The sequence below is a fragment of the Equus asinus genome, chromosome 6 (assembly GCF_041296235.1).
Source record: "Equus asinus isolate D_3611 breed Donkey chromosome 6, EquAss-T2T_v2, whole genome shotgun sequence".
NCBI classification, from domain to species: domain Eukaryota; kingdom Metazoa; phylum Chordata; class Mammalia; order Perissodactyla; family Equidae; genus Equus; species Equus asinus.
The window spans coordinates 89,039,298-89,183,476 of NC_091795.1; the positions used below are offsets into that span (position 1 = coordinate 89,039,298).

Consider the following 144,179-nt stretch of genomic DNA (forward strand, 5'->3'; position numbering starts at 1 on the left):
TGTTATGAGGGCTGTCTGTGCATCGTAGGATGTTTAGCAGCATCGCTGGCCTCTACTCACTGGATGCCAGTAGCATCTGTCCCTCAAGTCATGACAATAAAAGAAACACTCTGCAGATACTATCAAATGTCCCTTGGGGAAAAAATGGATCACAGCTGAGAATCACTAATCTAGAGACTAAAAAAGAGGTAATAATTTTAATATTTCCTAATCTGACAATGACAGCATATAAAAGCAAAATTATAGAGAGATTTTTTTATGTATGTAGAAGTAAAAGTTTAAGCAAAACATTAACAAACCAAATACAAAAATATGTATAGAAAATTACCAAACCAGGTTTTTCTCAGGAATGATTTAATAGATAAAATACATAAATAGCTCTTGTTACATTAAACAGATTAAAGGAGACGACTCATATGACCATTTAATTATCTTTGGCCTAAGGATTTAATAAATTTAACAATAACTCAAGATTAAAACAAACCAACAGACAACTATTAATAAACTAGGCACAGAAATATGTTCCATTACCTGTTAATGTTATATATTTTTAAAAACAATATATAATATTTAAAAAGGGAAATTTTAGAAGGATTCCCTTTAGCATCAGAAGCAAGGCAGGAATTGCCACCATTTCCACTTTAATTTAGAATTATATTGGAAGTGTTAGCCAGGACAGTATGATAAGAAAGATGAAGTAAAAGTAAAATTATTAGAAAGAACAAGATAAAACTGTCATTATCAACCTAAAATGCCCCAAAGAATCCAAGGTAAATTATTATAATTAATTTTTATACACTGTAACAAATAAACAGAAAAATTTTTAAAGTTATCTTTTAATACACTAACAAAAAAATGTAAAGTGTCTAGGGATAAACCTAACAAAGTAAGTATAAGATCAGAATGCAAAAGAAATTATAAACTTTATCGAATACATTAAAGAGAACCAAAAGAGATTAAGAGAGATTTAGTGTTCACAAATAGAAAGAATTAAACTAGTACAGATTATTGATTCTTTCTAATTAAGGATTGAAACTCCAACTAAATGCCAACAGTTTTTTTGCTCAAGGCAGAAATTTACAAGCTGGGCATTCTAAAATGCATATTAAAGAGTAAAGAACTAAGAATAGCCAAGACATTTAGGAAGAAAAAGAAAGAGAAGGAGGAGGAGGGAAAGAAAAAGGAGAAGAATGGAAGATATGCCTCATCTAGTATCAGAGCTCGTTATGAAGCTAAAATCATCAAGATTGTGTGGTGTTGGCATAGGAGTAGACAACGGGATCAATGGGCACGATATTGAGCCTGATAGATGACAGAGATTGCATGATAGATGTGTGGGAAAGAGAGTCTAGTCAATAAGTGGAGATAGGCTGATAAAAAATGTTTATATGGGTGCAGAAAAATGGACTATATCATGTCATGTACAGAAATCAACTCCTGATAAATTAAGGACTTAAATATCAAAATGAAAGATCTAAGTAGAAAAAGTAAGTGCTATTGGATTTGAAAAAAAATTATGTCATATAATCCAAGTGTTAAAGAAGATGTGGATTGACTTGATCTCTTATACATTGCTCTGAAATCTGCAATTTGGTAGAACCACTTTGAAAAAATGTTTTGTCCCTTTCTTGAATGTTGACCATTCTCATACTCTATGTTTCAGACATTTTACTCTTAGGTATTTACTCAAGAGAAGAGAAAAAACAAGTTGAATATGAAATTTCCAGATCAGAGAAGGTGGTACATTTAATTCCATACCTCAAGAAAAAAAAAGATAATAATAAAAACCAATACAGAAATAAAAACCAGCATAAAAGGAGAAAGAATAGAACAGCTTAAAACAGAGTTAAAATGGAAGAGCATAAGTTTGAGAAAAGATCATGCAAAAGCAATTGGAAAACTGCAAATATATCAAAATTGTTAGAGAGAAAATGATACCTATGTTAAAAATGACAAAGGAAACCAAACTTTCACATAACGGATTTTCTTAAGAATAAAGAGTAGAATAAATGAAACAGAAAATGCATTCAAATATATAATGCAAAAACACTTATCTGCAATGTAGAAAACCTTCCTGTGAAGTTTGAAAGAGCAACGTGTTTTCAGAAAATTGATACAGAATTGTAATGCCAAGAAACATCCTCGTGAACCCATTGAACTTCAAGGATTAATCAAACAAAAGAGCTCGGAAATTTGACTTCATTTATATGAATGAACTGATAATTCACATGAAGGCTATTTAAACAGAAAGCAAGGCTAAAAACAATATGGGAGTTATGATTACAGAAAAAGGCATGCGCATCATAAACATTAACACTATAAAACAATGTAATTAAAGCAAATTAGGAGATTAATGTTCTTAACTAGGAAATTGAGGGGAAATGTAACGAGTGATTTCCTCATTTTTCAGAACAAAAATTCAATGTACCGATAAAAGTGGATGCCTCCAGAAATACAGGTTTATGTATATTATTTATGATTATTGTGGTAACCACAACAAGACCTAAGAACATGTTATAAACTCTCCAAATTTTCTGGAGGAAATGCACACATACACACACACACACACACACACACACACAGCATCAGCAGGAGCAACAACAAAGAAAATGGAAATCATATAGCAAATCTCTCTTCTCTCTCTCTAGCTCCATATACAAATATACAAATATATTTATTCATATATTTCTTACCTGCAACGCCTAGAACAAAATACTTTACAAAGTAGATACTCACCAAATCAATATTACTTCAGAAGATATCAGGACCACTTCAGGGCCATTGAACCTGTTGCCCACACCACTTGCTCCTAGGGCCTCCCAACTGCACCTCCACCCACCCTCCCCACACACACACACACCACACTGGCCTTTCCATTCTGAAGTCTACAGTCTGTGATATCAGTCTTTGAATACAATCCTGGAATCAAAGAGAAAATGTAGTTGGAAGGAATCTTCAGGCATGGGAAAGTCACTTCACCTGTCTGACAATTTCTTTCATTATAAAATGCCTTACTTTGCTCCTTCACTGTTTTTAGGGTATGTGCCTTATTTTCCTACTAAACTCCATGTTCATGGGAAACTTGGACTCTGGTCTTGAAAACCTTCTCTATCCCATAAAGTGTCAATCACTATCTTTTGCTCATAGGAAGGGTTCTGCATTGAGCTATTGTCAAATGAATAAAGGACTGAATGTTAGAAAGTTAATAACAGATTGTATATATTGGGGTTTTAATCTTTGCCAGACATCCTGCTAATCACTTCACATGCATTGCATAATTTAGTCTAATTACCAATGCTATTGCTATTTTATACTTGAACCAAGGAGATTAATGAATATGACCATACCAGGATTTGAACTAAGGCATTCTGGTTCCTTACTTAACTACTATGCTGCACAGCACAAACAAAAGAACAGTGTATTTTTCTGAATCTTCAATTGACTCATAGCCTGTATTCAAAGATTTAGAATACATGGGTCACTTCCTCCAGCATGCCCAGATGCACCCGCACTGGGGAACTTCTCACTCTTTCAGCAGGTGGAAAGGAACCCCCTGGGGTGGAGAGATGCTCAGTGAAGCAAATGACCTACAATTTAAGGATGGTTTGCAATCCCAGACACCCATCTTGCATAACAGCTCCTCTGAGAGCCAGACCCACATGGGGCACAACAAAACAGGCACAGACCTGACCTTTCTGCCAACCTGCTCTTCCCCTGAAGACAGCCTGAGAACTGAGTGCTTCCTACTTACTAGGCCCAGGAAGGAGTCAGGGAGAGGTCTGGGAGAAGGAGAGCCTTGGGCAAGTCCCAGCTTTGAGGAACTAACCCAGACATTAGGTTTACTCTTAGCTGTGTGTGTCCAACTAGAGGATTGTGCCATTTGAGATCTCCTAAAGCTCTAGAAACTCTAAGGGAGAGTCATCATTATGACTGTAGAAATGTCCAGAAATTTTAGGTTTCCAGCCTAACATCACTCATGCATCATTGGATCCCCTTAGTGGCCTGACATGCTATCACTGACTCCCTTCTGCTCCTATAACAGCCTGAGATGCCCAGACCTACTGCAGCACTTACTATATCATGTCACAATCTCTGCTCTCCAACTGTCCCCTAGACTAGACTGCATGCTCCTAGAGGAGGGAATAATGTGTTACTCGTCTCTGCATCCCCAGTGTCTAGAACAGTGTTTGACACCAGCTGACATCAATGGACTTGTAAAACAAGTAAAGGATAAATCAGCTGTCCAGTAAAAATAAAAATCTATCCAATGGGATTGAATTAAAGGAAACTGCTGAGCTTTCTGACTGGAAAGCTGATTTCCTAGCCCGTGGCCCAGGGCTCATTTCTAAACTTGAAGCCCCTGACTGAAACTAAAATGGATTCAAGTGGCGTTGAAAGTGCAGGGAGAATGTGAATTATTCTTTGTGGCATTCAGGTCAACATTTTCATTAGTATTCAACACACATTTTATGCATTTACTATATATACAAATTTTTTTTAAAAAACTTAACATACAGGAATAATCACTTTGACATTTTAGAGTATTTCCTTACTATTTTTCATTTACATTCTCACAAACGTGTGTGTAGATAACTAGAAAGATAAGATAATCCCCAAAAGATGCCCATGTTTAAATCCCCAGGAACTGTGAATATATTGCCTTACATGGCAAAAGGGACTTTGCAGATGTGGTTAAGAACCTGACATGAAAAGGTTATTGTGAATTACATTGGGTAGGAAGGCTTGAGTCAGAGAAGGAGATGTGATGACAGAAGCAGAGGCTGGAGTGATGCAAAAAGGGCTATGAGTTAAGGAATGAGGGCGGCCTCTAGAAGCTGGAAAAGACAAGGAACAGATTCTCCCTTAAAGCCTCCAGCAAAAACACAGCCCTACTGACCTCTTCAGTCTTCTGATCTCCAGAATGGTAATATAATAAATTTGAGTTGTTTTAAGCCCCTTGTTTGTGGTAATTTGTTACAGCAGTCATATAAAACTAAGTTAGATAGAAAGCATATTAGTTTCCTAGGGCAGTCACAACAAATTGCCATAAACTAGGTGGCTTAAAACAATGAAATTTGTTCTCTTACAGTGGTGGATGCTAGAAGTCCAAAATGAAATATTGACAAGACCATGTTCCCCCCAGAGGCCCTAGGGAAGAGCCATTCCTCACCTCTCCCCCAGCTTCTGATGGTGGCCAGCAATCTTTGGCATTCCTTGGCTTGTCGATGCATCACTCCAATCTCTGCCTTCGTCATCACATGGCAATCTCCCTGTGTGTATGTGTCTTCATGTGACCTTCTTATAAGTACACCAGTCATTACAGTTGGGGTCCACCGTAATCCAGGATGATCTGAATTTAACTAATTATATTTACAAAGACCCTCTTTCCAAATAAAGATCTCATTCTAAGGTTCCAGGTAAACATAAATTTCTAGAGGGTACTATTCAACCCAATAGAGATTGGTAAATAGGTAGGTAGATAGATAGATAGACAGAAACACAGATATAGATAGATAGATAGATAGATAGATAGATTAGCAGACAGAAAGCTATATACATAGATAAAAACATTCTTTGACAATATCACTTTCATTGTTGCATAATATTTTGTTATATGCTTATAGCAAAATGTGTACTATATTTATTCATTTCCTCAGCAGCACATTGTTATACTCACCAAAACATCAATTATTTCACTAGAAGAATTGTCCTCATTTCTGAGTGCCATATTCCACATGGGATTTTCACAAACCGGAACTTATTCTGGAGAGGGCAAACCAGGACAAAGAATGAACTCAAATCATTTCTAATGAAGGACTGTGGAAAGAACTGAAATGACTAATCAAGAGAAGAGAAATCTGAGGACATACATGGAGGATATCTTCAAAGACTGGATGTACTACCACTTGAAGAGAAATTAATCTTTTTCTATGTTTCCCCGAGGTGTTTAACTAAGGCAAATGGATCAAAAAACATTCTAAAGGGTAAAGTGCTACAATACTGGTCTCACCTCTCTGGATATCCTTCTTCTCTCAAATCATGGATCTGAAAATTTTCGGTCTTAGTAGTGCTCCTTAGCCTTCAAAAAAATGTTTTTTAAAAACCTTTTTGTCAAAAACTGTGAATGACATTAGATTTTGAAAACTGTCAAGAACTCCTAAGGGTCTGAGATTTTGCCCTACTTGCAAGTTAGCAAGTTATCCTGTTATAGTTTCATGGAAGGTGTGAAAGTCCTGGGTCAAATGCCAAGGGCAGTTTACTACTCACAGCAATAGCAGTAGCCAGAACATCATCATTTTCTTGACCCGTTCTCAAGTCCCGTTCCCACAGGATGATATGAAAAGGCCAAGAGATGCCTGCACACACAGTGGTTGCATCACAGGAAAGAAACTCTGAGCTTAGGAAATCCTAGTCTTTTATAATAGTCTCTAAGCAAACCTGCCTGACCTTTGCCCTGGAAAGGTCTACTATTGCTACAGAAAGAAGCTTGAAAGGTAGTCCAAACAAAAGCTGTCAGTATCAATGCTCCCAAGACATCCAGAAAGGCAAGAGACTCACAGAAAATTCTCTCTCAACAAGATCCACCCCTCCTTCATTTTTATACCATCTTGGCTTCTGGTTAATTTTCCCTGAAGTTCATCACTACTTCAGCAACTCTGATTAATCTGACTGACAGGGACTGGAACCAACTCCATTCAATATGTCTCACACAGGATTTAGTTAATATGATGATGAATAGGACTCTGAACAGCAAGATGAGGTCAGCCTGAAGTATCAACCTCAACTATGTCCCCTCCCTCCCAACCCCCATGATCCAGGACTCAACCAGCTGAATAAATCCTTTAAACCGTTAGAATCTACCTTTAAAAGTCAGATTGTTTTTTTCTAAGTTTCTTTATTGGCATTTCCACTTGGCCTAAGGTATTAATTCAGGATGTATTGGTGATCACACAGAAAGCTTTAGTCTGAAAGGTGGCAATCAAGGGCAATGCTATCATCCATAAAAGCTCTGCCCAGTGACTTGAGATTCACCTGAATGCCTTCCAGGTTCAAATTTGACATCACTAATCACTTAAAGTCAAGGATCAATTTCAATCAACTTGTCTAAATAGATGATTCCCATTGTAGGAAAACCTGCCTGCAGGATGCACAAAAATAATGAGTCAGTTATTCCTCCAGGAAGCTCCTTCAAGTAATCAGATGTAAACTCATTTTTCAAAGATTTCTGAAGTTGTCTAAGGTTTAAATAATCTGCTGATGTTTTCTTAAACAATTTCAGGTCACTCATGACTACCCCTAAGGGGAAACCCTCTGTGTCTTCATGATAGAAACAAGGTATTTCTTGGCTTTCATACAAGTACAATCCTAAGGACACATATGATTCCCCTGCAAGAAAGTATTGTTTACAATTGTTGGGACCTGCAAAGTGGCACCTATATTGGTCAGAAGCACAGGTTGATTTGATGGTGCCTCCAGTGTAGCCTCCCAGCTGTAGGCCTTAGGATTCTAAGTTCAGTTAGAAAGAATCCTTCTTTCTGTGGCACTTCCTGAGGGCAATCAGTCCAATCTGTCCTGTTTGTCCATGCCACATGTCAAGTGGTGCTATTGCCCTCTCCACAGAATAATTGAGAATAGGATGGGGAAGTCATCTAGAGATGTCAACAGGTGTTTTTCAATGAGAGGTACAGGAACGGGAGGCATTCCTTGGTGTTTCTGTCAGACTTCTCAGTAAGGTTAATGGGAAAGGTGATGAAACTGTGGTCATAGTTGAGCATATCTTGTGAAGGACTGCAGACCCAGCAGTCAGTGAAATTTAAGGCACCTACAACAATTTGGGATCGCAGCACAAAAGGAAAACTCTAGCAGTGGTTCCGAAAGACAAAAGATTAATAATGTTCCTCCCTTCCTCATATCTCCGTGGGTCTAAGGTATCCCCTCCTCAGGAATCAGAGTCATTGTTTCTCCCTACTTGAACAAAATCGGTGTGTCCCATTCCAGTAGCTATATCTTTACCCCTTTTTCCATCCTTCCCCTCCTTGCACTCAGACTGTTTGCCTGGAAGGGTCACAAGGAAGAACAATAAGTGTAGTTTTATAAAATTTAACCATAATTAAGTTTTAATATCCTATATTCCCTTTTGCCTGAGTTGTAACCCAGAGAGCGTACCCGTCAAGCTGGCCTGGGGCTCTGCCAGGGGAGAGAAGCTACAACCTGCCTAAAAATGGTCAAGATGGAATCCCAAAATTTCAGAATAGACCTCCCACATGTTTCATCTTGATCATTACCCAGGAGACAGCCTAGATGAGATGATCCCTTTCCTTTCTGGGTACAGCCACATTCCATAACCAACCTGCCTTCCTCAGGTGTGTGGATCAGGTGGAGCTGAGGAAGATAGATTCAGAAATCATTTTGTCAATCTTTGAGGAAGCTCTTCCAACACTCAATAATACCACACTGTGGATGGTAAGGACCATGGAAGTTCCATGAAATCACTTGACTATCAGTTCATTGTCAAATAGGTTTTGAGATAAAAGATGCACCACTATCAGAGTGCAAATGGCTCAGAAAGCCAAGTACATGGCACTCATTAGTTTAAGGCCACAATGGTGAGGTTAGGACTGGAACAACGGCACTGCAACCTGAACAAGTGTCAACAGTGGTGTGGCCCCACTAAAGCCCTGGAGGGGTAAAGGTCTGATGAAGTCAACAAGCCAGGAGCAGGCGGGGCCTCCCTTACCTACCAAGCAACAATGGGGTCAACTATAATGACCTTTGTAGAAAGCTCCTGTCTTCCTCTTCCCTTAAGAATAAACTACCTTTTCTTGATCAAAATCTCCTGTTCTTGCTTCTGAAGTGTTTGGCGACAATTTTAGACTTTTCAGTACTTTAACTCAGCCTTTATGCTCCCTACTATAGGAAGCTGACCCAATCTAACTCTCAGATACTCTGTCAAAGTCACAAATAAATTCATCTTCCATCCCTCTGACCAGAGAAAAGAAATAAAAAAATGATGAAAACTGTGAAATTCTCTTATCTCCATATCACAAAATGAATTATGTTATGATTGAGGATTTATTGACAGGCCTTTTTCTTGAATCTTTCTCTCCCATTTTTGTTATAGATTAAACCAGATCCATTTATTCATTTATTTCATTTATATTGTTTAATTCAACTAATGTTATATAGCACCTGTTTTATGTCAGGCTTTTTGCTCAGAATTAGGAATATAAAGGCAAAAAAAAAAAATCATGGCCAGGCTTTGAAAGGTCTTTGACAATTAGAGGGAGATAATACAATGGGACTTGTGGGATTATGGGAATCATTGTGTGTTACAAGAGCAGAGAAGTGGGCGTCCAGCCTACCCTGAAAAGTGCAGAGGGTCATGGAAAGCTTCTTGGAAATAGAAGCCCCTGACCTGAATCTTAAGGAACAAGAAAGAGTTTGTCAAGAGAACTACTGTTTATTTGCTTGTTTTTTTGTTTTTGTTTTTTTTTTTTTGTAGGAGGGACACAAAAGGAGGAGTTGAAATGGAATAATATAAGAAAGGGGAGGGGAAAGTAAACATAGCATTGGTCTGCAGAGAGCAATAGGCAGGTCAGGTTGAGCATAAAATGAAAAGCAGAGTGTGGATGAGGATGGAGTCGGAGAGGTAGGCTGAAGGCAGATAAAGGATTCTATACACTGTTACATTTAGACTTTATTCTACTGCTGATGAAGAACTACTAAAGTGTTTAAGAGGAGAGTCATACAGCTGATTTGCATATAAAGTAATTCTCCAGGATAGCCACATGGATAACAACTCGGAGAAGGTGCTAATAATAGTCAGCAAGAGACTGAGTTCTAATGACACTTCAATAATGCGTTTAGTAGACATTGAGGCTTGAAGGGGGTAGATTTTAAACATATTTAGGAAGCAGAATAGACAGAATCTCTAAGTGAAGAAAATAAGGGGGAAGGAAGAGTCAAGCAGTCAATCATGACTCCCAGGTTTCTAGCTTTGGTAACACTGTGGATGGCAGGGGCACTCTCTGAGACCGGGAAAATATAGGACAGTGGTTTCTAAGGGGATTGATGTCTACATGTTAAGTTTAGACATCCACTGGTATGACTAGCAGCTATTAAAGTTAAGAATCTGAGGTGGTTGGGGGCTACTCCAGTGCTCAAAAAGTCAATTTGGAAATTATCAGCACATAGGTTAACTAAAATCTGGGGACTGGATGAGAATTTCTATAGAGAAAGTAATTAGAAAGATCTTAAGGAAGAACTCTGGCGAACATCAACATAAAGGGCCTGGGGGTGGGGAAAGGAGTCAATAAAGACTGGAGGAGATGGGAGAAAACCTAGGAGAAAGTTCTGCTGTAGAGCCCTGGTGGAGAGTGCCAGGGGAGAACTGAAAAATATGAATTGGATTTAGCAAGAAAAAGATCGTGGCCAGCTGAAGGAGAGCAGTCCTGTGAAAAGGTGAGAGCAGAAACTAATTGTTGTGAGCTGGAAATGTCATTATTCGGCATGTGGTGAATATAGCCTCTAGCCAGTAGGAAAATTCTGTTGTATAATGTTCATTCTTTTTAACAATTAAGGAGAAAGTTTGGGGGCTGAGGCTCTGGGAAACCTCAGCTTTAATTTTTAAAGAGACTTTAACAATTTTAATAATAATAATAATAAACTTTAATTATTAAAAAGAAAGCATGAGATGTTTCATTCATTCATGTTATATATTTGCTTGGCAAGCACATGGCACATTCGGTGGGAGGCCATACTTTGAGAATATAGCAGAAATAGCAATAATATGTCCTCTGGTAATGGAGGTGAAAGGATGGTCAGCTCGCGATGCAGAGTTTGTCAAATTTTATTAAAGGAGAAAAAGGAGATGGCTTAGAAGTCTACAATTGAGTCAGACAATGGCACGTTTGTGTCAATACAGACAAGCTGTAATAATGAACAGTTCCGCCAATCTCGCATCATCCATTTTCTTTTATGTGTAAGCCCCAGAAAAAGATTTCATAAAAGTGTGCCTGGAGGAAAATGGGAAATGTCACTGCTGCTGAGTTCCATTCAAAAGGAGCAGGAGGAAAATACAGACTCAGGTAATTAGATTTTTAGATCCAGCTCAGACTGTAACATTGGTCACCTCGCTGTCTTCCAGGTCTAATGTGTTGATCAGGTGTGCTGTGGTGGGGAGTAGAGAGTGCAGAGCTTTCCTTCATGAGGCAGCTAAGAGTAGGATAAGAGCATGGGCTTTGAGCTGACTCTGACGTTTGTTAGTTCTATACTATTTGCAAGTTAGTTAAGCTCTCTGAGCCTCATGGCTTTTGTTTGTATTTTGGTTTTGTTTGTTAAAGGAAGTTAGCAACACTTAATCAAAAGATTGTTGAGAGGATTAAATGACCCTTTAAAGTATTCAAACAAGTCTATGAAATGCTTGGAATATTAGACAATGAGAAATTTATTGATTCCTTCTTCTTTCTCTTCTTCCTCTATTCCTTCTCTCTCCCTCTCTCCCTCTCTCTCTTCCTTCCTTCCTTCCCTCTCTTTCTCTCCAGTGAATATCTGCTCCTTCAGGCAAAGAGCCTGATTACTCAAGAGTTCAAGTGCCGCTTCCCAGACATTTCTATTATTTGCATGATCATATCATCCAAATAATGGACACCAATTTCAAAATGTCTCTAGAGGTAGGAAGGCCTTCCAAGGCCTTGGAATTCCCCTAAGCAGATTGACCCTCACCAGGGACTTGATTACAACAACAAAATTCTTCCAAGCCGTAAAATGACTCAGCTCCTGTGAGAGCCATATGCACAGTTTTCCAACTCATTAACAAAAAGTTTATTCCTCATAAACCTTGAAGAAAGAACAGCTCTTTCCCAAAACTCCAAAAAAACAACCTCTCCTCACTCCAGTCTCTGAAATTGGATGGAACATGACCATACGAACTGCAAACATCATTTTCCACTATAAACGACCCTCATCTCCACACGTGGCAGGGTGGGGACTGTCTCCATTGTTTGATATTCCAGTTCTCTGGTATTTTCTTGGCATGATATTGTAAACCAAAATATGGAGAGCCACAGCTGTTCAATATTCAGAGGAGAGAATTTGGAATTTTTTATCCAAAAATTTCAGGGAAGGAAAACTAAACTATTCTCTGGCAATTGAAAAATATATGTCAAAGTCTCTTCATTACACTTGGAAGGACCTTTCAGTCCCTTGCTGAGGGGTCTCTTTCCTTAGTCTACACTCAGGTCTAAAATCATGTTTACTGATATCCAAATTCATGGCAGATTAGAAGTAAAAATTTGCAGTAGAAAGAGAAATTATGGGCAGACGGGTGTATCAAAAAGAAACATCAGCTAATATTTAAAAAGGAAAGTGAAAGCTAAACTTGACCAATACGGAGAATCAAATGATAGCCACAGCATTTGATGGACATCCTGTGCTGAGTGATAAACCATGCACCTGTCAGTCCCCCGAGGTCACCACCGTGATGCTGCTCAGCACAGTGAGGGTTGTTCAATGCAAACATCCATCGAGAAAAGACAAATGTTTAAATGATGCAACCAGTAGCTTATTAAGACATAGAATGTTTCCCTCTTTCCTCCCTTCCTCAAGTCCTGACTGCCCTGATTTCCATCTCTATAGATTGCTTTTTCTCATTCCAGAGTCTCAAGTAAATGGTATGGTATGGTATGTATTCCTTTGAATCTGGCTTCTTTATCACATCATGTTTCTGAGCTTCTATCATGTATCCATTCTTTTTATTGCTGAGTAAGTATTCTACCATATGAATATACCACAGTTCATTTGTCCATTTACCTATTGATGACCATTTCTATCCAAGTCATTTCATGGGCAGGTGTCTATGTCTCTTGGTAAATACCTAGGAGTGAGACTACTGGGTTGGTTATATGGTTAGTATGTATTTAACTTTTAAGAAACTCCCAGTTTCTCCCTTAAGTAAGTCCCAAAGTTATTATACTATTTTACATTCCCACTAGCAATATGTGATATTTCTAATTTCCTTACCTCTTCACCTACACTTAGTATTGTCAATCTTTTAAAATTTTATCCATAATAGTGTATGTGAAGTTATATTCGCACTGTGGCTTTAATTCGCATTTTCTTTATGACTAATGAATGCTTATAGAGCAGGGATCTGCAAACTACATCCATAGGCGGACCAGCTACATAATCTGCAGATATTAGCATAGAATAAAAATGCAAGGCCACTTGTTCAAAAGTTAATGAGAACTCCAAGATGATGACAGCAAAACATTAAACATAGCAAGAGGCCCTGCTAAGTGGACCCCATGAAATTACACAGGTCACATGTCTGTGAGCCAAGTCTAATCCAACACCTACCTATATTTTCTCTTTTCAAAATAATATGTGTTTCCTAGCTTTGTCCACTGTAGGGCCAAAAGCAATAACTAACTTTGAAACAACGAGCACCACAACTCAAATATTGGTGTCTAAAAACCACTTCACACCACAGAAACCAGAATAAATCTGGAAGAAAAAATATGCAAGAAGAGCCTGGAATGCTTGTCATGCCAGAAAGTAAGTAAGCTGTTGAAGATGACTGGAGCTGTGTCAAAATGACAGAACAGCCAATTTAAAGAGGTTCTGACTGCCCCAAATGAATTAACTTGTGCACCAAATTAACAGTAGATGTAACAGATTTAACACATCAAAATACATGAAAAAATCCTTATGCTCATAATTGTGCAAAAATAAACACACACACAGTAATTGCACTTCTATAAAAAGCTATCTATCCTACGGTAACAAAAAGCAGATCAGTGGTTCCTTGGGGGCTGGGGCAAAGGCAGAGTTCGACTGCAGAAGGGCACACTGAATCTTCTAGAGGTGATGGAGATAGATAGTCTACTGGAGGCATTCTCCAGTGATTGTGGCAACAGTTTCACATATATGCAGCTGTCAAAACTCCTCAAATTGTGTGCTCTAAATGAATGCAGCTTATTTACGTAAGTTATTCCTCAATAAAATTGACCATGAAAAAATTCAATTAGGTAAATTGAGTTGAGAGTATTTTTCAGAGTTTCTACATACCTACTGATTGTCTATTTGTTCTATCAATTACCAAGAGAGGAAGTTGAAATGTAAAACTATAATGATGAATTTGTCTATTTCTCATTTTAATTCTATAATTTTTGCATTCAGGAGTTTTGAAGCTGTTTTTAGATTCATACATATTTATGATTGCTGTGTCTTCCAAACGAATTGGTGTTTGTATCATTGAAATGTCCCTTCTTTATCTTTTTAAATACTCTGTCTTGAAGTCTACTTTGTTTCATAGAAATATAGCCATTTGTCTTACGCATACTGTTTGCATGGGATTATTTTTTGTATCCTTTTACTTTTGATCTATTTGTGTTTCAGATTTAAAATATATTTCTTACACACAGCATATAGTTGAGTATTGCTTTTTAAAATCCATTTGACATTGTCTCTCTCTTTTTTACAAAAATCTTTAGAGTTTTACACATACGCAATTATTGATATGGTTGGTTTGCATCTAAATTTTGCTTTGTTTTCCATTTGTTTCTCTATTGGTCTTTTCCTTCTCATTGCAAAAATCATTTTTTTTAAGTAATATTCCATTTTATTTTCTCTTTGGCTTCTTGCTTAGCATAGCCTTGCCCTATGGCTAACAATACACATCATTAACTTATCAGTCTGTTTAGAGCCCATTTGTACCACTTCGTGCTTCACACTTTCCGCTTGGCATTTCAGACATTCCCCTTACCGATTCCCACTTCTATCTTCACACCTGATGCTTCCTATTCTCAATTCCTACTCCCTACCTCACATATATAATAGTATTAAAAAATATAATATCATTTATCATCCCCCCATCTTTTTTCTTACAGTGAGGAAACTGTCAGTTGTCTTTAGGGAAATTATGAGAAGAATAAAACATAGCATTTTATATCTATCCATTTAATTACCATGTGCTGTGCTCCTCATTCCTTCCTCTAGATGCCAGTTTGTGTCCAGGGTCATTTCACTGCAGCCTGCAGAATTTACTTTAACATTGATTGTAGTGTAATTCTGCTGGCAAAAAACATTCAGCTTCCAATATTATGAAAATGTCCTTCCACTCTCATTTTTGAAGGTTACTTTTTGCTAGTTATGAGATTCTGGATTCAGGTTTTGTTTTGGCTTTCAGCAATTTAAAGCTCATTCCATAGTTTTTTGGATTCCACTCTTCCTTTTTTTCTGATGAGAAGTCCGGTATCATTTATATTATCGTTCCTCTGTGTGTAATGTGTCTTGTTTTCTCTAAATGCTTTCAAGAGTTTTTCTTTGTCTATAGCTTTTATCAGTTTACTATGACGTGCCTACATGTAATTTCACTTATTTATTTCCTGCTTTGAATTCACTGTGATTCATGGATCTATACATCACAATTTTTCATCAAATGGGGGAAATGTTCAGCCATTGTTTCTTTTGATACTTTTTTCTGCCCCATTCTCACTCTCCTCCTTTTGGGGCTCCTATTACATTTAAAATAGACAGTTTGTGTTGTTGTAGAGGTTCCCAAAGTTCTAGTCATTTTTTAATACAATTTTCTTCTTTTCTTACAGATTAAGTAATTTCTGTTGATCTATCTTCAAATTCATTGACTCTCCAATCTGTTAAGCCCATCCTAGGATTTATTCTTTTAAGTTTTATTTTACTCTCAAATTCAGGAATATTCATTTGATTCCTTTTAAAGTTTTTATTTTTCTATTGAGTTTTTCTCTCTTTTTTGTATTTTATTCTTGATTTTAATTCATTAAAACCATATTTCCCTTTTATTACTTTAATAGTTTCCCCCATTAGATCTTTGAAATTTTTATAACAACTCTTTTAAATACAACATACTAAATTCAACATTTAGGGCATTTCAGGGATGATTTTTAGTGACTGTTTTTTTCCTTGAATATGTGTCAAAATTTCCTATTTTTGTGTGTCCCTAGTAATTCTTGTTCGTGTGCTGGATTTTGTTGATAATATGTAGTACAGATTCTGAATTCTGTTGTTTTGTCCATTGAATGTTAAATTCTGTTCTGGTGGGCAGTTCAAATACACTGAACTTGAGTAGACTTGGTTTTATGCTTTGTTAGGCGAGACATGTGGAACACTCAAACTGCTTCCCCACTTCCTTTAGCTAGGCAGGACTTAACATCCAAACTCTGCCTCTCCTATAAATCTCATCAGGGCCTGATTTTGGCTTTGTTTAAGGTGGTCTAAAATAGACTTTTCCCTTGAACATGGTCCTCACTCCTAAAACATGGCCTTTATGGTGTCCCAGCTAGATGCCTGCGGTGTTCACGGGATAGAAATGATTTTGTCCATTCTGGATAGACCAAAACTTCTGCCCTGCCAGGCCACTAGGCTACTTGTTTTACTCTAAAATCCATAGCTGCCACTTTCTAGTAAATATCATGAAATCTCCTCACTTACGTGTGCAGCCCAACCCTTAGCTAAGGACTTGCGAGGAGCCCCCACAGGCTTCTGGCTCAGCCCTCCACTCCGTACAGCTCCATCCTCTGCCATGCCCTGCCCCAGAATTACAACCGTTTTAGTTGTCCTACACTGTTGTTCAGCTATCTGTTGAACTCTTCCTCTTCAGATCATCCTCCGCTTGTGGACCTCGCACTGTGCAGAGAGCCAGGGAAATTATGGGGCTCACTTCATGAGTCTCCCTTTTCTCACAGATTGGAATGATGTACTGCCGGGTGGCCAATGCTGAAAAGAATTGCTTTGTCTGTTTTGTTCAGTTTTATGGTTGTTTACTTTGGAAGATCTAGACCAGTACTCGTTCCACAGTCTCAGTCTGAAGCCAAAGTCTTATGCAATTGCTTTTATTACTGTATCACATGGACGTGTAACCTAACTCTAGGTTTCTGCTTTCCAAAAATGTACACTGGTAAAACATACAGGTACTATTAGCCGAAAGTCCTAAAGGAATTCTGTACCAATTAATAATAGCTCATCTTAATAGATTAGAGTTTTAATAATAAACCTTTCACAATAATGATGATACTTAACCTTCATTATTTATTGGAGGTATTTTTTCAGCAAGATCATAAATTAATAAAGGAAAAAAATTAATAGTCACATAGCTCTGAGGCCATTACCAAGGGTCTCTGGAGCCTAGCTTGCTGTCAGATCCTTATCTCCACCTCCACTTCCCACCAACAACCAGGACTGGCCCAACAGTGATGGAGGCAGGAGCTGACTAATGTTAGTGCACTTTTCCCCATGAAAATCAAGTAGTACATATTATTCTTGGAGCTCAGGGATCAGAGAGTTTAAGCTAAGAGAGGGTTTCAATCATCCATTACTCTCTCATCTAGTTGGAATAACTACCTGTGGAGCACCTACTTAATGTGCCAAATACTAGGTAGGAGAAAATATTCAGAAAAAATGGAAGGGAAGAACGAAGGAAGGAAGGAAGCAAGGAAGAAAGAAAGGAATGGAATGGAAAAGAAAAGGAAGGAAAAATGGGTCTCTGTTCGTAAAGATACTACTGTTGAATAATTTCAGGAGACTTAAATTGTAATGCCACTTGATAAGACTGATTATGGAGATATACAAGTACTAAGGAAACTTGGAGAAAAGCCAACTGCCTTATAAAGGAGAAGTAAAACAGATAAAGTAATATTTAGGTAGGTATAAATGCAATAGGTAAAAATTTCATAGTCAGAATTTCTCATTAATAAAGATATCACTTTCTTTATTTCACTCTAACTAAATTTAATTTACCTCAGGAGCCACCATTCCACTTTGATAGAGGACAACTTCATCATACCAATTCAAGAAACTTTCAATCACTTCTGGCTTAATATTGAGTCTCTTGAGAAGCCACGAAGACAATTCAATATTCCTCCTCTCCTCCTTTCCTGGGGGTTTGCCTCAGGGTGACTTAATTCCTAGGAATTTATTTTTATTTGTTTAGGTTTGAGAAGGAGGTTTACTTATTATCCAAGAATTGAGGGGAAGATATTTGGTCCGTAGTTATCAGCATGTTTCTATGTTAGCATCTTCTAAGATGAACCATCATTCTTCAACTATCATTGCATTGTTGACAGAAAATTCTACATTTCTTGTTTGTTAATTGGTCACTATGTTCATGCAGGTTATTCTCCATCGTCCTTAACCCTGTTCCAATGCTTGTCCACATCTGCTGGCTTAGCCTCAAAAATATCTGTACCCTTTCCAGAGCACATGCATAAAACAAATTTGGACATCCGCCTGCCCCAGGCTGACTGTATGGTCCAAAGCTGCCTTCGGGCTCATTCTGAAGCAGTAGAGTAGAGTGATTAAGAGTAGGAACACTGGAGCCCTTCTTCCTGAGTTTGATTCCCAGCTCCCCCAAAGATCAGGAGTGTAACCTTGGTCACCTAATCTCTCCATGCTTCATTTCCCTCATCTATGAAATGATATTTATTACTTCATAGAGTTGTTTTGAGAATGAAAGAAGGTGGTACATCCAATGCGCTTAGAACAGAGTCTGCACAGAATGAGTGCTATATATATATGTTACTTGTCTATTACTATTATTATTATCAGCAACAGCAGCAGCAGCCTGAACATTTTACTCAGCAATTTCTACTCAAGCACCAAGCTGAACCTGGATCTTAAATTATAAGGCTTGTAGTCTCCCCAAAATGCGTCATAGGAAATTAAAAATGACCGAAAATTGTTGGGTAGCCAAAAATAGAAACTAGGCAATGTCTCTCTGTGCTTGGGTTTATGTCAGGGACTTTTTTCAGGTTCACAGCAGCCTTTAAATTCTAGTTGTGTTCTTCAAATTTGCCTTTTCCCACCAACTATATTCCTTTTGAGTTAGAGAACTTCTCTTGAAATGTTTGATATTTTTTCTTCTATGTAAACTTACGGGATAAAAACATGTTCTTGGTTCTAGACTTAACCTTTGCCATTAAAGACAAAACCAAAAGCAAAATCTATTTCTCCTTCAAAAAAGCCTGGCTCTTATAAGCTTTGATTTTAAAGACTTGGATTTGCTATGGAATTCAAGGCCCCTTTTGTCAATTAAAAGGTTAAAGGTTGAATATCAACTATTTACTTCTCTTTGCATACCTGCTGTACAAATCTATGCTGGGGCAACTGACACTAGTGACCAAATAGCCAGAATACCAGGTATAAAGAAATGAAGAAAAGATTTTTAAAAAGCGATTGCAATATTTTCTGCTTGACCCTCCAGGTCCACCTTCCAAATTTCTCTGCCCTGCTCTGTGTCTCAGGATGCTGTTGTGTGGGCTGTGTCAATGGCCCCTCACCCTCTAGCTTCCAGTTAGGTTTGGCCGGTGGGCAAGAATGACAGTTACAGTACCTGGTTTCCTTTCGGTTTCTTCTCTGCAAGTGAGCTAGGACCCTCTGCTAAAGTCAAATCTTCTCCCACAACTATAGCTACTCCCTCCCCATTCTGCTATCCACTCCCTCCCCTTTCCCTTGCTGGGTAGGGGTTGCAATAACTGTCCACTCCTGCTAGCCACTAAATACTTCACCACTCCTACTGGTTTCCTTTTAACCTCCACACAACGTCGTAAATAGTCCCTTTATTAAATACTTCTCAATTACCCCATTCGAGTGGGCCCTCTGTTTCCTGCCAGGATATTAAGCGATCCAAAAGGAAATTGGAAAATCCAGGAAACAAACAAACAAATTGACCAAAAAGGGAAACATAATCATAGCATTCCACTTATCATTCCAAAAACAATATTAAGATATTCTTATTTCCAAGTTTTAAAATCAATCTTTAGATAATTCACTAAAGACTTCATTATGGTAGCAGAATGGAAGGTAATACAATCAACTGCGAAAATTTTAAAGTCAAGGTAATTCACCAGATATTGAGAGGAAGAAGGAGAGATAAGGTGAAGAGTAGAACTGCTGATATCCGATCTTAATAGATAAATAGTGTCTATGATTGAATGTAAATGGACTAGAGGTGTGTGCACACATTGTTTAATGTTACAAGGGAACTAAAAATGATGGAAGAAAGCTTTTGTGAGACGGGAGGAGGGAGGTAGCGAGAGATATAAGTGAGCGGAATCCTTATCTCTCATAGCAGGAAATCAATAGCTCACATCTAAATTTGACAAATCAAGAAAGAGAGGTTTGACTGTATTATTTAGACATATGGAAATAATGACCAGAATAACCATGAAAGGAAACAGTATGGAGTAGCTGCTTCTAAAGAACAAGGCTGCGGCAGCGAAGGAAGTGGGGGAGGGCATTATGGCTTTTCATCTAAGCTCCTCTCCACTATTGAGATATGGTTTTGAAAACTGTATGTATGCCTTAATTTTGTTTAAAATGTTAACAACCCTGAGGGCATTGTGAGGACCAGGCTTAGGAAGCACCCACTGCTCTTTGGTCAGTGTTTGGCCTCAAATATGTGAGTCAGGTTGAGGAGAGAGAAGAGCAGAGAGACTTCAAGCAGCTCCACGCTCCAGTTCCTGGAGAAAAAGGGTGATTGATCTCCCATCCTGAGAAAGCTTATCCTGTGGCTCCAGGTTTGCTTCCTTCCTTTGTGCCCGAGTCTCAAAGCCTGTTTAGAGGGGACTTTACCCTATAAGTCCATCCCTTCTCAGAGAAGCTGGAGGGGGTGAGACTCCGTTCCACTTTATGCCGGATGCCTGATGCCAAGACCTAGGGAACATGCATCTCTTTTTGCTCTGATGTAATGACATCATTTGTTTTGTCATTTTTATACACAACTGAAAAGTTTGCTTCTTTGCTAGCCCTCTCCCCCAATCTCTTTATGACAGCTGTTGTTTCAAGAGGCAGTCGGTATTATTTAAAGTATGTGGGTGTTTTGTAGGCAAACTTTGTAGGCAGTGCCTTCAAGGCCGGCTTCTAGAGAACAAAGAAACAGAGACCCTTGGATCTCCAGTACAGGCTTGGGATGAGAATACAGGTCTCAAATGAAGATCGCACAGACACACGGGCTGCTCTAACTTCAGACTCTCACAGGAGTCTGGAGGCAGCTACTTTTAGCTTGAGCCTTTCGTCTATGAAAGGGTGAGGGCTTCCATGTCGGCACACAAGTACATTAGTGACAGCCCAAAGCCAGACCTTTCTCAAGTTTCCTCATTTCCCAGTAGGAAACAGCCCATACTCCATAGCTTGTTGTTCAGGGTCATCTCCAATATGACCCCAGCTCTAATTCCACCCTCTCCTCCATGTATTTAACTCTCACTCACAGAATACACGGTCCTTATTCCCAACAAATGTCCCATGCTGTCCACTACTGTGTTTATGCCTTTTGTTTTATCTGCAATGTCTTCAGCTGAAAACCATCATCCTCTTTCTCCAAGGCTTAGCTAACAAGCCACCTCTCCAGTGAAGCTTCTGTGATGCTCACAGAAATGTGTCCCGCCTTGTCTGGCTCCCATAGATCTTTGATTGTCTCTCATGGATTACTGGTTTTTCCTTATATTATAATGGCTCTTTGCATGGCATATCAGGACAACACTTTATACACCTTGAATACATTCCTTTTAACAGAGTCTGCTCCAGCCAGAGCTCAGAGAACAAAACTTGGCAGTATGGCCACAACAAGACATTGATTTGGAAGGAAATCAGCTCCAGGTTCTTGCTAACGCCTTTTACCATGGAAGATGATTTCTTTTTTATCCTTGGATTTAGGGAGACATAATAGTAATAGTCTAGAAGTGACTACTCAGTGAAGGTTATTACACTCTATTATGCTCTATTATTACGCTAAATCTACAGTGGAGATACTCGGGTTCAGAGAATGGAAGACACTTACCAAAGGTTATTCAAAGTCCCTAGCAGAATCACAGAAAACAGGACTATAATCTCCCAATAAAACTCCTTTCATCAAACTACATCGATGAAAATATTTGTGTCCATAATTTTGCCATAGTTAATTATAACTTCCTCATATATCCAGTCCCAATTCAAATCTAGAATCTTCAATCCAAGGATCCTTTTGAGTGAACAGTTGAGCAACTCAGGTTGGGCAGAAACTGTACCCATTCATTCATTTAATGAATGTTTATTATTAATGGGTGCTGGCACATCCTGCACAATCTGTGGGTTCAAGGAGCTCTCAAATTGTGCTATGATCTAAGCAGGCAGTGCCATTATTGAATGCTTTGTCTTCCTTTATAGCAGCTTCCACAATCTCCCTTTCTCTCTTCTTTTTACGTTTTTTGTTTTTTTTCCAGTTCTGACAGCAGCTTTTAGACTTAATCATCTCTATTGCTCTGTTGGAGTTACTGTTACTGCTGCTTCATAGCTCATTCATTTCTGCTTTTATCTTTATTATTTCCTTTCTTTTACTTTCTTTAGATTTATTCCATTGTTATCCTATCTTCTTGAAGCAAACACTGAACTCATTTAAACTTAATTTCATTCTTTATTGTCTTTCATCAAATAATTTTGACTATAAATTTACTCCTAAGTTACATTACAATCAGTTACATTCTACCCTATTTCTTCATTATCTTTTTTATTTTGGAAAATTTGAAACATATACAAAGTAGATGAACCTTCATGTACCCACCTTTCATTTTCAACAATTTTCAGCTCCTGCTCAATTTTTTTGGGTTTTTTCCTGTGTACTTTTCATTTTACAAATTTTGACAATATTTTCTTCTTCAATTAGGTCTTACTATTTTGTAATTTCTGTTTTATTTATTATCTAAATCATAATTATTTAGGAACAGATCTTTTGGGAAGTATTTTTAACTAGATTTTTAAAATTTTTGCTTTCTAATGTAGTAACAATGTGCAAAGGAGAAAGAGAAAAGAAGAAAGAAAGAGAGAAATAAGGAAGGAAGGAAGAGTGAAAGAAAGAAAGAAAGAAAGAGAAAGAAAGAAAGAAAGGCAGGAAGGAAGGAAGGAAGGAAGGAAGGAAGGAAGGAAGGAAGGAAGAAAGAAAAAGAAAGAAAGAAAGAAAGAAAGAAAGAAAGAAAGAAAGAAAGAAAGAAAGAAAGAAAGAAAGAAAGAAAGAAAGAAAGAAAGAAAGAAAGAAAGAAAGAAAGAAAGAAAGAAAGAAAAAGAAAGAAAGAAAGGAAGAAAAAGGGAGGAGGGGGAAAAGTCAGACAGCTGGATGGGATTTTCTAAAAGTTGCTCTATACAAAGCCTGTCCTTTAACCATAAAATTAACACTCCCTCAAATGCCTCTCGTGCTCACTTCCTCTCACACCTCAGCTCAGATGATTAGCTCCAGTGGTCAGCATTTTTCTCCCCAGTTCCCTCTGTACCTGCTCCTCCCTGATCTTCACAGCTTGGACCTACTTCTTCCCATAGAGGCATGAGCACCTGAAGAGTTACATTTTAAGAATGTGGAAGGATTGGAGTATTAAAAGAACGTGTTCCATTGAGCCTAGAGTTTTCTTTTGTTTTGTTGTTTTTCCCTTTGCAGAATGCAGGTACTGGTCGTCCTAAACATTACTGTGATTTTGCTAGACAATTAATACCTGCTTTTGTTGGAGAGATCCCTAAAGGTCTGCAAAATGTCTCTTTTGTCAGTGTTCTTCTTAACACCCCACAGTATGTGCCAACCAGCTTCAACTTTTCTCACTTGTTGATGGTCTGTTCCTTCCTTTTCGCGGGCCCTGCCTTCATCCTAACTCTTTGTTGTAGCTCTCACTTATAACTGCATTGTTCCTCTTTAGACCTGGCATGTGCATCTGATCTTTCTTGTGTTTACTCCTAGTCCTCACTCAAGGACGCTGGCTTGGCTTCAACTCATGGGTTCTACCAAGTTGGACACTTCTGGTGATGTCTTTACTGTAGCCAACTTTATTGGCTAGTTTTTCCCATAGTTTACCCATTCCCAAAGTGCTGATTCTTTTTCACCTATGTCTTATGAGCTGGAAATGCTAACTACTCACTTTCCAGTTGAATTTGGTTGGATACATGGACACACAGTAACAAGTTTTTGACCATAAGGAGACAAACTAACATGCAGAGGATGTCAGGGCAAGAGTGTCTAGGTCCTTGATGAAATCACTCAGAGTCTACACCAGCCTCATACTTCCTATCTCCAGAATTCTTATTATATGGGCATGGAGAGAGAGGATTATTTGTTAAAGCTACTGCTAGTCAAGTAATGTGTTACTTGCAGCTGAAATTGCAACTGACGGAGACCCCACCTTAGCCCTAGAGTGCTCTAAGACACACTGAGAGATGAGATTCAGGGATTTCCCCAGAAAAAGACAATGACAGTGATCCTCCTCCTTCTCTCTCACCCCCAACCTAATCCTGCTTGGTTCATAGTGAGAGTCAGGATACTCAACTATATTCTGCCTCAGGAGATCTTTCTCAAGTCTGCTTTGATTTCTGTGAAATCCTCAGAGATAGACTGTAGTTAATCGTGTCTGACCTACTAGTGAAGGAAAGGAGGCTTAAGGAAATGAGATGACTTGTTCAGACAGCAAAAGGAGAATGCAGATGAGCTTCCGAGTGATGTTTTCACCTCCTTCTGCCTCGGATACCCAGGGCTATTCTTCATATGCTAAGTCTCCCAGGTCCTGGGGTACTTCGCTCAATGTCTCAAGGCAGCCCTACACCATCGCTGAGATATTTTGTGCTTTTTCACTCTCTTGAGAGCTCCTACCTTACCTCTTTTCTCTAATATTCATGTACTTCTTGCCTGTGGCTCAGAACAGAATTATTTTTTCTTCATTCATTCTCTCAAAAGCAAGGAATTTGTGAATCCTTTCAGAGAACCCAGGAGCCAAGAAAATGAAGTGAGGCAGTCATTCACAAAGAAGTGTCAGAGCCTAAACAGAGGTAATCCCAGCTTCACTTCCCACCAAGATACGTGAATGCTCACAAGGGACACAATTAAGAACAGCAGATGAAGTCATAACAGTGGCATCTCAGGCATCAGTACTCCAGTGGGGAAAAGATTTCTGCAGGCTGCTAACCCACAGAACTGTGGACTCAAAGACTATCGTGAAGGGTTTGCGGATTCCATCACTTTATCGTTCAGATGGGAGCACTAGGTCCAGAGAAGGGTGATTAAACCCAAGGGCCAGCAACGAGTTAGCGGGGAAGCCAGAACTAGAACATAGGTCACTGAACAAAGAGATCCAGAACTCTCTTTGTGGTTTCATTTTTACCCACATTATAGCTTGTACACTTATAATTTTGCACTATGTTAAAATGTATCCAAGTTGCTGGACAATATGACTCTATTCTAGGGTGAGGCCATGGCCCTCATATGACCCCAATCCCACACATAAGACAAGAAGATCTATAAGTGCTAATTAAGCTTTAGAGGAAAAGGACTAACTTTCTCCTGATGAAGGACATACAGAGACCATATGGTATTCATATGACAGGTCCTTCTTCACTCAAGGACACTAGGCTGGTTCTGAGGGCAGATAAACCTTCAGCATCCTGGCATCACGTTGTATTATCACATAAACTCACTCCAGCACCACAGAAGGGAGTGGGACCAGGAATTTTGGGTGTGGAATAATGAACCCAGAAACCACCGCTCTTCAATCTAACCTTGGTTTTATCTTTGACTCCCTGTGTGGCTTTGGGTAAGCCTGTTTCCCTCTTTTCTGAATAGATTTATTTGTGAAGTGGAGACAAAATGCTTTATTGATTGGCTACAAAGGACCAGGCCAGATGATCTCTTGTCCTGTGATAATGTTTCCATTTCCACAGACCTGGATACCTGATTCTACGTATGCTTCAGGAAAATAAAGAATGGATTTACTGATGCAGTCGCCTGTTGGGACCCCTCGATGTGGGTGATTTCTGTGTCCTCTTAATCCTAATATGCTCTGCAGATATCCCCACCCCACTTTATCTGGAATGCCCACCAGTAAACACACAGGTGGTGAGGACAGGCATGCTGATCCCAATTGGACAGACCCAGGCAGGTCAGGGCAAATCACCAAGTCCATGGCCATGACTGGAAGCAGGGTGACCAACTCTTCCCTATTTGCCTGGAACTTTCTCAATTTTAAAATTGAAAACCCTGCATCCTAGAAACCTTCTCAGTGTCAGGCAAACCAGGATGGTTGGTCACTGAACTGGAAGGGAGACAAGGCAGCTGCACTTGTCCTACTTGTAAACAGGTAGCAGGTAGCAGAAGCTCCTGCTCCCCACACTAGATTTGGAGATGAAAGAAACACAAGTGGGAAATTGGATAGTCCAATAATCAGCAATGGGTCCACTACTGGATACAGCGCAGCCAAGTATGGTGGGAGTCTGGGTGGGGTGGTGTGTGCTAGGATAAGGAGATTGGACAATATGCTATAGGCACAGAAGAGTAACTGTGAGTGTGTTTGTGGGTTTTGTAGTGATCTGGAATATCAGAGCTATGCTGGAGGCATATTCATCCAACATTTAGTACAGAATGGATTGAACTAGATGAGACTGGAGACAGAAGATAAAGATGGGATCTTAGAAAGCAGAGAGAGTATGTGACTCCTCAAGGTCACACAGAAAGGCCATTGTGAGGTCAAAAATAGGATTCAGGGTTCAATAAATGTCCTGGGTTCTGACCAAGGAACTAGCAATTCTTTCTCCCTTAGGTGATGGTAGTGAAGGGGTGATGTTGACTGTAGTGGGAGCTGGGAAGGTGGTAGCAGAAACCAGAGTATGAGATCAGTGAGAAGCAATCCCTCCTTAATGACTTTTTCCACATCCTCTCCCCACCCTCCTCTTCCTTTCTCCCCTTTCCTTCTCCTTATTATCCTCTTCTTCCTCATCCTCCTCTTTTTCCTGCTCTTCCTCTTCTTTCTCCTTCCCTTCTTTTTCTTCTTTCTCTTCCTCTTCTTCCTCTTCACCACCACTTCCATGATCTTCTCAGATCTGCCTTCCTTCCTTCAGTCTCTCTCAATGCCTCTGCCTGTCTACCACAGTTATCCAATACCTTCATTGCATTATCCGTGGATCTCAGGCCTATGAGTCACTCATAATTTAGTATGAAGATCAATCCCTAGTTTCTACTCTTCAGAAGGATTCCCACATTGAGCCTTACCCGTCACCAAAGGAAATGATGTCTTTAGGAGAGGGATAGCAGAGTTCAGAAAGCACATGGAAAAATACCATCTGAGGATGTACATCTTCCTTGTGCCAAGGAAACCACATGATCCAGGTGCAAGTGGCAGGGGTGTTCGGGCTCACTGCAGCCTTCCCTGTTCTTCAGGTTCTTGGTCCTTAGGTCATGTTTGCTTTGTTCTCTGATGCTATCAAATAGCTGGGTTTTTTTGTTATATTCTCATAATTTCTTTCAGCAAATAAATTGATCTGGCAAAAGATTTTCTATCAGAGCCAGAGCTGAAGCCTCAAGGCACATTTAAATGCATCAGTTTTGAGTCATATTAAATTAATATTTTTAAGCATATTAATAAATATCGTTATCTGCCTTGTAGGAATATTATGCTAAATTTTGCTCCTAATGGCATTGATTAGGATACTTGTTTTGTATTCCATTAAAAATCCTGGACCCCCAAATCATTATTTCATGAAAAGCCTCTCTTAATTTTTTAATTTTTGTTAAATAATCCTTATTACACAGATTACTTAGAAGTGATTTTTACCTTTGTTTGTTTCTAAATGCTGGGAATTGTCCATTATTTATGATGAAGAATTAAGATGCAGAACTTGTAAAACTACTATAACGTTTTGTTCTCTAATGCGTCTCTTTTATACTCTCCTCATTATTTTTGCCATGAATAATACTGTGATATCTTGCTCTTCACTGGGAAAGCTCAGATGTAATTATTAATACTGGGTTGTCCCTGAACCTGCACGAGAATAAATGATAGAATGTGAGTGTGAAGTATGATCCATCAGCGTTGACAGTGAGTGGATCAGTATTCCAGAGAGCTTATCCTAATGGGCCTTAGCATCTCCGAGCTGTATAGCCCGTCTTCATTACAGGGCTCTCTGTGATAGCAAAAGCCTCGAAACAAGTGTCCATCCATGTCTGTCAGTAGGAGACTAAGTGAATAAACCAGAATTGTTTTCCAGGAAAAAAATGAGACGTATCTTTATCTTTTGCTACAGAATGATCTCCAGAAGTTATTTTTAAGAAAAATAAGAATAAAACAAGTGAAAACTCATATGAAGCATATTCCAATATTAATTTAAGAATGGGAAAATATTGATATATATATACATGTACATGTTTAAAATAGGAAAAAATAAACTATAAAATTTTAAACAATATATCTATAAAGGGAGGGAGGAGGAGGAAAAGAATAGAATGAGGAGCCAGGGGTACACGCCAGACTTCCTTGAATAAATTTGGCCTTGTATATTTGATTTTGAAGCAATGAGACTATTTTATATAATAAAATGTTAAAGTCATAAAATATTATACCTAACTTTTAGAAAATGAATAGATGAACTAAATATGACTCCACTTGGTAGAAAAAATGTTAAATAAGAAAGTATTCCATGCAACTTTAAAACATAAGAATCTGTCCGTACATTCCTAGTGGGATATATCCTAAGGGGGGAAAAAGATGTGCAAAAAATTTAAATTTTCTTTCAGCAACCATATTGTTAATGATAGTATCATTCTTGCTTCACTTTACAGAAGTTCAGCTAATAATGGAAAAGGAATAATAGAATTAAGAGTTAAAGTATCACTATTTTACAACCCCTAATTAATTGATCTAGGCATTGTTCATTCAAGTCACTAATATAACAAAATAGTCAGCAGCTATTGAGTACCTCCTCATGGAAAAACATGACACACCCTGTGAAAGTTTTTTAGGGAAAAAAAAAGTTCAAATCTGAATATCAAGCCTGTAGGCTCAACTACAGATTTATAGGAAAGCCAGGAGCCTGAGACCTCTGTTTAATACGACAGAGGGCACAATCAATAAAATCTAATCAATGGAGAACTCTATAGGACAAATGGCCTTATTTCATCAACAAATGCATTGCAAGGGGAAAAAAATAGTGATGGATAGTGAATCTATGGATGTAAAAGGATTGAAAATTATATCAACCAATTGCAATACATGGACCTTCTTTGGATCCTGAATAAGGAAATTTATAAATAAAACAAAATACCTATGACAGTTATGAAACAATTAGAAATTTGGGAGGGTTGAGGGGTAGAGGAAATGGGTGAAGGTGGTCAAAAAGTACAAAATTCCAGTTATAAAATAAATAAGTCATAGGGATATAAAGTATGGCATAGTGACCAAAAGAAAGAAATTTGAATGTTGGCTGAATATTTGATATTATGGAGTTATTGTTAATTTTTTTGAATGGGAAAATGATATTTTGAAGAAATACCAGGTAAAATGCAGAACATCCAGTTAAACTTGGATTTCTAATAACATACAAATTGCTTGTATAAATGTGTGTCACGCCATCTGCCCTGTGTTTTTATTTGATAAACCTGGAAATTCTAATATTATGGCTATATTGAAAACAATAGTCCCTTATTCTTACATATACATATGTATATATATATATATATATACACATATATATATGTACATAAATGTTTAAAGATGGAAAAACATGATGTCTGAATTTGCTTCCAAATGATTTAGAGACAATGAAATGTATGAGAGTATAGATATAACTAGATTAATCTTGTATTGTTAACTGTTAAACCTAAGAGATGGATATGGGAGTAGGGCAAGCTCATTATATTATTCTACTTGTGTGTCTGTTTTGAATTTTTCAAAATAAAAACTTTAAAGAAATATAGCCTGAATATTCCAGGCCTTACCAGCATGTGCATAGAAAAAGACACAATAATGTCAATGCCCACATTTTTTAGCTTCCACCAGAACTGTATTAGAATATTTGAGCCAAAGTCTTCCCTATTTATTTTAGCTTCTTTGGGGATGTTTCATGTGTACTTAGGATGGTTCCAGTAGCCCCTTGTCAGGGGCAAACACCTGTCTTGGCTGCTGGAGCCACAGGCCAGGCACAGCCACCTCCCCTGGTGGCTTCTTGAGATTTCCAGGTGTGAAAGCTGAATTCTGGAAGCTGAGGGAGGGGCTTGAGAGAGACTGTCATCCAGCTCTGTGTCCTGCATTGTCGCGTGGGTCTTGAAGCTGCTCTCTTTGGACCCAAAGTCTCAGAAAGTCATAAAACATCCCATTTAGCTCCTAGACTTATCTACTTTCATCACTGAAACAAAGAAATCAGCCTCCCAGGCTGAGGAAGAAGTAAACACTGTTCCAACTCCATTACTTTTGTCCCCTTCTCTGGTCCCCTCCACCTTTAATCCCCTCCCGCCCCAGTCCCTGTCCTGGAACTTGTACTGAGCTAAGGGTTATTGCAAATGAGGAGGTGATTAACTGCTCCAACCCTCCTACTCTACAGCTGGAGAAACTGAGGTCTTCAAGCGGGGACAGCTGTGCCCTAGGGAAAACCGTGCATCAGAGGCTCATCCTAAATTCTAACCACTTTCCCCTGTAGTTGTCAGGCACCAGGGTAGATGAGGAGGAGCACTACTCTCTGAGGGGATTTTCCTACACACAGTTGAAGCAACACGAAGGTGCTCCAAAGGCCAAGTTTACAGACCCTGAAGCAAATCTTATTGTCATCTTTGGTCAGAGCACTAATTCTTGCACCTTTTATTGGTAAAGAGAAATAACAGAACTGTCCTTTAGTAGGAGAGGTAATATTAAGTTCCCTATAAACTGGAATCCTGGGCATCACATCTGAATCCATCCCTCTGTGTGTCATTACACAGAAGTGGACTCCTGAACATGAGCCCCAAAGCAAGCCTTAATCATCCAGGTCTTTAAAGCTGGGACATGGTACACAGTTACAGGCTCAGTTATCTTTGTGGGGAGAGAGGAGAGAAGTTGGGCCAGGCAATGGAAGAAATGAATACCACTTGCTATGAAGGAGGCAATTTGTATGAGACAAGGACTTGTAAATGCTTTGCACCATTTAATCCTGCAGTAACTTATAAAATACTATATAGTTCCCATTTTACAAAACAGGAAACAGATCCAAAGAAGTTAGCACAGTTCTCACAGAGCAAGAAAAGCACTTTCTCATTTAATATCTCATGTCATACTCAGAGCAGATGAGAGAGAAAGAAAGAGATGGTTGTCCCCATTTATGGATGCCCAGGAAACGTGTCTCATAGGTGAGGTCACTGAGAAACATGGAAGCAGGTCGGGGTCTGTAGATTATGTCTCCTCCTCCCTAGTCAGTGGTCTGCCTGCAATTCCACACTGTACCCACTAGGGTTAGGTCATCTTACCCTTGGGCTGCAATGAGCATTCAGGGCTATTCGAGAAAGATCTGCTCAAAATATGGCTTCTTCCTAGCTCTGATTTCAGCATAAGCCTTACTTAGAGTTGTATATATTTTCCTAAATGTTAACTAAAAGGCACACATTACTCATAGAAGTGGATTCTGACACTCATCTTCCTGCTAAAGATTAACTTATGTTCAAATTTCCCATCCATGGCCCCCATCTGATGATTCAGAAGGTGTGTGCTCACGAAAGAAGAGGTGCAAATACATATTTGGAGCTTTAATTTAACAGTAGAGTTGTAATTCCATTTGAATTCATCAGAACTGCTTTCATCCTTGTGCTGGTATACGTGATGGTATTTTGTATCTTTGCAAGTTAGCACAGGCAAACCAAAGGAGATGAGTCAAGCATTATTCAGCTCCTTCCCAGAGTCCTTGGGATCACAGATACAATATCAACTTTTGTGCTGACAAATTTAGAAAGCAACGTTAGAATTTGTATACAGGGCATAAACCTTGCACATATCACTTAGGACTTCTTTTGTACTAGAGGAGAGGAGCCTTGGATTCTCCACTGGAGGAGAAGCTACGCTGCAGAGAACACAGCTACTGCAATGCTGTCAGCAGATCTGGGTGTCCTGCACCTCACAGACGCACAGAGAACATGCTGCATTTGTTATTCCTGAACGAATGAAGGAGTGAATAAATGAATGAAACAGGGAAAGGCTGTTTTTTGAAATAAAGTAGCACATAAGTGAAATGAAAATGTACTTAACAAAGCAAATAAATAAGACAACCAAACAGCACAAAACTATTTATAAATGTGTGCTAATAAAGAGGTGAATGAAGGAAAATGGCTAAAAACATAATGTTTATGAACTCAGACCCCAGGATTTCCAAATTGCCTCTAAAAGAAAAATATCACACAGTCTAATCCCTCCAGACTGTGTTTTAAATACCTGAAGTTGAATTTTAGCCTTTATATAATTTTATTTTATTTGACTTTACATTTTAGTTCTTATTTAATTCCATTTCTTTTGGGTAAATGCAAGATGGTTCTGTACTTGACAATTGTGGTAAACTGGTGTTATTATTATCTGATAACTCTCTCTGAAACACATACAACTAACACACAGACACACATACGCAGACACACGCACGCATCACCAATTATTTATGCAGGAGAGAATGGCAGATAAAAGTTTGGTTTGAAAAGCATCAAACTGATCTATGTTTACCTTCTGGCCTTCACTTATAGCCTCACTAAAACTTTTTCATTTGCAAATTTGAGAACATGACTTTTATGTTACAAGACAGTTATGAGGAAGTACTCACTTCCTCATTCTACAAATATATACAGGGTGCATTCTAGATGCCAGGTATTAGGTTAGGAACTTAGATGCACATGAAAGATCCCAGCCTTCTTGGAGTTTCTAGAAGGAAAGACACAGAATAAAAAGGCAATAAATAAATGATATAAATAGCTACAGATCTAGATTAATTCTCTGAACAAAATGAACAAGATGTTTTCGTAGACAACGATAGGAGGACCTACTTTAGATAGTGCAATCGTGAAGAGCCTCTCTGAAGAGATGACATTGAAAATGAAACCATAGAAATGAGAAGGAACCACTGAGGAAAGAGATTCATTCAGGGAGAATGGCGAAGGCCAAGGCCCTGGGGCTGGCAAGATCTTATGGAAGATCCGGGTAGAGAAGAGCCATGGTCAAGAAGAGTTGAGAAAGAGTGAGACTCAGATCACACAGGGCCTTTTAGACCTGGAAGAGGTGAGATTTTATTCTAAGGACAAAGTGAAGCTGTTGAAACTATCAGGCAGGAGAACGGCCTTGTCTGATCTACTGTTTTTTTTTAATAATCTGGCTTTTGTCTGGAGTATAGACTGCAGAGGAGCAGGAGAAGTGGAAAGACAGGTTAAGAGGCAAATCGCATCAGATTAGGAGTAAGATGAGGATTTGAACTAGGACAGTGGCACTAGAGAAAGCTAGAGGCATGCATTTTTCACATATTTTGGGTGGAGGATGGACAGGACTTGATGAAAGATTGGATAATAGGAGTAGGGGAAAGAGACAATTCTAAGATGAGACCCAAGTTCTGTTTTAGTGGATAGTCTGGCCATTTGCTGAGAAGGAGGAGACCTGAGGAGGAACAGGTTATGAGTCACAAATAAGATAACACATGCCTTGTATGAGAAGCACTTAACACTCTTCCTGACACATAATGCGCTTTCAATGGGTGGTACTAAAAGAAAATGCTTCTGTTATCTAATAATTCAGGTACATTAGTTTCCCTTGACAACCCATTACAATTTAAATAAGATCTTCCAAAAGCATTTTCAGTTTCATGTTTCTGTTCTTTTATTGTTCACTTTTCAATAACTAACTGTTTGAGGTCGATATATTCCTTATTTTAAAATCCCATGGCATAATGAAAGCAAAAGTTCCCATGGCTGCTGCTCTTTTCATCTTAAATAAACACTGCTCGCTAAAGTGATTATTGTGATTCATTCTTCCCAGCTATTCTTACTTTTCCAAGATGACAGAGAGGCTCCTTGGCCATCTGGAACAAAAGTACTGCCCGAGCCATGGCTACAGAGAGAGGGACCTACACTTCTTCTAGTCCAGTGGCCTGGGACTGGATCAGTGAGGCCAGGAACTAGAACAAGAAAAGTTATTAACATGTACAGGGAGATTGCCACAGGCTGGACACTGCGCCTCACGCACTTCACTATAGCAAGGGCAGTCCCTGGAGCAGGCTGGTTGTTCACTCCCTTACACATTTAGATACTTATTATGTCACTTTTCCAGCAGGGGGCAGTAAAAGGTTTTGGAGAAGGGGAACCTTTTGTGAAATTGCACAAAATTGCTGTCCAGCTAGGGACTGGGTATGCAACCTCTAATTAAAGAATTATAACCACCCAGTGAGATGGCTTACGTCATTATCACCCCCACTAGGCCATGAGGAAACTAAGCCTTACAGAAGAGTGGCAAGTTGCCCAAGGTCAACCGCAGAAAATGGGAGAGTTGAGAGTTGAATCCAGGCCTGTCTGAGTTCAAAACCTATGATCTTCATTACTGTGCTATACAAACTCCCAAAAGACATTTCTGTTCCCTCCAAATAATTAAGGAATTTGCAAGGATACAAATTTTGGTTTAATATAAGGGAGCCCATTTTGAAGAGCAGAGCTGTCCCCCAGTGGAGCAACTGTTTCTGGAGATGACTTGCTCTCCGAGGCTGGAGACACGCATGGAGATGGTTGGATGGCTGACTGTGTCAAAGAGATTTCCGTGGGGCAGGGGAGTTGAGCTATATGTCCCATGACCCTGAGCTCTGCAGACACAGGCGAAACCAGTCTCTGGGGGAGGGATGCAGGCAGTGTACTCATTTCAACAGTTCTTTGTGACTCAATATTTGGGTTACATTTGGAGAAAGCCTTCAGAGTCTATTTAAAAATCACACAAGAAAAGTAACTTTATTATGTAAGTTATTTCTTGTTTCTGTTTGCTAGTTTTTCACTTGATCACCAGACTTGACTCTAAATAACATGTAGTTGTGAAATTTTAACATAACTCGATGTACAGCTCACAATCTATCCTACTGATAATACTCAAAAAGACATGTTTACTAAAGACAGTAGGATTATTGGACGAGTACATAATCTTCCAAGGTAATGATTTTGAATCAGACAATAATACATTTTAGTGACTCTGTTATAATTTAGCTGTATTACTGTGTAGTTCTACTTGGTGCCTTTATAGTAATAGCATTCACCTAACATTATTTTACCACATTATAAATTTTAAAGTCCAGTCATACACATTGTATCATTTTGGTTTGATCCTCATAAAAACCTTGTGATGTGTAATAGAGATCAAGTGAGGGAAAAGAAGTGACCTATCCATGATACATGTCTGGATCAAGACCTGAGCTCTTGGACCCCGAAAAGGCACTATCTTGGTTTGGTGTTTAATATCATCCAATAACTGGCCACACTTCCTGAAACTCTCTTCTTAGCCACATGACATTGACCAAGTCATTTAATTTCTCTGAACCCCAGGTCCTTCATCTTTAGAGTAGAGGTAATAAAAATATCCATGCGATAAAGTTTGTTGTAAAGATTATATAATGAAATCTAGGTACTGACCGGGACATGGTAGTATCCAACAAATTTTGGCTGCTATTATCATATTCCACCAACTCTGACAATTGTGTATTTATGCTGCATATGTGACGGCCACATACCAGCAGTTGGCTGTGACATACTGGAGGCAATAAAAACACTTTAGTGGGTCCCAGCACAGTCCTGCTCTGATGCACTGATCCTATGGGAAGAAGCAGGTGCAGCTCCCAGGTGACTGTTCCAAACTATGAACCCAAATTGCAAGGTGTTATTGATAAAGGAAAGGATTGCTAAATGGCATCAAAAGAACAAAATCCATGGAGACAAAAATGAGTATGACTACACTAAAATTAAGAACTTCTATATTTCAAAGTATGCCATGATCAATGCAAAAATAAAAACACCAATCCAGGAAAAGATATTTCACTCTTTATAATAACTAGCATAGGATTTTTATCCAGAATATTCGAAGAACTCTCAAATAATTCATTTTATCATTGTTTCCTTTGACAAAAGGTAATCGAGCATCTATTATGTTCTAGGAAACTTTCTGGTTGCTAAAAGTGGGAACTTATATTCTATAGAAGGAAATAATACACACATGCAAATAAATAAGTATGCAAATGCATATATAACAAATAAAATCTTGATAGGTGCTATAAAGAAATCTATAACACTGTAAGTCGATAAAGATTGTTGGCGGCAGGCTCTTTTCAGTGAGAAGGTTGAAGAAGTCTTCTCTAAACAGATGACACATGACAGAAATCTGAATGAAATGAGAGATCCAGTCATGCAAATTTCTGGAAGAAGAACATCCCAGGAAGAGAGAAAAGCAAATGCAAAGGTCCAGAGGCGGGAACACACATGATATATTCAAGGTTCAACAAGGAGACCAGTGGAGTAGGTGCTAGAAAATGGCAGGAGAGGAACCACTGGCCAAGTTAGACAAGTACTCGCTCATATTGTTATCCATTGCCATGGAAAGGCATTTCAATTTTTTTTCTGAGTGTAATGTCAGTCCGTTGGAGGATTTTGAGCAGAGAATGCATGATCTAATTTCAATTTTAGAAAAATAATTTTGCCAAGTAAGTGGAGAATTGATTCTGAGAGGTCAAGAATAGGAGCCATTGCAATAAGTTGGTTAGAATGCCATTGCAGAATCCTGGGCAAGGGATGATGGTGAATATGACCCCAGGGGTAGCACTGGAGATGAAGAAAAGTCAGTGTTTATGGGATACATTTGGAGGTAAAACAACAGTTCTTCCTAACAGGTGTGGGAGATGAGGAATCAAGGATGACTCCAGAGATTTTAGCCCAAGGAATTGTTAAATGATGATAACACTTTCAGAGATGGGGAAATCTCAGGAAGGAACAGTGGTTTATTTGGGAGGGAGGGCTAGCTAGAATTCTGTTTAGGTAAGTTAAGTTTGAGATGCCCTAGAAATCTGAACAGAAATGTCAAATTGGAAATTGAAGGTATGAGGTCTTAGAAAAAGATACAAATGTGGGGCTGGATGAGACCTTATAGAGAGTTTGTGGAGATGGAAGGGAAGAAATAGAAGTAAGTAAAGTGGAAATAGTCAGCATACAGGAATAAAACTGCAACTGGAGTGGAGTGGAACATACTTAAAAGAAGCTAGACTTTTTCAAAAATGACAATGAAACGTTAAGAACATAACTACTCTATCCCTGGACCCTTCAATTCAGGGAGATAAGAGAAAAAACAGCATCCACTTCAGAAGACTTTTGGGTAGAGGTAAAGTCCTTTGGATATTTCCAGATTTCAGGCACAATAAGAAAGTGAAAAATCCTAGAAGATATTTAGAATAGGCAAATTTACTGATGACAATGAGCCCTTAACGGACAGAGAAAAGCTTTGGGACGTTTGGGAAAGGATGAGAAATTGAATTAGATTACGGAATGTATAAACTATGTGGGATCAAAGTCCTGGGAAAGGTGGATGTTCGGGGTGTCTTAAACTTCTGATCTGGGCGGTCAGCCATGTTGCATTACTTCTGATGGTCTGTTAGGGGAAGACAGGTAATCAGTTTTGACACCAGTCTTCATCTTGGGATTGGTCTCTAAGGCTGTTTTTGGTGTGCTGCACATGGTGACGGGTGGTGGTGATTTGAGGATTAATTCTATAGGCCTGGAATTAGCCAGAGATATTGTTACCTTCATGGTACTGACCCATGGTCAAGATGTAAAATGTAATGATTAACAGCATTGCTTATAAGCATGAGTCCAGTTGAACTTGGAAACAGTTTTTACCAGCTTGTTAACACTGTTTATTGACAGCAGCAAGATGGGTGGCTTGCACCTGGTTCTGGCATGAGCTCCCTCCCTACCTAGAGGTCTCTGACTTTAGGGCTGGTTATGTAGCAAGAATATGCCTGTGGGGCTCAGGCCAAGAATGCATTTTGGGCTCCCTTGTTTTGAGGTGCTCCTTGCACGCATCATTGGTTCTTGATTTGAGGAGCAAGCACATTCGATGTGGTCCTGCAGAAGGAGAACAATTAAAGCTCGTGCTGGGCCTCTCCAGACCTCCTATTGTGAGGTAGCCTCTGACTGTGAGGCATATCCTTACTTTAATACTGGTGCTTCGGTGCATCCTTTTCCTGCAATAATCCATAGATGTATACCATTGTCATTTCTGATCCTGTGAATCTTCTTTGGCAGTTAACCCTGTCTGACTTTCACTATTAATGGATGGAGGAAATCTTACTAGATGTATGAGCTCTCTTAAGTCCTAATAAGAGCAGTACCAATGTGCGCTAGGCTGCGTAATGGTCTCCAAAGATATCCAGGTCCTACATTCTGAAACCCGTGCATGTTACCTTATATGAAAAAAGAGACTTTGCAGATGTGATTAAATAAGGAATTTTTTTTTTTTTTACTGCAGTAACATTGGGTTATAACAGTGTATAACTTTCAGGTGTACATCATAATATATTTCTAATTCTGTGTAGATTACATCATGTTCACCTACCAAAGACTAACTACAATCCATCACCACACACGTGTGCCTAATTACCCCTTTCGCCCTCCTCCCTCCCCGCTTCCTCTCTGGTAACCACCAATCCAATCTGTGTTGCTATGTGTTTGTTTGTCTTTGTTTTTATCTTTTACTTATGAGTGAAATCATATGGTATTTGACTTTCTCCATCTGAGTTATTTCACTTAGCATAATACCCTCAAGATCCATCCATGTTGTCACAAATTGCCAGATTTCACCATTTCTTATGGCTGAGTAGTATTCCATTGTGTATATATACCACATCTTCTTTATCTATACTTCCCTTCATGGGCACCTAGGTTGCTTCCAAGTCTTGGCTATTGTGAATAATGCTGTGATGAACATAGGAGTGCATGTATCTTTATGCATTTGTGCTTTCAAGTTCTTTGGAAAGATACCCAGCAGTGAAATAGCTAAATCTATTCTTAATTTTCTAAGGAAATTCCGTACTGATTTCCATGGTGGCTGCACAAGTTTGTACTCTCACTAGCAGTGTATGAGGGTTCCCTTCTCTCCATGCCCTCTCCAACACTTGTTTCCTGTCTTGTTGATTACAGCCATTCTGACCACAGTGAGATGATATCTCATTGTAGTTTTGATTTGCAGTCCCCTGAGAGTTAATGATGTTGGACATCTTTTTATGTGCCTGTTGCCCATCTATATATTTTCTTTGGAGAAATCTCTATTCAGACCTTTTGCCCATTTTTTAATTGGTTGTTTTGTTGTTGAGATGTGTGAGTTCTTTGTATGTTTTAGATATTAACCCCTTATCTGATACACGGTTTGTAAATATCTTCTCCCAATTGTTAGATTGTCTTTTCCTTTTGTTGATGGTTTCCTTTGCTGTGCAGAAGGTTTTTGGCTTGATGTATCTCATTTGTTTATTTTTGTTGTTGTTTCCCTTGCCCAGTCAGACATGGTATTTGAAAAAATGCTACTAAGACCAATGTCAAAAAGCATACTGCCTATATTTTCTTCTAGAAGTTTCACGGTTTTAGGTCTTACATTCAAGTCTTTAATCCATTTTGAGTTAATTTTTGAGGCCCAGCAGTGTTCTTCCCTCTCATCATCAGTCCAAATGATCCAAGAGTGACCCCTGTGTGGGCTACTTGTGTCCTTCTGCTGTGGCAGGGTTGCCCTTATTGCAGGTACCCAGGGAGTCTAGTCTTTCCCTCCCTGGCCAGCTATTTGTAAATCAGGTTTGGGGAGCCCCAGCACTGTTGGCTACCAGGTGTAATAGCATACTCCTGTTGCAGTTTTCCTGTTAACTGGGTAGGTATGTGTATCTGCTTGCTAGGCTCAGGGGTTAACAGTTGCTGTAGGCCTTGGGCCTGCAAGGCCATTGTCAACTCTCTTAGGACTGCAGCTGAGTGGGGCTGGCCCCAGGAATGGGAGCACCCAAGTGTTTCAGGCTTTGGAAGTTGGGACCAATCCTCTTTGTGGCTGTTGGTGAAGCACAGGTCTCCTGCCACTGACAAGCCCCAACCCCCACAGGTCCACACACACTGTCAACACAGTCCTGGTCCATGCACACTTCCTGAACCCCTAGAGTGTATCCAGTCACCCCACTGCAGAGGCCCCTACCTCTCCACCAACATTCCCCACAGTTCACCTGGTCCTCACACAGGCCCTTCCCCACAGAGGCAGATACACTCACCTGCCTGCAGAGGATCAAGGGAGAAAGTCTATGCAGGCCAACAAGTAGCCTGAGGGCTTGCTGTTGGGTGGGGCCAGTCCCTAGGGTAGCTTGCCTGCCCTGGCTGCACTGGATTAAATCTGCACTCTAGTGGGTGTGGCAGACCCCAGGGCTAACAGCCATGGGAAGAACTTCAATGGCATCTGCCAGCATCTGTGTCAGCAGTCCTGTCCTAGGTTACAACAAAGGCTACCACCAATTCTCAGTCTCCAGAGAGGTCTCACCTCTCACCAAGATGCACCCAGAGCCTACCAGGTGAGTCCCTTTTCACCAAAGGACTATCCAGGTTTATTTCTGGTGATTCTAGGTTGTTCTCTGAAGTGGTTGAGTTTGTGGATGTGCCCTTTAAGAGCCAGGTTTTTTCAGCTTTCTTCCCATAACTTTTCTATGGATATTCTCCTTTGTGGTTACTAGCTAGTGAAGCCTAATAGTAGGAGACTCATCTCCGTTGTGTTGAGTCTGAAGGATGCTTATAGTGGTAACGTGCCCCCCACTCAGATCCCCACTACTCCAGGGAGGGCTGCATACCTTAGGGTGGCTCCTGCCTGGCTGGCTGTGAAGCTCCACCAGTCACAAAAGTGGCTTTTTTTCTCTCCAAAAGGAATTTCTGCCTCTTCTGCCTCAGTCAGGACTGTCTTTTGTTGTGGTGGTTCTTTTTATCCAGTTTTCAGTTCTCTCTCTGGGGTAATTTTTCCAAGAATAGTTGTAACCTGGTTGTGTTTGTGGGAGGAGGGGAGTTCAGAGTCCACCTACGCTGCCATCTTGACAAGATCTAAAAATTAAGGATCTTGAGATGGTGAAGTTATCCTGGATTATCCAGGTGGGACCAATGTAGTCACAAGTGTCATAAGAGAGAGACAGAAGGAGATTTTACAACACAAGAGGAAGAAGGCAATGTGAAGATGGAAGCAAAGGGAGAAAAGACAGATGATGTGAGGCCAGGAAGGGATCACAAGCCACAGAATGCAGGCAATTTCCTGATCCCTGGAAAAGCAAGGAAACAGATTCTCCCCCAATAGCTTGCAAAAGGGCTTGCAAAGAAACAAGCCCTGGTGATAGTTTTCAGGCTCTTTTCCAACTTCTGGCTTCCAAATGTAAGAGAATAAATTTGTATTGTTTCAGGCAACTAAGTTTGTGATAATTTGTTTAGCAGCCATAGGAAACTAATCCATAGCACTATATAGCAGACCTCTTATAGACTTCAGAAGGGTAGTATTACAGTTGGGGATGGGGGACTTTCAAGAGGACTTGGAGCTCTGAAAGCCAGCCTTAAATCCTTCTGTGTTTGTTGTCACAGATATACTACTGACTTGCACCAATCAATAAGAAAAAGACCAATGACCTCATAGAAAATTGGTCAAAGGACTGGCACATGCAACTGATAGAGAAAGACATTTTAATGACCAGGGAGCAGAGGAAAAATGTGCTACTTCGTGGTAATCACCAAAAAAATGTACTTTTAAATATCAATAAAATATGATTCTATTCTCAGTTAATTGGAAAAATTGAATGTCTGTTACAGCAAGCCTTGGCATGGGTGAGGGGAAATAAGAACTCTTATATCTTGCCAGTGGGAATGTAAGTAAGTACAAACAGGGATATTTGCTCCAGGAATTTCACTTCTAAGTATCTAGTCTGAGGAATATTATACATGAGAACAAGAGGACACATTCGTGAACATTAATTGCAGCTTTGTTTTAATAGTAAAAGATGGGGAAAAGCACAATTGTTTCTCAGTAGAAGAATGTACGAATAAATTATGATTTATAGAAACATGATAGAAAAGTTTAAAATGGACAGTTGAGGTTCAATTTATCAACAGGAAGAAATTTTTTAAATGCAATGTTAAGTGAAAAAGCAAGCAGTAGAAGACATGCCCTATCAACAAGGCACAAGAAACACTAGCCATAAACACTGATTGCATTTAATTAAAATCAAGAATACCTGCTCATTAAAAGACACTATTAAAAGAATGAAAAGAATCCATTAAGTAGAAGAAGACGTTTGTAATGTATCTAACTGACAAAAAAATACTATCTGGATTATATAAAAATCTTTACAAATCATAAGAAAAAGACTAATAACCCATTTTTTAATGGAGAAAATAGCACTTCATAAAATAGTGTTTCATAAAAGCACTTCATAAAAAAGAATATGCCAATTGCTATTAAGTACATGAAAAGATATCCAACAACACTAATGATCAGGTAAACGCAAATTTTAAAACAGCAATGTAGTACCACTAAACATTCACCCAAATGGCTAAAATTAAAAGGACTGATAATACCAAGTTTTGCTTAGTGTATGGAACAACTGGAGCTCTCAGACATTGTTGATGATAGTGTCAGCTAATGCCCAATATAAGCCTACCCCAGTACCCAGAAATCCCACTCTCTGGTATGTACCCAAGAGAATGAGTCCACGTGTCTACTGAGACATGTAAGCCATACATATTGAAATCATACAAATATCCATCAACAGTAGAATGGATGGATAAATAAATTGCAGATATTGGTACAACGGAATATTATAAGCATTAAAAAGAACAAACTAGTGCAACTCACAACAGCATGAGTGAATCTCACAGATGTAATGTCCAACAAAAGAAGCCAGACACAAAAAGATACATACAAATGATTCTATTTGTATGATGTTCAAAACATGCAACACTTATTTAATGTGAAAAATGCCAGAGTAGCTGTTACCCCGGGGAATAGGGGTGGTCTGTGAAGGGGTATCAGGGAACTTCCTGCAATAATGGTTCGCATGTGCAAAATGCATTGTACACTTAACATCAGTGCACTTTTTTTTTTTTTTGAGGAAGATTATCCCTGAGCTAACATCCGCTGCCAATCCTCCTCTTTTTGCTGAGGAAGACTGGCCCCGAGCTAACATCCATGCCCATCTTCCTCCACTTTATATGTGGGATGCCTACCACAGCATGGCGTGCCAAGTGGTGCCATGTCCACACCTGGGATGTGAACCAGAGAACCCCGGGCCACCGAAGTGGAACATGGGCACTTAACCGCTGTGCCACCAGGCCGGCCCAGGCCACTTTTTTTTTTTTTATTTAAAGATTGGCACCTGAGCTAACAACTGCTGCCAATCTTAATTTTTTTCTGCTTTTTCTCCCCAAATCCCCCTAGTACATAATTGTATATTTTTTTAGCTGTGGGTCCTTCTAGTTGTGGTATGTGGGACGCTGCCTCAGAGTGGCCTGATGAGTGGTGCCATGTCCACTCCCAGGATCCTAACCAAGGAAACCCTGGGCCACCAAAGCAGAGTGCACAAACTTAACCACTCGGCCATGGGGCCGGCCCCAGATTGGTGCACTTTATTGTATGAATATTACAACTCAATAAAAAATCTAAAGAATGTACAGATAAGATACCATTTGTAAGAATTTTAAAACTTGAAAACAACACTAAATATGATATATCTATTTATATAGATGCAGACATATTATAAAGTAAAAATCATATATGTTAACCATTAGCACCAACTCCACGATAATGGTTTTTTCTGGGAAGGAAGGGTGAAAGATTTGGTCTGAGAGGAGAGGAGTGGACTTCAATTTTATTTACTTTAAAGAGAACAACCTTGTCTTAGTCTGTTCAAGTGCTATAACAGAATACCATTGACTGGGTGGCTTATAAACAACAGAAATGTATTTCTCACAGTTTCAGACACTGAGAAGTCCAAGACAAGTCATCAGCAGATTCTGAGTCTAGTGAGAGCCCACTTCCTGGTTCACAGAGCCCACTTGGTTCACATCTCGCTGTGTCCTCATGTGGTGGAATTGGCCAGGCACTTCTCTGGGCCTCTTTTTTAAGAGTACTAATCTCCTTCATGAGCATTCCACTCTCATGACCTGATCACCTCCCAAAGACTTCACCTCCAAATACCATCACATTGGGAGATTAGGCCTCAATAGATAAATTTTGGGAGGACACAAACATTCTGTCTATGGAAAATGTTATGCAAAAAGGCCCAAAAGTTAACATCGAGCCAGTGTGGGTTGTGAGTAGATAAATGGCAGCTACTCAATTTTAATGTTTTGAAATATTTCACAATTACAACTTTAATTTCAATGAAAATGATAAGAAATTTCTGGGGATCAAAAGCTGAAGGGCAAACAGCATGCAGTTCTAATTCCCATTGGATGGGGCCGTGTTTCCCTGTCGCCTAAAAAAGCATCACTTCCCTTCACAAAGCCTTCTGGTCTTCAGGTGTGTTCAGCCCAGACTGATGACCAGATCTCTCGGAGGGGGCCATTGCCAAAGGACTGAAATGACTATCGGGAAGTCATGTCTCCTGTGTTTTCAAGCCCATCTTGGGCTGCAAAATCATTTCAAGCAACGTAGTTTTAGGACCTCTGGTTTCATATTAGGAAAACTAAGACTTTGGCAAAATTAATGAGTGCTGGAATTGGAGTTTTCCAGCCTTTGGATTTAGTTAAGCTAGAGGAGCTCCCCTCCACATCTTTCTTTCCTGTGCCAATTTAGCTGAGCAACATCTTGACCTGCTCTGTGAGCAGTGGCTGCCCGGGGCATCAGTGATTATATGGTGGCTCAGCAGTCCTGGAAACTCAGGGTCAAACAAGACTGATTTCTCACTCTTTCATCTTCCATTCCCTACCTACATGACGGAAAATAATATAGAAACATTATTTTTTTCTGCATTACTCCTGGTTGGCTTTCACTCCTTAGGGGAAAAAAAAATTATCAGGAGATCTTTGAAAGCTTATTTATAGTCTTTTCTTTTCATTATAAAAATCCTGATTGAATGTCCCTGCACAGAAAGCCCTTCAATTCAAAAACATGAAAGATATTTGATAATTAAAGAGAGGAGGTAATTTCTATTTCTTTCAACCATTTACATTCAATGTGACAAAACTAGAACAGGGAAGATGGGATAATGAACGAAAAAGAGGAGACTCATCCTGGATTTAGGATCTGGAGCAAACTATTATCTACTGAACACACATATCAGTGATGTGGCTACATCAAAAAGATCCAGCAAGTACACAGATAAAAAATGGTTTTTTTTTTTTTAACGTTATGGGCTTAAAAAAAACATAGCTCCACTGAAGTGTAATTTACATACCACAGAATACACCTATTGCAAGTGTACACTGATAATGATATTCAGTAAATTTATAGTTATGCAACCATCATCACAATCCAGTTCTAGAACACTTCCTTCACCTCAAGAAGTTCCCTCTAGCCCACTTGCAGGCAATCCCTGCTTCCACCTCCTGTTCAGGCAACCACTGGCCTGCATTCTGCCTATGGAGATTTGCCTTTTCTGCACAATTAATGTGAATCATAGAATCTGGTCCATTTGTGTCTGGCACTTTTCACTTACCATAATGTTTTTCAGATTCATCCATGTATCAGCTGTTTGTTCCTTTGTATTTCTGGTGGCATTCACCATATGAATATAGCACATTCTGTTTATCTATTCACCATTTGATGGAGTTTTGGATCGTTTCCAGTTTACCATGATTATGCAACATGCTATAAATATTTGTATATAAATCTTTGGAAGGACATATTTTCATTTCTTTTGAGTAAATATCTAAGAGTGAAATTGCTGGATCTGATTGCATGTATAAATTTAATTTTTTAAGAAACCGTGAAGCTGTTTTTCAACGTAGATATACCATTTTACGTTTCTACCAGCAATGTGAGAGGGTTCCACTTTCACTATGTTCTGACTAACCCTTAATACTGTCAGTGTTTTTCATTATAGCTGTTCTAGTGTTTCACTCTCTGTGTTCTATTATATCATTCCATTTTTACTACTCTTGAACTTGTATGCACCTTCACAGAATTGTCCCTTTTTTTTTCCCCTTTTTCTCCCCAAAGCCCCCCAGTACATAGTTGCATATTCTAGCTGTGAGTGCCTCTGGTTGTGCTATGTGGTACACAGCCTCAGCATGGCCTGATGACTGGCGCCATGTCTGCGTCCAGAATCTGAACCAGTGAAACCCTGGGCTGCCGGAGCGGAGCACATGAACTTAACCACTCTGCCACAGGGCTGGCCCCAGAATTGCCCCTTTGCATATGGTTTTTCCTTTGCCTCTAACACCATTTCCTTATCCTCAAAGACTCTAAGTTTCAATGGCTTCCTGACTTTCACAGACACACTTGGATTCCTTGCTCTGTGCTCCTTAGCACCTTGTCCATCCTTAACATAGTACTTATAAGACTGTACTGTACATAGGGATTGGTCTGTCCACCTTCCCCACACTTATGCCAGTTACCTGAGAGAAAGACACTCTTATTCCTCTCTATATTCACATCAGGTAGCATCTGGAATACAGTAAATATTTACTATGTTCTTAATTAAGGAATAAATGAATGAGCATTTTAATTAGTGGATGAGTCAGTGGTTGAGTGAGGGATCAGGACATTATAGAAATAGAAACATTTTAAAGAAAGGAGAACTTTGAGGCAGTGCCAGTCCTGGTTCTGCCTTTGCTTTCTGCCACAAGGTAAGCTGATTGCAAAGGTGATAGGAGGAAAACCTATTTATTAGACTAGAGCAGGAGACATGCTGGCAATGAGAATGCATCAAGATGAAAGATTTTGATCACAAGAGCAGAGAGGCAGGGTTCTTTCATTAAGAACTTTTCACTTAACTATCGCAAGTTTTATCACAATGTTTGCTGACCCAGGGACACATCTGAAGGCTGTTTTTGTGAAGACGTTTCCTCTAAGTGTGTAGCCCTTGACATTTAAACTCCTTTTCTTTAATAAAAGAAACCCTGATACACTTGAGCTATTAAATAATGGCTTTCCTCTTTACATGGAGTTTTTAGTTCAAATCCTAAGTATCAATTTATTGAACACCATATTAAAAGCCAGATGAATCTCTCAGCTTCTTCTCTTCATTTGAGCTTTAGATGACAGTAAGTATATCGCTGTGTGAATGGAGTCGGTGAGCCTAGGTTCTGCTTCCTTTAAAAAGGACACGTTATTAGGGAATGGTGGATGAGAGGTCCATAGTAGAAGCCAGATCTGAGAAGCGAACAGAGATCTGTAAGAATAGAATCCAGAAGATGGAATCCCCAAGAGAAGGAATGCTTACAAAAATGAGAAAGATGACCAATAAGACTTTTTACTTTGCATTGGGAGTGAGAAAGTGGTCAAATTTAGGGTAGCTCCATTTCTGGGTGGTAATAGTTGATACTGTTGAATTACGCAGGCAAAGAAGAAAACTTGACTTTCATTTTGTAATTTTCTTTCCAATAAAGGAAAATGAACACTAAATGATTAGAGAGCCACAAAAAATGGGTATGGATGTGAGGTCAAAAGTGGATAGGGACACTTTAGTGAGCTCATGGAGTGTTTTCTATCACCAGCTACCAATTCTCTGTGGATACCAACTGGGTGTGCCACAAGTCAAGTCATTTCCGCCACTAACTACCTGGAAGTTGCACATGCCTGAGAAGTTAACAGCTCAGTCCCATGAGACTGCCCTGATTTTAAGTGCAAATCACAAGTAGTGCATCCCCAGGGTACTCACACTACTGTGTGACTTGTCTACAAATTGGAGGTTTCCATGACCCCATCCTCAGATTTGATAATTTGCTAGAATGGATCATGGAACTCAGAAGGACACTCTACTTATGTTTACTGGTTAATTATAAAGGACACAAATGAATATCTTATGAAGAGGCACATAGAGTGAGGTCTGGAAGACTCCCAAGCACAGGAGATTCTGTCCCCATGGAGTTGGGGTGTGCCACCTTCCCAGCACGTGGATGTGTTTGCCAATTCAGAAGTTCATCATATCTTACCTGGTAAGAGTTTTTATAGTGCTCAATCTCCAGCCATGCCCCACTTCCCAGAGGTCAGTGGGTAGGCTGAGAATTCCAACCCTCTAATCACTTGGTCTTTCTGGTGACCAGCCCCATCTTGAGGCTATCTAGGGCCCTTATCCTAAATCACTTTATTTGCATAAACTCAGATGTGATCAAAAGAGATTTCTTATGAATAACAAAAAATGCTTCTATCACTCAAGAAGTTTCAAGACTTTGAGGATCTCTGTGCCAGAAATCGGGGACAAAGACCAAATGTATTTCTTATTATGCTACACCCCCTGACTGCCTTGAAAGATTTCAGGTTTTCCAGGACATAGTGAGAATCGGCAAATGGGACAGCTAAACAGTTGTCAAAGAGCTCTGAATCTTTCAAGGAATGGAAGAGGGAGAGGATGGATAACGTGTTTTGGATGTCTCCTCTGCAATAAGCCACTGATATCAGTTAAATGGCCAAATATCATTCAGGTGTTCAAAAAAGAAGCAAGTACAGGGTGTAAGTGCATAATCAGAGTTTGATGTTTGTTCATGGTTCTACATGTTGTTAAAGAGATGGTTTGTGAGCACCTAGAAGGAAAAACAATAATCACATGGAGCCTCTGAGGGCCACACAGGACAAGTCACATAATTAGATTAGGGAAAGAAAGTCGGTGGATGGAGTCTGATCCATATCCAAACATATGAGGTCTCACATGAGATTCTTGAGGATAAGAGAAAGAATTCAGGCAGATGCTGGCGCAAATAAGAGACTTAGTTGCTATCTCAATGACCACTTTCAAAGGGTACTAACTGATAAATTAATACCAATCTTGAGCAAAGCAGTATTGTCAGGAAAGAGCTAATATTAAGAGGTTTGGGTGAGACTAATTCTATTCCGCCCTTCAGTATTTAGATGTCTGACATCCTATCAGGCCCATATTTGATAGCTGGCACAGAGTAGTCACCTGATGAATATTTATGGGATGCAAAGACAATAAGGCTAATAATTGTGGAATACCTGCTATCCTAGCCCCCATGCACTATGGACTATCCATTTGACATTGTTCTATGCTTTCCATTTATTTGTTGGTTTGACTTAATTAAACTCTTTCTCAACAAATTATAATGATTTATACACTATATAAGTAATAATTTCTTCCAATATATTTTACACTCATTTTTCTATTTGATGCCACAACAATTCTGTGAGGTAATTAGCAATCATCTCTCCTATTTTACAATTTAAGAAACTGAGCTTCAAACTATTAATGCTACACACAAGCACAAGAGTACACAGTGAACAAGTGGTTAAGCCGGGATTTAAAACTATTTTTGTTTCCAAAGATCAGACTATTTTTGCTGCTCCACATTACCGCAGCTTAAGAAGTTGAAACAGCTATGGCAGGCAGATGCTTTTTTATTTGATGGCCTTTTCTCAAGTACTTCATAGAAAACAGATTTGCACCATAAAGCACACCTAATCCTCCAGAGGTGGCCGTTAGTTCCCATTTTTATTCATTAGTTCATGTCACACAAGGAGAGGCTTCACTGAAATTCAGTCTCTGTCCCCAGGAAATTACAATGAAGTTGCTAGTTATTCAATAACTAAGAAGCTTCAGAGACCTGCACAATTCTCAAGAGACTGAGCACCAGCTGTTCATCACTTTGTAGGCAGGACCAACATTGGAAGTACTCTGGAGTAGTCAACACATGTTCTCGAACTTGGTGTTATCTGTTTCTTTCAGGTAGCCTCATTCCCAATCAGTAAAAGGTGGTAGAAAAATGTGGCTTAAGTAACATAGCAAGAGCATGAGTTTTGAAATAAAACAATCTGGGTTTGAATTCACAAAATGGTCACTAAGCAATTCTGTGAAGTTTAGCCTGACGGTCTGCCTTCTGGAGCCTAGTTCCTCAACTATAGATGAGGTCGGGTGTGGGGAAAGGACGCAGAGAATGGCCAAGATGGTTAAATGAAGTAAAACATGCAAATGTGTACAGGATAATATCCAGTACAAATTAAGCGTTAATTTTTTTCTCAGTCTGGAACATAGTTAATAATTAAATTATCAGCTACCTGATACAGGCCATGGAGGATGAAAAGGTACTCCTCATCATTGATTCTTTTCAAGATGGCAGTTAATGATATGATCCAGTGAATGGCAGGGCAAGAAGTGACCAGACTCCTCAAAAAGAATTTAATGTGTCCCAATGTTATTATGGTTTTGTTTTGTACATTAAAGATATTTAGTGAACTATTTTTAGGTGAGATAATATAAAGTCTAGAATTTTCTCTAAAGTGCTCCAGTCCTCCAAAAAATCAAATTAAATTAAAATGGGGTATAATGAGCAAGAATGACAGGATATTGATAATTGTTGAAGTTGTCTGATGGGGAATAAGAGGTTCATTATAACATTCTTTCTACTTTGCTTGAAAACTTTCTTTAAAAAGCATAAAAATAAAAACTAAATGCCTCTACACAATCTAGAATATACAGAAGATCAATTGGAAACAAAAATTAAGCAGAGGACTCAAGGAAGAGGACACCCTGAGCCCAGCACTGGGCACAATGGAGGGAAGCTCACCTTCCATGGAAATTCCATAGTGGCACAAGGGCAGAGCAAAGGCAGCCACCAGAGCCAGGAGAAGACTCAGACCACCCAGAGCCATGCCTCAGCCCCACGGTTCCTGGTGGAATGGAATCAGAGACTGACATCGAGCTCTCTGTTTAGTTTTTTCAGCTTCAATGTAGAAGATATGGTGCCTGCTTTTGAAGAGGTCAAAGATTAGCTGGGAGTGAGAGAGTAAAACCCATGGAACCATCAGAAAGAAATGTCATACTCTTTCCTGCAGCTGTGATCCTGGATATAATAAAGAGCAGAAAGCACAGTGTGGGCAGTGGAACGGGCACTTCCTCAAGGAGGTGGTTCTTTCAAAGGATAAAGGAGGTCCTATCTGGCCATAGCATGTGCATCTGTGTGCTCTGGGCAGTGTGAGGAGCATGTGAAACATGGACATTCTTGACCACTGGGAACATGGTGGGATTCTGGGAGCCCAGCTCTCAAAGGCAGAGGCCAGAAAAGACCCAAACATGCCCCACCTGCTCCTGAGCTATTGATCCCTGGAGGCCAGCATGAGGCAGCCCAACAAAACAGGAGGTCGTGGATTCTAGTGTCTGCTCGGGGATGCTAATGTCTCCTAGTGTCCACACGCTTTGAAGTGGAAAAACAGGGGCTGAAACACACAGATTTGGTGTCAAATCCCCAGTTTTTTCCTTATACTTCTGTGGCCTCCCCTCCTTGAAGAACTTTGTTTTCCTTGTGTACAAAATTAGGGTAAGAATATATATTTTGGTATAGAATAAACAATATAACATATTCACAGTCAACAAATACATGACACATAGTCAGTAATTAATAAATGGCTAAAATTAATAATGATCCCAATGGAAACAAGGAGACAGTGTATGGGAATATTAGACTTAAAAGAGCCAAAATGCATGGGAAAAACCTGATTCCACAGGCGTCAGAGGCTGATTTCCAGGATCAGAGTGGATTGGAAATGTTCTGACATGGATATGGAGCCTGGGACGCACAATGGCTCCTTAAGACACTGGTCAGGAAGGAAACAGTGACCACCTTCTCCTTCCCCCAGCAACTTATCTTTAACAAGATTCCGAAAACTAAAATTTACCTTCTTCAAAGTTGAATAACTATTCAACAAACCCTCTCCCAACACTCTGAGACTGAGATCCTTCTTCAGCAGATTTAAGCTCTGATGAGAGAAATAAAGACTATTTAGATCTAAAAGGGCAATTAGAACAAATGTTTCAACCCCTCCCTCCTATGAATTATATACAGGGAAACTGAGGCCCATAGAGGAGAAATGACAGCTAACATCACAAAACTATTGAGTGGGATTAGAGCCCTTTAAATTTTAACCGCAGGATCCATGATCTCAACTCCTGCAAAGGCCACTTTTCAGATTAGTTTTCCAGGGACAAATGGGATAAAAATCTAGAGAGAGGAAGAAAGGAAGGAAGGAGGGAGGAAGGGAAGGAAGGAAAGAAGGAAGGAAGGAGGGTGGGGGAAGGAAGGAAGGAAGAAGGGAGGGAGGGAGGGAAGGAAGGAAGGAAGGAAGGAAGGAATGAGGGAAGGTAGGAAGGAAAGTCGGTCTAAAGAAAGATTGCTAAGTGTGAGGGTATTTTCAGAAGGTTTTCAGCCAAGGAGCTCCCGGAAGTTAGGTGAGCCTGCAAAGGTGCTTGTCTCTGGCCCTTCTCTCTCTGATTTCATCTCTTGCAAGCATCCCAACCATGCTCTACTCCATTGGCAGATCCTAGAATGGACCTTGCCTCCTGGCCTTTGCACATGGTGATCCTTTGCAGTCTTTACCTGGATTATGACCAATGGACCTTCATTTCTCAGCTCAGGTATCCCTGCCTTCCCTGTGTGCCCCATAGGACCCTGGGTGTCCAGCCTTGGCAGCTTCCATACCAAAGCATAATGGTTCATTTGCTCGTCTGTCTTACCACTAGACTGTGAACCCCTAGAGCATATATTACCCCCCTGATTTCCCCAGTGCATGCCATTTAAAAAAAAAAATGTTTTCTTACTTAAATGAGCAAGTGAATCCATGTCGAGCATGAAGGAATATTTATTTCTGCAATGTTCTTGCTAAAGCCTTGTAGATACTTTCATAAATCCTTCATACATAATGCAATGCTCATCACATTATGAAGTCCTATCCCCAGAAGGTATCTCTACCCAGATTATCCTATTAACTAAAACAGTATTTAAAAGTGATGAGTAAATAATATTTATATACTTACAGAGATTATTATAAGCCTGTAATAGGAACTATTGTAAAACAAGTGTGGCAACTCTAACTTCATTAGAATATCCTACCAGGCCACACCAGGACTCTTCACCGTGACCTCATCCTCTCACACTCCCTTCGTCTGTCTTCCCCTCTTTCCCTCCCGCCCTCTCCTCTCTTCAGTCTTTCTCCTTCCTGTCCCTCTCCATGCCTACCCTGGAAACCAAGCCTGCAGCATTAGCCGGTGCCCCAGGAAGGACTGCACCTTGAGTAGCTCTGGTTCCATTGCGGGTATCTGAACTCTGGACTGAACCCTCAAAGACATACACCCAGGCTACCTGCTGGCTCTTATTAGCAGGTGCTTTTATAATTGATCCATGATCTTACCTTCAATGCCCAGGAAGAGATGGGCCAAAGAGGAAGGAGCTCTCCACAGCCAAGAAGAGGTATGAAGCTTCTGTTTGGCTCACACCCACCGGCCCCAGCCTTTTTGAGCAAGCTTGACACAAATGAAATGCTTGTAAAGGCATATCATAGACTGCTAACCAAACATATTAATCATTATTATTTTTCACCATACTATAAATCCCTTTCCAGGTAGGGGCTCCAGCTTATTAATCCCTGAATCCTTAGGACTCAGCATAGCAGCTGGTTCAGAGTAAATCCTGAACACACACTGAACGAATGAATGAGAGTATGAAGAGTTAACAACTAGCATGAGTCATGAGTAATCAGTATGATTTAAATGCAACCTAAACCCTTAGCCTGGCATTCAAGGCCTTTTATGACTAATAACGCTCCACAGGTGTGCAGGCAGCGCTCATGAAGCCATCCTGAGGATTTTTTTTAATTTATGAGAAAAAGATCAGATTTGATATTGACAATCCCGATTGTAGTTAAATAAAACAAAAATTGAAAATCACCAGAAGAGAGAGCTAAAGAGTATTTTGTGCTCTTTTATTCTAAAATATGTGTTTTTGGATGCAGAAGGTCCCAGATTTTAGCACTAACCTGCTCTGGCCTGCAGGGGCCACACATGGCTGGTTTTGATGGGTTTGCAGGAGCAGCTGAGTGGAGCCCGCGGGCCTGTGTTCTTGTTCTTGTGCTGTCTCACTGTGGTGAGCACGGAGATTTATTTCAGAAAAGACAAAACATCAAGGCAGCAGAGGACTGGGTCCAACTTCCCAAGCTGCGCTTAGAGGCGCCTGTAGGGTTTCTGCCTCCCTGGGCTCACTGCTCTGGGTTCTGGAGCTAAGATCACAGATTCACCATGGCTGTAAGATGCTCCCTCATGCTGTCTGGGGGCGGAGAACAGCACAGCACAGCCCTGAGTGTCCATGTCAGAGGATAACACTCCGTCAGCAAGTTGCTGGACAAGTGAGCCGGAGGACCACCTTGGTCAGACACTTTAAGGTCCATGAGAATCAGGGACAAAATCTGCAGCCAGAAGCTTCTGCCTCAAGAGCCCACTTTCTTGCTGATTTGAATGGCAGGGTACCAATTACAGGTTGTTTGCAAGCCTCCTTAGACCACACTGTGTCTCTGTAGGCACTTACATTTTATTTGATGACAGCGACATTGATGAATAATAGTTTCTGCCTTTGCAAATGATTACAGATTCTATAGCTGATGTAGCAGAGAGATTTTGCTGCAACATTTAACACTTTCCACGAGGAAAGAGACTCTCTCCTTTGTGTGCAGTTTTTGCATTGGTGATCTTGTACCTCATTTTCCTCTTCCCTTTATTTATTTTTTAAGCTGTCGACATTCAGGAGAAGGCTCTCAGGGGTTTCGCTAGAAAACTCCCTTTGTTCTCTCTCAGTCTGGGCTAGAGAGGTGGGAAGCAATACCTGAGATTCACTGACCAATTACTCCACGCCGAGCACCTCCCGTGTGGTAACTCATTTGATCCACACTGCAGCACGGGAAGATGCTATAATTACAAGCATCCTGTGTAAATACAAGTAACTTGCCAAGATTGCATAGCTAGAGATTGATGGAGCCTGAGATTAGAATCCAGGGAATCCATAACCACTGCACCACAGTCAAGCAGGAGGGAAAGTGACCTGAAGCAGCAGGAAGTGAGCCAGGAGCCGGAACTCCTGGGATCCAGTCTCAGCTCTGCCACCAACGACCAGAAGTAACTAGCGGTAGATGACTGTACTGGTCTGCTCAGGATGCCATAACGAAGTACCACAGAGTGGGCGTCTTAACAGAATTTGTTGTCTCACAGTTCTGGAAGGCGGAAGTCCAAGAGTAAGGTGTCAGCAGGGTTGTTGTCTTCTGAGGCCACTCTCCCTGGCTCGTATATGGCCGTCTTCCTCCTGTGTCTTCACATGACCTTCCTTTTCTGCACTCTTCCCCTTGGTATTTCTTCCTCTTCCTATAAGGACACAAGTCATATTGGAATAGGTCCCACACTAATGACGTCATGTAACCTAGTTACCTCTTTAAAGACCCTGCCTCCAAATAGAGTCACATTCTGAGGTACTGAGGTTGGACTTCAAAGTACCCGTTTTGGGGAGACATAATTCAGCCAAGAACATGGGCTAAAATCAGGGTGTCAGCAGGGCTGCATTCCCCTCTGGGGGTTCTAAGGAGGAGTCTGTTTCCTCACCTTTTTCAGCATTTGGTGGCCACCTACATTCCTTGCCTAGTGACCCCTTTTTAATCACTACTTCCATCATCATATCATCTTTCTCATCCTGACCCTGCTGCCTCCCTCTTGTAAAACCTCTTATGATTTTATCAGGCCCACCCAAATAATCTGGGATGATCTCAGATCAAAATCCTTAGCGTAGTGACATCCACAAGGCCCCTTACACCATATAAGATAACGTGGTCACAAATTCTTGGAATCTGGAGAGGACACAGCTCAGCCCACAATAGCCACTTTATGCTTCTGGATCTTTGTTTGTAAGTCTATAAGCTGAAATAAGCAGGCTGCCCAGACAATCACGCAGGGCTCTTATAAGGACCAAATAGCATATTCAATATAAAAGTGTTTGGATGTATCAAGCCCACCATAAATGAAAGGCAATCGGAAGTGTTTATATTGTTCATTTCTGTACCCCCAGGCTGTCCTATACCTAATAGTATAAGACCTGCACATATTAGAAACATAAGTATTTAGTAAATTGAATGCATCTGCTATCATTTCTTTATTCTCTGAGCCTTCAAGACAACGCCGCCAAAACAATGTAAGTATTCCGTGAAATCCTGTCATTTTGGCTCATGTACACTTTGCTAGCCAAGGACTTTGTTTTTGTTTGTTGAGGAAGATTAGCCCTGAGCTAACATCCACCATCAATCCTCTTTTGCTGAGGAAGATTGGCCCAGAGCTAACATCTGTGCCCATCCTCTGTGGGATGCCGGCCAGAGCATGGCTTGATAAGCGGTGCGTAGGTCCACACCCAGGATCCGAACTGGCGAACCCCAGGCAACCGAAGCAGAGCGTGAGAACTTAATGGTTACGCCACCGGGCCAACCTTGTTTTTGTTTATTTTTAAACATAGGCACTCTTGTCTCTGGACCTCACATCTCGAGCAAGCTACCTCTTTCAGGAAAGAACTTATCATGGTTGCTGAAGAACCACAATGTGGATCACAAATTCCATGCATGTTACATGGGGCATCTTATTTAAGTGAACACTTGAGACTTATTTAATCTTAGTTTATAATTGATGCTGTTTTGCTTTTATATCACTACATAATAAACTATCCTAATACTTAGTGACTTAAAATAACAATCGTTTAATTATGTCACATGATTTTTATGGGCCAGGCATCCCGGCAGTGTGTGACTGACCAATTCTCCTCCCTGTGGCATCCACTGGACTCACTGGGCAGTATTCAGCTAGCAGCTGACCTGCTCTGCAGATCTAAGATGGCTTCATTCTCCTGCCTGGGACCTTGGTGGGCCTGACGATGGGCTGGGCTCAGCTTGGGCCCTCTCCTCCTCCCCGCAATCTCAGAGAATTTCCTGGTGTCCCTCCAGCGGGGTAGGTGGGCCTCTTACCTGAGGGCTCAGGGTTCCGAGAGAGTGCCCAAGCCACAGGGAGCAGATGCTGCCAGTCTCTTAAGCCTGTGTCTGAAAGTTGACGTAGCCAGTTCCACCCTATTCTGTCAGTCAAACTAGTTACCGCGGCCATCCAGATTTAACAGGTGAGGATTCAGACCCACCTCCTGATGGAAGCAGTGTCAGAGAATTTTCAGCTTTCTTTAATCTTCCACAAATGCTAACAAAGTTGTACTCCTGTCCTCCACCCATAAGAGATAAGAAGCAGATAGTTAGAAAGGAAAAAGTTACTGTCTTAGGCAAATCTGTCAAATATTTTGGTCGTTACCCCAGCAGACAAACAAACTGACCAGAAATGAGACATAACTGGAGTTATGAGGGGGCAAAGGGGAAAATCATCAAATGGGGACAAAGCAATTAAAAAGGGATAGCAGCCTAGAGCTACACATGCAGGGTCAGCTAGCCAAAAGGGTGAGCTATCCTTGAGGATGTCACTGGTCATAACACCTGGCAGTAGGAATGTCCATCCGTCTATTCATTTATTCAACTTAACATTTACTGAGCATCTACTGTAAACAAAGCACTGAGCCTGTCACTAGAGATGTAAAGATCAATCAGACAAGATCTGCCTTCCCAGCGCTCAGAGTCCCCTGGGGAAGAAGAACAGGGCAATCATTAAATACAGCATAATATGATAATGCCTAAGAATTATATTTTCAGTGATAACCTTGAGTTAGCAAAACTAGGTTGTGCCAGCCCAAATTGTTTTGGGAATGTAAGTAAATGAATAAAAAGACCAATTCTACATCTATTTAATTCTTCTTGTATCTGCTACTTAAAATATGTCCACTCAAGTGAACTTAATTGATGAGTTTCCTCAACATTCTCGAAAACTCAGATATCAGAAATTACTTATTTGAAGTAGATATTATTGTTTTCCAGGGGAGTTTCAAGACTCACCCATTATCAAATATTGAAGCAGGGTCCATGACGTCCCTAGCACAGTGCTGGGAGCTTGTGTTACATCAACACGGTACCAATCCTGGCTTCTCATCCCATTTGGTGAGAGAGACAAGGAAACTGCTCACCCTCTGCTCTAATGTCCCATTCAGCAAATGAGACCCACTGTGTGCCAGGTACTGTTCTGGGCAGCCACAGACAAGGTAGACCAGCTCCTTCCCTCATGGAACTTACATTCCCAGGGGGAGGATGACGATAAAGAAGTAACAAATAGATAAATTGGGAGAGTCATAAATAATATGAAGAAGAAAAAGCAGAGGAAGAGGCCAAGGCGGCTGGAGGCAGAGGAGGGCGGGGAAAGGGGTCTATTTTAAATGAGGCGCTCACGATTTTTAAATTCCTTGGGTCATTAAAACACATTACATGCTTAGCCTAGTGGCTAGAACACTTTATATACTTAATATTCCAATGTATAGCCATCACCACAGCCCTGCTGATACAGAAATCAATAATACAATTGTCTCTTCATAGAATAAAGGCTTTATGAGGACACAGACCATGGGTAAGCAGCCAACCAATAATAAATAGTTGGTCAAGTGTTGCAGCTAACACCCAGGAATGTTCTAGCTCTGGGGCCCCAGGTTGCCTGACAACAAGAAAGGAAGAGTCAGGAATAGTTGCCCACAGTCTTTTCACCTAAGATTTTTCATGGACACTTGGAGTATGCAGCAAGAAAGGACCTCACATTGAGAGCAATCAGATTGTCCTCCTCATCTGGTTGCTATTTTATTTATTTGCTGATCTTAGGACAGGAAGTATTAATAGAGCAGGACCATCCATTATTTTAGAAATTCCAGAGCTGACTTAGGCACTTGTGTAAATAATTACCTCCTCAAAAGCCAATCTGAGACTTAATTTGGGGGGAATTTGGTACTAACTGGCTTACTTAATTTGATAAATAAATTTAAATAGCAAAGAATTGCCTTTACTGTGAAGAAGAGCGAGAGAGAGAGGCATTTGCCTGTGGGAAGAGAGTCAGAGCTGCATTTTCAAGCCATAAAACAGCGGAGAGAAATAGCCAACATATATCAGCTATGTACTATGTGGTAGTCTGTATTAACTGCTTTATGAACATAGTTCTGTTCATAATTCTTTCAATAACCCTGAAAGGTAGGTGCTATGTCTGAGAGGCGGAATAACTTGCTCAGTGTCACAAAGCTAGTTAAATGACAGAATCACAACTTGAGTCCAGGGCTTTCTGACTAGAGTGTCTATTTGACTAGAAAGCTTGTATCCATTATATCCTCAGCAAAAGCAACGTGTGTACATCAGTGGTAGTTGTTTGGATGCACCTCAATTCTTTGAAAATTAGCAATGCATGGGTATCCAGTTAGCTTTCCTGAATAAAAATGCCACCCCAAAGCTAAGTAGTTTAAAACGAGAACTTTCTTTTCACCTGATTACTCTGAGGGTCAGCTGAGGGTTCTTAGTGTCCGCACCAGCTCAGCTGATCTCTGCGGGGTGCCCTCGTGCGCCTTGCTCAGCTCGCAGGTGGGAGCATCTGAGGCTTCTGTTTAGCCACTCAGCATCTACCAGGAGGGCTTAGGCCGTTCCCATGGTGGTCCCAGGGTTGCAGGGGCAGCAAGAGAGGGGCGGCCTCCATGACTAGGCACTGTCAAGTCTCTGCTTGTTTCACCCTCACTATTATCCCACTGGCCAAAACAAGTCACATGGACAAACCCAGTGTCAGGGAGGGAACAACTACCCAAGCGCATGGATACATGGAAGGGAATTGCTGTGGCCATTGTTTCGTTCAATCTAACACACTGTTTTTGGCAGACTCCTTTCACTTATTCATTTACTCAACCAACTTCAATGAAAGCCTCTGTAGCAAGGCTTCTCCTAGCCTGAAGAGAAAGGTGAAACAGACTTTGATCTACAGTTTCCAATCTAGTGGGAAAGATAAGTACATACAAATGCTGACAAAAGTAGTGTTAAGAAACATGTGAAGGGGAGAAATAAATTACTCTGGTATTCAAGAAAGCCGGGAAGTTACAGCAGGAAAAGCTTCATGAAGAAGGTCCATTTAATGTGGCCCTTGAAAGAGGGCTTGGAGTTGCACACACCCACCTATCTAAGAGGAGGCACTAGTATGCTGCTGACCGGCAGCTTGGCTCCCAAGTGAGGACTGAGCTCTTACTTGCCCTGAAACTCAATGGCTTTCCACACTTTCATTGCCCCATGTGACACTCTGCAGTTTTATGGAGCCCTCTCCTTTATAGAAATTGCTTATCCTCCTGTTCTACTTTCCAGCTCCATTATCTTGCCGTAGGCAGAGCTTTCCAGGGAATGACTTGTTAGGAATGGGGGCAGTAGGAGGAGTACAGCGTTTTAAGGAAGCCCCTGATCCCTGTGTTCCTGAGTATATCCCAGACCCAGGGAGATCAGCTCTGGAGAAGAATACACCAGAGCAAGATGCGGGAGCCAGGAAAGTGTTGCTTCCAAAAAGGAAGAGGTAAAAATCAACAGAAAGGGGATGCTTAAGAGATGCTGGAGGTGGGGGGCCAGCCCGGTGGCGCAGCGGTTAAGTGCGCACGTTCTGCTTTGGTGGCCCAGGGTTCGCCGGTTCGGATCCCGGGTGCAGGCATGGCATCACTTGGCACGCCATGCTGTGGTAGGCGTCCCACATATAAAGTAGAGGAAGATGGGCATGGATGTTAGCTTGGGGCCAGTCTTCCTCAGCGAAAAGAGGAGGATTGGCAGCAGTTAGCTCAGGGCTAATGTTCCTCAAAAAAATAAATTAAATAAATAAAAAATGAAAAGAGAGATGCTGGAGGTGGGAGAAGCAAGAGCCACAGCTGCCTCTGAGATTTCCAAGTTGGTACTAGCACGATGATGGTGCCATTTACAAGACAGGAAAGTGAGGCACTGAGCCTGGTTTGGGATTTGTTGAGTCTGAGGTCTTTGTGCAACATACTGGAGGAAATGTGCAGTATGGTGTCAGACATTTAGATCATGGACCATGAGAGAAAGTTGGAGTCTAGAAATGGAAATCATCCACAAGGGGATGGGTAATGAAACCATGGGTCCAAGAGAGATCATCAGCAAAGAATTTACCAAAAAACAGACAGGGGAAATATGGGATCTTCTAAGTAGCAGAGGAGAAGGAAAGGTGGAGAAAAAAACCCACTAATCTAGTAGTTAATGGTGTCACCATTCACACATCTGCCTATAATCGGTCAGAACTGTACATCAAAAGCTTGAAGATTGAGGCACCATGGGTGGAGAACTGGAGATTAACTGTGACGGCATTGTAATAACAATTCCTTATGTCACTATTTTCAGAATATGCTCTGTCCTGAATGTGAGTGGCAGCATGACACGATGACTAAGAACACTGACTTTGAAACCAAAACTGGGATTCAAATTCTAGCCACACCTAATTCACGGCAAGATCTCAGGCAAGTTCCTGAAGCCCTCTTCAGTTTCTTGGGTGTAAAATGAGGATAGCTCCTACCTAGAAGAGTGATCCCCAGGATTACTGGTGTTAATATAAGTTAAGTCCTGAGATCTGTGCCTGACCAGAGTAGGTGTTATGAAAGTATCTAGAAATACACATATTGATAGATGCACATACTCAAATGGAAAGAAAATGATTGAAATGTGTGACCTAATGAACAGATTTGGTAAAAAATTACCAGGATTGTTGACTACAAAATCGATGCTTCAATCAGAAGTTTTGAACAGACAGGGACTCTGGGAACCATGACACACAGGATGAGTGACACAGTAACACGGGGAGAGATCTGCGTGGTGCAAACGAGCTAACACCCTGGAGTGTGCAGGCTCGAGAACTGGCAGCCCGCAGGCTGAAAGCACAGGCCAAGGCACCTAGGTTTGCAGCATGCACCAAACCCTAGAGTCCAAAGTGGGGATGAAACTAGTCACACAGGGTGTTGGAGACCCTGTGGTACAAGAGGCACCATAGCTTAACGATGCTACCAAAGAAGGGAGCAAAGAAAGAGGATTTTTATTTTTTAATTTTTTTGGTGAGGAAGATTCACTCTGAGCTAACATCTGTTGGCAATCTTCCTCTTTTTTTGCTTGAGGAAGATCAGCCCTGAGCTAACATCTGTGCCAATCTTCCTCTACTTTGTATGTGAATTGCTGCCACAGCACGGCTGATGAGTGGTATAGGTCTGTGCCAAGGATCTGAACCTGTGAACCCTGGGCCACCAAAGTGGATCATGACTGACTTAACCACCACACCACAGGGCCAGCCCCAAGAGGATTTTAAAGATAATTCCATGCTCACTGTGTTCATCTTCTTCTAGCTGCCTTGGAGGCCTGGATTATCTCTGACTTTTCCCATGCAGGGAAACTGAGAACACGCTCAAAAATTCAATAACGTGCATGTTGGAGGGAGTGGATGCAGATGCAATGCCTAATGAACACTAGAATTGATGTGCAACGTTAGGAAATCTTTCTGAGCACTGCTTTTTAGGATTCCAACATACACACACACAAACACACACCTGTTATTTTCTTTCTTCCTTCTTCTCTCCCTCCCTCCCCACCTCCCCTCTTTCTCTTTCTCTCTCTCTCTCTTTCTTTTCAATTTAAGCAACTGGTTCCACATTCCCTGTGGGATAGAGTCTCTCTCCTTAGTATGGAATGCAAGACTTCCCAGGATCTGGCCCCACCCTCCTCTGGTTCCTCATCTCCCATGATTCCCTCAGCTCTATCTTGCTTTTAAATAGACTGCTCCTCTCATCTTGAGCATGCCACAAGTGCCTGTCACCTGTTACCTTTAACGATTGGTTCATTTAGTAAATCCTAGGCAAGTCAATTGATTTCTCAGTTCCATTTCCCTTTTTAATGAAACCAATCTTGCCAGATTTTGTAAGGCAAAGTACTTTAAATACAGGTAAATCACTTTCTTATGTTGCTGAGCACACTGTAAGCGCTTAGCAAACAGAAGCAGTTGTTTTATTATTATTACATTATTATTATTTATTCTGTTAACAGAATATTGTTATGGGGCTGGCTCAGTGGTATCGTGGTTAAGTTTGCTCTGCTTCAGTGGCCCAGGGTTCACCAATTCGGATCTGAGGCGCAGACCTACACACCACTCATCAAGCCATCCTGTGGCAATGTCCCACATAGAAAATAGAGGAAGATTGGTACAGATGTTAGCCCAGGGCCAATCTTCCTCACCAAAAGAAAAGAAAAAAAAACTATTGTTATTTACTAGAGTTTTTGCTTATTATAAAAAGTATAAAAATATAGAGCAGAAAATTAAAATTTCCCCTAATTTCATCTCTCTGAAATATTCTGTTCATTACTTTGATTCTATATATAAAATATCTATACACAAATTTATGGGTTTATTCTGTATATAACATTGTTTCCTCATTTTCCCACACAGCATTATATCATATATATTTCTCCACATCACTAAAAATTTCTCAAAAATAAGATTTTTAGCTATACATTATTCTATTTCATAGATTGTTTACTAAATTAATCCCCAATTCTTGACTGTGTAAGCTCTTTTGAAAATATCCTATTATAAATAAAGCCGTGACGTGCATATTGTTAGAAAAAAATCTTGAACTTTGATTATTCCCTTATTCCAGTATGTGCAACATACTGGAGGAAATGTGCAGTATGGTGTCGGACATTTAGCCTGAGTCACAGAAACTGAATTAGTGGATTAATACATACAAACATTTGAAGGCTCTCTACGCGTGTTGAAAGATTGCTGTGAGAAGAGTGAGACTGGTTTCATCCCCACTCCCTACCTGTGTCGGCGATTAAAGTTTCCTTCTCTCGCCCTCTCCTCCAGCCCTGCCTCCCTGGGAGGACAGACATCTGCACTTGGAAATTGTCACCAACAGCCTTGTATTTCCCAGGGCGCAGAGACAGGCCTTTGGACCATGGCACTGATTTGAATATTCCTAACCTCTCCCCACAGACCAGCCCGCCAACCCTTGTCTCCCGGCTGTGATGGTGGAAGGCAGGCTCTCGGCCAGGTCTCCTGGGTCAAATGTCACACCACCTCTGCCCCTCAATCTGCTTATCTGTAAAAGGGGGCGACAGGGCATCTACGCTGTAAGGTTTCAGGTGAGGATTTTGAGAGCTAATAAAATGCCTGATTTGAATACAAAAATGATTAGAACAGCTGCACCTTCTTGAGTTCAGTTCTTCCACTGCTCTGTTGATACTCCTGGGCATTTCGGCAACACAAGGACTTTTAACCGCACACCCCTGTCACGATAGCCGCAGCAGGGAGAAGACTGTCACAAGAAAAGCAAGCACCTCCTCCGATGGATGCGCTCTGCCTGCAGCTGGATGCGCCATCCTGGAAGGAGCCGAAGCTGCAGAAGGTCCGTGACAGGCTCTGCTCTAATGCTCTTTGTTTCACGAAGCAAAGCTCGGATTCTAAAATTAAACCCCATCTCCACTACCCCAAACTGCCATGTGCATTTGAGCGTCGCCTGCATTAAGGAACAGTTTTTCATCTGATCTTATTACCATGGTTACACCTCAAGAGCAAAAAATATATGGCTGCTGCTTTTGTCAAATCAGGCTCACTTTTCCGTGATTCAGGCCATTGCTGCAAAGTGGCTGACGGCTGCTCTCCGGAGGAGCTGGCAGAGATGGCACTTGAAGGACCAGAAACTGCTAATGGAGAGCTGTGCCTGGGCCCAGGACGCACTCAAGCTTTCCGGCACAGAGGCCGACTGTGGTTTGTAATGAGCATTCTGATATGACAATCAGTCAGTGACATGGTCCAACAGGGAGTCATTCAGCAGCACAAGGATGTCACCTCCAGCCCTCATGTGCGTCCATCAGCCAGGTCCCAAATGCCAGCCCTGGCTGCCGGCTTGGCACCTGCTCTGAGTTCAGCAAGGAGACAAACATAGAAGAAATGCATGGAGGAAACAGGAGAGGGTTGGCTTTGGGGCTCCAAACGAACCCTCCACCCTCAACCTCGGAACCACTGAGATACAGATAGAAGAATCAAGCAGAGGCCAAAATATCATCTTGATTACTGATAAAGTGGTTTGGAGAGTTTGGCTTAGATGTGTTGAAAAGCGGGCTCACCAGTACTTCACCTCTCATTTTCTTCATCACTGTGACAGCTGGACCACCACAGGCCCTTCCCCACACGGCAGAGTCCCAACATGCCGCTCTGGAACATACCTGCCAGCAGCGAGCAGAGGGAGGGCAGAATTGATTGTGCCTCATTTTTTCTTCCAAACTCACCACTGAGAGAACTTGCTCTTCCAGTGCGGTTCACAAAGATGACAGCAGAATTACTTTAGCCCAGGGGTCTGCAGGCTTTATGTAAATGGTCAGATAGTAAATATCTTAGACTTTAAGGGCCACATGTGATCTGTTGTATATACTCTTCCTTTTCTTTTTTTCCACAACCCTTTAAAAATGTAAAAACCATTCTCAGCTCATGGGCTATACAAAAACAGGTCTTGGGCCAACCCCTCCTCCAGCCTCTTGCTGCTCAAACTGCGGTCTCCTGCCAGCTGGTAGCAATTCGGAATCTCAGGCCCCACTCCAGACCTACCGAAGCAGAGTCTGCCTTCTTAAAAAGATCCCAGCTAAAGTTTGAGAAGCACTACCCTGGAAAATCCCACCTGAGGAGCCAGGAGCCAGTGTTTCCCTCTAGCAGCAAAAGCACGGACACCTGTGAGCATGAACGAAGCCCCCTTTGGCAAGTTCCCCCCACCTTCGTGTCAGCGTGTGTGGAGTTTCTGTGTGTGTCTCTCTAACCAGACAGGGAAGTCCTGGAGGGCAGGGTGGCAGAACTTACCCGCCTCAAGGCCTTAGTTCATAGGCTTCCATGGGCAGTGAAAGAGCAGCATGGAGATGGTCCATTTGCTTTCCTGGGCAAGGATCCCCTCCTCACCACTGGCTGTGGATCTTTGGAAACCTTAGTTTCCTCCTTTATAGAATGGAGTTCTAACTCCCTTCCTTTCAGGACTGTTGAGAGGATTCAGCTACGTACATAAAGGGTCCCTCCCAATGCCTGGTCCATGACCAGTCCTCAGCAAGCAGCAGCCATGGCAGGGTGATGGGCTGTTGCTGGCAGAGTCCTGAGGGGGTGTGCGGCATTACACTGGGAAGAGGACTCCAAGAGAAGGGACTGAAGAGCAACTGGGGCTCTGAGAGGCCCCCCCAGGCACACCCTGGCCCTGCCAAGACTCTGGCATCAGAGGTCAGCGTCCCACGCCCTTGGCATGGGGCAGCGGATGTCTGCAAAGAGGTACTCTCAAGTCTTCCTCCACCAGAGAGGAATTTCAGGGGACAACTATCCAATTACCAACATGGCCATGTCACGCGATGTACCAGGGCCATCGACAACTACCCGCATGTCGGTCGCAGGACTCTCAAAACACCAAGAACGCGAGGCGCTCAGCCTTTGTGCCTGCCGTTGGTGACTTGTTGGAAACGGGCGCCACCTCCTGGACACAGAAATACATTAAAGATTACCTCAAATTCATCGTATCCCATACACCTAAGCCAGTGTTCATTAAATGTTTTCTCCAGCACCTCTATGAGGAAAAAAAGAAGAGAATATACCCCAAAATATCTATTTATTGTTATGTTATATACTTTATAGCTTCAGTAGTTTGTCATCTACTTTATATAAAATATAGCCATTCATTCAATCAACCTTCAAGTATACTTTGAGTATACTGAATTCCTGTTATGCACCGGGCACTGTTCTGGGCATTTGGGTTATTTCCATGAACAAAAGAGACAAAAATAATTGCCCTCATGTCATCAGATAATAATCAATATACTTAATCAATAAAGAAATTATATAGTATGTTAGAATGTAGTAAGGGCTATGGGGGAAAACACCAAGAAAGTGTGTAAGAGAGATTCAGGGTGAGGGAGTAAAGGGGGCAGGTTGAGAAGATGATGAAGGAGGTGAGGGAGTTGGGCATGTTTATGCATGGGTTTCAGGCACTCCAGTCAGAAGGAACAGCCAGTGCAAAGGCCCTGAGGCAGGAGTGTGCCTGGCATGTTTGTGGAGGCTTGTGGCTAGAGTAGAGTAAGTCACAGAGAGTGGGAGGAGAGGAAATCAGAGTGGGAGGAGAGGAAACCAAGGGCAAATAGCATTGGGCCTTAAGGACTTTTGCTGTAAGTCAGTGAAATGGAAATTCATTAGAAGATTTTGAGAGAAGTGACTTGACCTGACTGACATTTCAAAACTATCTTTCTGTCTGCTGAGAGGAGACCAGTACTGCAGGGCAGGGGTGAAGCCTAATTGAGAGCTATTATACTTTTCCAGGTGAGAAATTAGCATGGCTCAGAGCAAGTGGATTGTTGTGGTGATGCTACACCATTATTATTAAATTAACCAATGAGATAGAAATATGTAATTGGAAACTCGCATATTTTCTCTCCACACCCCTGGGGACCATGAGAGCCTGCTGCATTGGAGATCACACACTTAGGCAAGGTGAGTTCTGAAGTTGGCAAGGCTGCAGCAGAACTTTATAAATACTTGCTAAGTCTTACACAAGAAATGGGTTTTGTAGGGCCAGCCTGGTGGCATAGTGGTTAAGTTCGCATGCCCCACGTCAATGGCCAGGCATTCACAGGTTTGGATCTGGGCACAGTCCTACACACCGCTCATGAAACCATGCTGTGGTAGCATCTCATATACAAAGTAGAGGAAGATTGGGCACAGATTTTAGCTCAGGGACAACCTTCCTCAAGCAAAAAGAGGAGGACTGGCAACAGATGTTAGCTCAGGGCCAATCTTCCTCACAAGAAAAAAAAAAGAACAAAAAAGGTTTTGTGGATGAGCACATTTTTAATGCTGATGAGATTGTCTTGTTTTACAAGGACATTGGCAGACAAACCCATATAACATGAATGGCATTTGAGGTGATGGAAATATTGTGACCGGAGTCTCACAGGAATCTGACCTTGTATTCCCCCTTGGGGCAATAATTCAGCATTCACCAGTTCCGTGTTGGCAGTGACTTTACAGAACGTAGCTACACTGCAAATAATAATTGTCTGCACATTTTCTGAATGCAAACATGAAAGTGTTCATCCATGTTTGGATGCTTTCATATGTTGATTGGGGAATGGCCCAAATTTTCCCCTTATGACTGCAGGACCTTCCTTCTAGAGGTAGAGTCATTCCTCACCCCCTTGAATCTGCACTGGTCTTTGTCGTGCTCTGGTCAATACAATGTTGGAAAAGTGATACTGTGCCACTTCAGATCAGAGGCCTCAAGGGCCTTACAGTTTGTTCTCTCCCTTTCTCTCTCTCTCTCCCTCTGAGATCATCACAAGAACATGCCGGTGGAGCAGAGGCAGCTGTTCAAGCTAAGGCTGTAACCATCATAGGCAAATTTATATTGGCCCTCTTCTGTCCTATTGCATCAATAACAATGTTGTATCAAAAGTTGTTGTGCAGAGGTAATGAAAAAAAATTGCAAGTCATGTAGCTGAAGCATGCTCAGAAGATGGAAACCTTGTCCTCAGATGACCTCAAGCTGCCTAGGAACCAAAATTCCCCAACTACAGAACTCAATGTAAAGAGAAAGTGGAACAGGGAACATAATAAGAAGCAAGAAGTCCCTTGATTTGTAGTACCTCGGACTTATATGAGTGTTACACTCCCACCTTCCAATCAGATTCCGCCTAGTTAGCATTTTACATAACCACTCTCACTCCCAACTCCTTAAGTCTGTCCTTGCTTCAGCTCAGGGAGACAGATTTGAGACTTGCCTCCCATCTCCTTGCTGGTCAGTCATACGATAAAGCTCTTCGCTTTCTCTAAAGCAGGTGCTGTAGTACTGGCTTCTACGCGCATCCATCAGCGAGCCTTTGCTCAGTAACAAGGCCGTCCTGGATCAGCCAACAGCCTGCTTACCAGACATGCGAATGAGCCTTAGTTCAAACCAGAAGAACTGCTCAAACGAACTCACCAAGATCAGCAGAACCAAATCACTCCACCAATCTATAGATTTGTGAGCAGCAATAAACGGATGTTATTTGAAGACATTGACCTTTGCGGTGGTTTGTTACGTTACACAGCATTATTGTGGCAAGAGGTTACTGGTACAGGTGCTGAGAAATGCTATTGGATTTCTCCGGTATTTTGTTCAGATGTAGCTTAACAGCATAGGAAGACTAGAGAAGGAGACTTGAGACAAAACTCAGCTTCAGTTCCCAATTATTTGATATGTCCTTGGTTTTTGTACATGTCAGATCAGACCTTCCAGAATCATCCATCATGCTCAGACCTCTAGAGTGGCTAAGAGCCCAGAAAACCCACCACATACCAGAGGTGAGTCATGTTGGTTTCCTTCTAATAAATGGACAATTAATTTATAGTTTTGAGCAGCTAATATCCATCCACGCACATAGTCCCATAAGAGGCTTATCATTTAGATCAATCACGCACATGTGTCTTTCATGGTGAACACCTGTTCAATGATCCATATGTGTGCAACCCCAGGGCACTTTCATCACTGACAATAGTAAGCGAAATAGGTCCGATTTTGTTGTATGAATATATGCCATGATTTTAACATTGAGTAATTATTCATGCTTGTTTCCTTTCTGCCAGAAATCCTACGAATGCCCCAGTTTCATGATGTAACTTTAGTGAAATTAGGCTTGAACATTTCAAAATTGTGTAATTAATTAGATTCAGCTTCAATAAAGATCATTAATTGATTCAAGCCACCAACAGGACACCTGGCAGTGTCAGTTACACATCGCAGGTGATCTCTTGGGGCCTATGTATGACAGCTAATTAGATTCTGCACTTTTTAAAAGTTAAATTCTGTGTTTGGCTAGGGTCAGATAGTTTACACTTAGTCCACTATTGAATGTTTAATGTCCAGTTTCAAGTTAATATTCATTGGAAGACTTTAAGTATCATAAAACTAAATATAATTAAGAGCTAAAATATATTAACTATATTTACAAACGTTGGTAATAAGGCAAGATGATGATTGCATGACCTTTTAACGCCATCTTAGAGCCTTTGATAAGAGGCCTGCCTGAGGGTCACCTCCTTCTCTTAGCAACTGTAACTTCCTTTGACTCATTTGCTGTTCACAACTGATTAGGTCTCAGACATCTTACAAAGCCAGAGGTTATCTCACAGAAAATGGACAGAATCGGACTTTGATGTGTGTTTAGTTCTGAAGTCTATGACACTGGGAGGAGAAAGATGGGCGCCAGAGGCGTGGGCTGGGGAAAGACGACTTCATGGAGGACATGGGGTTTTGAAACATGAGTGCAGTTTGAAAAGTCAGAATGAAGAGGGAAGGGGCTTCCAAAGACGAGGCATAACCTGAGAGACGACACGAAGGCAGCAAGGATCTTCTCAGGGGCGTGAGATATGTGTGCTGACCCCCTGTATTTCTTACGGCTCCATGGTTTCCAGCTCATGCTAGGAACGCAAATCAGTGTTGATTGAAGGCGCTGAGTGGAAAGCAGGGAAAAGGGAAGACACCCAGGTGGGAAGTGTAGCAGGAGCAAAGGTTCCCATAAGCAACACTTTGCTCCAGCCAAGTGGATTGCAGGAGGGACCATGTGACGGAAGACTACAACATAATGTCAACACTTTAGTTTCTCATTTGAGGAAATAGGAAGGTTGTTTTATTTCTGTCTTATTTTGTGTATAAAGAAGGACTTATTAGGCTTATTAAAGAAGCTACAAGATGGAAATAACTCACCTAAAATGAAGTTGTAAAATTGTGTTAGTTATTTATTGCTGCATAACAAATTATCCCAAAATTTAGGGGCTTGAAGCAGCACACATTTATTCTCTCACAGATTCTGTGTGCCAGGAGTCCAGACACGGCTTAGCTGAGTGCTCTGCTTCAGAGTGTTTCCTGGAGCTATAATCAAGGTGTTAGCTGTGGCTGCAGTCTCGTCTAAAAGTTCAAGCACGGAGGATCCACGTCTAGGCTTCTGCGTGTGGGATTGGCAGGAGTCAGTTCCTGTGGGTGTCGGGCTCAGGTCCTTGATAACTGTTGGCTGTAGGTTGCCCTCTGTTCCTCGGCAGGTGGGATGTTCCAGTACAGCAGCTAGTTTCCTCAAAGTGTGCAAACTGAGAAGGCAAGAGAAAGTGCCAGCAAGAGAGAGAGTCCCAGCAAGGCGAAGTCATAGTCATGTGTGATAGAGTTATAGGAAAAACATTTATCTCTTTTGCCTTATTCAGTTCCTTAGAGACAAATCACTAGGTCCAGCCTACACCCAAGAGGAGGGAATGACACAAAGGTGGTCACCAGCAGACAAGGATCATTGGCTACCATCCTCAAAGTCTGCCTACCACAAAAAAGGCGCTGGGGGGATGGACCCCCTCATACTCTGCTGATGAAATTGTCAATGTGCATAAATCCTTTGCAGAGCTATTTGGCAACATGCGTCCAAATAGCAAAGATGTAAGCTTTATGAACCAAATATTTTATCTTAAAGAGATGATTAGAAATGTACAGCAAAAATGCAAGGGCAAAGATCTGCATTCTGATCCTATTTGGATAAATGAAACCTAGCAAGCCACATAACTGACTCCCATTAGGGCACTAGATAAGCGCAACTATGATAAGTATACATTTGGGGATGTTAGGCAGTAATTGAAAACGAGCGTTGTATTTTGCCATAGATCTTAGAGATGATTACACAGAGGGACATAGAGGTCTACCTCAGTCTTATTAATGGCCACATAACATTCCACTGTATAGATACTACATAATTATTTAACCCAACACTTACATAATTAAATAATTTGGTTGCTCCCAATCTTCTTCTTTTACAAATGTCCTTGTATACATTTGCTCACAGACTCCAGTTTACGTGGAGTATAAACCCATAAATGTGGAATTGCTTGGGCAAAGAGTTTATATATCTTTAATAATATAACTAAATGAAGAGTGCGGTAGCAATACTCCCACACATCTACCTAATGCAGGCTGACGGCAAGCATCTACATGTGATGGCAACTTGAAACCGTTGTTTTCTTTCCAGACGCCCTCCCCAGCCACATTCCTGACAGTAGGGAGAGTGAAGGAAGACTATGCCAGTGGGAGCCAGACACAACTGAGCAGATAAGAATCACCCACGACATGTGGGTGTGTCTGCAAAAAGTGCACAGGAACATCTTGTTGGTGTTTGGATTTCTTCTAAGCCACGATGTCTGCTAGTTCATACTGGTGCCACCAGGCTTGGGCAAAGGCTCACAGGAGAAGAATGTGGGCTTCCAGGTAGGAATTGGCAATAATGAACCATCAAGTTCTCCACAGTTCCCAAGTGATATGGCAGTTGGAGGTTCTGGGATTCTGTTGCCTGCAAAGAAGAGACAAGGAGTCGATGAAGGGGGAGGTGCACACCTTGTCAGCTCAGAGGGAAGCTTGCCCTGTGCAGCCAAGTGGGGATCAGATTGAAAACTCACACCCTTCTCTTCAGGCTACTCCAAATGCCAAGGGAGCTACATAGGCCAGGCCTGAAGCAAGTGAACCTGTCTGTCCAGCCCCCACCGTCACCCCACGCCAACTCCACATCTGCCAGCCAGTTGCATCTGCTCCCGTGACAAACAAGAGAAGATGGCAAATGCCTCCTTACCTCTCCCCCGTTAGCAGGACAAAGCTTATGGAGCAAGAAGGGACAGGGAGAAGGACAGAGTGGGTAGACCTGTCTCTCTTCTATGCTCCCACACACAGTGTTTGCAATCGATATTTCTGGAAGAATAAAAAAGGAGCTAGCATGCTTGTGTTATGAAATAGTCAGGACTCAATATGATGAGTGGGCAATTGTATTTTCTCCCCATTGTTCCTTCCATCTGCCCTGTGGGCTAGGTCTTTCCCTGCCCCTTGGATGAAGAATCAGGTAGATCACAAAGCTCTTCTAGTCACGCTCACAGAAGGAAGTGTCTTCAGGTCATTTTCACACATAAGAGCAGACTCATTTGATAATTGAAAGGACCCATCTAGAGTATTAATGAAAACCCAAATTCTTATCCAAGTTTGACGTGTCTCAGTGTCCCTACACAAGCCTGACGCAGGCTTGGAAGACTTGATTGGGTGATGAAGGGCCATAATAGGTACACCTCTGCTTTGTCCTGCTAACAGGGGAGGTCAGGAGGCACAGGCAGTTTGCTATAGGAGCAGATGTAACTGGTGTGTCTATTTGTATGTATATATATGTGTGTGTGTCTCTCTGTGTGTGTGTGTGTGTCCACCCACTAAGTTGGAGGCCATGGAGAGGAAAAAAGAGACAGGAAAGGTCTTACAAGACTGGTATGGTCATGAGCTGTCATTAAGCCCTCTGGGCTTGGCAAATGGCCCTCTGTCTTTGGGGGGTGCTTTTGTGGGCTTCTTAGTGATTTCCCTACTGAGGTCCTCTGCCTGCTGTTCTCTTGAAATGGGAGATACCTTTCTTTCCTGGACAAGGTATGGTCCACCACTCTGGTGGGTCACATTGGCCCCAGCTCCACATCCAGGCATTCTCCTGGACATAGTTCTTCCAAAAGATCCTATGGGTCCACTGGTCCTTGGGAAAATGCACTCCTCTGTGCCCAAGTAGCGGTGGCAGAGCAGCTTGCTCCCAGGACAGCCCTGGCTCCCTCGCTTCCACTGCTTCAGGCACAGATTGTAACCTTTGCTATTAAATTTCTCAGGCATGTTTCAGACCCCAGTACTCTCTGCCCCTCAAACCTCAGGGAACACAAATAAAGCTCCCAAGCAGACCTTGAAGCCGAAGTCTCTCTCACTAAGGTGAGAGAAGGTACGCCTTCTCCTCCTGCTGGGACAAGCGAGAGGGAGATGTTTATGGCATTCCAACTCTCTCCACACGCCCACCTCAACCTTCTTATAGATGGAGGTCAGTACTGGCCTATCCTGGCCACATCAGGCTTGCAGTCTCTCAGCATGCCCTTGGCAGGTGATGTCCCACATGCCTTTAGGTGGGGAGATGCTCTGCACCTATGGTGCCACTCTCAGCTTGGGGCGCTGCTAAACTGACAAAGATCTCCTTTAGCATCCTATTCACCATTAATTCCTTTTCCACCATAGCTTCCAAGGGAGACTAGGGGTCTAGATTCTGAGTGAAACACCCTTAAAATGTGTACCTTTTTGTCCTGTTGCATTTTTTAAAAAAAAACAATCCATGAACTATTTATCTTTCAATAAAACAAAGAAAAATAAGCTTTATGAAGAATAAGCTTTCCTTTACAAGAGAAAACACTTTGGATATAAGTGTAACTTTTAAAAATTTTTAGCTCAATTAAAACAGTAAATTTTTGTAAAGTTTAATGGAAAAAAATTTTAAATACAGATAAACCCATATTTACTATGTAAAAACAATGGTATAAGACACTAGAAAGAAAGGATCTATGATATTGTATCTCAAATCATGAATTTTTTTAACTTAATATTTTAAAATGACAAGAAAATAATTTCATTTTGTAGATTTCATAATGAAGATAGTTTATTTTCTCACTTTTATGATTATTAAAACTTTCTAAATGCTATTCAATAAAATTTTCTTATAACCAGAATATCTAGGTTAAAAGATATCCATGCCCTGAGAGAGGTCTCAGGCTACTACCACCCAAGGGACTCGTCCGAATGTTTAGGGCAGAGTCAGTCACCCAAGATGGACTTCATTCTGAAATGATTATGCATGACAAGATGGTGGCCTCTCCCACTGGGCCTGATGGCAGATGGCTGCTCCCCTCTGGCGTGACAGAGCATTGGTGTACTTCCTGTGGAGCATCTGAGTGAACACCCTTGGGTCACATGTGACTGCCCTATGTACAAATCACCAACAAATTAACGTCTCATTCAGATTCAGTGCTGACTCTTGCAGTCCGGGGACCTTTGTCACAAGATGGAGAGCAGAATTTTGACCAAATTTGCTTTGAGCTGTTCCCTCCAAAGCCCTGAGCAGGAAAAATTATACTAAATCTGATCTGAGAAGAAATGTTTTTATATGAAGGCATTTACAACCTCATTCTGAAAAGAAATTAGAATTCTGGGTAAAATGTTTAGGTAATTTTCTGGTAAACTTCAATAGGACTAAGACTCTAATGATTTTTAACTAGGACTTTTTTTACTTAAATCTAGTTTAATATTTTCTGACCATTTAGATTTTCCAATAAAACTTCCCACCAAAGTGGAACCATTGAATAGTGCTGTTAGAGACCTCTGCCCTTCAGCAAGTTCCTCGAAATAAAAACATAAAAACTCATAATTGCAGTGTTTAGAAACTACTTTTAACAAGCTTTAACCTTTTCATTAGCCTCCCTCTAAATCCTTTATGCAATTTTCTTTGAACTTGGAGCAGAATGGGTATGCTTATTTTTTGTACCAATGGAACCAACGTCTATTTTGTTTGAGAAACACGGTCAGTTATTTAGAAGCTAAGAAATAAAAGTAACAGAGAGAGAAGAGGAGGAAAAGGAAAGGGAAGAGTTAGAAAAAGGAAAGGCAGGAGGAAATTCTGTCTGCTCACAGGAAAGCCCGGCACCCACATTCTCAAAGAGGTTTCTAGCCCTTGTTTCGGGCAGAGAATAGCAGGAATGGAGTGAGGGGGAAGGAAAGGAGCAAGAAACCAGAGAAATACTTTGAGTCAAATCATGAAAGTCCAATATAGGCTGCTGTGAGGACCTGGGCTTTGACTCAGATCCTGGGCGGAGGCGACACTGCAGAGGCAAGAGTGGAGGCAGGGAGACCCGCTAGGAAGCTGATGTAAAGGTCCAGGTGGAAGACGACGGTGGCTCGACCAGAGGGACAGCCTTGGAGGCAGTGAGAAGTGGCAGCCCTGTGTTGTAGCTTGAAGGTAGAGACACGAGCCCACGTAATTTAAAATTGAGAACTACAGGGGCATGTGCTGCTGAAGATAAGGGATTTTACTCCGGGTTTATTGTCAAGATAACAATCAAGTCTTCTAACAAACTAGCTAAATATAGTGGCTATAGCTTTACAGTAAGAACCTTGTAAAATACTGTGCTTTCCCTTTGCTTTGCCTATTTTTTTGTGTTGGTTTTGTTTCCACTTATAATGAAATGTGACACTCTATTTCGACAAGTCCCTTGTCCCTCGTTCCCTGGTATAAAGTTCTTCTCTTTCTCAAGAAGGTTTCAAATATCTCTTTAGAGTAATAATAAGAACAATAACAACCACCACTAACATAATTGTGGACCAGGTCCCTTCCAAGCAGTCCCAGGAACCCAGGAGCCAGGTTCCACAACCATCCTCATCTGAAGATGAGGAAATCGGGCACAGAGTTAACTTGTGTAAGGCCAGCGTCGTCTCATGGAGAACTAGGGATCAAAGCTGTCCACCACCACATCCTGCCTGATCCCTCCCAACACAACCCTGCCTTGTGTTTGCAAACTTGTAATTTTGAAAGGGGGCAAATTATAAATTCAAAAAATATAAACATGCATTAATTTGAACATGATAAGGGAGAACTCGATAGACAAAACTATGATGTGAATTTCAGTTTTCAATGTGTTTCTGAACATTATCTCCATTTGGGGGTCAGGGCCCAAAGAAGCCATCCTAATTCCATCTTTACAGGGTTGCTGTATGCCTGTGCACCCAGGAGACTCGTCCCACAAGAGGAAGCTGGACGTCACACGGACTAGGGAGATAGGCTTGATGGGAGGATTTCAGACACCAGCATGATCATCTAGGGCAATAAATTTGCTTACAAATGAGCCCATCTACTACCCATGCATGGTGTCATGGGGTTAAAATCAAAACAAAACAAACACAGGAAATGAGAAAGAACAACCCTGGATTTTAGAGTCAAGCCGACTTGTATGTGAATCCTGAATTCAGCACTTGCTCCCTGGATCACCCAGCCAATTACCCTGTCAGCCTCCCTATAAAATGGGGACAACCATCCCTCCCTCCTCAGCTCGTTGAGAAGTACGCATGGAAGTTTATTGTCAGCTCCACTCCATCATCTCTTCTTCGAAGGCTGGGAACTATGTATCCCAGAATCGCCGTCCCTGCAGTTCCACGTCAGAATTCGCCATGAGCAGAACTCCCGCGAGATCTGGAACCTGGATGTGAAGTGTTTCCGCCATCCGGGGACGCTGTGAAGATGAGGCATGATAGCTTGAGAAGCCTTTCCATGGGCTCTCACTTTGGTCGCTAGACATGGTGTCTCCTCAGATGCCCCAGTGTACGCTGGTCCCTCCGCCTGAAGTCATTTGTGACTTTCTCCCATCTTCTGCCTGCAGCGTTTCAGACCTCTCTTCCTCAGCTCCTCTCACATTCATACAAGTCCTGCTTCCTATCAAACTTGCAGTGGGTCTCTCTGTTCCTGACTGAATTCAGGCTGACACACGAGTGGTTGGTATAAATGAAGTGCTGCAGAAGCTCAGAGTGATCACGAAGGGGACAACTGAGCCAGTGACTGGTATCCATGATCCTCTCCTGCCTTGGATGTCAGAGACAGGACCCATTCGCCAGAATCCAAAGGTGGCAAAGGGCCTGGAGGAAATGTGCATGGGTTTGAAGCTGGCTCCAGATCTTTCTTGCTGTGTGGCTTTCATTGAGTTATTGAACCTCTTAGAGCCTTAGTTAACTTCTCTACACCTTTCTAAGAGGTACAATTAGAATAATAAGACTTATTTTGAGACTTCAAGAGTGTAAGCATGAAACATCATGCAGAGACCTGGCATCCAGTAGGTTTTCAATAAATGTTAGTTACCTTCTCCCCACCACTTAAATGTAAAGTGAAGAGTGTGTTCACAGACCAGGAAGCCACTCAGGGTCTGGAGTATCAGGTGTGAAAGGAGAGGGTCAGAGAGGTGGATGTGAGTCCAGGTCAGAGAGAGCTTTGATTATATGTAGTGTCTCCTGTGAATGATGGGGAGTCTCTGAAGAAGAGTTGTGAGTAGAACTGAACATTTGTACTTTGGAAACGTCCTTTTGACAGCAATATGGAGGATGGCCGACAGAGGAGTAGATTGAAGAAGTGGAAACCAGGAGAGATTTGAGAGTTTCCCAAATCAGAGAGGCAGCAACGGGATAGAGAGGAAGGAAAGAATTGGTTAGATATTCAGCCAATGAATCAATTGGATTTAACATCTACTATGCATACATGGAGCCTAAACTCCAAGGCACAGGTAGAATCTTTCAGAACAGAACTCAGGATCCAGGCGACTTGAAAAGAGATTTATTTCCTCTCTATAGGGGCCAGAACTAGATACGTCCAAGTGTGGTAGAGGTATAAGCCTGGGCCTACAACCCGAGCTGGTTATACCATACCCAACGGCCAAGGACATCTCTGAGAGAGGAGAGGTGGCCGTGTAGCATTGCACGGTGTGGCCGCAGGGATGAGCAGGCAGAGGTGCCTGACAGGTTATGACTCCTTTCCCCCTACAGTAATATTAGGCCCCTTGGCAGCTCTCTGAGATTGTTAATACAGAGGCTACTGGTACCATTTGGCAGATGGCCAGTCTGAGGGCCTGGGAGACGACAGGCCGTTTCATCTTATTCGCCCTTGTGGGCTAGAGGAATCATCAAAACAAATCATGTTTTTTCTGCATTCATGCTTCCACCAGCCTAGCCCTCCAACCTCATGACCTTGAACCTCTGCCTGGACCCTTCCTTCATAGTCTCCCTGTTCAAAGAGCAGTGCACACCACGGCCAGAAGCCTCAAGAGGTGCTGGGACCAACCTTCTGAGTGGCAGGCCCGAGAAAACACCCAGGGACAGTATCTACTGCTTATAGAGTGGTTACTTCGTGCCCCTCATGACATATTTTACACACGTTATTTCACTATTACAACAATTCCATGAAGTGTGCACTATTATCCCCATTTCACAGACAAGGAAACTGAGGCATAGAGACATTGAGGGAATCGCCTAAATCCACACCACCGCTAAGGGGTAGAGCAAGTCTTCGCACCATGGCGTCTATTCCAGATCCACCACTGTCTCACTACACCTGGAATTTACTTCCTGGTAAAATAGGAAGACACACAAACTGTCCATTCTAAAACAACACGGTAGGCACAGTGATAGCCAAATGAAGATGTTGACACTGGGGCCAAGAGAGGGACACCTACTCAACTTGGGGAAGAGAAAAGGCGTTCTGGAGGTGATGAGGAAGTGTTAAAGCAGGAGTCCTCAAGCACTAATCCACAAGAGATCCACCTGAGGTAATAAATAAGAGGTGTCGCTTTCTTGTTTAAACTCTAATGACTTCCAATTGCGAGCAGCATACAAACCCAACTCAATCCCCAAGACCCGGCCTGCACTTCTCTGATCCCAGCATCCTCCACTCCTCCCTTGTCTACTAGTTTACCCCCTCTCTGGCTTTCTCTGTGCCCTGGACCTGCCCATCTTATCCCAGACTCGGGGCCTTTGCATTTACCATTCCTCTTGCTAGGAATTCTCTTCCCTCCTTCTCATCCTTTTTTGCAAATGAGCCCTCTCCAGAGCAAACTTCCCTGATCACTCTAGCTAAAGTTGTCCTCATTCACGGCCATACTTTATCATATTGCCTTACTTATCATCTTCAAAGCACTTACTAGTACCTGAAATTATCTATCCATAATCTATCCATCTACTTGTCTGTCTATCCATCCGTCCATCTATCTATCTATCTATCTTCTATCTATCTATGATCTGTCGATCTATCCATCCATCCATGGCTGATCTCCCCCAACTAGCTTGTCTTGTGTATCCTGTATCTCAGTGTCTAGGTCAGGTCCTCTGCAAATGTTGGATGAATGACTGGCTGCCTGTGGGACTTCAGAAGGGAGGTTTCTACCTGCTCAGGGAAGACTTCCTGGAGGTAGGAGGGCTAGAGTTGGACCCACTTGATAGACATTTGGAAAAGAAGAAGGAGATTAATACTTGAGTGGAGATTGACCTGCTTTTTCCTCTAAAACAGCAAGTCAAATGAAAAATCAAACAGCACAGTGAACTGTTCTAAAGCACCAGAATGGATGGATCTCAGACAAGGAGCCTGGAAACCTGGATTCTTGTCCCGCCTCTTCAACTAGTTTGTCACAAGACCTCCCCTCTCTGGACTTCATTTGCCCATCTGATAAATGAGTGGGTAGGACTTGATGGGTCTCTAAACCACTCTTCAGCTCTCAGATTCCAGAAGGATCCATTTTCAGCATCATTGCCCAGTCACTGCCCACGTGAGGAGTTGGGCTGCTTCTTCTAGTGTGACTTCACTCTCTCAGCCCTGCCACCATTGAACAGATGTATCAGGGACAGCAGGGCCTATTCTGAGCCTCTACCAGGATCACAGAGACCCTATTGTCACACAGCCTGTGTGCTGGTGGAAGGCCTCGGTTGTCGGCTTCCTCCAGAGAATGTGGACGTTAACTCCCATGGCCACCAGGTGGCGCCGCTCTCCAAGGCACTGTGCTTTCCAGCTAAAAGGTCATTTGAACGCCCTTGGAGCTCCATGACGTGCAAAAAATAGCCCAAGCTGATGTTTGGTAAATATGTTTGGGTACTGGTGCTGGCTCCCATGGGATGAGAAGGGATTGACACATAACCGGATACAGGGAAAAAGCGAAACGTGGGAAGGGAGCTGAGGAGAGCAGCCTCCTCTCTGAGAATTTGTGCAGCCAGTAGCAGCAGGGGGCTCCTGGGACACTGCCTCAGTGCTCACTCTGGCCCAGGGGTCCCCACGTCTCCACCCAGATCCCTCCACCCCCACCATTACCCCATGTGACCTCCTCCCACAGCCCTGAACTCAAGGCCATGAGGATGTTGCAATCTTCATTTTTGGAGAAAACACAAGACAGTTGTTTCTCTGACCCCAGGGCTTTGGCCTACGGGCCCTGCAGCTGTCTCTCCACGAGGCAACGGCAGGCAGGGGCTAGAGAGAGGACTGAAGGGACAATCTCATCTGAGATCCGTTCTCATCCTCTGACAAATTCAACAAACATCCACTGAATCCTTAATCTGTGCCCGGCCTCCCTGAGAAGGAGCTGACCCAGCTTTCAGAACTCCCCAACCAACAGGCGACAGACAAGTCCACAGATGAGATGATGGAGCACTGCAGGTAGTGAGACAACCGGTCTCCGGAGGGGACTGCCCCTCACTCTAATTCTGATGGAGACCTGGCTGGTCAGGAAAGTCTCATGGAGGACTTGACACATGAGTGGGGAATTAAAGGAGGAGACTAGGAGGACAAGGTCTCCAGGTAGAGGGAGCTGCGGGGCAAAGGCATGGGGTCCTAAAAGAGCGCCTGGAGTTCGGGGGCTGAAAGTGTTTGGTCTAACTGGGAGTTCGATTTGAAGTGAAGAAGCAGATAGCACAGGGCAGGGCGGAGACTGGAGAGGTAGGCAGCAAATAAAACAGTGGTGAGGAGCCCAGCTTTATTTGAGAGCAAGGATGGTCATAGAAGGGCTTTAAGCAGGAGAGTGACGTGGTCAGACAGTTTAGAAGAATGACTGTGGCTGTGGCGTGGTGCTGAGATTAATTGGAGGGCCGCATGAAGCAAGACCGGAGCCAGGCTGACAGATCAGAGCTTCACAGCAAGACGATGAAGCCTGACTTAGGGCTGAGCCCACGAGGACAGAAAGGAGGCAAAGAGGGGTCACACCCCAGGAGAAGGAGGATTTCTGCCTGCTAACAACACCAGCCAAAGAAAAATAAGCCCTCTTGATTGGTCAAAAATCATCCTTTTGATAAAGCCACAAGAGCAAAATCCTCAAGATGTAATTTATGTGTAAATCAGAGCCTGCATTTTCACTGGCTAACAGCAGAGGATATTTGAAGATCTTGTCATTCTCTTTCTTTGTTCACTGATTTTCTCTGATGAAATTGTTTGAAAATTCCGTGTTTAATATGACTCGGGATTGTCCAAACCTCAGTTGTATGCACAGTGTCATTCCCATTTCTCAGGAGTAGCTGGTCTCAACGAAGCATCGAAAACAAACAGATCAGATGAAGCCAGAATCAAACGGCTTGAAAAAAATGTGATTATGAAGCAGCGTAGGTCGTGGAACTAGTTTCCTTCACAGTTGTTTTTACTTACTGTTTGCATCACTCCCCCAGGGGCACTGATGGTCCTCCTCCCCGCCCACACTTGCCCTGACCAGAGGCAGCTTGGCCTGGGGACACAAGCCAACCCCTGGACACTTGAGAAGGGATCTTTCCAAGGCCCACTGCTCTGCATCTGCTGGATCCATCTGCTCCCTGAACTCTTTACAAGACCGTTGTGTGGGTCGTGGCTTCCCGCAGCAGAGTGCTCCAGGGAGGGAAGGCAGTGTCTATCCCAAAGAATGGGTTTGCAGTGCCCACCTCTCTGTGTATCTCCATCATCCATGGCTGCGTCCATGGCTCTGGAAGGGGCAGAGCACCGAGCATGGCCCCTAACATGGGGCTCTGTCCTTGGCAGGATCCCACTAGTGTCCACGTGCAACATGCTACTGACAAAAGTCTCCAAAACACTAGATGACAAGAAAAGTAGAATATAGTCTTTGAAAGGCCCAATTCAGGAGCTAGTTTGAGACCCAGTGGTTCTCCCTGACATGGGCTAGAAGTCAAGACTGTTGACTGATGGTCCCCAATGTATTGCCAATCAGCTTTGCAAACTTCAACCAAATTGAACTTCAATTTTAAGTTACTTAAATTCTTTGAGCCTTAGCTTCACTTTTCTCCCCACAAATGACAAATGAAAGGTTTTGACTAATGGTCTCTAAGTTCCTTCCAGCTGTAGGCGTCTCTAATTCCATCACAGTACTTTTACTTACTGATTCAGTACGATTGTTGGGCTGAGCAGAGAAGATTCAAACCAGAAAACAATCAGCCCTTGCTCAGGGGCTCACAATCCAGAAGGAAAATGTGCAGATAGACAAAGATGAGGCTATGAAAAGAACACTGTACTACTGCAGAAACAGGGGACTGAGGAACTACAGAAAAGAGAGTGACTGCCTTTTCCGCAGAGGATCAGGGAAGGTGCCTTAGGAGCAATAGGCCGCCCATACTGTTTCGAAGGATGAGGAGGGTTCTGATGACACCTGGTAAGACATGGCCGGGGCAGGCAGAGGAAGCAACGTATGCAACGACAGGGACACATGAAAGAGTCTAGTGTTGGGAAACTGCTGAATTATTCCCTTAGGCAATGAGTGTAGAAGGGAAGGTGAGATGGAAATGGAACCTGAAGTTTTAGGCAGAGTCCAGATCATGAAGGCTCCCGAATGTCATGCTCAGAAGGTCAGCATCAGCACCCAATTCTGCCAGAAACAAGCGGAGGACATGACCCCAAGGGCCAACATATGAGAGTGCACCTCTGCATACAGGAGAAAACTTAGTGAGTAACTGAGCTAAGGTTTTATTTCATCTCAGAAATTCAATTGTATAAAGATGGGCAGCCATAGTTCCAGGTTAAGTACTGACTTAAAACATCAGTGAACTTCCAAGGCCCTTTCTCAACAGTCACTCCCATTCCCTTCTGGGGAAACCGAGGGGTAAGACAGCACTGAGCCTATACTAGGAGTGAGTTGACCAACGGTCATGTGGCTGGGTTCTAGAACTCTGGAGACAGTTCTAGAAGAAGCCAAGACTCCTTGATGCTTACCATGACCAAAGGTGACCAGAGGCTGAGGCACCTGGGGCAATAGCCACAAGTGGTCCAGAGGACAGGGCCAGGACACAAGAGCAGAAGGAAATGCCATGCAGCATTGGTAAACTGTGTCCCCAGTGGTGACATTAAGGCATGGTGAGTTATCTACACCTGGGTCTCAGGGCAGGCTGTCATGTAGTACAGAGTGACTTTAAATGAGTCCTTTCACATCAGACTCAGTTTTCTCCTCTGTAAAAAGGGGCCAATACTACCTTCCTTGCAGGATTACAGTGAGGACTAAATGAAACCATGGATGTGTGGCAAAGGTGACTGGGTGCCCCCAAAAATGCATGCTGTTGAGAAGTGGGAGCCCAGTAGGGGTCCACTTCTAGCCCTCTTTACAATGCAACAGGGCCATGAGTAGGAGTTGCAGCCTTAGAATAAGGGTGGGAGCCATGTGCACACACTGAAGCCGGGCCTATAAAACTCTCCTCTCTCATGATCCTCTGTCCTCTCTCTTTCCCCACCTGCCAAGCAGAGGTTGGTGACCAGAGTGGCCTTAGAAGCCAGATCTTAAAGATGGCAGAACATCCATAAGCCTGGCTCTCTGAAAATTTTATGATCCCACGGCATCCCCATCCCCATTCCCCCACCAATGACCTTCATAGGAACAGGAAAAAGCTTCTCCTACATTAAGTCACTGAGATTTCAGATTGGTGTGTTATAGCAGTTAAGGTTAACCCATCAATCCAGCATTGGAGGACCTAGCACTGTGCCTGACGTATAGAAATTGTTCCATAAATGAATTCCTGTAACACATAGTCACCGAGTGCCAGGAGGAAAGCTTATTGTTAGAAAAGATCTATGAGCAAGAAGTATCTCCTGTCTTCAGGGACCTGACAGTCTGTGGGAAACACAGCAAGTGACCAGAATTACCACACAATGTGATAAGGGCTCTGGCAAGGGTGAGCCCAGAATGGCCTGACCCATGAAGACTACCTCGCCCAGCACTGGGAGGTCAGGGGAGCATGGTGTCCCAGCCTCATTTCTGCTTTCTTTGGGGAGCCCTCCTTGTTGTCTCAATTGTAGGTCAGGAGCTACCCAAGTGACCAGGAGGGAGAGTGAAGGGGAAGAGTGTAGATGAGGTCCCAAGGTGAGAGGGCTCGGTGCATGCCGCTGAGGGCTCACGTGGTTGGAGTACAAACGGTGAGTGGTGAGAAGTGACGCTGGAGAGAGAAGCAACAATCAGATCATGAAGATCTGCACACCTCACTGAGGAGGAGGGAGTGTATCCTCAAACAGTGGTGCATGATTGAAGAAAGGTAGGCAGGAGAGAGACTGGGACATATTTGTTCTTTGGACGCGTTCCTCCAGCTGAACTGCAGACCACGCGTCGGTGTGGTGGTAAGCCAGGAGGAAGGGATAGCAGATGCTGGCTTCTGATGTAACCCATATGAGAGGGCTGGTAGTGTAACAGCTAATTCTTTTGACCACTTACTAAGCTAAAAGCGCTATTTAAAGTGTGCTATTTTAAGCTCTTAACAACCTGTGTCGGTACGATTATTATCCCCAATTTAAAGATGAGGGAATTAAACACTACAGTGTTAGATAAATTGCCAAAGGTAACACAGTCTATCCAGGATCTCCAACTCCGGAACCCATGTCCGGGTCCTCAAGCAAAGATACACTGCTCTGTACTCAAACAGGGAACCCAGAGCGCAGGGGTGGGTAGAAGCGCTGAGGTGAGAAAAAGCAAAAGAACCTATGAGAATTGGTGGAGCCCTGACAGGGGAGTCAGAACACTGCATGGCCCCTGGCCCCGGTAGCTTGTAGGGGGTGGTACCACCCACTGTATTAGTTTCCTAGGGCTGCTGTAACAAATTAGCACAAAATTGATGGCTTCAAAGGGCAGAAATTTCTTCTTTTAAGTTCTGGAGGCCACAAGCCCGAAATCAAGGGGATATCAGGGCTGGTCCCTTCTGGAGTCTGAAGGACAATCTGTTCCATGCCTCTCTCCCAGATTTTGGTGGCTGCCAACAATCCTTGGCTTTCTTTGCCTTGTGGTTGCATCACTCCAATCTCTGCCTTCATCTTCTCAGAGGCTTCTCCCCTTCTCTTCTCTTCTAAGGATGCTTGTCTTTGGATTTAGGGCTTACCCTAATCCAGGATGATCTCATCTTGAGATGCTTAACTTAATTACATCTGCTAAGACCCTTTTTCCAAATAAGGTCACACTCACAGGTGCAGATGGGCATATCTTTTGAGAGGGTACCATTCAACCCTCTACACCCACCAAGGTTGGAACACAGAAGGAGAAAGATATCCTGGGTAAACTATGATAAGTTCCAGTTTTAATATGCTGAGCTTGAAGGGTTTGTGAGGTTTCTGAATAACAATATCTGGTAGGTGGTTAGATAAATGAATCTAAAGCCCTGTGTGAGTTATCAGTGCTGGGAATCAGAAATCCTCAGTAAAGGATTAGTGGAGGAAATGCCCCAGGGAACACATACTGAGACAAAGAGATAAGAGTTGGGGTAAAAGAGATCTAAAACGTTAGAGCTGGAAGAGAATGAAGAGCTCATTTAAGAGTCTGAGAAGAAATGGCCCAAATGGCTTGTGACTGGCCTGGGGAGTCACAGAACTGAACAGAGGGATTAAGGTAGGAGGGCGTGGGCATGGTGATAAAAGCCCAGGAGCAGTCAGTGGGAGGTCCTGAGAAGTGGCTGCTGTGAGGTTTCACTTCGCAGACTTTAGTGAGCAAGACCAGGGTTTGTGGTAAACTCCAGATGGCATAGACAACACTTTCATCCAGTTTGATTGTGGAAGGGAGAGAGAGGGGGCTGTGTTCAGAGGAGGACAGAAGATGGAAGAAACTTGAGCTACAGGAGAAGATGGGGGAGAGAAAGGATGGAAACACATCAAAGCAGAGGCTAATCAATGGGGCCAGGGCTAGAGTGAAGGAATCAGGTCCGAGCTATCCTATCGCAGGAAGAACAGGGCTTTCTTTTTGGCTGTAGAGAAAGTTTTAAAAGGATGAGAATGGCAGGAAGCAGTCTGCAGGTGTGAAGTCAGGAAGCAGAGGAAGATGGTAGCCATGCCACCTATTTTCTCTGTGAAGTAGAAGATAAGGTTATCTGCGGGGAAGGAGTGGGAAGTGGTGGGTGGGAAGTTCGAGAATCGTCAAGAAGATTTTAAATAACTACTATGGGAAACAAAGTTGACTCGGGAACAGAAGGATTTCTTGGCAGCATCGGGGTTGGAGACCATGAATGTTCTCTGGCAGCATTCTGCACAGTCGTACGAATTTCCCTAGAGGTCCTCGTGAGGCTCAGGTAGTTTCATTGGTGCGGAGTTAGGGATATCCGAGGAAAATGCAACAACAATAACAGGGCAGAGCCTGAAGGATATTGGCAAAGACAGTTGAAGGGACAGGCCCTAGAGCCCATGTCAAAGAAGAAAGGAAGAAAGGACAGAATGGAGTTGACAGGAGAGTCCAGGGTTCAGGGTGCTGGCGGTTTTGATGGACACGAGGATTAGGGATAGGGCCAGAAATGGGCAGCCAGAAGCACAGGAAGCTTGAGCAGAGAATTGCATGTTCAAGTTTAAGAATCTGAGAGACAGCAGCTCTGTATGATGGCAGAATCCTGTGTGACAAACTGCAGCCCCAAAGAGCAGGGGCTCTCATGTCAGGTTCCCTAAAAGCAGAGCCTGAGGTAGGGACTCTTGTGAAAGTGATTTATTGAGGGAGGGAAGCAAGATAGAGCTGGGGAAGAAAGCTAAGCAAGGATGTGGTCTTTCCTGGAGACTAGCTTCAGTCAAAGGAGCTCTGGGGCACAAACTATACCAAAGAATTGGCCCCAACTTGAGACAGGTGGCCAGCCTTTTGTACCCCTGTGCCAGTCAGCTGTTGGCCACTGACACAAGGTGGCCTCATTTGGTCGAGAGCAATTCTGCAGAGAAAGGGGCAGCTGTGAGCAGTGGGAAGCCCACACTTACTGCACTTAGGATGCTGCTGTTCCAGCATGGATAAAGGTGTCTGGGCAAGGCACCAGGAGCTTCCACCACAGATGCAAGCCCACCTCCCAACTCTACATATGGGGGCTCAGGGGGAATCAGCAGCTGCCACAAAAGGAAGCAGCTGGAGAAGTTGTGTCCTCGGGGGTAAACAGGCTTTGACACTTAAGGAAATGGAATATTTGATGAAGAGTCCAAAGGGGCAGGGGAAGTTGTTACCACAGATCAGTAGTTCCAGAGGGCAAAGGGATGAAGTCCAGTAAGAGAGGGAAGGGGAGAAGAAGCACCGAGTAGTTGATGCAGCTGAGGGAGCACAGGTGCCCCAGAAGCTCTGAGCTTAGATAAGGAGCATAGAGATAGAAGAGCCTGTTGGTTTAACAGGTGCAAGTTCTCCTGTTGATATCTCCCCAGCCAGGCCTGGTGGGAGAAGGCAATGGGCCTCTGCAAAGATATCAGCTCCATCCCGGATTGGTTATGCTCTGAGGGAGCACTCATTCTCCTGAGCAGGGCAGCAAGTCAGGGGATTGTTCCAAGACTGCTGTTTGTGATTTCTCCTTCCTAACAAGCACTCGAAGCCTAACACTCCAACCTGGACCGACACCCATCTTTGTGCATGGAGACAAGTCCTCTGAGGGGATGCACAGATGGCTCAGGCCACAGAAAAGAAACTACCACTCCATTTCCATCTGACCGACTTTCCAGCCCACCGCTAAGGCTGAGCTCAGGCATGACCTGTCTTCCCGGGGTCCATTTAGACAGCTGAAGGTTTGTGTTCTAGTCTCAGCAATCACAAGTGGCAAGAAATCAACCTGAGGATCTCACAGGGCACCAAATGACAAAAGTGCCATTGGGTGTACCCATCTAGTGAGCTTCAAACTCCTGGGCCCCAGCCAGGCGCGTGGAGAGGCACACAAGCAGGTGAACTGCAGGTATTGGGAGGCTGGTTATAATTTTTCTTTTCTCAGCATATGAATCTGTCTCTAGGATTTGAGAGTGAGCACATTTCTTGATCTTTAAACAGCTCCAGGTTTCATAAGCATTAAGCTAAAGAAAGGGCACTGTGCTCGGCATCAGGCACTAGAGTACTCTAGCGTGGCTTGTGCTTTTTGAAACTGACTAGAGGGCTCTGGACAAATTCCTTGACCCTTCTGAATACCATTTTCCTCATCCACATGGTAGGGGACACTACTTCCAACCTTCTAGGGCTCTTGCATTAGACTAGAGGCAATAAGGAAAACTTCTGAGCATAGGGCCTAGCAATATAGATGTTCAGGCCCAGTTTCTGCTCATGACCCTAAGAGGACTGCCTGGATGTCTGTGTATTACTAGCTCCCTGGCGTGAGGCAGCGCAGACTGTGGCCGAACCAGTAGGAAGGGAGAATCCTGTTCTTCTGCCTCAACAAGTCCTCATGGGACTTCCCAATTCTGGGCTCAGTTCGGCCTAGTCTCCAAGCAGAACAGGCTTGGGAGACACCACTGCAATCACCCAGACCACGTCTCATCATCAGCCACTTGGGAATGCAGATTAGTTTTCCTCGAAGCTTCTTGCCCTTTAGAAACAGTCCTTGGAACTAAGAGGGCATAGTTTGAGAGAGGTCATAGAAAGATAGAATCCCACTTATTTGCATATCTTGCTTCCTTTTATTGGTTTATTCAAGGCTAGTAGGTGAGAAGATGAAAAATGGGAATCCTGTACTAAATGTCATGGTGATGGCCAGAGCCAGCCCTGTGGCTCCTTCCGGCTCTGGACCTTGTGGAGAGGCAGGAAGAGAACCTCAGAAAAAGCATTTTCAGAATTGGTGAGCAAAGTAGGGAAGGGCTTTGGGTGTAGGTTCCATTCGGTTTGGGGTTTTGTCAGGCTTGGAGCCGGGAGACTTATCTACTTGCCTTGAATGATCACAGCATGGGCAGTCTCCTACCTCATCTACAAGCAGACCTGCCTTGGCATTCACTTCCAGTTCTGAGATCCAGGAGAAATGCCATGAGCTTCTGTGTACCTGAACCCAAGGTAGTGGGACAGCCAATATCCCAGACCTGTGATGCAGAGAAAAGAGAGAAGGTATCCAACACTAATTCAAGAGTGAGTTGGGAGGATACAGAAAAGCAGCAAAACCTCAGGTCCCTTTTCAGACTTGAGAAGTAATATCTTTGCAGAGACCCTTGCGGGGGGGGGGGGGGGGGGGGGGGGGAGCCTATTCTCCCTTCAGGCCAATGATACAGGCGGTTGAAGTGACGAAATAATCACAGCCAGTATCTTAGTGCCCTAGGGCTGCCAGAACAAAGTGTCACAGACTGGGCTGCATAAACAGAAGTTTTCTCACCATTCTGGAATCCGAGATCAAGGTGTCAGCAGGGTTGGTTTCTCCCGAGGCCTCTCTCCTTGGCTTGTAGATGCCTACCATCCTCCTGTGTCTTCACACGGCCTCTTCTCTGTGTGTGTCTGCATCCTAATATTTTGTTATAAGGAATCCAGTCATATTGGATCAGGGCCCACCCAAATGGCCTTATTTTACCCTGATTACCTCTTTAAAGGCCCTTTCTCCAAATACAGTCACATTCTGAGGTTCTGGGGTTAGGCCTTCCACAGATGAATCTTGGGGGGGACACAATTCAGCCCATAACCAGTTTATCGAACCAGCTGGCACAATAGGGTACAAACAGAAAGCCACTTCGTTTTTTCTCTTCATTCCTCATTAAATGCTCCCTATGGACATCCCCTCCCACCCTCACCCGTGGAGGAAGTCTCAGGCTGGTCTCAGCTTTTCCAGTTGCCCTCAGTAAATAAACCAAATGAAAAGCCTATTTCAGTCTGAAATAAAAACTCCCAAACTCTTTGTCCAACCTAAAGCTTCTCTCTTTCTCTCTACTTTCTTTCTCTTCCCAGAATTTCTCGAACCCACCATCTTTCTCATCCTGCCCCCAGGCCTCAGCATTCAGCCGTGACCACCGTCCTGAGTCAGGTACAGTTCCTATGTTTCCCCAAATTCCAGAATTTCATGGGTCAAGCTCTCCCAAGCTTTCGTGGGTTTATTGGTACCCCTCTCCCTGGGTTTCGGGTAGTCAGTGGGCAGAGTGACCCACTCTTCTCTCCCGTGAGCTGGGAATGATACTCAGCAAACTGAAACTCTCTCTGAAGAAATCTTCCCTGTCCTCTTCCACCTTGCTTTAGACAAAGGACTGAAAAACTGATTTTGCTATTTTTTCACATGCCCTGTGTAGTCGTCTGTCACCTATTTTACCGATGTCAACCTTTGGGGTCTCAGCATAAACTGATATAGAAAGTCTCGGTTCAACATCCAATAAGGTTTTTTTCACATAATTTCAAAGCCAACAGGTATCTTAAGAGCATCTTAGAGATATAAACCAAGTCTCTGGGAAACGGACTGGCCCAAGGCTGCCCGGGGGCGAGTAACTGAACCACGCTTCCAGCCCCGCTGTCATAGTTTCTGGGCTGTAGTCTTCCCAATACACCACAATTATATTGGACCTAAATCAATACAGTTTCAGAACCTTGTTTTCCAAAGTGAGTAATACATCTTTAAAAATATATTAATGCAATGCGCTCAAATATGTTTAAAAAATGCTTCCAACTCTGCGTGTTACAGAAAGCTTTTGTCTCCGTCTCCCTAGGAATGTCATTGTCTAGAAGAGTCTGATTGCAAGAGGAAGAGAGAGGAATAAATCATTATTGAGGTCAAGGAGAAGAGCTTGGCTCAGCAACAAAAAAATCATGCCTTATGGTTTGTCCCAGCATTGCGATCCGTTCCTGGGTTAAGAATAGTGTAACTTCTCCCTCCCCAGTTAGCTCTTTTTCCTCCCTTCCCTCATTCCCCACACACCTCCCCCAACATGAGGATGTTTAAATTCTGGAAGTAGAGCTCCCATCTGCTCACGTCTTCTCCTATCACCATGGTTACTGGGCCCAGAGTGGTCTCTGTGGAGACAGAGGCAGAACAGTAACCAGGGACAACTACAGAGCAAGAGGCTGTAAAAGTGAGGATGATTTTTCAACCCCCGGTTAAACTGGCACGCCCATACTGACAAGATTTTGGATTTTGAAGTGGCATTTCAGATTTTAAAGGCCTTTGATCCAGAACAAAAGATAAAATATGATATGTTTGGTAATTCCTTACCACTATATTAAAAAATGCAATATTCGTGGTATGCTACATCTGAAATGCTGGGGTGAGGGGTAGGGGTGGTGGGAGGGTGGTGGCCAGAGCTCAGCCCACCTCAGCCTCCACCCCGTGAAAAGTTCAAGGTCCAGGTGGGGGCAGGGAGGAGGGAGTGGGGGGAGTGAGTTACTAAATCTAAGACAAAGGACAGTAGGAAAAGCTGACAATGCCTACAGTTTCTGACCCCAGTGATTGGATTGGGCCCTCCAGGATAGCCTCAATGCCATCTCAGTTTCTGTGCCCAGCTGTCTTTATTTTTTCCCAGCCAGGTGGGATTTTCATTTGCTGTGCTCCGGGCTCACGCACCGTAGGAGGAGGGAGAACGCTGTTGCCCGCAGTGGTTAGGGAAGACTTCTGATTGATGGAAAAGAGAATGAGCTTTAGAATCAGAAGGGCTTGGCTTCCAGGCGAGGCTTTGCTGCTCTTTGGGGACCCGCGTGGTCATTTCTCTTTCTATGAAAAGGGTGGAGCAGCAGGAGGCTGGATTAGAGCAGAGCATCTCAGCTCTGGCTGCGCTTTAGAACCACCTGGGAGTTTGTCAAAAATATCAGTGTCCTGGCCCAACCCCTGGAGCATTAAATCAGAATCCCTGTGAGTGTTTTAAAAACTTTCCCAGATGACACCAATGAGTGGTCTGTTTAAAGCCACGGGCCCAGAGGTGTTCCAAGACGCCTTCCAGCAATGAACTCGATGATGAAATGATATGGAACTTATGAGCAAGAAGAAATGCCCATGGTGGACCACGCACAGGTGAGGCCAGCTGGCAGGAGGCTCAGTTGCAGAGATGCCTCCTGGCTCTGCCACCAGCCCCGCACCTCCAATATGGGCACAGCCAGGGTTGAGTGGAGCCCAGAGGCACAGCTGTGCCGTCAGCCAATGGGGCTAGCCTTGGGAGACCTGAGTGCTGGCCTGTGTGGCCACAGACCAGCTGTATGGCCTTAAACAAATCCCTTTCCACTCAAGGCTAGAGTTTCTTCATATATAAAATGAGGGAGGCAATCTTTTGGAAGTTTGAAGTGCAGATTCTGGAGCCTGTGTAAATTCAGACACTGTTGATCTAATAACTAGCTGTCTGACCTTGAGTAAGTTACTTAACCTGGCTTGGTTTCAGTTTCCTCACCTATAAAATGAAAAGAATAATAGTTTGCAGCTCAAAATATTGAGGGACTCACTGAGCTAATTCATGTAAAATGCTGAGCAGTGCCTGTCTTCAGTAAATACTCAGCAGATGCTGGAATTTACAAAGAAGCACTGAGACATTATGGATCAGAGAGGTTGGACTAGATGCTCCCAGAGGGCCTTTCTCCATTACTGATGTGGGCTCTGAGGCCCAGTAGATAGTAGGGAGGGAGTGTTGCAGACAGAGAGAAGAGGGGCAAAGGAGGCAGGGAAACCTGCTCAAGCTTGGGAATAGTAAACGGGGGTCACGGACTGTTGGGAGCAGGGCCTGGAGCGAAGGGAGAAATGGGATTTACCATCAGACAAAAGAGTAGGGAGGGGTTATGAGGCCCTTAAGTATCAGGGTGTAGAGTTTGGGCTCTTCATGTACACTAGCGATCCTAAACATTTTTCAGTAGTGGATTTCAACTTCAAACAAAATCCTCTGGAATCTGATTGTATACAACCAAAAAAAGTAGAGGTTCCTGAGTTGCAGGCAGGATGAGGGACTAGAATCCATGGTCCCCTTGTCCTCCTCTTACCATGGCTGGTCCCCCAGCAACCCTTCCAGTGCTCCTGGATTCGGAGGAACACAGTTAATAGCAACCATTGTAAGGAACAGAGTTATTGGGACACATGACCCAACTTTATTTTTTTTATTTCTCATTCACTGTGCTGTGTGCAATCTGTAGGCACACAATCTTTGGGATGTCTATAAAGTCAGAGACCGGATTCTGAACTGTGGAGTGTTTGAACTTGAGCAATTGATGTATACTCAGGCTGGTTTCCATCATGTGCCCTGTCCTCTCAGAGTAGCTAAGGGGCTTACCTGAGTTTGCCTAAGACTGAGGGCACAAGTGAATTATTCAAATCCTGCTGTAATAGTGCCAAGTAACACACAATTTAATCCCACTGGCTTATTAAAACAAATAGTTATGTCACTTTCACGGGTGGATAAGTCTGCTGTGACCTTGATGGCATCTGCCCAGCTTGGCCCCAGTCAGCTGGGTTGGGCTGAGCTTGTCCTAAACAATGGGTGGATTTAGGTCTGCTCCACATGCCTACTCATTCTGGGACCAGCAGCTGCCTGGGTGTTTCCTTTTCCTGGCGAAGTGGAGGGATAAATGCAGCCTTGCCATGACTCTTAAAGATGCAAATCAAAGCAGACGCCTATCACTTCTACCCACATCCATTAACCAGTGCAAGTCATGTGGCCAAAGTTAAGGTGAGCGGAACAGACAACATTCTGCCCACTAGGAAGCCTTGGCAAGAGAGGGAAGGAAAATAAAAATGGTCAACAAATAATATTACCTACTGTAGGGGAGGATGATGCGAAAGCTGAGCAGGCACGAGCCCAGAAGCGTACCTACCCTTCTCACTCTCCAAGCCCAGCCCATATTCTAACTCCTCCAGCCAGCCTGCCTGGGCTACCCAGGTGGAAAGGAATCTCTGCTTCTCGGACCACCCCCAGGCTTGACTTTGGACCCTCTGTCAGAGGTCTTTTGAGTAAGGTTGCGACAGGTCAAACACTGGGCTTCCCTTGCTGCCTGGCACAGGTGGGCACATAGGAGGTGCACAGTCAATATACATTGCTTGATGTATGGATGGAGGAAGGATCCAGGAAACTTCCCTGGGAGGGTGAGGCCGGATGGTAAGCTCAGGGGTCGCCCCATTCTCTTTTTCAACTACCAAGACCTGACTTTAAACGTAGCAGTGTGATCGAGGGAACAAAGGCTTTGGTGTCAGAGAGACTCAGGTTAAAATTACAGCTCTACCGCTCACCAGGTCTGTGACCTTGGACTAGTTGCTTTGCCTTACAATGCCTTGGAATTCTTATCTGTAAAATGGGAATACTAGTAATTATTCAGCAGGGTGGTTGTTATTTTTCAAGCATGCTACACGTGGTCCTGCCTCAAGGCTTTCACACTTGCTGTTCCCTCCTCTAAACCATTATTCTCCCATTGCGCTTCAGTCAGCTCTCTCACCGCCGACTCAGTGGGCAACTGGGACTTTGCTGTTTTAACAATTTAATAATCCCTGTATCTCCATTATGATGCCAGGAGCTGCTTTTGTTAAACATTCCTTGAATGAATGAACAGTGAGGATTGAACGAGAGGGGGTCTGCAGGACCCTCACACATGATCTGTGAGGATTGAATGAGACGGGGTCTGCAGGATCCTCACACAGTGGCTGGCACACAGTGCACACTCCATCAATGGGAGCAATGCCCCCTTCCAGCCTGTCCCCACTCTGACCTCAGCCTGGGTCTTTCTGCTCTGGGTCCAGAGGACTCAGCTAGCCGGAGGAGAGGCCTGAGCATCTGGGGCACCAGGCTGCATGCAGACTCAGGCACATATTTAAGAATTTTCAAGCCCTTTGCTCTCTTCCTCCATCCTTAGCAAACAGAAGAGCCTTGATCTTGAGGGGGCCCAGAGTGGACTCCATCATCTCTATTTCCTCTGAGGGCCCTGGACACATCATCACCCAGACTCACCATGTGAATCACACGCATTCAGCTCCTTCCTAAATGCCTTCCTCTGTGTCAAGCAGGAAACTAAAGCCAGAAAACTGAAGTCTAATTAAGCACATGCAGGATTCCATTTTGTTCTATTAGAAAGGCCTCTATAGTAGAATGCATTGACATGACTGTGAGCCTAAAACTATTTTATACAAAAAATAAAAGAAATTCCCCTAGTGGTGACTCTTGCTCCTGTACTATGAGATTTACAACCTCTGAAGAAGTGAGATAATGCTGTAAAAATGAGGGATTAAAGCATAGACAGTTCTGTAAAAGAAATTTTAGTACAGTTTAAAGTTCAAAAATCCTGCTTCGTTGATGTTTTTCATATTTAGCGAGCTTTGCTTAAAATCAAAAGAAGTTGGCTTCAAAGGTTCATGATTGACAGGTCTGTTGAGTCAAGGTTGGGCCAGCTCTTGTATGCAGGACAGTGGCCCGGATCCTAAAGATACACTTAAACAGAATCCCTGCCCTTAAGGACCTGCCCTTCTGGTAGAGCCCCCAGCCATGTTCCCACGTGGCGGTACCCAGTGAGGTGCTCTGATTGGGGAGAACCACACCTTGCCATCGCCCAAAGGAAGGAAGGAGTAACGGGGTGGGAGGGGTGGTGGCAAGAAGCTGAAGGACCTTCATAGGAGGCACTTGAGCTGCATCTTAAAGACTGCAGGTATTCAGCAAGCAAGCCAAGGAGGGAAAGGTCTGCTGGGTGAGGGAACAGCATGTGAGAAGGCACATGAGGGCCCAGGGGAGCAGCGCCAGTTCAAGGAACTGTGCAATATTTAGTAGGGAGGAAAGATGGTGGCTTCTATATGAGATTCTGTCTATTGGGAACAGTACTGAACATTGTCACATATGATATCACAGGACAAAAATTTTTTAACTTTGTATTTTTTTCACAAGAGTTTTGGGAGACTGTACTGTGCGGCCTCTGCTCCTAAAACTGACTTTGTCAGAGGCTGTGCTTTCAGACCAATGGAATGTCCATGGGAGAAAGTCTACTGGCCTTCAAAGAGGCCCCAGGGGAGCAGAATATGCCCTCTAGCTTCTCCTGGAATGAGTGCATGCACACACACACCTCCCTTCTTGCCTAGTTCCATTTAGACACGTGTTAACCAGTCTTTCCGGTCTGAAATCTTGTCACGCTATTCTCATTTTGAAGTCTCTCTATAGCTCTGTCTGGTTCATCTGGACAAAGTTCATGCTACTAAACTGACCTATGAAATTTGTCACCAACTGGACCCCTCTGACTCTCCAGCCCCGTCTCTGACCACCTGCATTTCGTACTTTCTGCTCCAACATCAAACAGCTTCTGGTTCCCTGTACACAAGCTCCTATTTCTTGCTTCTCAAAATACCTTCCTATCTCTCTTTGCCTCACCACTTCTTACTCAGCCTCAACCCTTGGCTCAAGCTTCATGTTTGACTGTCTTTCCCTTGGCAGGGCCCACGTGTGTTGAATTAGGAGACCCTACTCTGAGGTCCCAGAGAATGCTGGGCTCCTAGGGGGCTGCCGTGGCCTGCTCACCTGCATCTTTGTTTATACAATGCCTCTCCCCTCGCCCAGGGCTGACTTGCCTGTTAGGCATGGTGCCTGGGACCCATGATATCTTTAGGGACAGGTGAAAATGTCTTAATTTCTTCTAAAATCAGAAGAAAATCTGAAGATAGTAATAATGAACATGCAGTAATGAATCCAACACAGATTGTATTCATCCTTATACCAATGCTGTCATAAAATATAATCTTACATTAAAAAAAAAAATTTAACAGAGGAAGGGGTCCATGAAGGCGAAAGTGCCTAGGGCCTTGGGAGTCATAAAGCAGCCCTGCCTCCCCCTCCCCACCGTGCCATGAGTCCTGGAGACCCTGTCCTCGTAGCCTCAGCACCTGGGAGCCTGCTCATTAAAGGTGTGTTGGGGAAACTGGGCCATCTGGGGCAGGAGGGAGAAGGGAAAGCTGCTGTCAGGGTGTCTGAGAGAGAACTGGGGCACAGTCCTAGGAAATCAGTCCGTGTGACCCTAAAACTCTTTAAGAACTGAGAGAGAGGAACTGAGGAAGATCTGAAATATTGGGGGAAATCTAAATACAACAGGCACCCAGGCCCAACCTGTTCCTGGGTCTCAGAATTGATGAAATGACTCTATATTATGATGATATGGAAGAATTAGTGCTGGCTGGGCCTCCAAAAGTAATCACATGAAAATGCAAGATTCCTGAGGCAGCCCTCAAGACCAAAAGAACGAGGCAAATTGGATGAATCCACAGGAAGAAGGAGTAACGGATGAAATATCTTTATTTTGATGTGATTTTTCAAGTGTATGGCTCCAGGAATAAAAGTCACCAGGAATGAAAGTTGTCCTCGTGTCTCTAGGCAAAATGCATAATAACGGACTCAAAAGATGCACCTCCACCATTTTTAGTGAGGGGTCGGGGAGTCTCAACGCCTTACTGGAAAAACTTTGTCAGCTTCCAAAGTAGTAGATAAATCATGGCCTCTAATAGAATCAGGAAGTGCAGTTCTCAGTTACAGAATCCTAGACCTGGTAAGCTACGAAACTCCTTAGAGTGCATTCAATGACCTCCCCCATGGTGTAGATGAGAAAACTGGGGTCCCCAGGCAGGGAATGACTGACCCAAGTTTTCCCACCATGTGCCCAGAAGTGTCAGGGCTGAGAGGGAACACATGGCTACAATCCTTAATGATCTAGCCAAGCTACACACACCCTACAACGAGAATAAAAGAAGGGACCATGCAAATACTCATTTTCCTTTAAAGTCTTAAGCTATTTAGGATTCTTTGGTTGAGGGCAAGGGGGAGCTGTTGGAGTCTAGAGTGCTGTTTCCAATTATGACAGTTGTGAAATCAGATGAAGAGGGCTTGCTCTTTGTTACATTAGGATCCTTTTCATCCAGCAGTTCTTGGATTACTGCTGCCAGAAGAGTCTTCGCCACACTCTACAATGGACAAATCGGTACTGTCTGCCAGCTTGGAGTCCTCAGACGGGCCTGCGTAGAAGAGGAGGACACTAGCAGCGGAAGCAGTTACACTCCCACCTAGGACAACGCCCACAGCATGAGCAGGATCCAGCAAGAGCTCCCCTCCTTGCTCCAGCTTACCCTCGGCGCTGTCTCACAGGGGCTCCCACCCCTGTTAGTACCGCTCCAGCAGGCTGAAAGCACCTGCTTGGCAGATGCCCCCTGCTTCTCCATCTTGCTACCTCTTGGGCTCATCTCTTCCCACCCTTGCAGCCATAGTCCCTCAGAGCATTCTATATTCAAGCTAATTAACTCTCAGCAAGGTTTCAAACCCCATGAATCTGCTAGTGGTTTCAGAATTTCTGAGGTGAAGACTATCATTACTTTAAATGTCCAATTTGTAGTCTATCAACCTGGAATATCAGAGTAACCAAGTTTAATAAATTGATTCTGTTTGGTGTAGGGGAAGTCTCTGGCTATTGCCTTATTGTTTTAAAAATGTATTATTTCATTCATGCAACCAACTTTGATTGAGTCTCACCTTTGTGTCAAACACTGAAATTAAAAGATGAGGAGATCACAGTCCTTTGCCTTTAAGAAGCTCTCGGGGAGTGTCGGACCAATAAACTGACCACGACAGCTGTTGTAATAAGTGTGAAGGCTGAAGAATTTTCAGGGTGGGGATTCTATATGAGACAATATGATAGACTAGATATTTATAGGAAAATCTCCAGTAAAGCACAGTTTAAATGCAGTTAAAATATTAAAAACTTATTTTGATGCATGACTGAGGTGGAGGAAAAAGGAATTTCCCAGAAGCCTGAAATGACAAGGAAGCATAGGCATGAGTCCACAGACTAAACCAGTCCAGGAGCCAGAAAGTTTTGGGGATGCCTGTTGATTTCAGGGTACCAGGGATTTGGGTTTTAATGAGTAATAAATGATATAGGATACAAATCTGGGCCTTTATCAGAGGTGATTAAATGGAAGATACCCCCAACAGCCAGACCCCCTTGAGGAGCAACACTTTGAGTGGGAGAACAAGGAGATAAAATGTATACCCTACAAATGTATACAGTGGATCCATGTTCTAATAGAATAAGAAAGAAAGAGAGAGAGAGAGAGAAAAAGAAAGAGCAAAATTAAAGAAAGACATCTCTTATACTACCTAAACTTGAACCTGCCCTCTTGTGGATTTGTGATCAAAATTAAATTTATCTCTGTAGAAATAAAAAAGTCCCCTAGGCTTTATCCTTTAGTCGTCCAAAATTGTTACTGATCTGAAGAAGCAAATCTTTCAAGACCTCAGAAAATTCCCGCAGGTATAGATCCAAAGAACATCCTTTCTCAATAAAAGTTCACTAAACAGACAAGGAGGAACACCACCGTTAGAGTTGCCATAAATAATCCAGAATCAGAGCAGCACAGACTGTATTTCATTATAAGGAACAGAATATAAAACAAATATCTTTAATAATGTTAAAAAGAGTAATTAAAGGAATGATAAAAAATAATATATTATCAAAATTGATCAGACAGATGCAAAATGGAAAAAAGGAACAAATACAACATCTAGAGCTAAAAGAAAATAAAAATGTGTCTGTGTTAAAATAAAACTGGCCAATGGGGCTGGCCCAGTGGCGCAGCGGTTAAGTTCACACGTTCTGCTTCAGCGGCCAGGGGTTTGCTGGTTCGGATCCTGGGTGCGGACATGGCACCACTTGGCAAGCCACGCTGTGGTAGGTGTCGCACATATAAATTAGAGGAAGATGGGCATGGATGTTAGCTCAAGGCCAGTCTTTCTCAGCAAAAAGAGGAGGATTGGCAGCAGTTAGCTCAGGGCTAATCTTCCTCAAAAAAAAAAAAAAATTTAAAACAAACATTAAAAAAATAAAAGTGGCCAAATCTAACTGCAGATGGAATTGAAGGTAAAATTTGTGAACTGTAAGATTTATCTGAAGAAATTATCCAGAGCATTCCCCAAAGAGACAAATACCAAGAGAAACACAAGAAAGCTAAAAAGCTAAAAGATACGAGCAGTAGAGTGAGAGAGTAAAACATATGTCTAACTAGAGTCCTCAAGAGAAAGGAGAAAGGCCAAGATAAAAGCAATATTTAAAGAAAATGAATGAAAATTTTCCACAACTGTTTGAAAGCAACAATTCTCAGATTCAAGAAACCTGATAAATCCCAAGCAGGATAAATGAGAAGAATTCCATATCCAGATATTGTTCAGTCAAATTACAAAACAGCAAGACAAAGAGAAAATCTTAGGAGGTATAAAGAAAAGCCAGAATACTTATATAAGAACTCAATTAGATTAAATCTGACTTTTCAATATTAATAATGAAAATTGAACAATATCTCCAAAGTTCTAGGGACAAAAAATAACTGTCAGGCTAGAATTCTATGTCCAGTTCTTCAGGAAGTAGTACAATAATTCCAGAAGGAAAGTTGGACAATAAAGATGGAATAGTAAACAAAGAAAATGTTAAACACATGGGTAAATATAAAAACATATACTGCATTAAACTATTGTCATATGTATAATTTGTATAAAGAAACAGGGTAGAGCTAAAATTCAGGACAACAATAGCACACTATTCAGAATTGGGATGATCAGAGTTAATGCTATCAAATTCTGGTATTATTTGGAAGAAGTGAAAGATATTAAATAAGTTTAGAATTTAAATTAAATATGTATATTATATGAATATGTATACCTATATATAACTTCCATACTAGTTGAAGAAAATCGAAGTATGGAGGAGGGCTAGAAATCAAACCAAAAAGGGGGAGAAAGTTAAAAAAAAAAGCCAAAGAACCTATATACTGCAAACAGTACTGAAGAAAGGATAAATTGGTATAATCACTTTTAAAAACAATTTTGCATTGCCAAATGAATTGAAATGTGCATATTCTTTGATGCAACACTGCCATTTCTAAGTTTGTATTTTAAAGATATTTGTAAAATGCATCAAGACAAATGCTCAAAAATGTCTATGAGCATTTCTTATAGGAACAAAAAAAATATCATCGGGAGAATGGATACATATATTGTGATGATTTATACAATGGAATACTCTACAGCACTAGAAATAACTAATGGACTTTAGCCTCATGCATTAACATGGATGAATCTCAAAAATGTAATGTTGAGTGAAAAAAGCAAGTCAGAAGAATATAAATTATTTGATTCAATGCATATGACGTTCAAATATAGGCAAAACTATGCAACGTATTGTGCTTACAAATATGGTCAAATGCTATAAAAATAAAAAGACAATTTAAAAATTCAAGGCAGTGGTGATCTCTTGAAATCACACAGAAATGGAAAGATATTCTGTGCCCTTGGATTGGCAGAATTAACATAGTTAAAATGTCCATACTTCCTAAAGCAATCTACAGATTCAATGCAATCCTTATCAAAGTCCCAATGACATTTTTCACAGAAATGGAACAAAGAATCCTAAAATTTGTATGGAACAACAAAAGGCCCTGAATAACAAAAGCAATCTTGATAAAAACATCAAAGTTGGAGGTATCACACTCCCTGATTTCAAAATATACTACAAAGCTGTAGTAACTGAAACAGCATACTTCTGTCAGAAAAACAGACGCACAGATCAACGGCACAGAATCAAGAGCCCAGAAATAACCTCATGCATCTACAGACAGCTAATTTTTGACAAGGGAGTCAAGAACATACAATGGAGAAAGGAAAGTCTCTTCAATAAATGGTGTTGAGAAAATTGGACAACCACGTGCAAAAGAATGAAAATAGAACATTGTCTTACACCATACATAGTAATTAACTCAAAATGGATTAAAGACTTGAACGTAACACTTGAAACCATAAAACTTCTAGAAGAAAACACAGGCAATACACTCTTTGAAACTGGTCTTAGCAGCATGATTTTGAATAGCATGTCTCACCGGGCAAGAGAAAAGAAAAAATAAACAAATGGGACTACATCAAACTAAGCGCCTTCTGCACAATAAAGGAAACCATCAACAAAACAAAAAGACAACCTAAAAATTGGGAGAAGGTACTTACAAATCATATATCCAATAAGGGGTTAACATTCAAAATATATAAAGAACTCATACAACTCAACAACAACAAAACAAACAATCCAGTTAAAAACCTGAACAGAGGATCTGAACAGACATTTTTCCAAAGAAGACACATAGACGGCCAACAGGCACACGACAAGATGTTCAACATCATTAATTATTAGGGAAATGCAAATCAAAGCCACAATGAGATATCACCTCACGCCTGTCAGAATGGTTATAATTAACAAGACAAGAAATAACAAGTGTTGAAGAGGATGTGGAGAAAAGGGAAGCCTCATACACTGCTGGTGGGAATGTAAACTGGTGCAGCTACTGTGGAAAACACTATGCATATTCCTCAGAAAACTAAGAATAGAACTACCGTATAATCCAGCTATTCAACTTCTGGGTATTTATCCAAAGAGCAGGAAAACACTAAGTTAAAAAGATATTTGCACCCCTATGTTCACTGCAGCATTATTCACAATAGCCAAGACTTGGAAACAACCTAAGTGCCCGTCAATGGATAAATGGATAAAGAAGATGTGGTATATACACACAAAATGGAATGATAGCCAGCCATAAAAAAAGATGAAATCTTCCTTTTGTGACAACATGGATGTAACGTAAGGGTGTTATGCTCAGCAAAATATGTCAGATGGAGAAAGTCAAGTACCATATGATTTTACTCATAAGTGGAAGATAAAAACAAGAACAACAACAAACACATAGATACAGAGACTAGATTGGTCGTTACTGGAGGAGGGAGGGAGGAAGAGAAAGGGATGACAGGGCACATGTGTACGGTGATGGATGGTAATTAGACTTTGGGTGATGAACACGATGTAGTCTACAAAGAAACTGAAATAAAATGATGTGCACCTGAAATTTATATAATGTTGTAAACCAATGTTACCTCAATAAAAATACTTAAATAAATAAAGTCGAAGTCCTATAAAAATGTTAAAAAAAAAAAAAAAAAGAACATGGACAATGGAAAACTACACGTCATTGTGTGTTTGAAGCATGGGGAGCCTGTGGCGGGAGCTGGGGGAGACGAGGCTGGAAAATGAGGCAGGCGCCTGAGCTTGTTTGGAGCTTTGCTCATGCTCCTGTGTCACGAGCAGGAAGGCATTTAGCAGACTTGGAATTTCCTCTTGGTGATGGCCCAAGATGCAATATTTCATTCGGGTGACAGGGATGAAATTCATTTTAAGCTAAGCACAAATAAATCTTTATTCTACATAGCCTTGCAGCAATTTCTTGCTGGAGGATAGGATATGAACCTCGACTCAGAGGGGACAGGAAGGGTCTCTTGGGTAGAAAAGAGATGAATGTTTCGATAGACACAGGCTGTCAACATTTCAGCACAAGCAAACATCCAAAACCTTTTCCCTGTGGTTGGAAAATCGTCACAATAATATTAAATCCTTTCACTTGAGCTTTGCTTTTTGCTTTCAAGTACAGCACCAAATAAGATGGTTTAAAATTCACATGGAGAAATCCTTGGCCAAGAGAGAAGGAAGATGCCCAGGATCACTCACAGTGAGTGAGTGCCAGGGGAACAATTGGAACCCAGGACTCCTAGAAGTTCGAAGAAGAGTTTACAAACCTAGAAATCTAAAATCAAAAAATGTTGAGTGTGAACATTACGGCAACCTCCTCAACACTGAGCTCTCAGGCAGAGAAAGGCAGAGCTTCCATTCTGTGGTCACTGGTGATTGTCAGATGTGACATCCACCTTACATGATGACCTCAGAGGAGGAAGGAGAAAGGGGTCCAACGAGAAGGGAGGATCAGGAAAGGGTATGCCATGGTGAAAAGGATTTCTAAGTGAAAAATGACTGAACGCCAATCTCTGAAGTGTTAGGGCACCAACTGCCTTACATAGAGCCTGAGATCTCTGTGCAGGGAATATGGAGGTCAGTGCCTACGAAAACAAACTCCTCCAGTTTACCAGTTTTGCCAACCCATGGCCAGCTCTCATCTGACGGCTTAGTAATGAGTGAGTGAATTTCAGTGTCGAGGGCTCCCTCACTCTATAGGCAAATGCAAATACAACGCCCATTTAATTTTCTGATAGACATTCTGTCCAGGAATTACATTCCCTTTTGTCCAAATTAGGGATGTCCTTTAGCCAAATCTCCCGCCCCTCTTTGGACCATAGATGGTCTCACATCTATTCTGGCTTTGATATTTATAGTTCACTTACGTTATGAGAAAGGTGATCATGTGTGCAAAACAGACACCCCTTGCGATGTTTTAGAACAGTATGTATTGTTGCATCATTCTGCAACAGGTCCTCAGGTGTAACAGAGTCAAATAATGGCTCTTAAAGCAGAGGGTCCACTCAGAGTAAAATCCTGGTGAGATCCAGTCAAAAGGATGAAATGAATGCCAGACAACGAGCGGAGCTCTGTGTGTAGAAACAGATGCTCCACAATAAGTAAACACACAGGAAACAGACCCCTCCACTACCTCTAACATCTCAAGATCATGGCGGGAAACAGCCTGCTTCTGAAGTTTAAGGAAAACAAACAAAATCTGAGGTTTTGTGGAAAAGTTATCTGGATGCTCAGAGAAAGCATTTGCCCTCTTCTTACATACACACAATGTGTGAGGCTCACAGGAATTGTGTGCTTTTGTTTTTGTTGTTTTATTTTCCCTATTCCATATGGGAAAATGACCAAAATAGAGCAGAATGACTTTCAGAAGATGAAGCACAGTTAGCTGAGTTGTTGGAGTGCCCCCCAAATCGCAGGAGAAGGATGGAGGTGTGCATCTGAGTCTCACACTGACCATTGTAATGGGAAATCAGCTGAGAGTTGGCGAGCAGCTTAATCCCAAGAAAACTGTGATGGGGGCAGCCTCAAAGTACATAAGGACTTCAAAAATAGCTGAGAATCTGGGCCTTTTCACACTAAATATTTTCTCGTATAAATTTAATTATGTGTATTATTTTGAAAATCAGTTTAATGTTGAAATTATTCCCCCAAAATATGATATGCAAAGCATCCTCATTCTTACAAAATATGCTCTATTCTCTTCTCCCCATTGGTAAAAATGCTTTCCTATCTTCCTAGTTCCCTTGCCAAGCTCCTGAACCGAGTGCTTTCCCAGGATTCATTTGTCGTATCTCTTGTGCTTTTAAATTATTGAGCAGCATTGCCTTCTCCATAATGTCAGGGTCCCAATTATACTAACCGCATGTGGTTTCTCTATTCCATTGCCTACCTTCATATATATTTCACAGTCTTTCTCTTGGAAAGAAATTTCTATCTTCCGGGTGTCCCTTGTCCCCAGTTCAATAATCCTTTTACTAATATTTTGATTTTCTGGCAGTTTGTAGCCTTTCCCTTGGCAATGTTGAGAGGAAGCAATAGCAAAACAAGCAAATCCCAATAGGACTCTATTTCCCCAGAAAATGGCCTGATAGTCTCAACAATCTGTGTGCATTTTTACATCCTCCCAAGTCCAGCTAACAACATTCATTGTCCTCTGTCCACTTGGAAATTTAAAGGTCACCCTGAATTAGCAATAACGTTCCTTAGGTCACCCAGTGAGTTAAAAGAACACTTGACTCCCAGTTGTTGCCACACAGTGGTGCTAACACCATGGGCATTTGACTAGGCATCTGTTGAGTATTTGGCTAGAGAATTTTAAGTCAATGTTTTCTGGTCATGCCAGATCCTGATATTAAATGATCCACTCTTTGGTCTGCATCTCTGTCACTCATGGCTCCCTCCCCTCTCTTGCTGCCAACAACTCTATGTCCTCCATTCAGAACAAACGCCATCTGTGCATTTGAGTGTGCAGACACGCACACACATATCACACCTTCTACCCCCTTTGATGTTGCTGTTTTCCTTCTCAAACAACAAGGGAAGCATTGGATAGATGAATAGGGATACTTGGTGTGCTTTTTCTGCAGTTAATTACTTCCCATCCTCTCTCTGGCATCTCAGAGCTTCAACCTATATTTACTGGAAAGTGTACTAAACGTTGAGAATACAAATTTGAACAAGATGGAGCTGATTGTCCACAGTCTGATAAGAGAGGCAATCATGTAATTAAATAATTGAGAATGCAACACGAACAACCAGAGAACTGAAAGTTTATGTGACTTCTCTGAAGTCACAAAACCAGTGACTAAGAGAGGATGACTAGAATACAGGTTTCTTGTATTCTAGCCGGGAATGTTAGCAAACTATTGCAGAAAGAAAACTATGCATTAGTTTTCATTATAATAAAGCGAAGGATGACTTAGTGAATAAATTTAATTGCCATATCTAAGGGGATATTTAAAATGCTTCAAGGAAGAGACAGGCAAGATGGAGGAGGAGGAAGAGGAGCGGAACAAGAAGGAGGGGGACAGGAAGGCAGAGAAAAAATTGTAAAAAATAGAACAATGTATATTCTAGTATTCTCTTTTAAGAGGATGGATACCAAATAGCACTTTCCGATCAGTCTTGTTCCAAGCCTCCGAAGGAGGCTCCGAAGTCCTCTGGGCCAGCATGACTTCTGGAAGAGAAATGAGAAATGTGAAGTGTGAGAGGTCAGATATTGGACATCTCAGAAATAACAGTTTCTGTTGGATTTTCCAGTCAGGGAAAGTGGAGTCCTTCCAAAAAAATCAGAAGAGGCAAGGGTCAGACATTCGTCATGGTGTCCCCCACTCGGCTCTAACAGAGAAATACTGGACAAATCCTCAAAGGCAGAAAGAAAATAGAAACTGATTGAAAAACATCAAATGTGATGAAGTGGAAAAAAAACAATTTTGAGACAGAGAAACTGGTCCCAGTCCTAACTCCTCCACCTGCTACTGTGCACCCTCAGTCATGTCACTGTACTCTCAAGTACCTCAGTTTTCTTGTGTATAACAGCTGAATAATGATACCTTCCCTGTCAATCTCCCAGGATGGCAGTAACGTGAGGATAAGATAAAGGACATGATGGCTGGGGGATTTTGAAATGCTCTGCACATGTGAGCTTTTGAAAAACTATCATAGCGTGCAACAACTCACATGTCACAGAATCCAAACCCATAGAGCTGGAAAGACTGTCTTCTCTAACCACTCCGGAGGAACGCAAGCCCGGGATGGAGGAGGCAGCAGCAGCACCAGAAGAGAAGGAGACTCCAGAGCAAGAGGCTGAGGCCAAGGCCCCCTCAGAGCTTTGGAAAGGAAGTAAGAAACAGCAGAGAGACTGAAGGTTGCAGAAGTATATTTTTCGAGGCATCCATCCATTCATTCCACCTGTAAGCTTTCACTATGGTTCTACCCTGTGCCAAGCACTATGCTAGATGCAATGCTGGGCTTCAGATGTGAATAAAACATGGCACCCACTCTCAAGGAGCTCACGGTCTAGCGGGGAAGACAGACGCTCAGTCTCATACTGAATGAAGGGCAAGGATAGTGCATTGAAGAGATTACCTCAGCTGTGCAAGGCAGGGGTGATTTCTCAGATAAAGGAAAACTACAACTGGGTCTTAAAAGGTCTTGAATCCTTGTGAGGGTTGACACTAGGTTTAGAATTAGGATGGTGGAAGGCAAGGCATAAAATTCTGTTTAGACAGATGGATGAGCCCAGGTTGTGCTTGAACTAGAAGCCAGTGAGTCCCCAAGGAGGACCTGTCACCTGGGGGCTCTAGCAGAACCACCTGCGGGGCTTTCTGCTCTCTTTCCCTCCGATCCTGACTCAAGCACTGAGTGATGTATGCCCTTCCATTCTCCTGCTGAAATTGGAGCCATGGAAATTGACTCTCTGTTATTGATCTGAGCATACTGTACACCTCAGGAGTGTTAGGACGGCAAAAATATTGTGAGAGCCACTGAACTTAAGGGATTCCCATGCAAAACATCAGTGAACGTGTTTCTGTAAATGTTATGAATAGCTGTGGTTTTGTCTAAAGACAAAACTAAGTAGTGTCATCAGCCAAAATGAAAGTATAAAAACTGTGTGGTCACATGACAAAAAGTCAAGCATCAAATTCCATCCCAGGTTCTTAACACAGACCGTATTTATCATTACTGTGATAAAGGAAGAGCTTCTCAAATGGCTTACTTTCCTAAGCCCATGGTCTTTATTCAGGGACAGACCTGCAATTTCCATGTTGCATTATTGATGCTCTGGGAAGTCAGGGCCCCTGTATGCTTCAAAGAATGGCTCAGGTAGTGAGTATGTCTGAAACCAAGCTGTGTTCAAAGACAAGGACTTTCAATCCTACCTCTGGCTGCCTCTATCTCCTTTCCTGCTCTGGTTTCCTCCTCTCACAGCAAAACTGTTTGTGCCCCCTATATGCACACACTCCCCATTCATATGGCTGTAACAAGTCTTACCTCTTTGCGTCAATTTCTCCTAACCCCTTGGATCACCACCACCACTGTTCTCCTGGCCAAGAGCCAAACCTTGCAGTCCTCATTATTGCATCCTTCTTCTTTCTTGCTGTCCAGATCAATGTCCCATCATAGGAGCATCTCCTTCTCCTTTCCCCACCTCAAGCCATGTTCTCCTGAAGGTCTCAGTGGGCAGCCTTCTCTCACCCTCACCCAATCCAACTTCCACACAGCTGCCACATTGACCTTCTTCAATACAAACATCTTAAGGCTCTGCTCTTTCTTAAAAAGTTACCAGTGGGGCCCTCTGGATGGCATAGGAGTTAAGCTCACGTGCTCTGCTTCGGTGGCCCAGGGTTCACGGGTTCGGACCTTGGGCATGGACTTACTCACTGCTCATCAAGCCATGCTGTGGCAGCATCCCACATACAAAATAGAGGAATATTGGCACAGATGTTAGCTCAGTGACAATCTTTCTCAAGCAAAAAGAGGAAGATTGGTAACAGATGTTAGCTCAGGGCCAATCTTTCTCACCAAAAAGAAAAAAAAACGGTTATTGGTTTCATGTTGTCTGATGTCAAATTCCATTGGCTGGCATTTAAGTTCTCCCAAATCTGCACCCTTCCAACCATATCTCCAACTCCACTCCAGCACAAAAGAGCTGTTCCAGGGAGATTCGTCACGGTTCTCCTCTCCTTCAATCTCAAATCTTGTTTATTCTCATTGTGGTTCCGTGTAACCGACACTGTACTAATTTAGGATGTCCTCCTATAATCAGAAATACCGTATCTTATTATTCCCCCAAGGCTTAGCTACAGCGTCATGTCCTTGAAGTGTTGCTCCAACTCATGGTGATCTTCCCCCTGGCATGTATTCCTACTGATTCTCCAAGTGACTGGAATTATTTCTTAGTTTTTTTCCTGAGCTTATACGTCTGCTTGCTAGCAGGAAAATAAATTTTTCAAGGATGGGAATAATAAATTTTAGGTGTGTCCCACTAGGCTTGGCACATAAAAAACATTTAGCAAATGCCTTGAATGAAGGAATTTTTATGACAACCAATCTGAAATAGATTTAAAAATAAAAAAAGAGAAAAGCATATTATTCTGCAAATTAGGTGATCTTGCTATTAAAACAATAATTAGAGATTGTAATAGAGTCAAATACTTTAGGCCTCAAAACTCATTATTGTGCACACTTTATATTACAGATAAATAAAATAAAGTTCAGAAAGGGGTTAATGATTTCAAGGGTTATAATGAAGTATTTACAAGATATGAAGAAGAGACAAGGGTGGGAATGCTTACGTCTAGATGTGCTAGTCAGAGAAGATTTCACAGAGATGGAAATAGACAAACATGGGAAGGATAATCTCAGTAGAGGGACCACCATGTGCAAAAGATGAGAGTCTGAGGAGAGACTAAATGTTTGGGAGTAGCTTTCAAACTTTATCTAATCAAAAACTCAAGTTAAATTCCCATATACCTGCTCAGGTGCTATGTTTTGCCTTACTAAGAAAAGTTTAAAGGATGCACTTAAATCGTTCCCTTGTAATACAGAATCCTACAAGACTCCAAGACTTCATAAGGTGTTTCTGTCCATGTCCAGGAAGTGAGCTGATCAGAGCCTTTCCTCCTGCCAACCACGCAGGGAGCTTTCTGATTGCTATGAGTTAGTTTTTCATTGTCATTGGCTTCCTTCTCATGCCTATTAGTTGAGGGTACGGGATTTGATATTAAAAAGAAACGAGTCCAAAATTCATAAGCTGATCAATCTACTACAGTACTACAGAAAGGTTAATTGCCTGCTTCTTCAAATAAACACACTCTTAAACGCACCATAACCATGTGTGACCCACGTGGGTTTTTTCACTCATTGAGTAACACTTCTGTGAAATCTGGGATTCCACTAGCAGAAGATGCAACTTGAGAGGGAAATTCATGCAGAGTCCTTGCAACAGATGCCCCACTGACTGACCTGCATCCCTTTGGCTCTCTCTGGGTGGGTGTCGGCAGCTTCGGTGGGCAGTTCTTTACATGCCAACAACTTCTATCTCAAGCATTTGTGGGCCCACTCTCCATCTGAGGGCTCACTGTCCTCCTGGGAGTGAGCTGGCCATGCAAAGAGCAGACAGACACGTTGGGAAGTTAATATTCCCAGAAGCAAGCCTTAGCCAGTGAGGAGCTAGCATGGATGGGTAGATGCCTCTGCTCTCTTGCCTCTGAGTAGTCAATGGGTGAAACCAAGTCCTTGTCTCAGGGTCTGCTTTGGGGTCAACTTAAGCTAAGACAAACTCAGAAGCCACACTGCCGCACTTAAGAGTTCAGAGTCCAACTTGTGGAGCTAGGAAACCAGGGAAGTGTTTTATTGGGAAAGTCACATGGTTATACACACATATTTGTGTATGTATGTGTATATATATGTGTGTGTATATATATATATATATATACACACAAATCTATGTATTCATATTTTTAAAATAAATATTGCTGAGATGGCTGGGAGAAGGAGGGATTGTAGAAGCAAAAGTGAAGAAGGAATCCCAGTTAAGGATTTGTGGCCAAAGGTGGGGTGGGCTCCAAGTGGTCATGACGTAAAACACAAAGTTCCTGCCCTTTCCTGGCCCCCAGCCTGTGTAGCTACAGCTGCTCATCTTTGCCTATTGGAAGAGATTTATGTTTCCAAGGAGCTGCCCACCCACTTTTACTGGAACCTCTAATTGCAGAATTACACCCATGTTTTCCAAGGAGAAAATGCCACCTCCCCACTGACTCATGTTCATTTATTGAATAACTTCTTATCCAGGCAGAACAGACCAATTTTAGTACTCTTTCCACTATCCTCATCCCAAAATTTATCTTGGGCTTCTCACCGAGCACACGATTTGAAACATCTTGGTTTATTAGGAATGTGCATTAAGTGGAGTTAAAAGATTTTATTTGTAAGCCTGGCTCTGCCACTTACTACCCTTCTCTGAGCTTTAGTTTCCTCATTGGGAAAATGGGTATGAAAATCCTCACAGAGGCCATCGTGTGGATGAAAGGAAGTGGCTCGTTGTTCCTGATGCTCCTTCTTGGCATGGCCCTAATTGAAGCGTGGCTCTCCTTGTCCTCAGCTCAGCAATGAGCCAGTCAGGATTCCTCAGACCTGGTAGGGTTCCTTCACTAGGAGCTTTCCAAGATCCACGCGAGTGGGGACCAAGCCTGTTCGTCCCTGAATTCCCTGCAGTTGATTCCCATTGAATCAAAAGGGAACGAAGGGCCTGAATAAGTGTGTGAAGCAGGCTGGCAGCAAGCTGAGTCTGTAGCCCCATCAGGGGTCATTGGGAGAGGAAGGCGGAAGAGGGAGCCATCTGTGTTCCAGGCCCTGGCTCAACAAGGCATCTCAGGAGAGCAACACATGTGCCAGGGCGGTGAGCAGCTGAGGAGCAGCTCTGAAAGGGATCCTGAGCTCTTGCGAGGAGCCAGGCTGGGGCTCAGTAGGACGGTTCTGAGGAGAGAACATGGAAACAGGCACCTCTGACCTCCATCAGGGACTTGTCACATGGCTGGGGGACAGGACTCACATATGTGAGAAAACCAGTGATCCCAGGATGTTCTGGGCTGAAAGGGGGCTGCCTAGATATGGATCTCCTTCAAGAAACGCTAACAGATGACTTTGCCTCCTCTGCTGGCTCACGTTTCTGACGTCCGGTGCTCTGGATTCTAGCTTTCTTCCCAGTAGTTGTCATTTGGGAACTATTCCTATCCCTCCTTCTCAGCTGCGAGGGGCTTGCACTGTGGGTGAACAGAGCATCCACAGGCCTTTGCTCAGCCCGGATCATGCTTACAGCAGTTTGGTGTCCAATGTTGCATGTGACGTTTACAATAACCCACATGTGTTTTCATGATCTCCAATTTACGGATGACACAGATACACAGAGAGGTCTAAAAAGCTCACTAGATTTGTGCAGCTTATATGTGAAGGAGTTCGGACTTGAACTTCTTATTCCAGCTCCTATCAAGGGGTTTTCAAGTCCCTGATAGTTTCAACAGCAAGATCAGATTAGGACACAAGAAAGCCCATGGGTCGCTACGTAGACTTCAGATGGTAAACGAGGCAGCTGCATGTGCCTTGTCAGGGATGCCGAGGAGGAAACCCCTGCTCCAAGCGGTTGTGGGGGGGGCCGGTGATCTCAGAGCATCACAGTCTCTGATCTGTGGACTGCATGAGCTCAGAGCTACCAGCTTAGTTTAGTTCATGGCAATCCTGAATCTAGGATGTGGAGAAGGTGGCTTGTGCATCCTAATAACCTGGCAATGCTTTGCATTGCAGTGAAGTTTGACACACAAAGGGTCTATGAGCCCCCTACCCACAGCCTCAGGACATCCCTGCAAGGTGCAAGGTGAGCATGCTCAGCACCGTCTTCGGTTAGGAATGCCGACACGCTGTGCTAACGGACTTGTCTGCAGGGAGCCAACAGCTTTTCAGGGCCCCCACCCTCCACTTCGGAAATTATTTTCTTCAACAGAATTATCTGACAAAAATTAAATTAAAAAATACACACACACCCCATCCTCCCAGGAGTGCACTTGCTGTGTGACAGACGGATTCTATTTCTGTTCCTGAGAACACGCGGCGTAGTCAGCAAGAGCACGCCCCCACAAGGCAGCAGTGCCAGGAAGGCGCCAACTCAGCCGGGCCTGTGTTTGCATCACAGAGCAGGTTTTGGGGATGGGCTTGGAACCCCCCCGGGTGCCAGTCATTTCTGAGGAGCTGACATTTCACAAATGCTATTTCTTTCTGATTCTGGGAAGTTTGTGTAGCTACAAATGTCATTATGGCAAGCTCAGAGTGTGGGAGTGAGTGTGATTTTTGTTAAAAATAGATCCATAGAGGGTAGAATTGAAAGACACATTTCAGTTTATTATTTTGCAAAAGGAGACCCAGAGAGGGCAAAGCACTTGCCCAAGGACACATGCTGAGCTCACGAAGCAGTTGGGAAGCAAACACAGGCCCCTGGCCCCAGCCCAGGGCCCCTTCCTGCAAACTTCAGCCACCTCTTCATTCCTTTGAGAAAGACAAGTAAGTACTTCTGTCGAAGAATCATGACCACTTTGGGCCACATCGTCCCTCCATCCCTTCCTATGAGACTTCTGACAGTAGCTGAAAGAAAGAAAGAAGGAAAGAAGGAAAGGAAGGAAGAGAAAAACTCGATGAAACAAAATCTTCTTTTATTTTCAAAGAACATGACATCTTCAAGTTGGTTTTGTATGAATTCTCTATCTTTGCCAGAGTCTCCCTCTTCTCCTTTGTAACTTTCAAAGTACGTTTGTTTCTCTGACTAGTCTTGTTTGTGGAAGCTCCTGCTTACTAATCTACTCACTGATGAGGATGATGACCTATGGCTCATTCCCTAGAAACTCTAACAATTATGGGTGCTGTCACCTCCCGCTGAGAACTCCCCAGCACAGAGCAAGGCTGGGACAAAAGCCTGTTTGTGGAACTCCTGACCTATTTCCTAAGCCCCATCTCAGATGTCACCTGCTCTGGAAAGCTTCATTTGACTCCAAGAGAGATGATCCACTTCACAAATGAGCATCCAAATTGTATTTCCAAGCCAGCTTCCTCATAAGGAACCTGGGGGCACATTCACTTCACATTTTTGCCTTGAGTACGAGGTAACACATAGCCCGTGGGCCCACTTAGGCCTGTGAAATTATGTGGATAGTGTCCCTGTTCAGTCTTCCCAAGGTCACACACCAGCCAAAGTGAGACGGTGTTGACAAGTTGGCAACTCCGTAGTGCTGGTTTTGATGCCATTCCCAGCTTCTGGTTCTATCCTGTTCCATAGCCTTCTCCATTTCCGGCTCCCATGCCTCTCCTCCCTCTTTTCCTCCCCAACACCAGAGCATCCGAGGAAGGGCCACATCTCTGACCCAGGCCCCAAATTGACAATCGGACACTATCCGCCCCCCGACCCTCGGTGGTGTTCTCTATGTCTGAGCTATCTTTGCAAGATCCTCTCATCTGCCAAAGGGAAAGTCTGGCAGCAATCAGCATGCATCTCATGGCAAAAGCCAGAGAGACTTTCTGGAGGCCCTGAAATTGCCCGAGTACACAGCGAGGCCCATCAGTCTAGAAGGCAGCCCCAGAGAGTGGCCCAACTCCAGACTTGCAGTCTAGCTGGGTCGTAGAGCCTGATCCCCTGATTGGAAAATGTGAAGTGTGGGCCCGTGGGCAAGGATGAATGCCTGGAGGAGGAGAGAGACTTTCACACCAGGCCCTCAGCGTGACTTCTGGACATGGGAGAAATCTGTCCAATGATAGAACGATTAGGGGGCGGTCATGCCCATGGCCTGGTTAATCAAGTTCCACAGAGTCTGAATTCAGGGGCTCAGAGAGTCCTAGTGAACTCGCCCAGGGTGACCGCTGACCCTCTGTGGAGAATGGAGCCACTGTTCTGGAACAGACTTCAGCCCCTCGGCATCTGTCCTCTGAATCCCTCACTGTGAAAGCAGCCACCCCACCCTCCTGACTAGGCTCCTCCCCTGTGAGAGGTCTCAGAGGGGCATAGGAGGCCTCAAAGCCACCCGACCTGAAGTCATGTTCCCACTGGGTGGAGGCTCTGCTCTGTGTCAGGGCAGGTTCCCAAGGTCACAAGATTGGGGCCCAGACACACCCTGACCACAGAATCAGAGCAAAGCCAGGGCTGGGATTCCATCATTACCATCCCAGCTTTCCGTGTCATTCAGGGCTGCCAGGAACCACTGAGTTCTCTGCCTGGGAAGCCAATGCAGAAGTGAACCTTAGTAGATATTGCTGAGAAGTGCACACACACACACACACACGCATGTCTGCATGCAAACACACATGCTTGCACATACACACACTGAGGCAATGTTCAGAAGGTGATCCCAGGAGGAAGAGGGGCAGATAAGGCAGGAGTGGTTAAAGATCTAGGGCAGCCAGTGCAGGAAAAACCAAAACCACACCAGGAGAGCTCGCTGGTGAGAGAACAGGGAAGTATTTTGCAGAGAAAAGTCAATTTCACAACCCTTTCCTGATTGTTCTGTGGTGTGTCACCCGGATCCCCTTAAAGGACTGAATCACTCATTCCCCCAGTTGCTGAGAGTGTTGGTAACAGATGGCTCTGGGCTGAGTTCCTCAGGCTGAATCCCTGAATTGCACTTCCTTAAAGTGAACCACTTCGCCCAAGGTCACACTCTTTCTGGAGGCAGCCACATCCAATGCCTGGTCAATAACAGCGTACAAAGTCCTGGACTCCTTTCTTCTACTCAAAATAACTCAAGGACCATCCCAGCTCCAGAGCTGCCTATGGCATCAGCTGAGGCTTTTCTTGCAACTATACTGCAGTCCAACATCTCGGCCTGCCCAGTCCCACTTCCTTCATTCCCTCACAGGTATTGATCCCGAGATGACTCCTCAGTGACCTTCCTGCATACTAATCTCAGCTTCAGAGTCTAGTTCCCAGGGAACCCAACCCTAGACACCGAGCCAGGCCTGAGCTCAGCGGTGAGGATGCACCAAGGAGCAAGATGCAGACCCTGCTCTGAATAACTCCTAGTCTGTGGGGCAGGCAGGTGTGTGAAACATCAACCATACCCAAGTCAGGAAGACCTGGATTTCAGCCTTCAGATCTGCTTTTGCCACTTACTATCGTCCTCTCAGAGCCTCAATTTCTCCATCTTTAGAATAGTTCCAATAGCCCATCTCGCATCGGGTATGTGAAGACGGCACAAGAGTAAGCATTGGTCCAAGTGCTTCGTGAGCTGTAAAGTGCTGTGCAGTGTGTTGTGGACTTCAGCTTGAAGTACCCCAGGAGCCCACAGGGAAAATCAGGAGTTCAATCAGCCTGGACTCATTTGGGAAAAGAGAGGTCAGAGAGTGTGTTCGTCAGGGCTCTCCAGAGAAAAAGAGCCAATAGGATAGACATAGATATGGAAATTTATTATGACGAATTGGACCATGGTGTTATAGAGGCTGAGAAGCCCCACGATCTGCAGTCTGTAAGCTAGAGACCCAAGAAAGCTGATGGTGTAATTCCAGTATGAATCCCAAGGCCTGAGAATCAGGAAAGCCAGCAGTATAAATCAGTGCAAGGGCAAGAGAAGACTGATGTCCCAGCTCCAGCAGGCAGGAAGAGAAGAGGTGAATTCCTCTTTCCTCTGCCTGCTGTATTCAGGCCCTCGGTGGCTTGGATGCTACCCATCCCACTGGGCAGGGCAGTCTGCTTTACTGAGCCCAATGATTCAAATGCTAACCTCACCCAGAAACACACTCACAGACACACCTAGAAATAATGTTTAATCTGGGCACCCCATGGCCCAGTCTAGTTGACACAAAAAATCAACCATCGTAGGGAGGCTTCACAGAGGAGAGGGGACTTTAAAAGGTCATGAACTGGGAGACCTGGGTTTCCATCTCAGTTCACCCTTGAGGGCCATGGGCAGGGCTTGTCTTCTTTCTGGGATGTGCTGCTCTCCTTTCTCTTGTCCAGAAAGAAATATGAAGGCATTATCTCTGTCTAATTCTCTAACTAACGCCAGTGGAAATAATGAGCTTTCTTTCGGTTTCCTTAGAGCACTGAGAAACCCCACTTTGACAACAATTGGGATACAATAATTTTCTTAACCGAGATCCATAACTATAAAAACAAAATGTGAAATGAGTTAGACTGTCTCCTAAGTCCCTGTAGACATCCTATGGCAGTCATTGTAGGGAACAGAAACTGAACCACTTGGCCAGGGATATGTCATCTTGTCCTGGTTTAGAAGGAACACACCAGGTTGCTTCTCCTATGGAAGAGTAAAACCTACTGAAAGGAGAGAGAAAAATACAGAACCCTCTACGGCTTAATGTGTATGACCTTAGAGATTGTTAAGGGGCTTCCTTGAGCCCCAGTGCTGCCACCTGAGCATCCGCAGACAGAGGATTTTGCCATAGTGCTACTCAAAGCGCACAAGCAGAGCCAGCATTCCTCCACCTCTGTTTCGCTTGATTCCTCCACTGACTAAACCAATGACCTCACAGATTCAACATCTGCTTTGCTCTTCCACTAAGTGAATATTTCTTGAGTGAATGAATTAATGATGCCTAATCCTCAGCTGCTCCCTTCCTCCTACACAACAGCAAACTTACAGAAACTGTGCACGCATTAATTTACTAACACACATGTATACAGACCCATCTTATGAACTCACAGACTTCCACACATGCCCACAAACCCTAGTCCATAAGGTCATAGGCACAGCTTCATGAACCTAGACATACAAATACACGCACACATATGTCCACCCAAGGCCGTACTCGCACATATACACATGGAGATACTTACATACACTCAAATTTCTACTCTTGAGCCCTCTATCTCAATCCATGGTTTATCTATGGATTTAACTAAGTGTGACCCTATGACCTGGTGATTGTCATGACAATTTGACAGTGTAATGACTTACGTAATCACCTATTCCAGAGCACCATAAAGAAGGTTGAAGAAGAGCTGGCCGAGGCAATGGCGGGCAAAAGACTGAGAAACCAGTGCTGGGGGAGCTTCAGCTATTCAAATAGAACTGGCAAAGCCCTCTGTTACTCAGGTTTTTTGTTGCTCTACTTCCCGTGAAAAATGAGAATTTCTTGTTCTTCTACATATACAAACAATTCCACATATGTCCATTTTCAAATCGCTCAAGCACAGCAACACAAACCAAGTGGTAACTACAGAGGGTGGGCGGGCAGTCTTTAGGGAGACCAATCTCCATCTCCATTTCCACTCCTATAGAGAAAACATTGGTGCAACTCGGCATCACCCATTTTATGTTCCAGGCACCAGGCACACGTGATGGAGGACCACAAATTATAAAAACAAGCCCTCAAATTGATGTCCCTCTTACCTCTTTGGAAATCATTTTCAAATATTGTATGTTACTTAACACTCACAGCTTTACAAGGGAGGAAAATTGTCAATTAATGATTGCCTCTACTTTATAGAAGACACTGTGGCTTGGAGATGGCACGTAACTGCTCTCAGATCATAGTTGAGAAGAAGCATAAACACATTTTTAGTTCTCTGTGGAAATATGAAACTAATCTCTTTAAAACAGACCATTTATAATAGGAGTGACAGTTAAACATGACTTTAAAAAAGTAAACAAGAAAAATCAATGCTCTAAAATAATTTCAGTTTGGGCCTTACCGATTCATGCTGATGACAGGAAATCAGAATCTTGCTGGGCTGGCAAGAGACATGGCCTCAGACACATGAATTGGTCACGTTGAATTCTGTCGTCAGATTCCGGGTCTATCGGTGGTGCCTCATTTGCATTAAATGAAAAGAAGTCCAAAAATACACACTGTTGCTAAGGTTACATCTTGCTGGATGCAAATGAAGATGTGTTTGTTCAGACCAGTTAAAAATATCTTGGCACTAGCTAATTTTCCCATTGGCACAAAGGGAATTATCGGTAGCCTATAAAACTGAGAGGTTAGCTTTACCTTACTCAGCATTAGGGGTCTGGAAAGAACATTATTTCTGAGTAATATTTTTAGAACTTACAGAAGCTACTCTTTTTTATTAATTCGTCATAAGTCTGGTTTCAGTACAATTTTTTTTATATAAATATCAGCCAATAACAGGACCGACTACTGCAAATATACAGGTATGCTTTCCCCAGGTTCTGAAAGAGCCATCTGCACTGATATTTTTGGAATTGGAAAGGAAATGAGAACAGAGATAGAGGTTGCAGTCCAGTGGGATAGGTAGGGAGGGAGAGCATGATTCTCACCTGGCTGAGTCTTTTATGTACATTATTTTACTTAATTCTCATAACTCTGCAAAGCAAGTATTATTTCTGTTTAAATGGGGAAACTGAGGCTCAGAAACACTCAGTCGCTCTAGTAAGTAGATGGCAGTTGAAGTTTTGACATTTGACAAGAAAAGGCACTATTCAAAATTTAAGTGGTTTTGACTTTTTAACCCAAATTCTTAGCTCTTCCTGAATGTGTCTTAGGTTCCTGTGAGTCAAGGACGATGCTTCCACTTTCCCTCCACCTCTGGAGATAGCTCTCCCCCAAAGTCACTGAGTCCCACTAGGCATCAAATCCGAAAATGTCAGAGCCAGACAGGACCTCAGAAGTCAACCCATACTCCCTTGTTTAGGCACAAATCTTTGGTACCAATCCTGGAAGGAAGGCCATCTTGCCATCTGCTTGAAATCCTGAATACACATAGTAGCTCATATTTATCGAATGCTTACTCAATATTGAGCACATGGCACTCTTCTAAGTACTTTACCCATTTTAATTCGTGTAATCCTTATAACAACCTGATGAGATAGGTACTACCACTCTTATCTTACAAATGAGGAAAGTGACATGCAGAAAATTTGAGTAACTTGTCCAAGTTCACATAGCTTCTAAGTGACGGAAATGGAATTAACTCCATATAACATTCCTCAAGAAACTGAGTTCTGAACTACTGAACTTTACTTCCTCAAAGTAGCTCCCTGCTTCACAAAATAGCCAAAGTCATTGTGTTCATAGAAAGGTGTTGGCTACACAGTGATCTCTCTTGTTTGCTTTAGAATTCTCTGAGATCTGGAAAACTGGCCATGTGTAGGAAGAAGAATCCAAAGAAAAGAGAAAACACAAGGATGAGAGAGAAATGATAGCTTAGAAAATCTCAGGTTCAAAGGGAATATAGGGGTAATCATCAACTCTTTCTAGAGCTATCATAGGGGAAAGGGGACCAACCTAATAATTACTTCAATTTATTGAGCATATGTTATAGGCTAGGTGTGTGATGTGCTTTGTTACCAAGCTTCATCACAACTCTGTAAGGTAAATGTCACTCTCTCCGTTCCAGAGATGAGGAAAATGAAGCTCACAGAGGGCAAGTCACTTGTCCACAGTCACACAGCTCATCAGTGGTGAACCCAGGATTCAAATAGGATCAGGGTAACTACAAAATGTATTCTCTTTCCACAAAGAAACATGTTTTAAAAATTTCCTTTTGACCTTTTTTCTATGTTTTCCCAACTTAAGAGCTAAAATCAATGTGCAGAACATGGAGCCAGATTTAATTCTAGTTTCAAGAAAGAACTTCCACAGCTAATGTAACTTCCTTCTGAAAATATCCTCTTCCTGTGTCGCCACACACTTCCGCTTTCCTCCTATTTCCTTGGCGTCTCCTCCCCAGTATCCTTTCCCAGTTCTTCTCCCTGCTCTTTATATCCTTTAAACCTTAGAATGCCTGTGCATTCTCTGGGCCATATTTTCTCCTCCAGCCACATTTTCCTTCTGTTTAATCTCTTTTAGTCTCATGGTTTTGTGTATCCAATATCTGAATGTTGACTCACAGATTTACATCACCAGCCCTGACCTCTGAACTCACTTATCCAACTGATTATTCAACATCTTCACTTAAATGTCTAATAAACACTTGCAATATAACAAATAAGTAAGTCATAAGTCCTGTTATTCTCATCTTCCCTCAAAACACCCTGTCATTCCATCCTTGTCCTCCCAAACACCACTCCTTCCATCTGAGTGAACGGCACCACAATCTACCCAGTGGCTCAAAGCCGAAACCTATGCACACGCCTGGATTCCACTCTTCCCCTTGGTCCCCATGTCTGAACTATTAGCAAATCCTAATGGTTCCACCCTTGAAATACTTCTTGAATATCTTCACTCTTCTCCATTTACACTACTTCCACCCTGGCCCAAGCCATGGCAATGACTTGCTCAGAAAATTTCAAAGTCCTGCAATTGTTCTCCCACTTTCCACTCTTGCTCTTCATAGCAAGTGGAGTGGTTTTTCTAAAATGTAAATCAAATATGTCACCTCGTTCTTTAAAAAATTCCAATGGCTCCCAGCTGAATTAGTAAAACTCTAAATTTCTTACCTCAGGATTTCTCTCTGTTTTTCTCTTTAATCTAATTTTGTACCACTTTCTATGTTACTCACCATCCTTCAGTCACACTAACTTCTGTCTCTTCCTGGAGCACTCCCAAAGTGATTTTAGTTGCTGTCCTTCTGTCTGCAAAGCCCTCCCCACTTCTTTTCACTTGGCTCTTTTCACCTCTCTTTTAGGTCTCAAGTCAAATATTCCCTCCTCAGATAAGCAGGTCTTCATCACTCAATGTGAAAAGTATTCTCTATAATACTCTCATATTACCCTGTTTTACTTCTTTTGTAACATTTAACAATATCTAAAAATACATTTTTATTTATTTGCTGTTCATTATTGCTATGGACCGAATGTTTGCATTCCCCGTCCCCCAAATTCATATGCTGAAGCTTCAGTCTCCAAGGTGATGGTATTTGGAGATGAAGTCTTTGGGAGATAACTGATTTAGATGAGGTCACGAGAGTGGAGCCCTGGTGATGGGATTAGTGCCCTCATAAGAAGAAGAAGAGACTCCAGAGCGCTCTCTCTCTCTGAGCACACTGCGAAGGAAGCCTATGTGAGCATATAGCAAGGAGACAGCTGTCTATAAGCCAGGAAGCAGCTCTCACCAGCACCAAATCTGTCCACATCTTGCTCTTGGACTTCCCAGCCTCTAGAATTGTGAGAAATACATGTCTGCTGTTTAAGCCTGACCCTCAGAATCAATGAGCTTAATTAAATTGTTGTTCTTTTAAGCTGCTGAATGTTGTGGCAATTTGTTAGTCAACAAGAGTAGCTAGAACAGTGCTACAAGCTGAATTAAACTCTCCCAGATTCACATGTTGAAGTCTTGACCTTCAGTTCCTCAGAAGGTAATCCTACGTAGAGATAAGGCCTTTACAGAGATAATTAAGTTAAAATGAGGCCTTTAGGGTAGGCCATAACCAATACAACTGGTGTCCTTATAAGAATAGGAGATTAGACACAGACACGTGAGCACAGAGGAAAGACCACAGAGGATGTCTGCCATCATCAGCAAACAAGGAGAGCAGCCTCAGAAGAAACCAAACCTGCTGACACCTTGATCTTGGACTTCCAGCCTCCAGATCTGTGAGAAAATAGATTTCTGTTGTTTAAACCACCCAGTCTGTGGTATTTTCTTATGGCAGCCCTAGCAAACTAATGCAAACAGTATCCCAGGGAAAGACATAATGGCTCAAAGAAATGGCGATGTCCTTTGAAGCATTTTTGCAATAGTGGACATTGGGAAACAGACTTAATTTTGCCTCAAATGGGAATTATTTAAATAAACTGTGGATGGTACATCTACATCATGGATTAACAGTAACATTTTAAAATATGTCAAGGGGCCGGCTCTGTGGCCGAGTGGTTAAGTTCGCATGCTCCGCTGCGGTGGCCCAGGGTTCGAATCCTGGGCGCAGACATGGCACCGCTCTTCAGGCCACATTGAGGTGGTGTCCCACATCCCACAACTAGAAGGGCCTGCAACTAAGATATACAACCGTGTACGGGGGGTGGGGGGGGGGTGCCTGTTGGGGAGCTAAAGCAGAAAAAAAAAAAAAAAAGATTGGCAACAGTTGTTAGCCCAGCTGCCAATCCTTAAAAAAATAAAAAAATTAAAAAAAGGAAGATTGGCAACAGTTGTTAGTCCAGGTGTCAATCTAAAAAAAAAAAATTCGATGTATCTATTTGTACTAACATGAAAAAATCAATTTATTAAATCAAAAAAGAAAGTTAAAAAACATTACATACAATGTAACCACATTTGTGATTTGAATACAAACATATGTATATCTGTATATATATATATATATGTATGTAAATGCATAGCAGAAGTTCTGGAAGGATACCACCAACAGTTCACTGTGGTTACCTCTGGGGAATAGAGAGGGTTGTGTATATATATGAGTACGCATTGGCCTTTTACTTTTAACTCTGTATATTTCTATATTGTTGAAATTTTTACAGTGGCTGTCTGTACTAATAATGTAAAAAAATGGTTCTTGAATTAACTCACTATATCTTAATTAACTCATAGTGCTTAATTCCTGTTCCTCCTGGCTCAGCCTGTTCTGCACTGCCCCACAGTGCACTCTGATGCAGCCTCCAATATGCCTCAGGGATGTGGGAAGCAGAGCTCAGGCCCTGTAAGTCTTAGTACGAGTACAAGTGCTGGGACAGCAGAAACATGATGGAAATTTCATTAGTGAGCTGCATTACCAGGACCAAGACTGTTAGGTTTGGAAGTGTGCGTGCTTCTGCCTGGGAACATGGAGTGTAAGGTTGCTGCAGCGGCTTGAATAGTTGTTTCCATCTTGGATGCCTGTCAAGCCAAAGAAAAGAGAAAGATAGTCTTGCAAATTCAATTCTTTGAATTTGAAACAACTTATTTACTAAGTGTCTACTACGTACCAGGACCTACCCTAGAAAATGTATATACATAAGCCTATTTAACGCTGATAAAACCATACAAAAGCAATATTATTGTCTATATTTTACAAAAGAAGAACTGGAGCTAAGAGAGTTTGCTTAACTGGAATGATGTGAGATCGTTTAATGAAGCACTGTATTCTCTCAGGAGAAAGACAAAAGTAAAACGTACACAACCCCCTTCCATCTTCCCTGATATTAATTAACATCTTCTACTTTATGCCTTTTGTCTCTTCTCCAACTACTCAATTCTCCCCAAAGTGCAACTGATGAAGCAAGTGAAGAGGGCTTTGTGGCACCAGCCAATTCTTTCTTCCATATAAGGTTTCCTGAGTCATTCCTTCCTCTCACTGCATTCAAGAGCCTCAGAGCCTCACTCTGTTGGCAATGATACAGGAGTGGGAGGGACCGGGAGGGAGTCAAGATGGAAAGCCAGGGGCACTCACCTCCTAGGCAAAGGGAACTGGAGCAGATGTCAGAAACAAAACAGTTTGCTTTAGACCAAGAAAGAAAGAAGCTAGAAGGAGGTATGAGGGCTGGGGGAGAGGGACATATGGGGGAGCAAGGCAAAAGTAGAAATGCTGGTATTTTCTCATTTTCTGTATTCTGGATGCTCTCACATCTGGGGACTCACTGACAGGGGAGAGATACCCCTCCCAGGGCTAGCTAATTCTTGGAGATAGCAAAAGACTTGCCTGGGAGCGCATCTTTCCTATGCATACTCACCCATCCAGAGCCCACACTCCCAACCACCACCTCTATCTGCCTCTTACACTCTGGGAAGCAATATTCCTCTGCCCTGTGCATCCTAGGGCCAGGTCCCAGACAATCAGAGACAGCCCCTATGCCCCAGAGCCGGCTGAATGACTCAGACAAGCCAATTCTAAGTCTGTTTACTCTGCCTCACCTTGCCTTTCCTCCAGACCCACCAGAAACGCTCTAACTCATGTTCTCCCTCTCACTCCTTCTGCCTCCTGACCAACCATGGTGCTTCTCTCTGTGGCCTGGGCAGCGTGCCACACCTCCTCTTTCTAGGGATCTTCCAGTAAAAACTTCCTCCATGACATTCTTTTCTGTGTCTATGTATTTTATAACACCTGATTAAAAACAAATCCAGGGTATATTTTTAAATAGTTTGGCAGGACAGAAAATAAATATCAAGATGCTTAAGATGCTTTCTAGTATAGCCACACGGGCCTGTGCACTGGCCTGTAATCACTCCACCCTGCCACAGGCAGTGCTATCTGTCGCTCAGAGCTCTAGGACTCTCTCCCCCTTCCCTTATTGAAACTGCCTTTCTGAAAAGCGTCTCTATTAGTCACTTAGAAGTTGGCATTTACTCTCCGATCTTGCTGGATTGTCCTAGGAACATGGGAACTTTTGTCCTCCGGGAGAGAATATGGAGACCTCAGTATAGGATAAGCAGATGATCTAGAAAACCATGAACCCACATCCTGAGGGCACAACACACATCAACACAAGGCAGCTGTTGTTTTTAACCTGGTCTGCATGCAAGGTCAGGGGGTCATAATTAGGGTTTGCTTTGCTTTTCTTTCTCTGGGTGAGTGGTGAACCAAGGAAGTGACTGACTGAGATGAGACACAAAGGAAAAAGTCAACAAGAGTCTTTCCAGCTGCTGTTTTCCTCATCACACATGCAACGTAGAATCTGAGTATCAGGAAGCCACTCTCCTTTCTTTTCTTTCAGAACAACCAAACCAAACGTTGGTCCTCTGGGACCTGTCGTTCTTTTCCCTCTCTTTCCTCAGTTTCCCCAACTATACAATAAAGTTGATAAACAGGTTGATTGCTAAGGTCATTTCCAGTTTGAAGAGCCCACAGTGTCCAACTAAAGCATTTTGAGACAGGCTGAGCCTAGAATGCAGCAGAGTGCACTAAAATGAGAGTCCCAGTTGGACCAGGAAGCTCTAACTTTAGTGCAGATGTCAGCTCCCTAATTGCACATGAATGCTACATGTGTGTACACGCATACACACGTATACATACGAGAAAGAATAAACCTGGTTTTTTTCTGGTTTCTCCACATTAAAAGTCAATACTTCAGACTCCAAACAACTCTTCCTGGGTCACAGGCCATCTGGATGGCTCCCCAGACCCGGATCAGACCCACTAATTACTAGTAAGCCATGCCCTTAACCCTAAATAATTCAGGAAGTCCTTGAGTATTCCATAGAGAACAAAGACCTTGGGGCCAGGATATTCTAACCAACACAGGTGCCAATGCGTTTCAGAAGAAGGGGCTAAGTAAAGAAAAGGTCTTTTTATTCCTTCAGTTTAAGGAACTTTTCTTGGAGCACTTGATTTTAAATATCCAGAACCAAACAAAGTCGCCATTAATTTTCACTTCAAAGCCCTTTTCTATGATCTCTAATGGGGCTTAGGAAGGCATTGGTGGTCATGAATTTGCTTTTACTCCTTTTAATGCCACGCATCTGATGTGCTAAATGCACTAAGTACCTAATAAGCTATAAATTGAATTGAGAAGAATTTCATTATCTTGTTCAGGGACTGAGCTATCCATTAGTTAATTCACCCATTTCAAAATAAACAATAGATGTATTTTACAAATGGGGGAAATATGTTATTTAAAATAACATTTATTCATTCATACTCCTGACATTCAGGTGAGATGGTAGGCTGATAACCAGCCCCACCACACTCCCAAGCTTCTCCAAACATAAGAAACAGAATTCAAATTTTCACAGCTTTGAGTAAAAGTCAGAGTAAATTCCTATGACTATCTATATTGGACACATGACTCACAAGCTGAGATCTGAATACCTTTGGAAAAGATGAAAAGATATGGCCATGTGTTTGGAGGAGATTTAGAACTCGCCTCACTGCATAAAGCCCAGAGCTACATAAACGGTACTGTCTGTGGACTGAGACTAATATTCTAACCAGTGGACAGGAAGCAAGATGACCTAACCAAGGAGGAGATGGATGCAGAGCTGCCACAGAGAAATTAAAGCCCTACGTCTACAAGAGCACTGCCATGTGGCCCTAACGAACACTTTTTAGAAGGTGTAAAAACTCCTGAACTGGGAAAGTTGTAAAAAGTGACCTCGTTCTGGTTAATCCCACAGATGTCCACACCACTGACTCCACAAATCCATCCACAACAAAAAGAAACTCTACTGAGGATGGAAACCACATGAAGAAACTGCCGCGGGAGATAATCAGCAGTTACAACAAAGAAGAGAATTTATTAAAGAAGGGATTTTAATCAGGAATATTCAAAATGTCCTAAGAGACAAATTAAGGAAGGAAAACTATACACTAAGAATAGGATGAAATTATAACATTAAGGGCAAATTTCAAAAAGAAAATATAAATTCTACAAAAGAACAATAAAGAGACTAAAATCAGAGGGGAAGGAAAATTCAATGAATTGGCTTAATAAGTGATTAATCACAGCCAAGGAAAAGAATCATCCATAATGCAGAAGAGAGATGGAAAATAGATAATAGAATCCAAGGAAAATGGAAGCTAAAATACAAAACGCCAACGTGCAGAAAACAGATGTTCAAAAGAATTGCCCTATGTTTACCAGCTCGAACAAGCTGTGACCAGTTTTGGTTTCAAGGTTGTAATGGGCTCATAAAATGTGTTGGTCAGTTTTACCTCTTCTTCTATTCTTTGGAATATTTTCTATAAATTAGGAGTTATCTGTTCTTTGACAGTAGGTAAAATGTCTATCTTTTCTAAATAGGCATGGAGAATATGTGGAGTTGTCGGTGGTTGGGCACTTCAAGTATAAATTAAAATTATTTGATGGCAATTTTTTAGGGTTTTCATTTCTCCTTTTTTTGTGGGGTTTTTTGAGATATAATTGACATATAACATTATATTAGTTTCAATTATTTGATGCCTGTATATATTGAGATAGGATCACCACAATGTCTAGTTAACATCCATCACCGTACATAGTTACAGATTTTTTTTCTTTCAAATATGCAATGTAGTATTATTGACTATGGTCACCATGCTGTATGTTACATCCCTGCGATTATTTATTTTATAACTGACTGTTTATACCTGCTGACCCCCTTCATTTCTTCGTGAGTCGATTTTCATATTTCTATTTTGCTTTAAAAACTCTATATTTCAGTTATTGACATAAAATTAATTCATTTTTAAATGTGTATTTTATAAAATCCAATACTCAGTAATGATATTTTTTAAATGTGAGTAACCAGCCTTAATCAGATAAACATATTCTGCTAAAATACACTAACAAGCACCACATTTACTATGGAAAATTAGAACAATTTTCCTAGAGAGTGGGAATGAGACAAGGATGCCTACTATCGCTAATTTATTTAACATCGTATTGGGCTCCTTGGTCAACACCATTAGGCAAGAAAAAGAAATAAATGGCAAAACGTTTGAAAAAAATATAATAAAATTTTTTATTTGCCGTCTTCATGATTGTGTAGATAAAAAACAGTTAAAAGAATCTATAACTAACAGAATTAAATGATTTTATTCATTCAGGTCTCTGCATGGATCAATAAACAAAAATTATGTTTTCATATACCAACAATCATAAATTTGCAAATAAGTTTAAAAATGAATTCCACTATAAAAACATGAAAAAAATATCAAATACTTAAGGACATATCTAACAAAACATATGTAAACACTCTATGCAGAAATGTGCAGAACGTTATTGAGACAAACAAAAGAAGACATAAATATAGGAATATAGCACAGCATGGATTGGAAGACCCAATATTATAAAGATGCCAATTCTTCTCATTTGATTGAAAGATTCATTGCAAACAAAATCATAATACCTGGAGTTTTTTGGGTTACTTTCATTTGTGTTGTTTTTCAGAGAAAATTAATAAACTGATACTAAAATTAAAATGGAAACACAAAGGACCAGAAAACAAACAATGACACTCATGAAGAATAAAACGAAAGTGGAAAAATTACACTACCAGATATCAAAACTTATTAGAAAATTACAGTAATTAAGAGAATGTGACAGTGGCTTAAAGACGAAAACGTTAGTGGAGCGTAACAGAGGGTTCAGAAACAGATTCATGTATATATGGAGAATTTATTTATGACGAAGTGGCTCTGCCAAGTCATAGGAAAAGGAAACACTTTCTAATAAGTTTTTCTAGTCTAAATGGGCTTTCATATTGGAAATCATAAATCTTGACCCTTACTTTGTATCATACACATCATACACAAACATCAGGTTGTTTATCTAAATGTGAAAGGTAAAACAACACAGTTTCTAAATACGTACACTAAATGATACATACACTAAAGGATATAACTCAGCAAAAGGAAAATGCCAGAAGAAAAGCAACAGTGAGTTAAGAAGTTGTTAAAATATTTTAGTAAGTCTAAAATTTTTATTGATTGTAAATATTGAAACAAACCAGATGGAAAACATATGTATATTGGATACTATTAACTCATTTTTAAATAATTCATGATTAAAGAGAAAATAAAAATGGAAATTACTTAATGTTTATAAATAAACAGAATACACTACATCTTAAAATTGGGAAATGTAAAGAGGAACTTAGAAATATGAAGCCTAATACATTAATTAGAAAACAAGAAAAACTGAAAACAAATGAGCTACCAATGAGGAAAAGCAAAATACAACACGAAAAATCAAAGTGAAAAGAAATTTAAATAAGCAAACAAAATAGTAATAGAAAACAAGCAAACAAAATGTCAGGAATGGTTATTCTTTCCAAAGATTTTCTTTTCAAAAGTTTAATAAAATATGAAAAACTCATCAAGCAAAAATAAAATTGAAAACTAAAAATAACACTGCAAAAAACAGAGACATGCTACAGATATTGTAGAGATTTTTAACTATAGGATAATATGAATAACTATGTGCCAATAAATTTGAACTCAAATAAAATGGAAAACTTTCAAGAAAAAATTAAGTGATAAAACAGACTCAGTGGGCAAGCCCCCATAGCCTAGTGGTTAAACTTGGCATGCTCTGTTTCAGCAGCCTGGGTTTGGTTCCCGTGCACAGATTTATACCACCCTGTTAGCAGCCATGCTGTGCTGGTGGCCCACATACTAAAATATACTAAAAAAATAGAGGAAGATTGGCACGGATGTCAGCTCAGGGCTAATCTTTCTCAGAAAAACAACAACAAAAAACACACTCAGAAGAATATTGTCAAAATCATGGTGCATTTTTAAATGTGCCATTGATTTTGGCTTGCTGATGTTGTACTTAGAAAATTTACACCTGTAATTAAAAGTGGAAGAGGTCTATGGTTTCCTATTTTGGTATTATCTCTGTTAGGTTTTCTTTTTTAAAAATCAGGATTGCAATAGCTTCATGTATTATTAAAAGACGTTCAATCTTCATCTATGCTTTAGAGAACTTTATCAATCGAGGGGATTGTGTGTTTTTCAAGTTTGAAATAAATCATGTACAAAACCAAGCCGTCCCAGAGCTTTTATTAAAGACATGTTAAATAAACTGTTAATGTATTTCATGTTTATTGTTTTAAATAAATTTTCTACTTCTTGATACAATATTGTGTATTTATATTTTTCAGGAAAATAACTTAGCTTATTGATATCTTAATTATTAACACAAAGTAAAACATTTTAATTTTCAAATCCCATCTATGTCTTACTTATAATTTTATTTTTGCTTGATGTCTCTCTTTTTAATCCATTTATTTGTTTTACTGGCTTTTAGAAATTATCTCTTGGATTTATTCATCGTTTCCTTTTTTATGTTCTTCAATTCCCAATCTCTCTTTTTATATTTACTATTTTATTTTCTTTCATTATTTGTGTTTGCTCTCTTCTTTTTCTAATAGAAGATTGATTTTGTTTCATTTATTATTCTCTTTAGTGGTTAATTTCATGAATTTGTCTCATGGTACTTTTTAGGAAAGATTATTCTGAAATGTGCTTGTCATAAAATAATGACCTTCCATAGTTAAAATTCATGAAAACCTTGTTCATAAAAACTTCCATGATTTGTTCTTAGAGTCTTCTTAGTTTCTGTTTGCTCATTTTAGTCACCCTAGAGACCCTGATGCACAGTCAGACTGGGGAAGCACTGCCACCCATGCAGAGATCTCTTTCCGTTCCCACAAACCTCCCCAACCCTGTTCCCACCAAATTCAAAATCTCATGAGTTCAGTGGACATGTCTTTTCAATAATTTTACTCTCCTTGCCTAACACTGTGCCTGACACATAATAGGGGTTCTATGACAGCCTGCGGAATTAAGTAAAACTGAAAAATTATTATCAGATATCTTATTAATTACATTATACAATATATTTCATGCTCTACACATTTTGCTTTTTTCTAAGGGAAGAAACAGGAAGATGTTGATTTAAAAAGTTCCAGGCCTGGGGCTACTCATAGACAAACCTGGTTACCAGATTGTGTGGCTATTGACTTTCACTAAGTTCCAGGCATTTTCTTTTTTTTTTTTTTTAAAGCTTCTTGTTATGAAAGCTTTCAAACATTTAAACAAGTAGACACAATAGTATATTTAACACTTATTAGCCCATTATCCAGCTTCAACTATAAAGTCATAGCCAATCTTGTTTCATCTAAACTCTCTCCTATTCTTCTTTCCCATAACATTTTATATGTAAATTTTTATTCTTTATTTATTTTTTATTTTTTCCAGCTTAGTTGAAATACCATTGACATATAGCATTGTGAAAGTTTAAGGTGTACAGCATGATGATTTGATACATGTATGTATCGTGAAATGATTACCATAATAAGGTTAGCGAACACATCCATCATCTCACACAATTATGATTTTTGTGTGTGTGACGAGAACAGTAAAGATCTGCTCTCTTAGCAACTTTCAAGCATATAATACTGTATTGTTGACAATAGTCACCATGCTGCACAGTAGATCCCCAAAACTTATTCATTTTATAACTGGAAGTTTGCACCCTTTGACCAACATCTCCCCATTTCCCCCCATCCCCTGGCAGCCACCATTCTACTCTCTGTTTGTACGAGTTCAGCCTTTTCAGGTTCCACATGTAAGTGAGATGGTTCAGTATTTGTCTTTATTTTTCTGACTTACTTCACTTAACATAATTCCTTCAAGGTCCAGCCATGTTTTCACAAATGGCATATTTTATTTTTGTGGCTGAATAATATTCCATTGTGTATACATGTATATATACACACATATACACCACATTCTATTTATCCATTCATCTATCACTAGACACAGGTTGTTTCCATGTCTTGGTTATTGTGAATAATGCTGCAATGAACATGAGAGTGCAGATATTTCTTTGAAATAAAGATTTCATTTCCTGTGAGCATATACCCAGAAGTAGGATTGCTGGGTCCTAAAATATGTAAGGAACCTCAAAAGACCAGAAATAGCAATCCTGAGAAAGAAGAACAAAGCTGGAGGCATCAAACTTGCTGATTTCAAACTATATTGCAATGCTATAGTAGGCAAAACAGTATGATACTGGCATAAAAACAGACACATAGATCAATGGAACAGAATTGAGAGCCCAGAAATAAATCCACGCCTATACAGTCAACTAACATTTGACAAGGGAGACAAGAATACTCCATGGGGAAAGAATATTCTTTTCAATAAACGGTGTCGGCAAGACTAGATGCTCACTTGCAAAGAATGAAACTGGAGCTCTATCTTACACCACCCACAAAAATTAACTCAAAATGGATTAAAGACTTAAATAGAAGACCGGAAACTGTAAAACGCCTAAAAGAAAACATAGGGGAAAACTTCCTTGACATTAGTATTCGCAGCCAATTGTTTTTATTTTTTTTGGATAGGACACCAGAAGCACAAGCAACAAAAGCAAAAGTAAACAAGCAGGACTACATCAAACGAAAAAGTTTCTGCAAAGCAAAAGAAACAATCAACAAAATGAAATGGTAACCTATGGCTTAGGAAAAAAATATTTGCAAACCATCTATCTGATAAGGGGTTAATATTCAAAATGCATAAGAAATTCATAGAACTCAATAGCCAGCACATACACAACCCAATTAAAAAATGAGTGAAAGATCTGAATAGAAATTTTTTTCCAAAGAAGATATCCAAATGACCAACAGGTAAATGAAAAGATGCTCAACCTTGCTAATCATCAGGGAAATGCAAAGGAAAACCACCATGAGACATCCCCCCACGCTTGTTAGAATGGCTGTTATCAAAAAGACAAGAGAGAAGTATGGGTGAGAATGTGGAGAAAAGGGAACCCTTGTGCACTGTTGGTGGGAATGTAAATTGGTGCAGCCACTGTGGAAAACAGTATGGAGGTTCCTCAAAACAATTACAAATAGAACTGCCAGCATTTTCAATAATGAGTTTGTCAGGTGACAGTCCATGTGATGCGGGGTCGGTGAGCGGAAGAGTCGAAATAAAGATTTCTTGGACTCTCAAGTTCTGGCAGTGGTGCTCTTTTATTTAGAGAATAGTACGGAATAGCATGGGGACAGGACCCATGGGCAGTAAAGAGCTGCTGCATGGGGACAGGACCCATGGGCAGTCAGAGCTCCTGCTGCTGCCCTGAGTTGAGGGTTAGGGCTAAATTTATAAGGCAGAGGTACGTGACTTATTTTTACTGGAAAAAGAAAAGATGATGTAAAAAGTCAATAAATGATTTCAGTGCAGATGGGGTCTGGTTATTGTGTGGTCATATAACTTTAGATACGAATCTGGTCATATAGATCGGCATGTAGGTCAGGATGCCCTCGGCTTCTCTCCCTGGGGCAGCCCTAATTCATACCATAAAAATCCACCGGGTCATATAGTTCAGCATGTAGGCCAGGTCACCTTGGGTTTCTCTACCTGGGGCAGCCTTAATCCACATCACATGCAAAGTGTAGGCCGAAAGGAAACTGTGAATGTTTATGCAGTGTTCCTTCCCTCAGTAAAGCTTTTGCTTTTTGCAATGACCAGAAGTCTCCATGAGAAAGTGATAATGGCAGGTGCCATCAAGAGTCCCCGAATAATCTTCCAGAAGGAAAAACCCAGTATGAGCATTTTCTGTGCTTGACTCAGCATTCACCAGTAACAGAAACGTCAGTCCTGCCCCTTTGCTGAAAGGACCACTTTTGTCTCTGTTTATAGAAAAGGGGGATGCCACATAGTGGTCAAATGGGCATATTGATAGAACAAATGACACCCAAGGAAGCAATGACTTTAAAAAATAAAATCAAAACAACGTTTCTGTGGCAGACACTATGGATGCTTCTCCCAGCTTCCCCAAAGTCCTTGTACTGTTTTGGGGTGCCTATTTCTCCCTCTCTCTTTCTTTTGTAAGGCTTCACCTGAGCTCTTCCTTGGGCTTCTGGAGTTGCTTTGCCCAAAAGCACAAGAGCCAGAGGCCTGAGAGTTTGCATCTTCCCTCGTCACCCCAGCACCCCCAACCTCCAGAGACCCTTAGTCCAGTGACTGGTGTGGGAGTATGAGACTCCATGAGTCTCCATGAGAGGAGACCAGCTGCAGAGCTCCTCTGTGGGACGGGGCTGAGGCTGGAGTTTGCTTGTAATTTCATCCTTGCTTGGTTGCTTCCTTCTTCCTCTTCCCTGTTTTGTTTCTGTCACTCCCTGACTAGTTTATCCTGGCAGCACGTTCTACCTAAATCATTTGCACATAAATTTTCCTCTTCTAATCTGCTTCTGGGGAACTCAGTCTAAGAAAGTTGCTAACCCTAAAAGAAGCTTACAGTTATATAAAAATGGATATAAATGCAATAGTGTTAACTCAGTATTCAGTCAACCAATGGTAATGGGCATCTATTAGGTGAAAGCCCTATGCTAAGTGTTACAGAGACGGAATGCTGAATCATTCCCTCTAGGAACCTTTAGGCTAGTGAAGGGCACAAGACAGGAACACAAATCATTATGACATAAAGTCTCAAGTAGGACTTCCAGGGTCTCGATGGTCCATTTATTTGACTCCTTCCACATCCCCATTTCCCTTTCCAATTTCCCACTGAAGTGAATAAGCCAGGGAACAGGATAAAAACTATATAACAATATTGGAAAATAGTGACTGCTCCAATATGTGCCGGAAGTTACAGATAAGAGTGAAAAAAGACAGCAGTCATTTCCCACATGCAGGATGCAGCCCTCCTGGACAGTAAGAAAATGGAGTCAGTCCCACTCCCATCCCTCCTAGCTTCTCCCTCACCAGTATCACAACATCTCATGGATAATTTTCCAGGATGGAAAACAAGGCAGAAGAAGAAAAAAGTTGTATGTCAGAACTCACTGAGGCAAGAGTCTTCTCACATTGCTTTAAACACATATGCACAGACAGTCGTGGCTTTGGATTGAAAAGATGGACGCAAAGAAGAATCTGTTTGGAGAAGAAATTGCAAGATTCCCTCCACAACCTCTGTGGGGGCCCATCTTCATTACCAACATCTAACAAGTTTGACCTCTTTCTGTGAAGATGATTGGATAGCGAAATACTGCTGGATATGTGCAAATTTTCAGGAGGTTAATACAGGTAACCAAGGTCAGCACTCAGAGCAAGTGGGACATAGAGAGTCAGAATATCTGGGAGAAAAAGGAGAACACACTTAAAAAACAGGACAGACAAGCAAAAACCCTCCTTGTGTTCCAAAGTCTCAAGTTTTCCTCTTGTTTGGGTTGAAGGTGGTAAGTATGTGTATTCTGCTTCATTCTTGACATTGATAGAGAAATACGAGTTTGTTTTTTAATGTAAAGTAACCATGAGAATACTTGAAATAGGATTGATAGCTTCCTAATCAATATAGTAAAAACCAGAAAGGAAATACTAAAAAAGCGTAACACAGCAGGAATGAGATCAGTGTATCCATTATCCATAATAAATGTGAATGAGCTATGAAAAAAAATGTATCAAAAGCTTAAAATAAAATAACAGATTAAAATATAGCCCCCAAATGCAAACAAAATACAAGTTGTAGTGGACACGTTATAATAATGAAGTGGAATTCAAAGTAAAAGCAGTAAATGGGACATTACAGGTTGATGAAATGTATACTTCACAACAAATATAGAATTCTGATAAACCTTAGAAAGATTTTTAACAAAGTTTCCCCAGAATTTGCTATAACAAGTAGACAATAAACGGTAACATGATAGATTAAAGTATACGTCAAACAAGCTTAAATACTTAGTCATTTTTTCTAATGCATGTAGAGTATTCATCAAGTAAAACTCAACAAGAAAAAAGTTCCCAAAATAGAGATTTACAGGCCATGTTCATTAACCACACTGCAACAAAACAGGAAACTACTAGCAAAAGAATAACAAACAAATTTTAAAAAAATTAAACCACTTTTAAATAACTTTCATTTCAAAGAGAAAATCCAATTTGACATCAAAGATTATTAACAAATTAATAATTAACTACAATAAAACACAGCATAGCAAAACCTATAAATTTATATATCTAAAGGAAATCCATGATCTTAAAGGTCTTTCATTACGAAATAAGACAGACTGAGAATAAAGGAAACAAGCATCAAGTTCAAAATGTCAAATGAAGGAAAACCAAACAACTGGGAATAAATTTATAAAGATAAAACCATAATATACTGAGTTAGAAAACAACAAAAAGTATACTGAAAAAAATTGTAAAAAGTAGAATTGATGGAAAAAAACAATAAAATGACAATTCTGTAGTGAATTATATTGTGGGAAAGAAGAGATAAAGCAGAATTTAAAAGAACTTTAAAAAAGCTTTTAAAATTATAAGAAAATACTATGTATAATGGAATGCTATTGAGTGTAAAAATTTCTTTGACTTTAATGAAAATACAAATTTCCAAACTTGCTTATGAAGAAAAACAAAATCTGAATGGATCAATAACTTTGAAAAACACTTAAAAGTCAGTCTTTTAAAACTAGTCCCATAAAATGGCACCAGTGCAAAATATTTTAAAAAGTAGATCTATAAGGATTAAATAAATCTTACGTTATTGTGTTTTTAGAGCACAGAAAGAGATGGAACGTTTCCCAATTATTTTATAACTAACTGCTAATATCAAAATGTTATAAAAGAATTCAAAAATAAAACCGCAGACCTAACAATTTTGAAAAAATTTGCTAAACAAATTAGCAAATCAGACTCTTTATTTCATGATTTAAAAATGAGTCTGCTCTATAAGGTTACCCAGGGCAGAATAGATGCCCTTTACTGAGCAATTTTAGCAAATGGAACAAGTAGGATTCATTATAGTTATGCAAGGAGAATTCAGATTTAGGAAATCTATGAAAGCAATTTAGAACGTCAAGATGAAAAAGAAAAAACCCTATGATAATTTGCATAGAGAGCAAGCAGGTATTTGATAAAGATAATACCCTTTATTGATTAAAACAAAGTCATTTTTCAAATTGGAGTGAGAAGGATACATCTAAATGCCATCTACTTGGGAACCACAGGGGAGAGGTCTAGCGTTGGGAATCCCCATGATGTGCAAAACAGCATCCAAGGGAGAGTCCACAGCGAGCATCTCCCAGACCCAGAAAGTGTGAGCCAGCCTCCCAAGGCACCAGTTTAAGCAAGAACTTTCTTATTCCCTTACTACTCCTTGCTCCTCATCTCCAAACTTGATGGCTTAGAAACTGCTAGTGCAGGGGAGGGGCGGTGCAGGGCGGAGGGGTACTGTAAGGCGGAGAAATAAAGAAGAATGGAAGTGGAAGAACTTCTTGCCCAAACAGACGCGTGCTGGGGGAGTGGAGAAGACACAGCTCTAAATCAGGTTTGGAATTTCACTTAGTGTCTTGGACTTCAAATTCTAATTTCTAGATTGAGATTGTTTGGAACTTAAAGTGACCGTAGAACTATCTGCTATCCAAGGATGAGGAGAAAAATCCTGTGTCTGCTGGAGTTTTCATCCAAGGGTGGAGGAAAATTGCCTCCTCTGAATACATTTTAAAGACATTTGGGTTTTAATTTTATCATCAGTGGTGTTCAGTCAATTGTATTGGTTACATTTATTTTCAATTCCGTACAAGCATTTGAATCAGCTTGTCAAGGATTATTTTTTTAAAAGTCATGTTGGGATTCCAAGTAGGGCTGCACTTAATTTATAAAGTAACCTCTGGTGAAGTGATATTGTTATAATATTAGGTCTTTTCCATTCACATGTTCTTTTTATATCCTTCAGTCATTTCCTAACTTACTCTACATGGGCTACCCATATTTTTGTTAGGATCTCCCCTAGGTAGTTTGAATTCATTTTTGTGTCCATGGGAAGTGCATGTTTTTCCCTTATAACTTCCAAATAATAGTTATTATATATTGGAATTTTTGAGATTTCATGTTGGTCTTGAGTATAGCCACCTAACAGAATTTGTTATTCTTGTATGTTAATTGTATCATCTAAATAATTAAATGGTTGCAAGTATTGCTTTTTGTTTTCTAATATTTATGCTGCTTCTTCTTTGATTTCATTGAGTAAATTGGGTAAGTACGTCAAGGTAGGTTCACCTTGTGGGAGTGAGGCTATTTCCTTCTATTGTAAACTTACTAAGGAGTGAGTGCGTGCGTGTGTGCGTGTGTGTGTGTGTTATCAAGAGGGTCTGGGGCATCTATTAAGATGGTCTCATGGCTATTGCCCTTCTATGTGCTACATAGTGAATTTCATTAATTGTTTCCTTGGCGGAGAGTGATTATTATATGGCAAATATAGGAAATGAGAAACCTTAGATGTTCACAATGCATTATTCTTTTAATTCACTGCAAAATTCAATTTTATAAGTATGCTACTTCCAAGCATTTCCTGTATGTTTGTGAGATTGGCCAAGATTGGTGAGTGTGTGCATGTGTGTAAGTACATATGATGCAAATATATGTAAGATATCATACATGTCCCATCATGTCATGTTTCAGATCCTATTTAATTATCCTCAGTCATTGCCACATTAGTTCAGGTCAGAGCACAGCTCACATAGAAATTTATTTGGATGGCACCTTCGAAAAATGAACAAAGCTACTTGAAGCCTGAGGTAATTGATTCGAGGCTGTGGCTGCCACAGGTCCCACCAGGCCACTCCATGGGCACGTGGATCAATATCTCAGCATGTCGGGGCCCCGTCTGTGGCCCACCGCTGTGGGAAGGGGTGAGAAGCAAGCTCTCAATCCGTTTTTATTGTTTACTTAATCTGCTGACTTCAGAAAATTGTGTCTTAAAATGTCCTACATGAATTTGGATTTGTCTGTTTCTCTTATAATTTGTCAGGTTTTCTTCGCATATTTCAAAGCAAGATTCTTAGAGGTCTAAAAATCCATGGTTCATATCTTCTTAAGGATTATAATTTTATTAAATATTTTATCTTTCTGTTGTTTTGCTTAGCAATTCTCACTTTAAATTCCCTCTTGCCTAAAACTAATATTGCCGATTTGGTGTCTGTGCTAAAACAGTGCGCCTGATAGAGATAAAAGAGTCACTTGAATTTGTGCCTTTAATGGATCTTTCCGTTTTAGGCACGCTGCTTGTAAACAGCACCAAGCTTGCACCCTATCTAAGGATCTTTCTTTCAAATTCATTCTAATTATGTCTGTTGGACTTATTTTTGCACTCATATTTTCATATTTCCTATTTCATACACTTTCTTAGTGTTTCCTTTAATTTCCCTGTCATGTTTTTACTTTCTTTTCTTTATTCATTTTGTTCCTCTAGTATTTTTATGTGTGTGCATTCTGTTTAATTTTTGCAGGTGAAAACCTTAAAATTATTGCACTACATATCAACCTCTGGGCCAGTTGGTATCCATATTCTTTACCTCAACAAGATAATCATCTTAGTAAAGTTTCACTTTCTTCCTCTCTCTAACCCTAGCCTCCTTTTATATTAAAATCCAGATTGGTGCTAAAATATTTTTAAATTATGCAAAAAGAATCACTTCAACCATAAGTTTTATTGGTTGCTGATGTTGTGGGGTATGGTTTTGTTTGTACAGGTTATTTACTTTTTTGCAAGGCCAATTTTTTAACACCTATTGTCTTCCTCTTTCTTGAATTTATTACTAATTTTTCCATACTCTGTGCTCAAACAAGTCTGTTGGAAGGTTTATTGAGTGGCAAATTTTATGAGTCCTCGCATTGCCCAAACCAGCTTTACTTTGTCCTCCATTTGAATTTTAGTTTAAGTCTATTCTAGGATTCTAGTTTCAAAAGAATTTTCTCATAACCTTGAAAAAACGTGTTCCGTTGTTTTTAGCATCCAGCATTGCCAGAGAGAAGTCAGATGATAAACTAATCTTCAAAGCTCTGAAGGTATCCTGGTTATTTTTTTTCTATCTCTGGAAACTTTGAAGAATTTCTCTTTTCTTTCATTCTGAGCTCTTACCAGCACGGATCTGGATGTCCATCATCATCTATTTCTTTATGCATTTTAATTCATCCCAAGCAGAACTTTCTGGGTCTTTAGATACGAAGGCTCTGTCCTTCTTGAGCTTCTGGAGAGGAAGATGTGAGCTGTTTCTTCTGAAATTATGGACATTCCTGCTGTCAATCACCCGGAGCGGAGCAATTTCTTGAGTAGGACCCCGTGTAACTCTGAGGACCAAATGCTGTCAGGGACCTCTGCTCTTCCAATGCCACAGCCACCTTAACATCCCCCACATACCCAGGCTCTGCCCCAGGCAGAGGAGCATGGAGGGGGCTCCCCAAATGATGGAGCGGTTTTTTTTCTGTGAGAGATTGAATAATGCCTCAAGGCATGATTTAAACTTTAAGATCTTATGAAGCTTTATACCAGATTGAAATTTAGGTCTGGATAGTTTTTGTTTTATTCAATAAGATGTGTGTTTATATGCATGGGTTTGGTGCGTGTGTGAGTTTATTTTGTTTTATTTTGGCTAGCCAACATGTAGAGATTTGAGAACAAGGTCATTTAATTTTATGCAAACTTAAAAAAAAATAATTACCACTTTCTCTGGAAATCCAAGTTGTTGCAAGAGTTAACCTTGTGCCTCCCCCTACAGTAGTCTTTCAATAAATTGTAATGAGGAGAAAGATGAGTAGGAAGAAGAGGAAACTGGGATAAAATTTCAGGAAATTACTTAACCTGACACTTAACTGACTCCATGGTCGGCCCCAACCTACCTTCAAGTATTATTTCTCATTTCGTCCTTTAATCTATCCAATTCCTTTCCAAGGATAGTTTCTTCCAGAATTAGTCTCTCAGAAGATGTAATGCAGCTTCATAATCAGAAAATCGCTCTTTGATCTGAAGCAGGAGCCTCCCCCTCCCCCCACCCATCCTAATGCCTCTCCCAAGCCCATTTTTCCTCCTCTCTTTGTTCTGAGTTCTTAGGCTCTGAGCATCCAGGGCTGAGCCTCAGTGGGCACAAAGAATGGGAACTGAAAGTGGAGATGAGGAGAAACTGGAGCGTCAGCCTGGCAGAGACATGGGATCAGATAAGAACCAGTGGGCAGGAACAGAAAGAGCAGACTCTATACAAGTGGCACAAAAATGGCCTTTGTGGGGAGCTATCATTCCCGGGAGTTGAGGAAATAGCCTGGGGTGGGGGGGCTTTTTCAGGAATTCCAGAATTCTATCGGTGGCCTCTGACCTTGTCTGCTTGTCCGCCTTCTCTCTCTGCTGGTATCAGGCTCCAGGCTAGCACGGGCTGGGGCCTCAGCAACAGGTGCCTATGAAAACAGTAAGAAATGGTTATAAGGTAAGTTTCATTAGGAAAACAACTGGAGAAACCTCCATTGAGTGTTGGCTGCTGTGTGCCTGGCCCTCTACTAGGAGAGGCAGCTGGGAGTAGGTTTAAAGAGGTTTCATGAGAAGGCACCATGCCAATGGGACTGTGTGCAGTGGGGTTGGAGTGCATTTATATGCACAGATCAGAAGAAATTGGCAGTGCCATGGGCGCCACTGTTGGTTCAGAAAATTCCTACTCAGTGAGGAGTTTCCACAAACCCTCTTCTGAGTTATTATTAAAAGAAGCTGACCGGGGCTAATGCTCTGCTCAAACCACCCCCTTCTGCTCCCAAGCCTCTCTTTCCTCCGTGCCCCCACAGAACCGTGCTTGCTCGTTCCTCTGCTGGGCCTGTGGTATTCGCTCATGAGGATTACAAGGCAGTTCTTGAGATTCTGGAGAATATGACTGTGGTTGCTTTAACACAGCTCTTTTAAAAACCATCAAAATTTGTTGTTTTCCTAACCAAGTAAAGGCAGAACAAACATTTTCGCCTCGTCCTTCAGTTTACTCTCTCCCTGGTGACTTCTCGTCCCCAAGCCTCTAGAGAAAGTCTGAGGGTTGGTGTCAGGATCCAGGTACAAATTTTGAGGTCTCCAGGTCTAAGGGACAAACCAAATTGGCCGCATCAACCCATTCTGCTTCAGTCTTCAGTTTGGGCCCGGTCCATGACCACCCATCTTCTGGCTCTGAGTATACGGGCCATCTTTTCTGAGAGGTCTGAATTCTATGTGCCACAACTGGATGGGCTATGCCTATGCCCTCACAGTGACACCCTGAACAGCTTTACAACCTCTGCAAAGATGCATGAAATTGAATCATCAACTGGAGGTTCCATCCCACCGCCCAGTGAACTTGGCAGGGACAGAAGCATTTGTTCATCTTCCCTGGGTTGTGTTCGCCCACGTAGAGTCTCTCCTCCCATTCTTGGAATGGCCCCGTCAGCCTCTCTCTTTCCCTCTCTATGTGAGTTCTTGGCCGGTTGGCTCTGCCCTTCTGTCACAGCCTCACAGAGTGGACTTTCCTCTGTCCCTCATCCTTGCTGCTCAGGCTGCTATGGCCTTCTCAGATACCATTGGCCACCTTGGATTCTCATGCTGCTGCCAAGAGTGCATTTCCAGGCCTGCGTTCGAGATGATCCAATGTCTCTCCTTGCCAGCTCTCCTCTACCTGCCCACTCTGATGCTTACTAAAACCTGGAGAATCTCAACAAAAGGAGCTGACCTCACGTAGAAATTACTGGCCCCCAACAGCCTTGCCAGGTGGCCAAGCAGCCCTACCTGAATGTGTCCAATGATACTGGAATCCCTGCCACACTAACTATTCCTCTCCAATTTCTGCTGTTTTAACTGAAAGTTCTTCCTCAAAATCAAAGAGAAGTAAAAAGTGCCTTGTAAAGTTCCTGGAACACACATCTATTGTGGTACAAGTGTGAAACTGGGCCAGCAGTCTACAACATACCACCCAGTCACTGAGCAAGTCAGAGCAATTTCAGGGCTAGCACAGCTACACTGCCTTCCAATTTCTGAGCACGCCATGCCGCACAATCTCTCTTAGGTCCAGCTGAGCTCTGCCTCCCTGTAATGTCACCCTCAGCCATGTTGCTGTCCTCTGGGGCCACGGGCGAACCAGTTTCCTTTTCTCCATGGTAGACTTTACACAACTATTCTTTATGTAAATTATTGTCATGGGTTCCTGGAGCTTTCTCTTCCTTAGGCTCAGCACCCTGTGGTGGATCCATAAGTTGACCATAACCCCACCCAGCCTTTTACTCATGCTTTCACCCAACCTAGATTCCTTTTTCACTGATTCACATACAGCCCTTCTTTCCAGATCCATTTTCCAGTACCTTCCTCTGGAAGCCATACCTGATAACCCACCTTCTCCAACTTCTGCAGACTTTACTCTGCAGCAGCTCAGTGACATCGGCCAGAAATCCTTCTACTGTTGCCATGTTCTTGGCCATGTCACTTGTGGCTCTTTGTTTTTCTTGAATACACTGAGCTTCTTGGAGGCAGGGACTCGTGTATTATTGCCCATATGTACAGAAACTGTATGTGAGTTTTTCATCAATAACTGTTGTCTAACTTCCTAATTTTGTCCAACTTCACATAAGGAATGTGAAGCCTAGGGAGGCTGGGTGATTCCACGTCCCCCCAGCTGAGTGCTCTTAAAGCTGAGACTAAAATCTAGGTCTCTTGACTGCCATTCCAGTGGTTTTTCCAACATATCCCCTTGGCCTACATAGAATTTCAATAGACCAGTTCCTTAAGTAAATGGTTTACCTGTTTAGGTGTCTGTGTGTCCTCTGAGTAACATGATCACCTCCCTTTAATAACATCAACAAGTTCATATATCATCTCTAACGGAGCCTTTGTATGTTTTCAGCCTTTGTAAAGAACAACTCACAGATTGTCACTTAAGAAATGCTTTGTTGATAACAATAGTGATTTTCACCCAAAGCCTTCATTTAGGATAAGTGTGCAGTTCTAGGGAACAAGGCTACACTTCTTACTCACATTCCCACATTCACTGCAAGTGACTTCAGAGAAGTTCTGCAGATGGAGCAATGCCACTGTATTGCAGTTTGAGCTTTCCCAGTCATTTCTCTGAAACACACTTGAAGTTTCAATTCCTCAAATAGAAAA

General features: G+C 41.9%; 1 long non-coding RNA gene across 2 annotated transcripts; it reads right to left on the minus strand.

Moving 5' to 3' along the window:
- Positions 1 to 70,323: 70,323 nt before the first annotated feature.
- LOC139045561 (uncharacterized) lies at positions 70,324 to 119,116 on the minus strand. Of its 2 annotated transcripts, XR_011504189.1 has the most exons (5): positions 118,676 to 119,116; positions 106,592 to 106,666; positions 89,582 to 89,707; positions 89,180 to 89,294; positions 70,330 to 72,032 (listed from the first exon to the last, which is right to left on the minus strand). It is a non-coding gene; the product is annotated as an uncharacterized lncRNA (long non-coding RNA). The 2 variants fall into 2 exon arrangements; XR_011504188.1 differs by lacking the exon at positions 89,180 to 89,294 and having other exon boundaries at positions 70,324 to 72,032.
- Positions 119,117 to 144,179: the final 25,063 nt, after the last annotated feature.